Here is a 126045-nt window from a genome sequence, read left to right as displayed (position 1 = left end):
ATTGGATGAGCCAATTGAACTATTGGGGGTGGGAACGTTGCCATTACTTTGTATATGTGATTTACGCGCCCATTTTCTCAGATTTAGAATTCTTTTGTAGCTACCACTTGATTTCCAGTAAAAGATATATTTTCTCTGATTAAAGGAGTCTAAGTATTTCTTTCTTGGATTTTGAATGGAGCACCAGCTGACATTATTCTGAATCTCCACATTACCAGCTCACCCAGAGAATTAATACATTTTCTTCCGAGGGGGTCTGAACACAATGTCAAATCCAGCCAGTGACCAAGAAGACCTGGGAGCAACTGGAGGACAAGATTCTCTGCTGCTAGAGGAAGCGGGGGAGCCGACTTGTTAGCAGAACTAAATCTTGGGGAAAAACCAGCTGTAAAACCCAAATGGTCCCTGGGAGTCGGTTGGAAGGATCCTGAGGAAAAGCCTCCTCCAGGAGTGACCACTACCCGTCAGCGTGGAAGAGAGGAGCCATGGCAAGAGAAGGAAAGAATTTTTGTTTTACTAATTCAAGCCATGCATCTTCTAAATGAAGCTATCGGAGAACCTCAAACTGATCAAAGGTATGAGGGAGAGGAGGGGGAGGCAGCCCCAGCCAGAAGAATCACAGCAGCCACCCCCATAAATCAACCTGGGCTAGCACAACAGGCAGCAGCAGCCCAGGGCCCCCCAGCGGGAGGAGTAATTGCCAGAAGACGTAGAACTCCAAAGGTGCCCCCATTGAAAGTAAAATATGGGGGGGGATCCCAAGGAGTTAGGATTCTTCCTGGCACAAGTCTGGAGCCATATCTTTTCTATGATTAAAGGAGTCTTAAGTATTTCTTTCTTGGATTTTGAATGGAGCACCAGATGACACTCACAAGGCCTTCTCCAACCCCATGTTCCACTTCCTACTCCTTGGGGTCCCTCCCCCACTTAGCCACAAAAGGGAGTTAAAGCCAGGCAGCACATGCTACCAGACTGTATGAGGATATGAGAGCTTGTAGGCCGAGGCCTTCTTCACATCCCAGCCACCCAGGCACCTGTAGGATTCTACCTGCTCCTCAGTCAGCTCCAGGGCACAGCAGCACCCAACTGATCTGTGGTTGTTGTTGTTGTTTTTGCAGAGAGGTGCCAGCTGTTGTGATAAAATGTGGTGCAAGGCTCAGCTTTGCTACAGAGGCTGCCTCATGGCAAAGTTACGTTATTCTGCAAGAAAACACTATTATTGCAAACCTGTTGAGGGGTGGGTGCTCTTTTTTTAAGGAGGCTGGATGGGAAGACAATCTCAGATTACAAGGTATAACAGCTCCCCTTCCTATAAAATATACTGGCTTGTTTAGTAGATAACACCCTATTCGTTCCTTTAGGACACTTTTTGGAAAGAGTAGTAAGTTCTTGAAATGTAGACATATGATTGTGATCTAGCCTGCAACTCCTATATTTAGATTAATTAGATCATAACTACACATGTAAACCTTGGCCAAGAGACATAGAGGCTACTAACTGTGTTATAAAGCAGCCAAGTACTTTGGCAAACTGCTTTTATCTGCACTTCAGTAAGGTTTTTTTTTTCCTGTATTGCTTCTTCCTTGGGTTTTTTTTTCTTTATTAAACTATAGGCAGTTCTTCTGATTTTGGATTCCACTAGTATGAGGCTATCGTTTTCCAGATCACTCATGCCTGAGGATGACAATGACAAACATCCATGGTGGCAGAATGGCCACAGAGTTTACCTTCATTTCATGCTCACCATCTCTCCTTTTCTTTGGTTCATCTCAGGCAGGGTGTTTTCATTCCACCTGCAAAATTTCATCCTACCTTTTCATTAACCTCAATATGACTGTGGCAAAAATCCTGAACACTTTTTCCACATGGAATGTTTCCGACTAGTCATACTTGTGATAGCTTTCCTTTCCTTTTATCCTTGGTGTTTCTGTTGCAATTCCAAATAAGAATACGCTGCAGAGGAAGGTTTTTCTTCTTCTGTCAATTGTGTCCGAATCTCAGAGACTGTCTGGACAAGTCCCTATATTTTCCTTGGCAAGGTTTTTCTAAACTGGTTTGCCATTGCCTCCTTCCTAGAATTGAGAGGAAGTGACTGGCATAAGGTCACCCAGTTAGCTTTTTTGTCTACAGTAGGACTAGAATTCAAAATTGCTCAGCTTCTAGCCTGAAAACTTAACCATTAGAGTAAGCTGGTTCTCTTGCATGAAGATTAAGAAGTATAAAATCAGAGGCACAAAACTATTGGAACAGTTGTATAAAATACCTAGGCTGTATAGCAGAGTTCTAGTTTTACATTGTGTGCCCTGATTTACACATTTGACTGATCAATAATGCGGCTTACAGGTAGTCTTCAAGTTACAACCATAATGGAGTTGAGCCACCAAAAACTACGACAACCCTTAGGCAAGATTGCAGCTAAGGTAGATTGGTGTATAATGCATGTAATTGATTTTAATGTTATTTTTTTCATTATTTATGTGCAGGGATATCTTTCTGAATTTACTTTTTATTGTAAACTATAGTACTTTTTATTGTACATATAGACTACATATGTGTATATGTGGTCTATAAATACTTGTATTCATCTTCATGGCTGCTTCTATTTGGTCATTGGCATGCTCTTTATATAGGTGTTGGCTCTTTAAAATTCCTGGGCACTTTACAATTTTCCATGAGGACAAGGTAGTCTTATTAATCTGCCAGTAGTATCTGTCACCTGAGAAATCTCAAGGTACTATTTGCAGCAATAAACTCAACATACTCATGAATTGATCAATCACTTCCCCAATACGAGAAACAAAGTAAGATTAAACTGGCAGCGCCCCTTTCAAGAGAAAAGGGATTTTGACATTCCATTAAAAATCAACAGTTTAAAAAAGGTACATTGAGATTTTTAAACAGAGTCTGAATGGCCATCTGTCAGGGATGTGCTTAGCAGATTCTTGAACTGGACAGTGGGTTGGACTAGATCAGGGGTCTCCAACCTTGGCAACTTTAAACCTGGCGGACTTCAACTCCCAGAATTCTGGGAGTTGAAGTCCGCCAGGCTTAAAGTTGCCAAGGTTGGAGACCCCTGGACTAGATGATCTCCACAATCTGTTCCTCCCCTTGCATCCTAGTACTATAGTCCATCACCTGAACTATGCACTTTAGAAGCAGCAGGCAAAACAGTGCAACATAAATTATTCACACTTCTAAGTGGAACAGTATCACGTTCCTGTCCCTCTGTATCAGAAGCTTCAGTGTCTTGATTTCAGTTCCACAAATGTGAGTCAGCCACTTACATTACATACTCATAATCAGTTTCATAATCAGAGTGCAGTCTCAGAAAACAGAAGTCATACATGGATATTCTCTGGAAATACATATGGCAACAGCGGTCCCCAATTTTTCGGTCCCCAATTTTTCCAGGGGGGTGGGGTGAGAAGGGATGGTTGCGTGTGAGCAGCAACCATGCATGTGAGTGAGCGCAGCTTCATTTGCACATGCTGCTTGCACAAATGAAGCTTCGCATGCATTCTGAATAGGCCACGGCCTGGGGGATTAGGGACCGCTAATGTAAAGAGACTCTATCTCAAGGGTCTTCAAACTTGGCAAGATTAAGATTTGTGGACTTCAACTCCCAGAATTCCTGAATTAACTGCAGGAGGAATTCTGGGAGTTGAAGTCCACAAGTTTTAAAACTGTCAAGTTTGAAGATCCCTGCTCTATCTTCTTCAGCAGAGGCCCCAGGACTTCCAAATCCTCTCCCTATCCGGCTTCCCATAATTATTATTTATATCTGACAGTATAAAATGTAAGTGCTTGATGGCTTGTCTGCTAAAAGATAGCAAGGTTATGGCCTACACTTGAAAGAAAACCAGGAAGCCTGCAACTGCGAAGTCCATCAGGCAATAACAAAGAATGCTTATTCACAGGGAATAAGCACGTGTAAAGCTTGTAACAATTTGAGCGGGGTGGGGTTAGAAAGCTGATAAAAGTAACAAAGAGTTACTTGTATATCTTGCAAACCTCAGCTAGAAGTTAGGAATAGAGATGGCCTGGAGCAAAAATAATGTGTATAACTCCTGAAGCATTTCTTAGGAATAGGGACGCCTAGAGACCAATAGAATAATTGTTAAGAGCATTACTAAAACGTTTCTTAGATGATATTTCTTATATATTCCGCCTTCATGTATAAAGCTTTCTTAATTCCATTGTACAAGGCTCCTTGGCATTTTGGCCAGGGCCCCTTTTCTTGGAGCGCTTCAATAAAAGGAAACAAAACCTGCACTTCGTGTCTGGTGTTTTTCATCAGCCTCGGCACCAGGCTCAGGCCCAAATTGGGGACAACAGCTAGGCACTATAGGCACTGAAAAGTGAATAAAAAGGGTCGTTGGTCCTAACCTGATACGACCTTTCTCTTTGTGGGAGATAGCATTCAGGATTGGGTGATCAGTCTCTGCCTGTGATTGGACTGAGTCTGTCAAAACTTTGATGACATTACCTCTGCTGCTAGGGATCTCCCCAGAAATTGGCGAAGGAATAGTGACAGACTGAAGTGTTCTCCTATAAGTATAATACACACCATTACATTTGGAACGCACCATGAAAGGGTGGGACTGAATGCTATCTCTACACAAAGAGAAAGGTCGTATCAGGTTAGGACCAACGACCCTTCTCCACTGTGGTGGAGATAGCATTCAGGATTGGGACATACCAAAGCCGGCTGTCCTATGGGTGGGCCTAGTGCGGTCCGAGTCCCTTATACAGAATGGACCTTTTGCAGAATCCTCTGTCCAAAAGCTGCCTCAGCAGAAGCAAATGAGTCCAGCTTATAGTGTCCGATGAACAGAGAAGGAGAGGCCCAGGTAGCCGCCCTGCAAACCTCCTCCAGAGAGGCCTGGGTGGCCCACGCCGTCGATGTTGCCGCGCTTCTTGTTGAGTGCGCTGTTATCCTTGGAGGAACTGCAAGTCCCTGTGTTTGGTAGGCCTTGGATATGCAAAGTCTTATCCATCTCCCTACAGTCGCTGGAGTTACCTTGCAGCCCATGGTGGAAGGTTGAAAGGAAACAAAGAGGGATTCAGACCTCCTGAAGGACGATGTCCTCTTGATGTAAATCCTCAACGCCCTCCAAACGTCCAGAGTATGCCATCGTCTTTCTAACGTGTGCACAGGATGCGGACAAAAGTCCAATAAAATTAGTTCTTGGGATCTGTGGAACCACAAGTTCACCTTTGGCATGAACGGAGGGTCTAGTCTTAACACCACTCGATTAGTGTGAAACACACAAAGGTCTTTCCTGACAGACAAGGCTGCCAGGTCCGAAATCCTTCTGGCAGAGGTGATCGCTACCAGAAAGGCTACCTTACAAGACAAAAACTGCAAGGGAATTGACCTCAGTGATTCAAATGGGGCCTCAGTCAGCGACTGCAGTACTTTAGAGAGGTCCCATGTTGGATATCGATGAACCAGTGGAGGACTCAGGTTTGTAGCCCCCTTCAGAAACCTGCAGACCGTGGGGTGTCTAGACAAAGATTCCACTCCCCCCAAGGATAGAACAGAGGACAAGGCTGCAACATGCCACCGCAGAATATTAGGTGAAAGCCCCTTGTCCAGGCCCTCTTGGAGGAAGTCCAGCACTTGGGCAATCAAGGCCCCAGAAGGGACAATGTCATACAACACCATGTGCTGAAAGCTTTCCAGGTTGCATCATAGAGGCGGTTGGTGGAGGGTCTCCTGGAGGCCTGGATAGTTCTTATTACTCTGGAGGAATAATTGTCCCAGATCAGAGATCCCTGCTCAATCTCCAGACGGCCAAGTGAAGCCACTGGGGCTCTGGATGCAAGATTGGCCCCTGGCTGAGCGACACTCTGTCCTGCGGTTTCCTCCAAGGTCTGGAAATGGAAAGTCTGCAAACCATGGCCTCTTGGGCCGATAAGTGGCTACAAGGATAAGCTCTGCTCTTTCCACCAACAGTTTCTGGATGACCCTCAGGATCAGGGCAGAGGAGGAAAGGCATACAGGAGCTCCTGTGGCCAAGGGCTGCGTAAGGCATTTGTTCCCTCCGCCCCTGGAACTGCAAACCTAGAATAGAATCTCGGGAGTTGCGTGTTGTCCTGGGAAGTGAAGAGATCCACTGCTGGGCATCCAAAGCGCTCCAACAGCTCCTGAAACAAATCAGGATGCAAACGCCACTCTGCATGGTCAATGGTGGCTCTGCTAAGCCAGTTAGCCTCAACATTGGCCACGCCTGCAATGTGCTCAGCTCTGAGCGATACCTGGTGTCTCTCTGCCCATAAACAGAGCTGCTCTGCCTCCAGCATCAGAGGCCCTGAATGAGTCCCCCCTTGGTGGTTAATGTGTGCCTTGGTAGATACATTGTCAGTCAAGATTAGGATGTCCTTACCTGAGACCACGACCTCTAATTGTCTCAGGGCCAGATGGACTGCTCGAAGCTCTAACCAATTGATATTATGGTCCAAATCTGTCTGTGACCATTGTCCTTGAAGCACCCTGGATTGAATGTGGGCATCCCAGCCATGAAGACTGGCATCTGTGGTCAGCACTAACCTGTTCGGTTCCTTGAATAGAAGTCCCATGAAAAGCGCCTCAGATGACCACCATCTTAAAGATTTAAAGACCAACCGAGTTAATCTGACCTGTAAGAGGGAACAACTCCTACCTGTCTTCTGGTAAGGTAGAAGGAACCATTGGAGTGACCTGGCATACAGTCTAGCCCAGGGCACTATATTAATGCAGGATATCATTTTCCCCAGGAGCTTAGAAAGCGTAGCCAGGGATACTCTAGGTTTAGATTTCACTTGTCCAATTAACTCCCTGATACTCTCCTGACGTTCTTGGGATAAGGACACCTTGCAGGAATTAGTATCTATAACAGCTCCCAGATGGAGTAAGGTATTGGTGGGAGTGAACTGGCAGAGAAGCCATGCTCTTGGAGCAACTGAATGGTGATCTCTAAATCCTCTACAGCTCTAGATGGGGAAGATGACTGGACCAGTATGTCATCGAGATAACACTGGACCCTAACTGGTATAGCCCTAAGGTGGGCTGCCAGGGCTGCCAACAGATTAGTGAATGACCTGGGGGCTGAGAAAAGTCCAAAGGGCAAGGCCCTGTATTGGTAGTGCCTCCCATTGTAGCAGAACCTGAGGAATTGTCGATGAGCAGGGATAATAGGGACATGGAGATAGGCCTCCATTAAATCAATGGAGGTAAGGAAGTCCCCCTCCCTAATTCCCTTCAGGATGGACTGGAGTGAATGCATCTTGAACTGCCTGTATTTCACCCGGCGGTTAAGGCGCTTCAAATCCAGAATTGCCCTCCATCCCCACAAGGCTTTTGGGATTACAAACAATATGGAATAGAATCCCATGCCTTGTTGACCCTCAGGCACTGGCTGAATAGCCTGAATCTCCAGCAGGTGCTGAATAGCTGTTTTCATAAGGTTCCTTCTCTCTGCATTCCTAGAGATAGGACAATGAATGAAAAACCTCGGGGGCATAGAGAGGAATTATATAGATAGTTCGGAGAGGAATGTCTCCAGGACCCAGGTGTCAGTGGTTACTTCCTCCCAACACCTGGCAAACAAGGCCAGACATCCCCCAATGGGAGGGTTGGTCTCCATTTTATCTGGGGCATTGGAAGGGACGACCCTCAGCCCCTCGAAAGGGCCCCTTATTGTTAAAAGGACAATTTCTACCTGTCCTGTCCTGGCTTTGTTCCTGCCTGGGGGCGAAAGACCTCTGGGGTCTGGGCATCCCCCTCCTGTTTCGGGGGTCCTATAATAGGAGCGTCTGGCATAGGGAGTTGGTCTATAATCACTTTTTCTGGACTTGGATGGCAAAATCTTCCCTTTGTCCTTGGAGTCCACTAGGACCTTGTCCAGAGCCTCTCCAAACAATTTATCCCCTTTAAATGGGGCCGTGGCCAACCTCCTCTTGTGCCTCATATCAGCCTGCCATTGCTTTAGCCAAAGCAAGGGATGAGAGGTCACTGTTCCCCCTATTGCCCGGGACGCAAATCTGGCAGCACTCAGTGTGGCATCAGGTGAAAATTCTACTGCTGCCAATCGTTTGTTCACATGCAGGTGTGATCTGACATTGTCCAGTGGATTTCTCTCCTGTAGCTCCTGGAGCCAGATGAGAGAGGCCCTGTTGAAGAAAGAGGCGGCTGTGGAAGCCTTCACTGCCCATGCTGCTGACAGGTGTGTTCTTTGAAACGTTTGCTCAGCCTTCTTGTCCTCCGCCTTCAGTGAGTCCTCAGGCTCCCCAGGGATGTCTGTGTTGGCTTGCAGGGCCGCAACTGAGGGGTCAACATCGGGCACTTCCAGGGCCTTGGAAAGATCACCTCCTACATTAAACAATTTCTTGTCTAGGGAGGAAGGGCTTGGACCGGACCCGAGGGACGTTCACTGTCTTTGGATGAGTGTGGTGAACATCTTTGGCGCAGGGATGACATCTGCTGTGACTGTTTTCTCAGAAAACAATGGGTCATTGGGGTCTTCAGAGGGGTCTGCAGGCTCCTGCGGTTCAGGGACTAAGTCTCACCCTGTGGCCTTTTTGGTCTTAAAGAGGAGAGATCTAAAGATGGCAGGTTGGAACAAGCCAGGGATAGAGCCTTGGTCAGCCTAGTTGAGGCCCTCATCATTGGAATAGTTTCTGTCCATCAGCTGGCCACTGTCAGATGTGATGGAGTGGGAGCTTACAGCAGGAATATATGCACCTGATTCTGTATGCAGGGAAACATCATCATCATAATGAGACCTGTGTCTCCTCCTGCCTCTGGATGAGGAAACAGAAACCTCTGAGGGAGAACCTCTGGTCTGTCTCAAGACAGCTGACACTCATTGCCTCACTGCCTCATTTAACATAGCCTGCATATTAACCTGGAACTCAGGTTCCTGTGCCCTAACTCAGGGGTCCTCAACCACCAGGCCGCGGACCGGTACCGGGCCGTGGAGCACTCTCTACCGGGCCGCAAAGAATTTTTTTTAAAAAATGGCGTCTTTCTTCACCTTCGGTGAATGCTGCTGGGATCGGGGATCAAGGACACAAATGAAAGAAGGGGAGGGAGGAAGCAACCGAAGCCTGTCCTGCTCTCTGGGTCAGCTCTCTCAGTCGCTCTCGCTCCTCCACCAGCACAGGAAGAAACTGCTTCAAAGAAGCGAGGGGAGCTTTCTGTCGCCACAGCTTCCCCCGAAGCGCCCGTTTCTCCCCACCCGTCCGCCCGCCGCGCCGCGCGCGGGTTCAACCCAGTGCTCGTTCTGCCTGCCTGCCTGCCTTCGTTAATGGTTGAATCGAACAGCTTCGGCTGAGTAAAAGAGGCGAATAGTTATTATTCTCAGCCAAGCTGCTCCCAAACAACCAGAAACTAAGGCAGGCAGGCAGGCAGGCAGGCAGGCAGAACGGGACACTGTGGATTGAAGTGCGCGCGCGCGGGGTGGGAGTGGGGATGAAACGGGCGCTTCGGAATAGCTGCGGCGACAGGAAAAGCCCCCCCGCTTCTTTGAAGCAGTTTCTTCCTTGGATGGTGGAGCAGCGAGAGAGCGAAGCCTCTTCTCTTCTCCCCCGGTCCTTGCAAAATTTTCTGCTTGAAACCAGTCCCTGGTACAAAAAAGGTTGGGGACCACTGCCCTAACTGGTCTGATCCCAGCTGACATGGGAGTAAAGGTGGCTTCTGGAGCCATTCTGTGCCTCTGATCAGTAACTGTCAGTTGCTCTGTTGCTGGGCGGATAGAGAAAAAGTTTCTGATCTCAAAAGCCTCAATAGATTCCTGCTCTTCAGCTCCCCCTATGGCCACGTCTGCTACTGCAGTCCTGTCAGTTTGCAGTTGCTTCTCTCCTCTCAATAATGGCTGTTCCTCATTTGGGCGGGAAATTATGCAGGGTGCCATTTCCTCATCATTTTGCTCTTTCCCTCGAGCCCACACTTTATCCAGAGCCTTGTCCCTCTCTCCTGCCTTGGAGCCCTTTTGGGTTTCCTGAAGCCTTGTCCTTTGGCTTAGGGCTGTAAAATGAAGCCATCTGTTCTGGGGCTGCTGGGCTTAGAGAATGTAACGGCTGTCGAGCCGCCCCCTCCACTCTCCTGACATCACGGCTAGCCTTTTGTGATTCTGCCATCTCTGACTCCAACGATCTTACTCTGGAGTCACCCCGATCACGCTGCAGCCTTTCACTTTCCTAAACCTACTCTCACTACCTGTACTCTTTGCTGTAGGTCTTCTGCCCCTTTAAAGGCTACCACAGTTAATCTCAGTGTCTCCAACGGCCGAAACAGCTGGGAGCCTCCCAAGCCAAAGTGAGGTAAGGAGGTAAGGATGGTATTCAAACTCCTCCCGCAACCAGAACCTTAGTACCTTGTAGATCAGCCCTCAGCCGATCCGAAGTCCAACGACCGGGGCAGAGCCCCGGCCACGTTGCAGTTTGACAGCTATCAAAGTGGTAGACCGATTCCGGCTTGCAATAGAATTCAGGATTGGTGTTTTTATTCCTATTTTTCCAATCCATTTGAAAGGATTTGTTAAATTTGCTAGGAGAAGAAATTAACATGTAGTCCAACAAGCTGACAGTCATTTTCTGGGGAGGTTCCTTGCAGCAGAGGGAATGTCATCAAAGTTTTGACAGACTCAGTCCAATCACAGGCAGAGACTGATCACCCAATCCTGAATGCTATCTCCATCACAATGGAGAAAGGCTGTGGTCTCTGATGTATGAGAGGACATCTTTTTAATGTTTGCAAGTGTAGCGCCTGCGTGTAAATGAAGTACAAATGTCTGTTTCCTTTAGCAAAGGAAAAGCAACATATGTCAGGCATCAGTCTTTTCATTAGTGGAATGTAGGGCCTTCTATTTGCTTAGTTGAAAGAGATTTAAAGCATAGTAAAAAGTAAATATTTTTAATTCATGTTTTTATTTTTTGAAAAATTTGCCCAAGAATGCAAAATGTGAAGTTTCACTATATTAATTTGAGAGTTACACTGAAAATTAAAAATTACAATTATCAGCATTTTTTAAAAAATATACATCCTTCCAGAGAAGTGACAAGAATGGGACAATTCTTTTCAAACCATACTTAGTAAAGCACAATTTCAGCAGACTTTCCAGAAGAAATTTCAGAAGTGAGCCAACTCACATGGAGGGCTCTTTTAATTACTGCCAACTATAAAACCATTTGAGGTGGGTTTTTTTAAGTCAAAACTGGCTTGTGTACTTACTGGCTGTGTCTAGGACTAGAAAGCTTTGGTTGGCTAATTTTGATGATGCAATAAACTAAACATTCCAGTTGGTTTTGGAAGAAGACTGGACTATTTTTCTCTTCCTACCCACTCCCAAACTTATAGTACCATTTTCTAGAATATAATTGCAAAGGAGTTGGTTGGCCTGAACTTTTGTATTTCATAATGAAATTGAAAATGAAACGAACAGGAATCCTTGGTTTTTCCCTTTTATCTCTTAAGTACAATCTTACTAATCAAATATTGCAGGCAACTGCTCACATTTGCAAAGATCCACCACCTCAGCAGCATATCAACACAAAACACAAATAATGGTTCACACAGAAACTTCCAGATGAATTCCAAATGGTTCAATGAAGCCAGACAAGAGAAGTCTTTAAGGTTGTTTTTTTTTAAAAAAAAAAAAATCTGCATTTTGTGAAGTAGATCGTTGGTGCAGTCCTCACCCTGAATTTGGTAGGTTACTTGAAAAATGCATCCAGAAATATTAGTTCTCTCGTTTATCAGTCAGTACTTAACTTGCTTCATTTTCTCTACAGAATCAAGAATCTCTTCTTCATTAATACTGTGTTGCTCCCATTTCAGCACTGCATCAGGATACTACTGGTGTCATATCCCACAACTGTCCAAAAGGAGACAAAAGAATAAGGTTATTAAAATGATCCAGAATTACTGTAGATTCAGTTGGGGTAAGTTGTATTCTCACCTTCATAACTTTATCTGTTCCAGATGTCAGCAACCAACCCCGTGTTGTATCAAAGTGTACATGGACAACATTGTGTTTACTGTCATGGAAAGTGGCTGTAGGAGCACGTCTAAAGGAAGCACATAACAGGACAAAGTGAAAATATAGGAATTTGAAGATCACAATATCATATCTAGATGCAAAAAATAAGTAAATTAAATCTTAATTCAGACCCCGTGGCCTTCAGCAGTAGCTAAACTATGATTTCTCACAGTTCTAGCTACCATAACATCATGAATTATTTGGGGAACTATCATTCAGCAACATAAAAATTTCTCATCTCTGACTTAGATCTAGTAAAACTTTCAAAACTGACATTTCATTTATATCCAGAAACTGCTACGGTATAAATTGCCCCAGCAACTGGAAGGGGGTAAATTACTTACTCCTCATCTGTTATTGATTCATAACAAGTATCACAGATTCTCACTTCAAATTCAAATCCCATGAGAGGTATGGAAGAGCGCTTCGAACTGCATTTACCACACACTGCTTTTCCACACTTTCGGCAATGATGCTGAAATTTTAAAAGCATATAAGATTCACCATGAAAGAACTGAACTGAAAGAACTATCACATCAAAGCATATCAGGGTGGGTCTTATAAATTTCCCTCCCTGTCCCCAAAGCTCTGCTACATCACTTATAAAAAATTATAAACCATATTAGTAAATAACAATCATCATCATCATCATCATCACTAATGGGTTTCCCTGAAAAGTTGCTGTGAATCTTCAATAATTTTTTGCTGAGTCACACAAATTAATTTCCTTTGATGCCCATTAACTTTTGGAATGTTAGCAAATTATTCATACAAAAAGATATAAATGAGTTTCATAAGTGAGAATCAAGGTTAAGAAGGACCTGCAATAAAATATAGCATGGATTACTTGGGAAAAATTCATTTTATTTCCCCCCTATTCACTAAACATGTTGAACCAGTCAAGTTTCTCAGCGGTAGCCTCCAAATCCCATAAACTCTTCCATTTAACCACCAGCCCTATTTCCTGTTATTTTTTCCTCTTTAAAACACCCAATATCTTATGGTTATTAAAGCATAAAATATCTTTGAACATGTAATGGTATAAAATATTTTTGAACTATATTTCAGCAAGGTGAACCATCAGAATGCTTCCAATGAAATTTCAATACTTGAAACATGTCAACTTCAAACATTTTGTTGACTTCTAGAACACAGGGTTTTTTCAAATTGACAAGCTCCATCTTTTGCACCAGTAGTGTAGTTTTGGTTCCATAAACACCCACCTTCCTGAAATGTTTACTATTGTATCCAAGGGAACAGGGGACAATCTTCAATCATTTAAAAAGCAGCATGATACATACCTGTCTAAGGCCTATTTTTTTGCTATCCCACATCTGTTTGAAGTTCCAGAAGAACGGCTGGTCACATTTCTGACAAGAGTCACTATCCAACCATTCTGGTGTCTAAGAAAAGAAGAAGGAAGGAAGGAATCCTTAAACTCAATTGTGCACTGGCCATAAATAGACATCAAGTCTATACCCTTAAGGAAATATGCTGCTCTCTCTTCACTGGGACTGGCATAGTGAATTATTCTGAAATTCTACCTTATTGTAAATCAACAATTTCTGTATACATTTGCTTACATTGTGCACTTTAGATATACTATAAAGTTGATAGCCATGAGTTCCAAACAATGGATTCAATGTAATCTCTAAGGTTTCCCTTAAACTGTTCTCTGATATATATTTTGTTGGTCTTGTCTCTATATTTGTTTTCTGAGGTTTTAATATTAGAATCATAATGCCAGACACACTGGAGAATGGCCTACTATTTTCTCTTCAGGAAGTTGACTATAAAAATCTAAAATATCTTCCTTTGTTGCATATGAATATATGTCCCTTGAGCCAATTTTATTCCTCCCTAATAAAATCTTGAGTATAAATTGCAGCAATTTCCTCTGTAGGAATACGGCAAAATTTATATCATTTAGAAGAGGGGATATGTGCTACTCTTGAATATCTGTTAAAAATGCCATATATATAGGTCTAGGTGTGTTTGGGTCTTTTCCCATGTAAGATTAAGAGTATCTTGGCGATGTTTTGACGAGGTCTCACTCGAAACGTCGCCAAGGTACTCTTAATCTTACACGGGAAAAGACCCGAACACACCTAGACCTACATATATATACATACATACCTACATACATACATAATTTATGTCAATTTACAGCATTTATATTAGCATGTAATCATGAAAATATGCCTAACTTTGTAAACTGCATCATTTGTATACTTACAAATGTACGCAATTGAGATAAATAAATAAAAACAACAAATTAAGTGAATCATCCAGATGACTTTGAATACAGTGGAATGAGTATATCATTATTTTGAGGAGATACACAAACATGAATTTTGTCCATTGCATTTGAAGTTTGGTAAATGCTTGTTAAATTAAGGTTTTACTGTATGGATTTTCTCAAATACCAAACTAAAGAGCTGGCTGCCTGCATTAACAACTTTAGACCAGCTTCTAAGAGAAACAAATATGTCTATCCAGCACCATATTGAATTATATTCAATATATGTAGAGAGGTAGTTTCAATGATATGTGTATTTATGAGTGAGAGAGAAAGCACTGGATTTATATTACTCCTAACAGCAACGGTCCTACACAGCACCAAAGGCTGGGATGAGCAATTCATTCATTGGATAGCAATAGAATTTAGACTTTACAGCCCTATCTAAGTGGTTTACAGAGTCAGCATATTGCCCCCAACACTCTGGGTCCTCATTTTGCCCACCTCAGAAGGATGGAAGGCTGAATCAACCTTGAGCCGGTGAGATTTGAACTGCCAAATTGCAGTCAGCTGGCAGTCAGCAGAAGTAGCCCAATACGGAGATATTCTCCTTTCTCTCAAATTAAGAGTGGAAATCTTTTCTATTATTACCCTTAAACTCCCCAGGCTTGCAAAACAGTCCCAAAATTTTTGGTGCCATTTAATAAAGTTTTCCAAATAGGAATGGAAGCAGATGTCTTCCAGCAGCATTTTTAGTCTGACCTTCCAAATTAAGTCCCTGACCTAGTCCAAGGCATCTGAAGGGTACCAGGCTGAGGTGACAGTAGTGAAGCAGCCCCCAACAGGAAAACACAATGTTATTATATTGAGTTTTCAGGCAGTCACCTTTGGCTTAAATGGCTTTTTGATGCATCTTTTGAAGATTATGTAAGTGATAACTTCCCTGATCAGAGAAAGAGGAAGAACTGACTGGATACCTCTTGCCTCTCAACATCCATATTCCAGACAACGATTCTGCCATCTGCCCCACAAGAGATGAGTTGCCGAGTGTGATGGGAATAAGAGAGGGACTGAACTTTATCACTACAGACCAAACAGAGTAAAATAAAAACAATGTTAGGAATCATTTATGAATAGGATCAGTAACTGGAACATGCAAGTTTCCTCTATCTCTCTTGTCTGTCACACATACAAAATCTGAAATCTCTCTTCATGTCCTGCCTTTATGTACAGCAAAATTAGAATAGAATAGAATAACAGAGTTGGAAGGGACCTTGGAGGTCTTCTAGTCCAACCCCCTGCTTAGGCAGGAAACCCTACACCACTTCAGACAAATGATTATCCAACATCTTTTTAAAAACTTTTTCAGTGTTGGAGCATTCACAACTTCTGGAGGCAAGTTGTTCCACTGATTAATTGTCCACACTGTCAAGAAATTTCTCCTTAGTTCTAAGTTGCTTCTTTCCTTGATTAGTTTCCACCCACGGCTTCTTGTCCTGCCTTCAGGTGCTTTGGGGAATAGCTTGACTCCCTCTTCTTTGTGGCAGCCCCTGAGATATTGGAACACTGCTATCATTCTTCCCTAGTCCTTTTCATTGAGAGCCACAACATATGATATAAATGCCACAACATATGATATTGAGAGCAATATCATATGTTTTGGCATTTATTTGGGAGTGTTATAATTTCAGCATACTGCTCCACAACCTGACCATTTCTCTAACAAATAATGATATCTATCATTCTTTGAAACAGGAAAGACAGGATTTTTCTGTGATTTAATAGAACCCGGAGATTCACCAATTAGAACCAGATGCAAAGTCACCATTTGAGAAAGATCCCAATTGTGTAATTTAGACTTTAAAAACTAAACTGGTCAAACAATAAGGAACTTACTCCACTCCAGACATCTGTATGTAGATCCCGCTATATTTCAATTTATACTTTATTATTATTATTATTATTATTATTATTATTATTATTATTATTATTATTATTATTATTATTATTATTATTCTTTAATAATCTTATATAACTCAACTGTTATACATTCATTTTAAAAATTAGCCATAATCTGAAGCTAGTGTGACCTCAAGTGGTGTCTGCCTCTAAATTCTATTTCATTAATAAAAGATAATGGGATTTTTTCACGATCAATATCTTTTTTCAGGTAACAGGCCTTATTGAGAGACTTCATTTAGTGTTTTTGGATGTCAACAATAATTAAATGTCCATAATCTCATGAAATCTCTCATAGAAAGCTGATTCTTTGCAGCATCCCAGGCACTGTAGTGATTCAGAGTTTGAAAGAAGCCCAAGTGGCCTTCGGTTTATTTTGCCTGGTTTGTGTTAATGTGAAACAAGATTATTTCGTTTTCACTTGCTAGAAACCTATTGGGGCATGCTGTTTCATCTCATGCATTCTGAAAAATTTCCGTTTAAACGCAGTTCTGAATGAGATACTTCTTAGGTGTACACGACAAAAAGCACATTTTGGGACTGGGATAATAAGAGTAAGACTATAGAAAGAAGCACCTAGTGCTCATTTTGTACCTGTGTCCTTGGAGTTCGATGGCTGTTCCTTTTCTTCCTCCAATATCCCACATAATGATGGAATGATCAGAACTGCCTGAAAATAAGACACGCTGCACAGGGTCCCAACACAGGGCACTGATTCCACCTGATGAGGACGGGGTGGGGGTGGAGGAAGAAATGAAGCATGAAGATTTGTATTAGCCACATATAATTATTATTGAGTAATTAAAGATCTGTTATTTTCTATAAGGCATTAGAACCCAGGCAGACAATACAGACCACCTCACTAGTTGCACTAAGGCAGAAAAAAAATCCATGGAAGCTGACTCAGTGACTTGAGGTGGTTACTCCTCCTGGCTCAGCCTACTTCACAAAGTTGCTGTTGAGCATTACTCTCATTTAATTAATTTATCTGTGTATTGAATGTCAACAAATGGAGTGGGTTTCACTTTACCTTCTGGACAACTACTATTAGCATGAGGAAAAATATTCACAGCTCTGGATCCTGGATGTGGATATCTGCCATTCCCTAGCCTGCTAGGGCATACCTGAAGAGAAGCATGTTTTCTGTCAAACAGAATGGCCCAGCCACTGCTACACTCCAGTGCTTCTCCCTGAAATTTCAATCTCTTGTGAAGAAATTTCCCTCTGAGTAGCTACTGCCTTTGAGATCATGCACTCCAGGTAGCATCTGTTCACCTAATATGGGCTAGCAGAGAGGGGTGTGCTAGCTAGAATATCTCATTGGCCAGAAATGAGCCCTTTCTGTAATGGATCCTTCTGGGGTAGTAGCCAGGTGATGTTGTTCCCTGTCCTTTTTTTCCCTTTGATATTCTAATTTTGTGTCCCACAAAAAGAAGATGACTACTGGAAAGAAAGATAGCTTTTAGAAGTCTGGTTCAATCAATTCTAGAGATTGCTGGAAATTGGCTCTATGGCTACAGATTAAGCCCTTCTACATTAAGCCACTGCCTTTCCTAGCCTCTTCTCCTTTTCTCCCACAACTGATGCCTACAGGCACTCAACTTCCCCTAATCTTCCCAACCTTTGTTTCATATTGGAAATACCTGGTTGTGAGTCAAAGTCTGCAGAAAGCCCTTCAGCGGTATGAGAAAAACCATCTCAAGTAATGTCAGAAAAACACTCCTGGGGCTGAAAATAACAAGGTATTCTAAATAGCCACAACATGCAGACAAATTATATTGAAAAGATTTTTCATGGAACTTTGAACCTCAGGATTACATCCATCCTTCCATCTGTCTATTTCTAATTTAGGTACTGCTCGTCTTGCTCTCAGGGTGATTCTTTCTTGTAGTGTGTGTTTCACCTCCATTTATGCTGATCATAGAAAAGTCAGAGCGATTCAAGACCATACCTGTGTGTCCTCTGAAAGTTGTTATGAGGCTGCTATTTTCTTGTTCTAGTTTAAGGATGGTCACTTGCCCAGAATGATCACCAATGAAAACATTCCGGGTCTCCACATCAAATCTGGAAAAAGAGGAGTTCAGGAAACCGACAACACTACAAAAGTCTCTCCCCACTTTTCAGTGCTTGCACGGACTGAACCTTTTCCCCCCAACAGCCAACCCCAAAGAAGCCAACGTTTACTCTCAGGACTTCTAGCAAGAGGCAGCACCTCAACTGGAAAACACCTCATACTTCCCCTCTCAATATAGTAGAAAATAACAAAACAAAAATGTTGCTTTATCACTGAAACTGAATGTTTTGTCCTATATCTCTACCAGCCAAGAACTGCCTCCTGAAGGGGAGCAGCGAAGGTCTCAGCCCAGAGAAGGAAACCTATGCTCTGGATTTACATTTCTTCCGATATTAGGGTATTCATGTTCTGTGAAACAAACAAGTTTCTACTCGGACTATAATACAGGTAGTTCTCAACTTACAGCCATTCATTTAGTGACCGTTCAAGGCTAAAACGGAACTGAAAAAAATGACTTAAGTCCATTTTCCACATTTACAATTGTGCAGCATCACTATGGTCAAAAATTGGGACACTGGACAACTGGCTCATATTTATGACGGTCGCAGTGCCTCAGGGTCATGTGAACACCTTTTGCGATCTTCTCACAAACAAAATTCATGGGGGAGCCAGATTCACTTAACAACTGTGTTACTAACTTAACAGCTGCAATGATTCACTTAACAACTGCGACAAGAAAGGTTGTAAAATGAGGCAAAACTCACTTAACAACTGTCTTACTTAGCAATGGAAACTTTGGCCTTAGTTGTGAGATTGCGAGTTGAGGACTACCTGTACTTTCATTGCTGGCAAACCCAGGTTTTGTTAAGCAAATCAGATTCAAATCCATTTCCTTGTGAAATCCAATGATTCATCTTACTCTCCTCAGCAAACAGTTCTTTTTGACATGGGTGGAGCTCAGTGGTGGGATTCAATTTTTTTTTACTACCAGTTCTGTGAGCGTGGCTTGGGAGGGGCGTGGCAGGGGAAGGATACTGTAAAATCTCCAGTCAGAGGTGGGATTTGCCGGTTCTCCCAACTACTCAGAATTTCCACTCCTGGTTCTCCAGAACTGGTCAGAACCTGCTGAATACCAGCTCTGGTGGAGCTCTCTCTGCAGATGTCAGTTAGGTAGAACTCATCTGCTGTAGACATGAGAGTTATTCTCCCGCCGGTCTTACTTTTATCTCATTCCGGTTGAATGAGGGGGAAAGCCACCTTGATTTCATATGCACTGGTGTATAGATAAAATCCAACTACACCTTCCAAGGCATGACCCAAATATACTAGTACATCAAACTTGGAAATATATAGGAATCGTTAAACTTATTCAAACCCACCCGTACTTGTCCTGCAATCAGATGACACATTTCCAAGCAGCAACTGTTGCATTTCTAGTTCCTAAAATATTCAGTATTTCAAAATACTGCAGAGGAACCAATGCAAGATATTTATGGGCTGTTAAATCAGCATTAATAACTACAGTGTGCCAGAAAGATAAAATCAGTTTCTAATTTCAAGGCATAAATTTACACAGTCAGTGCTTATTTTCTTATGAAATGGCAGGTTGAAAAGGCCTTAAAATTGTATGTGCTGCTGCTATTCCTGGAAAGGATACTGTAACCCGCACGCGCCTGCACTAATCCGGTAACTGCCAAGCCGCTGGCCACTTTCAGAGCAATGCCAAGTAAAGTATTTATCCTGCCCAATGCTCAGGAGCCATTCCATTTCCAAAACGAAAAGGACCATCATCACTCTGCTCTGATGAGCTGGAAGAGGAAGAATAAGGTGGTTAATATCATACACGAGAGCATTTCCTATCCAAGAAATATATCACTTCCAAATGACATTTGTGTTAGTTAAAAGTTTATTGTGATCCTGAAGTAGCCTTCTTCCATTTCTGCTACTGTCGCGTATTCCTTCAAGTTGCCCAAATGACCTCAAAGGAATGCAAATATTATGGAGCTGCAGCATCGTGTTGTGTTATATGCCTAGAACGGCAGGAAAGAAGGGATGCGAATGAAGGAATGGCGTCGAAAAGCAACATGACGGGCTCTGAAAACCAGCCACCACTAAATGGAGCTGCTTTTACAAGAGGAAACTGAGATTTAATTTAAAATAGCACTGAGGGACAACAGGAGTTAATCTTGCTCTCGGATATTAACAGTGTAACCTTTGTGCCTAAGGTGGGACTAGAACTCACCCTCTCCCACTTTCTAGACTGATACCTTAATCCAGGGATGTCAAACTCACGTTGTCACGGCTTCATCACATGTCATATTGCGACTTTCTCCCCTTCGCTAAACCGGGTGTGGGCGTGGCCAGTGTGTGTGATGCATTCGGAATTTAATACTCCTGCCTTAATCACTACAACAAATTGGCTCACATGTCTTTAATAAAGAACTCTGAATTATATAAGTTTCTTGATGTAAGTGCTCAGTCGCCTGAACCGTGAGATGGGTGGTAAATAAATTTGATAGATCAGATAGACAGGTAGATAAAAATAAGTAACTTTCAATGTGGAAGTGTGTCATTTTATTCTAGCTCAATCACACGGAGGTAAATTTTCATTTACTCTTCCCAAACCAAGAAACAAATCTACAGTTTTCATTTAAAGTTATTTATTTATTTGTTTGCTTGCTTATAAAATGTATAGGCCACCTATCTTACCTCAAGGTAACTTGGGCAGTTTTCATTTTGTTAGCTGATTATTACAGTGGCATCGAATTAATGAATCCAAACAATGAAATACTCTTGTGTCTCATCCCTCCAGCATAACAAGAAAATGTTGAGTTTTATATGAATTGTTCCCTTAAAAATGCCATCTATTTGCATTTCCTAATCTCATGTCTAACTAAAGTGATATGAAATCATCACAGGATAAATACAATTTACAGACCAGACCAGAACCCAGCTTCAATCTTCCCAGCTAGATGCTTCCTATGTTTAGTCAGACTGAAGATTATGGGATATGTAATCCAACACAATAGAACAGCAGCACCAGACTGAAGAAAACTGTCCTATCAGAGATCCCAAGAAAAGCTATTTAAAAAAGGAAAAATTATCATCCTGTACAGGTAGGAATTTTTTGACAGAAAAAAATGACTTTCAGCAGGTTCTACTGTTATATAGTTTTACTGACAGCTCTTTAATCAGACTGCAGTATTCATGGTGACTGCAGTATTCACCAGAAGCAGATGTCTTCATGGTGAACTGCCTTTATTGAATCTGAGTAAACAAATCCTAATAAAAGGAAGTCCACAAACCATGCTGCCTAAGGAGTTGTAGTCCAAATATCTAGAGGGCTGCACAAAATCTCTTGTTTCCTTTTCATATGACATTTAAAATGAATGCTTTTGAAGGCCCAGACCTAAGGGAAGTATTCATTAAGAGAAAATCTGATCATTATTATATAATCACCACTTACAGATTTAGCAAACTAGTTTTCCAATTATTCACTCTTTGAATCCTTAAACCACAGATTTTCTTCGCATTGATAAACTTCTCAGAATATCTTTGCTCTCTTTGTTCCATTATTTCCAGACACAAAGACTTAAAGAACAGCTTTACACCAGGAAACATAGAAAGTGTTGTATTCTGGAATCAGTGTAAGTAACATAAATGACAACACTTGGAACCAAGCACGTACATTAAATTGATTTCTTCTAATAGCAATTTATTTATGTTATTGACTGAGACTAAATGTAAATGATTTTGAGATGTGAAAAAACACCCAATCATCCAAAAGTGTTGAGCTGCGAAGAAAAAAATGTAGACATCACCCCACTTCATTAGACTGAAAATTGTTTTAAAGTCATAAAGGGGTTTTGCTTGCTATTCCAGACAAATGCCTGAAGTTGAAGATCTGGTAGTGCTGTTATGAATTTAACATAGATTCTTGGAAAAAAATAATTTGGAAAGGTGATATTGTTTCAAACTTTTCTCCCAATAGTAGCAAAAGTATGCTATAATTCATAGCCTTGGAACTTAATAATGGAGATGAATGGAATGCAATTATGTTTGCAGGTAGCAACTTTAATTAAAAAGTTAAAAACCACCCTAAAATACACATTATGACGGAAAACAGCCAGAACTATTTAAAAAGCCAGTCTACAATATTGATTGCTTTTGTAGGCTGTGAAATAAGGACAAATAAATCTGCAGGGGATTTTTTTCCTCTTAAAATACCAACTGCATCTCTTACCCTGGTAACTTTTAACTGCTGTCATCTTGTTGTAATCTTCTGATAAAATAAATTCCTGGAAAATAACAGAGTAGCCACTTTAGAATATATTAAATATCTACTTTGCAATGTAACATTTCTTGTTAAAATCCAAGAATTTATCATTTTGTGCGCCAATCGTTTTGGATCTTATTCCTTTAGATTCTGGTGAAAAACACATGTTCTTCACTTCAGATTCATCGGCTTGTCTGAAGGCATCTCAGGTCAAAATGAGAGAAATATGACCCTTTCAACCATAACCTCCCCACCCCATAAAATCAGGTATCTGTGAAAAATGTAAACACAGCTTGGAAATCCTGGTTTTCCTGCATAACATCTACATAGCCAAGTTCTTCTTCTCAAAAAACAAACAAAAATCTAAAGATACTTTTAAGGTGTGTGTGGCAAACATAAGTTTTGGCCTAGGATTCTCCAAATGTGTTGGGACTACGATTCCCAAAATGCTGATAGCAAATGCTAGGATTTCTAATATGCCCAGAGAGCACCAGATTGGGGATAGTTGACTCATAGAGGAGCTTCACATTTATTTATTTATATCCCACCTTTATTGCTGAGCCCCAATTTTGGTGGGAGTAGAACTCACAGTCTCCTGGCGCCTAGCTTTAACCACTAGGTCAAACTGGCATTAAGGGGAAATGTGATTTGCTAGTTTTACCTTAGTATGTTATGGAAACCCACTCCCTTGTAATATATTTAATAAGCTATGATTAAAAGAAACTGAAGCTTGCTACAACTTCAAGGAAATGATGCAGCTCTTTCTGACTAGAATATGCTTACACAAGAGTACTGGCAGATGGTAGCGATCTCTTTATACCCAATTATCTCTACCAGTAGTGGATAATCAGCAGTTGCTAATCTAATATCTTATCCATTCAAACTGGAAAAGGTTTTCCTGTAACATACTGAGAGAAACATTTCATAGGCACAATTGATGATGATTCATTTATATCAGATTCTCTCTACAGTTATAGGACTTTTGCTAAAAAAGCAGATGAGAAGTTGAAACTAGTCAAGACAAGGCTTAGAGAAAATTAAAAAAAAAAGAGCTAATAGGCAATGACAGGATAGTGATTAAGCTGCTACCATTGCTAGAAATCATTCCTAACCTTTTAGAAGTACAATGGTACCTCAGTATTCGATTGCTTCAAAACTTGTCGAATTTGGTACTTGATGCATTTTGATGCGAAAATGTTGTCCTGTTAGTTGTATTTCTTTGGTCTTTGGTGGGTTTGGAAGAAGAGGGGGATGGCTGCAGAGGGCAGGCAGAAAGACAACCATGCTGGGAAGGTCACTGACATAGGAAAAAAGGCAGACAGAAAGCTTTTCCCAGCCAAAACAAAGGGTAATGTCCTTTGCTTGGCACTCATAGTTTTTAGTATCTATTGTGCCTCCCAGACCAATTAATGTCAAGTACTGAGGTACCACTATATACAGAGAAAGGAGTGATATTTACAGTTATGAGTAGTTTATTCATCATCACAGAGTGACAAGAAAGAAGACAAATGCAAAAGAAGATAGCATGCAGCAATGGAAGAAATTTAGCAACATTAAAAACCAGTGATTCTGACTTAAAATGATGTTAATGAGGCAATATGATGCCAAACTCAGATAGCAGCAAGGACCCCATAGTTCAATAAGTTACAAATATACTCTTCTATTAGGACGATTATTACTGCTGCATTTTGACTGTGCACACCAGCATCATCAAAACCGTGATACTGGAGTGGAGAAAAATGCAAGTCACATGCACAGATGGCCAATTTTGTTATTTGGATACTATTATTAGCTCGTGCGTTGCTTTTTATTGTATATATTCTTGGTGTATTTTAATTGCAAGAACTGTATATATGGATTGTACGTATTTTATTGTATGTATTTATTGTATGTATGCAGGTGTATTCCTGCCCCACCTAGCAGTTCAAAAGCATGCAAATGTGAGTAGATAAAATAGATACCAATTTAGTGGGAAGGTAACAGCATTCCGTGTGCCTTTGGCACTTTTTTCAGTGCCCTTGTAACTTTGAACAGCCATTAAATTAACTGTTATATGTCAAGGACTACCTGTATTTAATAAGAGTATTGTTTAAAAATGTTTACATGTGTGGTGCTTCTCTTTGAGGAAACTAAATACACAAATTGGGTAAGTCAATTCCTTCAAAGGACAGGGGAAGAGAAAAAGTGATCTGGATTTTGCAGAGTTCAAACCTTTACACAGAAATGCTTCTTACAAAGCAGCCAGATTGAACCTTAAGATGAGAAATTGATTTTATTATTTTAAGAAATGCTGGTACAAGCACCTGCTAAGACAAACTGACAAATGTGACACAGGAATCAATCCAGGGGTGGGATTCTACAGGTTCTCACCTATTCTCTAGAACCAGTTGTTAACTTTCTAAGCAGTTCAGAGAACCGGTTGTTGGAAGAAATCTCCTTTTGTTTTTTTCTACCCTTCTTACATTCTTGGCAGTATGCCAAGACTTACTGTCTCAGAAGGAGGTTTTTTTTTCCTTTGCTGGTACTTTCTTGAAGGGGAAGGGTTGTTTTAAGCTTTTTACATTGCTGTTGGGAGGAAATACTCCCGTTGGAGTTAGGACTTTGAAGAAATAATTGAATAATGAAGCAGAGCTGCCAGAAAGAAGCTTTTAATGACAAGGAACCAAGATGAGTGACATTCAACAAGGCTTCTTGGCTAGCTAGAAAGATTTGACATTCAAACATGAGTTTACATACCCTTTTTGAGTTTTGGTCTAAAACTGGTGCCCATTCAAAGTTACAATGGCATTGAAAAAAGTGACTTATGACCATTTTTCACACTTACGACCATTGCAGCACCCCCACTGTCATGAGAGGCCAGGTGAGGAGAAGCGCCCCTTGATGTGAGTGACGTTGAGTTGGCCACACCCACCCAGTCACATGACCAGCAAGCCACACCCACCAACTAAGCCACGCCCACAGAACAGGTTGTTAAAAAAATTGAATCCCACCCCTGAATCAATTGTTTAAAAAGTTCTGAGGATGCATAAAAGGTTTCCTGAAAAATAAGTTGGAGCAAGCTTAGGGAAGAGAAAAAAAGGACTCTGAAAATGTTCCTGTTGCTTCCCTCACTGCCAAACCTTTTAAAAATGTTAGCATATTTGAGTTGTTTCTCTTGAGGGAACAGGAAACAGAAAAGAAACTCTCACAGCACTTTTGCAAGTGGAGAGAAGGCAGCCTTCCACAGATTTGCTTAATAAAACGGGGAATAGGGAACAAAAAGAAAATTGCACAATGTTCCTGTCACAGAATTTAAGTTTACACAAGAGCCTGGGAAAAAAACAGCACACACATTAAACGAACTCAGCTGTTGCCTAAGGATCCAGTCAACATTCCTTCGTAGTCTTATGTGCTGCCATTTTTCCACATGTGAAAATAAACTACTAACATACTACCCATTTGATCTTCTTTCTGTTTTGGAGAAATTACTACATACATACATACATACATACATACATACATACATACATACATACATACATACATACTTACACACACATAAAATTTTCATTAAAACTTTGGTCATCAAAGCCTCCTTAAAAATAGAACTACCTCTTTTTCTCCTAGCATTTTTAACCTTTTACCATTATACTTTAAAAGGTAAATGGTTATTCTAGAATCATTTCTTCTAACTATTATTCAACTTTTTCTATTTTGAATTGTTGTATTGACATCCTGCAATATTGTTTTTAACCTTTTACCATTATACTTTAAAAGGTAAATGGTTATTCTAGAATCATTTCTTCTAACTATTATTCAACTTTTTCTATTTTGAATTGTTGTATTGACATCCTGCAATATTGTTTTTAACCTTTTACCATTATACTTTAAAAGGTAAATGGTTATTCTAGAATCATTTCTTCTAACTATTATTCAACTTTTTCTATTTTGAATTGTTGTATTGACATCCTGCAATATTGTTTTCCTCTGATTCAATCTGCTAATTACTTTATCCAAAATATTTGGTCATTGAAGCACGGTTTATAGGTAGTCCTCAACTTACAACCATTTGTTTAGCAACCGTTCTAACTTACAACAGCACTCAAAAAATGACTTTATTTACACTCACAACAGTCACGGCATCTTCAGGTCATGGGATCAAAATTCAGGCTCTTGGCAACCAGCATCCATTTACAATTGTTGCCGTGTCCTGAGGTCACGCGATCACCATTTGTGACTTTCTCAGGCAGTTTCTAACAAGCAAAGTCAATGGGGGAACCCAGATTTACTTCACAACTACATGATTCATTTAATGACTGCAGTGACTTGTTCAACAAACATGGCAAAAAAACCAAGGTTGTAAAATTGGGTGTAATTCATTTCCTTGCTTAGCAATGGAAATTCTGGTCCTAATTGTGGTCGCAAATTGAAGATTATCTATATACTCTTTATCAGGGGTGGGATTCAATTTTTTAACAACCGGTTCTGTGGGTGTGGCTAAGTTGGTGGGCGTGGCTTGGTGGTCATGGTATTGGCTGGGCGTGGCCAACTCAATAACACTCACATCGAGGCACACATCTCCTCGCCTGGCCTCTCGTGACTGTGGGGATGCTGCAATAGTCGTAAGTGTGAAAAATGGTCATGTCACTTTTTTTAGCACCATTGTAACTTTGAATGGTCACTTCACACAAGCAAAATACCAGCAAAGGAGGGGAAAAAACTCCAGAGAAGTTCCAGAGACAGGAAGTCTAGTCCTGCCAAGAATGTAACAAGGGTTAACGGAGAGGCAGTTTCCGTAAGCAACACCAGAATGTTTCCTTCCTGCCTTCCTTACAGGAATAGGCCAGTAATTTCTTCTAACAACTGGTTCTCCGAACTGCTTAGAATGTTAGCAACCGGTTCTAGCGAATAGGTGCAAACCTGTAGAATCCCACCCCTGCTCTTTATATGCCATTTTGTCAAAATCTAAGGAACTGGTCTGGACAAAATTCAGCAGCACTTTTTCATGTGGCTGTTGATAAAAATAGGATCGCCGACATGATCGCCAATGTCCAATGACGGATATGGCACAAAAAGAAGAAGAAGAAGAAGAATGCCATTTTGGCTATGGTGTTAATAACTTATAACTAACTTACAATTGTGCAACACCTGGTGATTCTAATTGCCCGGGTTTTTAGTCACTTTACTAAAACAAAAAGGTCCTCAGCCATTCTCCAGCTTTCTGGCACTTCCCCTGTTTTCTGTCCAAGTTGTAATTAAAGCCACAAAGCAGCTGACTCAATTGCAACTCCCAACAAGCATGGCCAAAGTGAGGGATCTGAGGAGTTATACTTGGGGTTTAATTTCCCCACCCTAATTCACCAGCCAACTATCCACTCTGAGAAAGGAAGAAATAACATGACGTGAGAACATGGACTCGTTCCAGCTCAGCTGAAGAACTAATTGGCTTTGAGACTTGCCTTTCTTTATACTATTTATACTGTAAGGAAAAAGCATAAGAATTTGTAACTTTGAGAAAAAAATAATCTGACAGTTGATTTTTTTCCGCTTGCCCTCAATCCTATGTTTTGTAACCTGATAAATTTTCTTTACAAAAACACACTTGCAACATAGCAATCAGTCTGAAATTCTTCAGATAATTGTGTTAAATCTAATTGGATGTAAAGAGGTTTACTTCTGACATACATAGTATTGCACCTTTAATACAATTTTACCACTAGTTTACCATTAGTTGGGGGAAAAATATTTCAGAAACATGAATTGAACGGATCAAGCATAGAGATATTCGGCTGCCAACCAAGTGTAATGTGTGAAAGTTAATCTTTGGTATTATTTTTAAACTGTTTTTACAGGATGCTGCTTTTACATTTTGCAGCAGTTTTGTTGCCTGTTTAATGGCCCTGTTAACAGCATTATTACCCATGCATTTTTAATTATGTGTGGTTCTGTCTGATTGCTCTAAAGTTTCTGTGTATGAAAAGGAGAAGCAGAAACACTATTAATAATTTATTAATAATGGGTGCATTCCTTTCACAATGACAGATATACCTCACCAAGACCTTCCATTCAAACCACCAATATAGCATTAAACACGTATGCAGTAATATTCCAGAGTTTGAGAACATGATCATAATTGCCAAAGATGCAGAATATACAGTAGGGTGAAATCCAAGCACCCTTGTTTATCCTCTCTCAGGATAAATGAACTCAGGTAATAATCTACATAGCAATCTATACAACATATGCCTGCCTCAGATCAATACTACATACATTTAAGAGATAGGAATCTGTGGCCTTCTTGATGCACTACAATTCCCAGTATCCCTTACCATTACCTGGCTAGGGCAGTTTGGAATTGAAATCCAGCCATTCTCAAAGTCTGAAGGCCTTTTACAAATTTATTTGTGTATTACAAAAGGGTAAAACAGAAACCTTTGCATGCAAGCCATGTGGTCTAGTGTGGGGCTATAATCCCTACCCAAAACCATATTTCAATTGAGTTTTGCAACTCTGAGAATTCTTAACCAGAAGTCTTAATTATATGTACTTACTGAAACTGTACCATTGTCAAGACCAACAGATAATCTTCTTGTTTCTGGGTTAACACACATGCAGGAACATGGAGCTGGAAAATAAAAGCGAAGTTGTGACACTGAACTCTCTTATTTCATTGCTTCTGAACAGATAAGGTTCCCTTTGCCCATTTTAGTCCGGTTCAAAATGGGTGGGAGGGAAGAAGCAGGGCAAGCGATCTAGTATGCACTAAATGTTGCTTTTCAGTAGATTAAAAACATTCACCAACAAAGATTTTATATGCAGGGTCTGTATTCCATTCCTGAGATCCATACCGAAAAACTAAACATCTGGCACAGGAATAAGCTTGTGTGAGATGAGCAATATTTGGGTTTTGTGGACTGGCTGAGAAAGAGGGCTTCGCTCATAAAATATGTTAATCTAGTTACTTGCCCATCATATGATTCCTGAAGGACTTGATAGGTGGATAAAAGTTAAAAAATCTGGCTGATGGTGTGAGCAACCATAATGATTTATTAAAGTTGTAAGCCACCGGACTCTCAAGAGATTCTAGGCAGCTCACAACAGTAAAAGAAAATGCAATGCAATAAATAAAAGATAAAATATAATGATGATTGGGTAGCCTTTTTAATGCTGTTGCTATGACAACTTTCCATGTAGTCCCCTGAAGTCAAGTTTGACTCACAGGAGACTTTTAAATGTTTTAAATTCTAATTAAATGTTGACATTTTGTCAGGCACAAAAAGGCCCTCAAGGGAGCAGGGTAATCAATGCTTTGCAGGATATGCTGAGCCCACCTCAAACATAGATACGCCAGGGAATATTTTGGGAGAGGGCTCAGAGCTTAAAAGGATGAAATGGATTTCATATGCTTAGGCTACTTGTTTTCTCCCCAAAAGGAAAAAAAAAAGTTTTCAAATCCCCCCCACCGTACTGATTTTGATTCTGAGATAGGGGTAGTCCTCACTTAGCAACCATAAATGGAGCGGTAACTCTGTTGCTAAGCAATGCAGTCATTAAGCAAAAAAATCACGTGACAGGGCCTGACTTCCACAACTCCCACTGTGGTCATTAAGGTCCCTTCCGCAATTTGCAATTTTACTGCCAGATTCTCCATTGACTGCTTGTTAGAAATGGGCAGTAAAGCACACAAATGGTAATTTTGTGACTGCAGGACATTTTCCCCGGTTCTAAATACCCTCCAATTGTGAACTACTTGAATTTCAATTACTTGATTACAAGTGCAACAACCGGATGATAAAGTTACTTTTCAGCACCATTGTAATTTCAGATGGTCATTAAACAGACAATCGTTAAGTAAGGACTACCTGAATTGGTAGGCTGCACTTTCCATACTAATGATTAGATATACTTCATGCCAGACAAACTCACTGGAAATCAGAAAATCTCCATTTCACATTTGTATTGTTATACCAGTAAAATAAACCCTATAATATCAACTACCTACCAGCTTACTTAGCAAGACCAGTACTGTAGTGTCAGAGGAGTTGTGTTCCATGGCAAACCTCATAAAAATAATCTGGTACAGAAAATGCCATATTATTCTTATTATTTCCTCCTAGGGGAGGTTTGTAAAATATAAGCCACCATATGAAAAATTAAGAATATCTAAGCAATGAGGAAAAAATACACAATTTTCTCCTCAAGATTCTTACAGAACTAAAACTCTTAATTCTTGAAAATAACTGAGCAATGCCAGTCCACGATCTCCAGATTTATCTTAATGCTCCTACACAATTTAATGACAAAAAATTGTTTAGAAATGGAAGACAGCTGGCCTATGTCAACATCCAAGAAAAAAAAACCGCCCACACATTGCATGACATGGCAGTTCACCCAGTGGTGGGATTCAGCCGGTTTGCACCGGTTCAGCAGAATGATACCTAATTTTTTGTTGAATTTGGCGAACCAGCTCCAAAATGGCCAGACTCCAATCCCTTGCTTGCTGCAATCTGGCTTTGCAGCAAGCAAGGGGGTTGAAGGCACATGAATGCATGCTAGTCTGGCTTCTCAAAAAAAAATGTTCCCCCTCCCCCGCTCCTGGATTTTCGCTGCCAGACTGTTTAATTTTCTTAAAATGGTCATTAGAGCAGAGAACCGGTTATTAACTTATTTGAATCTCACCACTGAGTTCATCACCTCTGGGGATGAATGCACAAAATCTACAGCAAGTTATATTACATTCAAGTTAATTTATCTTTATAGTGTATGTGTGCTGGAACTGATTTTTGTTGTTCTAGTTCAAGGTCCTTCAAACTTGGCAAGTTTAAGACTTGTGGACTTCAACTCCCAGAATTCCTCAGCTAACATGACTGGAAGAAGAATTCTGGGAGTTGAAGTCCACAAGTCTTAAACTTGCCAAGTTTGAAGACCCTAGTTAAATGAATCTGTTTCTTGAGAATCCATTTGCCCACATTACAGTGTATAATTATTATAAAATATGGTCAGGCATTATGCAAAGTATCAAGCTTGGGTAACGAGCCAGTAGGATAATTTATGTTGCAACTAATGGATTAACACTCCCAAAAAAGTGGACCCTGCACTTGTGGGAAACACTAGGAAGAAAACAAATGGCTTCAATAATGGTCACAGAAGGTGTATGGGAGTGGAGCACGGGTTGGGGAAAGGGTGCAAGGGTATTCAAGGGCCTAGCATGAATGCGGAAGAACTGAGGAAGGTGGGTAGGGAACACTTCCTCCAGCAACTTTCAAGCTTCCCTGCCAGCTTCCCCATTGACTTCCTGGGAAAACTGGCACAGGTTGCAAAAAGTGATCACATAATCATGGGGCACTGCAACTGGTTGTAAGTGTGAACCAGCTGCCAAGTGCCCAGATCTTGACTGTGTGGCTGCAGGGGTCCAGGATGGCCAGAATTCCAAGGACCAGTTGTAACCACCATTTGTTTAGTGCCATCATAACTTTGAACAGCTGATGAATGAATCATCATAGGTCAAACACTAATTGTTTCTATTATTTGCAGATGGAGTTGTTGACTATGCGAGTACTATACCTTCATTTCTGGCAGGAAAAGGATTATCTCCATATAAAACTGCAAAGCAGGATGGGATACCCACTACAAACAAACCAAGCCTGAACACGTGGGCTGAAAAAACTAACTTTGGGGCAGTCCAAGGAATGTTCCATTTTGAAGGATCATTATAACCCAATCAAACTCAATTACAGCTGCTGACTGGCAAATAAATATGCCTGGCTGTACACAAGCTTGATTAACCAGTCAGAATGTGCCAGTGGTGTCAGACATTTTGGAAAAGGCCTTCAAAAAGCTGAAAATCCTCGTTGCAAACGCCAGTGACGGTACAGCAGAAATCTCCTTCTTAACCACTGCTTATAATTAACAACACTACTAAGCTGTGCTGAGAAACAGAAGGCAGCTTGGTTTAAGTTCTAAAAGAAACATAATTTAGAAACAAAGGTTGCCTCAAAACTCAGCCCCACCCACAGGGGTGATGTAGCCCTCTGCACCTTGAAAAATGTTTAGTGGCCCTTAGCAGGGATGGGATTCTACCAGTTCACACCTATTCCTAGAACCGGTTGTTAACATTCTAAGCAGTGCAGAGAACCGGTTGTTAGAAGAAATTACTGGCCTAATCCTGTAAGGAAGGCAGGAAGGAAACATTCTGGTGTTGCTTACAGAAACTGCCTCTGTGTTAACCCTTATTACATTCTTGGCAGGACTAGACTTCCTGTCTCTGGAACTTCTCTGGAGTTTTTTCCCCCTCCTTTGCTGGTACTTTGCTTGTGTGGAGTGACCATTCAAAGTTACAATGGCACTGAAAAAAGTGACTTATGACCATTTTTCACACTTAACAACTGTTGCAGCATTTCCACAGTCATGAGAGGCCAGGCGAAGAGATGTGTGCCTTGATATTGAGTTGGCCACGCCCAGCCAATAACATGACCACCAAGCCACGTCCACCCGGTCACATGACCACCAAGCCACGCCCACCACCTAAGCCACGCCCGTGGAACCGGTTGTTTAAAAATTTGAATTCCACCCCTGGCCCTTAGTTACCAAACAGTTGTCCATCCTGGGCCTTGAGTAATAAAACCTTTCATTTATCAGGGCTGTCAAACTCCCAGCCCGCAGGCTGGATGTGTCACGCGCTGGTCATGCCCAAACCTGGTTTAGTGAAGAGGGGAAAAGTCCCAATACGACGGATAATGCCGCCATGACAACGTGAATTTGACACCCCTGGTCTAGATGAAAAGAGACAACAAAGCCGGTGTCATGTTTCTTAAAAGAGTTAGAAATTTCATATTGTCTAAACAGCACTTTTGACTAATTTATTGCCTTACTGCCAGCTTAGCATTCATGGAAATTGTTAACCCAATGTTAGCATAGCAACATCAAAATCTTTTATGCATCCTGAGTTGTCACAATAGCTGACAAGGATAAAAAAGCGGGCAATATTTTAGTTGATCAGACTTCATTTCTGTAATAATTTTTGGAGTCATAAAAAGTTGTAAATAAGTTACCACGAAGTACAGTATGAATACGTTATATGTTATATGTACGTAGACAAAATAAACAAATAGTGAAGTTAGTGGTAAACAAAGAAATGAAATTTGATCAGCAGTCTTTGCATTAGCAATGTTATGTGGAAAAGCGCAGTTTCATTTTTCCACACAAAACCAAATCTGTTTTCTCCCATAGGATGGCAATGTTTTTAATTAAAAAACTGGTATTATTATTTTTTTTTAAAGAGGGAATTCAGCTTTTTTTCCTTTGTTCATCCAAACAAGTACAGTTAGTCCTTCACTTACAACAATTCATTTAGTGCTATTTAGTGCAAAGTTATAATGGCATTGAAAAAAGTGACATGACAATTTTTCATACTTAAGACCACTGTAGCACCCCCCCCCCAAGGGTCACATGATCAAAATTTGGCTGCTTGCCAACTGATTCATATTTTATAACGGTTGCAGTGTCCTGGGGCCATGTGATCCCCTTTTGCGACCTTCTGACAAGCAAAATCAATGGGGAAGCCAGATTCACTTAATAACCATGTTCCTAACTTAACAACTGCCGCGATTCACTTAACAAATGTGGCAAGAAAGGTCGTAAAATGGGGCAAAACTCACGTAACAGCATTTATGATTGTATTTTCCCACCAGTGTCTCCCTTAGCAATGGAAATTTTGGGCTCAATTGCGATCGTAACCGGAGGACTACCTGCACTCAACGGGGAAAGAGCTAGTACAATCTAACCGTGCTTAGGTACTGTATATGAAGGGATCCTAAGTCTTCAAGCTCTCTGCTATCCTATGTAGCACTGCAATTTGGGACAGGCGGAGTTTGGAGATCAGCCACGTTTTTTATTTCTCTCTCCTTCCGTTTTATTCTTTCCAACATAAGGAAAGTTTGGAAAGAAATAACGTAAAATAGGCCAGGAATCTGACTGTCTGTGTGTCAGCAAAATAACTTTCCAGAAACCAAACAGCATGGGACCAAATTTGCTGTGGGAAGAGGAGCTGGCAAAAGAAAATAGAAGTTTGAAAATGGACCAGATCTGGTTGACAGCTGCAGAGAAAAATGTCCAGAAAATAATCCTCCCCATGCCTCAGTGTCCAAAAGGATGTTCCATGCTGTGCTCTCTTTCTAGTCACATGACCCAGAGCACAGGATATGCACCCTGCCCTATGCTTCCCAAGGCACATAAAAACAAACAATGCAACCTAAGAGGAGAGTTGAAGCCCACATCTGCAGAAGACAATTCCCATGCCTCCTTAAAGCTCCACCTGACGAAGACACTGGAAAGACGTCTGAATTTTTTACTTTTTTTTACCTTTTACTTTTGCCTGCATGATGATGTGTTCTTGAAACTCAAGGCCTTGCAATATTTTGGAAATTTGCCATTAATCTAATAAAGATTTTGCCTTTACGAATGTTGATTTTTTCCCCCTCAAGTTCAACATGCTTATTCTTTTTGTGACAGTGTTTCAAGAAAAACCCACATTTCAAACGTCAGCGACAATCGTTGGGTTATTAACCATCAAATATTTTGCTGGATAGGGCAGGTAGGTGGTTTAAATCAGAGGTGGTATTCAGCAGGTTCTGAACAGTTCTGGAGAACCAGTAGCGGAAATTTTGAGCAGGTTGGAGAACCGGCAAATACCGCCTCTGACTGGCCCTGCCCCCATCTATTCTCTGCCTCCCGAGTCCCAGTTGATCAGCTGGGTCTTCTTTGGTTGCCCTGCACAGGAGAATGGAGCTGGAAAGCAGGTTAGTGGGGGTGGGGAGGGAATGGGGATTTTGCAGTAACCTTCCCCTGCCGTGCCCACCAAGCCACAGCCACAGAACAGGTAGTAAAAAAATTTTGAATCCCACTACTGGTTTAAATGTTGAAGACATTTAATGGGCGGTTTCAGAAAATAAACACACAGAGTGAGGCCTGTAATGTCAGCTTCTCCAGAGGTTCCTAGCACAACAGAGTGAAAAAGTGAGAGATGCAGATATAGAGAACAGAGATTAGATTGTACAAGGACATGTGATATTGCCATGCTGTCAGCTTTTCAGGATTAAATCTGTAACTGTCCATCAGCTGTTATCCTGGGGAGAAACTATGCCTTCACGAAACAGACTTGAGAGTTATATATGTTTTATTATTGTTAATAGATTTAAAGAGAAACATACAGAGTTTAGGGCACCTTACAACTATATTTTTAGCTTTACGCAGGATGGTATTAACTTGACATTGTTACAAATCCTGTCAGATTTGTATTGGGATTACTCCTCCAGACTCCTCCCCTCCTTACCCAAAAGAGAATGTATATGCCAAGTAGTAACCTACAGTGAAACAGTTTGATGTAATGGTTAAAGCACTAAGCTAGAAACTGGAAGACTATGAGTTCTTAGGCACAAAGCCAGCTCAGTGAAATAGGGTGTTGGTACTTACCTGACACGCCTGTTCTCTTTGAGCTGTGAAGAGCATCCAGTAGGGGGAGGTGCTTCAGTCTATGCATGTCCAGGCTGGGCTTAATTTGTGGAACGCTGCTCCTCCTCCTCCACGGGACTCTTCCCCAGCATTCCCCAGTTTTGGCAAAGACGAGAGAAATAAACACCCTCGTCCTCAATGCCCTAACAAATTTGTTGGCCGAAACAGGACCCCACCAGACGGAAAAAGGGTGGGGCTGGATGCTCTTCACAGCTCAAAGAGAACGGGCGTGTCAGGTAAGTACCAACACCCTTTCTCTCATGAGTTGTTCAGAGCATCCAGTAGTGGGACATACCAAAGCTTGGCCTGTCCTACGGGAGGGACTCTGTCTGGCCTGGAACCCCTCCTGGTGGACCCGTTGCAGAACTCTTCTGCCAAAGGAGGTCTCAGCGGATGCAAACACATCTATTTTATAATGCCTAATGAATGGCGATGGAGAGGCCCAGGTTGCGGCTCGACAAATTTCAGTTATTGGTGCCAGTGTGGCTCACGCTGCCGATGTTGCGGCGCTCCTTGTTGAATGACCTGTTATGCCCCTGGGCACCTGCAGTGATTGAGTCTGACACGTTTTCGCTATCGCGGCCCGTAGCCAACAGCCTATTGTAGAAGATGAGACCTTGCATCCCTGAGTGTTGGGCTGAAATGACACAAATAAGGCTTCCGTTTTCTGAAAGTTGCTGTGTGGTTAATATATATTCGCAATGCTCGCCTCACATCAAGCCTATGCCATTATAGTTCCAACCCTTGGGATGGTCTGGGACAAAAATTAGGAAGTATCAGTTCTTGTGCCCTATGAAAAACCGAGTTAATTTTGGGAATAAACGTAGGATCAGGACGAAGGACCACCCGGTCAGAATGGAAAACACAAAGATCTTGTCTGATAGACAAAGCTGCAAGTTCCGAAATACGATGAGCAGAAGTGATCGCTACAAGGAAAACTACTTTATACGTCAGAAATTGTAGACTTAATGATTTCAAGGGTTCGAAAGGGCCCTTAGTGAGTGCGACGAGGACCTTGTTAAGGTCCCAGGTGGGATAACGGTGTACCGCTGGAGTGCGTAAATTTGTGGCTCCTTGAAGGAAACTCCGTATGCGTGGATGATGGGAAAGAGATAATAGACCTTCACAAGTAAGAACTGACACCAAGGCCGCCACCTGTCTTTTCAACGTATTAGGTGATAATCCCTTGTCAAGTCCCTCTTGCAAGAACTCTAGGATTTGAGCCACAGATGGAGAGATGGGATCAATTTGAGACTTGGTACACCATTTGCAGAAACTGGACCTTGTGGCATTGTAAATGTGAGTTGTTGAGGGGCGTCTGGCAGCTTGGATGGTGGTGATAACTCTGTTGGAAAACTTTTCGCTCTTCAGACAACTCCGCTCAACCTCCAGATGGTCAGGTGCAACCATTGAGGGTCCGGATGTTGAAGGGGTCCCTGGGTTAGCAAGACCCTGTCTGGCGGAATTCTCCATGGTGTTGATATGGATAGACTGTGGAGATCTGCAAACCACAGCCGTCTGGGCCAGTAAGGAGCTACTAGAAGCAGCTCCGCCCTCTTGTCTAGCAGTTTCTGGATGACCTTGGGAAGCAGTGGAAGTGGCGGGAATGCATACAGAAGTCCCAGGGGCCAATGACAGCAGAGCGAATTGAAGTTCTCCGCTTCTTGTGAGGGGTACCTGGAAAAAAATCTCGGGAGCTGAGCGTTGAGGGGGGAAGCGAACAGGTCCACCACCGGCTGTCCAAATGTCCTGACCGCCTCTTGAAACAGGGTCGGATGGAGGTGCCACTCCGATTGATCGATCGTAGCCCTTCTTAGCCAGTCTGCCTGTGTATTCGACAGGCCCAAAATGTGCTCTGCTCTGATGAAAAGTAGGTTGTTCTCCGCCCAACGACACAAGCGCTCCACTTTCTGCATGAGATGTTTCGACTGTGTGCCCCCCTGTTTGTTTATGTGAGCTTTGGCTGTTATGTTGTCGGTCAATATTAGTATGTGCTGGTTGTGTACCTGTGGAAGGAAGCTGCGGAGAGCCAGGTGTACTGCTCGAAGCTCTAGCCAGTTTATGCTGCACGACTGTTCTATGGAGGACCAGCAGCCTTGGGTTGTGAACAATTGAACGTGCGCTCCCCATCCAAACAGGCTGGCATTGGTGGTGATGGTAAGTGTGTGTGGCTCTTTGAAGAGGCAGCCTCTGTTGATGACTGGTCTGGTCCACCAGAGGAGAGATATGAGGACCTTTGATGGTACCTTGACATTGTATTTGGATTTGCTTCAGCCGGAGTGCTGGTACGGGAGCAGGAACCACTGGAGGGATCTAGTGTGGAGCCGGGCTCAAGGGATGATAGATATACATGAGATCATCTTGCCTAACAATTTTGATAGTTCCGCTAGGGACACCCTCTTAAGACCCCTGATCTCCTTAACTAATTGCTGAATGCTATTTAGTCTATCTGGTGACAGGTAAACTTTGCCTTCCACCGTATCTATGACTGCCCCCAGATGGGTTAACCGAGTCGATGGTGTTAAATGACTCTTTTTCCAATTTATTGAGAACCTGTGTTGTTGTAGGGATTGTAATGTGTTCTGAGTATCTCTGACTGCTTGATGATCGGAAGATGACAAAATCAAGATGTCATCAAGATAACACTGGAGTCGTATGGGGATATCACGGAGATGAGCAGCTAGCGCTGCAAGAACATTCGTGAAGGTCCTGGGGGCAGAAGCTAGTCCGAAAGGAAGGGCCACATATTCGAAATGGTGGTTATTTTAACAGAATCTCAGAAATTTATAGTGGGAAGGCCGAATAGCAATATGTAGGTACGCCTCCGTCAGATCTATGGACGTAAGGACGTCACCCTTTCTGATGCAAAGTAAGATAGATTGCAGGGTGTGCATTTTAAACTTGCGATATACTAAGAAACGGTTGAGACATATCAGATCCAATATTGCTCTCCACCCCCCGAACTTTTGGGAACAACAAAAAGATGTGAATAGAAACCTCGCCCTCGTTGATTGGTAGCTACTGCTTGGATGGCTCGTATGTCCAGTAGATCAGGGATCCCCAACCTTTTCGACGCCGCGGCCCGGTTCCGGCGTCAGCTGGCGCCGCGCCGGTTCCGGCGTCAGCTGGGCGCCGCCATCTTTTTGATGAAAAATCACTTCCGGTGACATCACGGAAGTGATTTTCGTCAAAAATGGCGGCGCAGCGCTTCTGGTGAGCTTTTTCGGGTAGAAATGGCTTTCTACCCGGAAAAGCTCACTGGCGCTGGCGCCGCCATCTTTTTGACGAAAAATTGCTTTTACAAAAAGATGGCGGCGCCAGCAACCAGCGGCCCGGTAAGGCTTGTTCCAGCGGCCCGGTACCGTCCGCAGACCGGCGGTTGGGGACCCCTGCAGTAGATGATGGATAGCTGTTTCCATAAGATTACGTTTAACTGGATCTCTGGAAACAGGGCATGACATAAAAAAGTCTGGGGGAGTAGATTGAAACTCCAGCGGAAGACCAAATCTGATCATGTCTCTGACCCAGGAATCAGACATTGAGGAGTCCCATTGGTCCGTGAATAATTTAAGGTGTCCGCCAATGGGAGCTGGGTCCGAGGAGTTATCTTGGATGCCAGAAAGACCTATTTCCTGCTCCTCGAAAGGATCTCTTGGATTGACCACCCCGTCTGCTCCTAACCCCGAAGTCGGACCTGTCTGGCTGCTGCCCTGGTCTGAATGATGGGGATCTCTGGTATCTGGGTGAAAAGGGTCCCTGGTAAAAGGGCCGAAAGGATCCCCTCCAAAAGGACTGAAGGTTTCTAGAATCTGACTTCCGAAAAAGGGAAGGAAGAATTTTCTTTTTGTTTCGGGTTTCAATTAGTAGTGGATCAAGGGAAGGGCCAAACAGTCTGTCTCCCACAATAGGAGATGAAGCCATCTTGCATTTGTGCTTAAAGTCGGCTTGCCAATGTTTTAACCATAGTAAGCGTCGCGCTGTGACATGTGAAGTAATGGCCCTGGATGAAAACTTGACTGCATGATAAGTTGCGTCAGCTGAGAATTCGGTGGCTGCTATAAGTTTAGCAATATCTTGGTGCGCTCTAAGGTTGGAATTAGGGACATGTTCCTGTAAGAGGCGGAGCCATCTGAGAGAAGAACGGGTGAAGAAGGAGGCAGCCGTGGCTGCTCTGATGGCCCACGCGTCAGACTGATGGGCTCTGCGTAGGGCTAGCTCGGCTCGTTTTTCCTCCAGAGCTTCACTGGGAATAATCCCACTATAGGTTCATCTACCTCGGGAGTATTCAACAATTTTGAGAAATCAGGGGCCAAATTGAAATATTTCCTGTCATATCCAGTGGGGGCTGGGTACACCGCTGCAGAGGCCCACTGTTTCTGGACCAGGTCCAAAAACATGGGAGGAACTGGGATCACCTCTGCCTCAACTACTGGTTGGTTGAAAATTAGATCTTCTGGTCCCTCTTCTGAAGGAGCTGGAGTGGTAGAAGGGGTCGACTTGTTTAGGCGTGCAATGTTTTTTGCCTTAAACAAGAGAGATCTGAAAAGTTGTGGGCGGAATAAGCCTGTAAAAACAGGTTGGTCAGGAACAAGGCCCTCATCCTCAGACATTCCCCTTTCTAAGGGGTCTGCTTCTGACAGGGGCTCACTGTCATTGATCCTGATTCAATCTCTTCCATTTGATCAATTTGATCCACTTCTTCCTCCTCCTCCTCCTCAGTCGGCCCTTGGAGGGGGACTTCCCCTTGTAAATGTACCTGGGTATAGTGTTGCTCCGACTTGGTCAACAACCTCAGTGATTGGAAATCATAATCAGCGATCACAGGATGTTCCCTGGTCAGAACTACATCTTGAAGGCCTGTTGCGATTCCCTGGCGGATTGCCAGCTCCATCCAGGCCTTCATCCTCTCTGGAACTTCCTCTGGAAGAATGTCATCCTGACGAAGACTGGCAGCCATCGGAGTGAATGTAGCTTCGGGAGCCCTTCGCGTGGGCGGTGTCCCAGGTACTTGGGCCTGTTGGCTTTGGGGAGCTAAGCTGCGCCTGGATGAGAGGGAGAGATCTAGGGGAGGAGGAGGGTGGGAAGAGGTAAACAGACCTGGACTGGAGGAGGGAAAGTCCTGTGAGACCTTATGCGCCTCCCGTGTGCACTTATCTATCTGTCTTTCTAAAGCTTTATGGCGCCTAATGGCATCCCTTTCTGAAGTTTTAGAATTCCCTTTAGCCTGCTTAGGTTTGTGCTGAGATGGGTGGAAGGCACTAAGCGTTTGAATCCTCCACCCCAAGTGGCGTTCAGAGGGGGAAGGAAAGCGATACAACTCCGTAGTGAGCAAAGAGCTCACGCCGCTGTTCGGGTAAAAGAAACTCTGCAGCTATCTGTCGGAATGGCAGGGGTAGAAAGAGCAGTTGTGGGGAGGGGGTGCGGAGCAGCGCCAAAGCCTCCCACCGCTTTGGGGCGCGAATTGGCACTTCCCTGTAATGCGAGTGATCTCCGACTGCCCGATAAGGAGCCAACGTCGAGAGATCGCAATGCGATTAGAAGGATAAAGGATTCTAAAGACAAGCTGATTAACTTTCAAACCTGCTAGCAAGGAAAGAATTTTTTCCTGTTTCGGCCAAGGAAGAATCACAAGCACTGCCTATCTCTCACGAGGCTGAGCCAAAACTGGGGAACGCTGGGGAGGAATCCCGTGGAGGAGCGTTCCACAAATTAAGCCCAGCCTAGACATGCAGAGACTGAAGCACCTCCCACTACTGGATGCTCTGAACAGCTCATGGGAGAATGGGCCAGTCACTTTTTCTCAGCCCTAGGAAGAAGGCAACTGAAAAACCTTGCCAAGAAAATTGCAGAGATGTGGAATGAAATACACACACTACCTTTAGCTGGACAAAAAGGATACTGGATAAAATTCAGATAGAGCTTCTATATCAGAGGTGTGAGTAAGAGGGAAGGAATGTGGTGGCTTCCAAGCACCACCTCTTTCATAACCACAAGAACAGGCAGGGACTGATTGTGAAGCTGGTGTACTTTAACTCTTAGGCCTGAAAGTTGTCAACCATAAGTGCAACAGAAAACAAACCTCTTCCGATTCTTCAATCCAAATCAAAACAGCCCAAGGAGAAAGAAAATAGACTTATCGTAAACCTCAAAGCATAACAGAGGAACAAGAGGCACAGAACAAGCCAGGAGAGGAAACACGGTTCCAGAAAACCAGACCACCAAACTCAGAGCTTGAAATGGTTCCTAGAGTTAGTTGTGATTACTGGGCTCTACGATAGGGTTGCCTGAAGGTAGCACAGTTATCATTTCATAATAAAAAAAAGATTAGGTCTGAGTCAAGCAAATGAATATGGTTCGTATCTGCCAACACGTGAATTGTAACGAAGTTTTCTATGGCCAGGAATTCTTACAATCTGTTCTAATGCTTTGCATCTTTTTCTTACAGCTGCCGAGATACAATACAAGCTCAGAAAGGAATATAGGCGAGACATAAATCCAACAAACACATAAAAACATGTATGGGTAATTTCTTAGATACAAGTCACAGCATGGATGTTTTAGATCATTTGGACTGATTTTTTTTTGTCACCAGAAATTAAAATTATCAAAGATATGAAGCAATACATACACTTTGACATACTGAATTTTTAGCTATGCACTGTTTGATTATTTCCATGTCAGATTAATTAAACCATCTCCAGATCAGAAATATTCCACACGTTATAACTTTTTCAATTTCTAATGTTTTCAAGGTATCAGATTCTATTTCGACTGTTCTTATTTCCAAATTTAAACAAGAAAAAGAATAGCAATAAATTTTTTTAGCTAAATCTAAATATACTCAGAGCTATTTATGCAACCTTTCCCACATGCTATATTCCTCATTTATGTAAATCAATATTGCCTATAAAGCCACATGATTGAATTTACAAACTCTTTTCATTCAGCTTCTTGGCTTCATGCATTATTTACCTATAAAGTCAACCATGCTCCTTTTCCAGAAAGCTCTAAGAAATGCTTCTTTTGTTACAGGTTTAAACTGGTTCCATCTTTTGCAGAAGCCTGTTAGCATCTGCACCATTATGTTTGAGAGAATACGTTTCACATGTTTGAGGTACAGTTAAGGCCAGCAAGCCTGCCGTACAATTTAGCAGAACCCACCACTTATTAATTTATTCTCCTATTAATATTTTCTTTTCAATGTTTTTAGAATATCAGAAAGGAACAAACTGAAAATCGGTGTTACTAAAAATCCAAATATTAAGCACTGTTTAACTGTAAATTCCTAACATTTAAGTGCAAAACAAGGCAGAGAGAAAAAAATGAAGGGGAAAATAATATATCACAAAATACTTACATGACATTGTATGATAGATGCTTGGCCAGTATTGACCATTATCTCTCTTCATCCAGACCCGAACCGATCTACAAAGGAAAAGGACATTTTCAGATATTTCCAGAGATGGTATTCAGCAGGTTCTGACCAGTTCTGGAGTGGAAATTTTGAGTAGGTCAGAAAACCGGCAAACACCACCTCTGACTGGCCCTGCCCCCATCTATTCTCCGCCTCCCGAGTCCCAGCTGATTGGCTGGGTCTTCTTTTGTTGCCCTGCACAGGAGAATGGAGCCGGAAAGCAGGTTAGTGGGGTGGGGGAGGGAATGGGATTTTGCAGTAACCTTCCCCCAGGAGTGGGGACCAAGCCACACCCACCAAGCCACGCCCACAGAACCAGTAATAAAAAATTTTGAATCCCACCACTGGATATTTCTCTATAATGGAAAGCATCTCAGAAAGAAAATGGAAAAGTTGTAACTATCAGAAGTTAATTATCAAAGCTTCTGAAGGAATGCAATGAGAATTGGTCCCCTCGTACCTTCTACAGTAGTCCTCGACTTATGACAACGGAGTCTAAAATTTCCGTTGCTAAGTGAAACATTTATTGAGTTTTGCCCCATTTTACGACTTTTCTTGCCGCATTTGTTAAGTGAATCCCTGCAGTTGTTAAATTAATAACATGGATGTTAAGTGAATCTGGTTTCCCCATTGACTTGGCTTGTCAGAAGGTTGTAAAAGGGGATCACGTGACCCCAGGGCACTGCAACCATCATAAATGTGAATCAGTTGTCAAGGATTCAAATATAAATCACACGACCATGGGGATGCTGCTACGATCATAAGTGTGAAAAACAATAAGTCAACTTTTTTCGACGGGGTTGTAATTTCGAACAGACACTAAGCTAACTGTTGTAAGTCAAGGACTACCTGTGCTAAAGCAGAAACTGCAGCCACGACTTAGACCTAGCACTCAGTTGAAATAGAGCATCATAGCGATCCTGTGTTTTTTTCCCCTCATTTTATTTTTTGAACGAATGACATTTTTCCAGAATATTCTTGTTATCATACATTGTTATTTTTAGTCAGCCAATAAAAACAAGCACACCCTAATTTTAATGTTGCATAAATATGGAAGGCCTTTATCCCTATGAACGATAAGAGTGGAAAGAAAATATTTTATTAGAATACAAAGAACAGAGGAAGCATTTAAAAAAATCACTTGGCAAACACAGGGAATACTTCTGCCCTTAATACTACTGATAGGCTGTTTGTGTCAATATTATGCCTGTTCAAAATGATGTGATATAACCTATTTTACAAAAGTTTCATTTGCCCACCACCCCACATATATATATATACAGACCTGACTCTTGCATGACAAAAACTCATAAACAATGTTTTGCAGATCCAAATGACTAGATTTTAAAAAGCAGACTTGGCTTTGAGTTGGTATACCTAATTGTATTATGATTGTAATGTAATTGTAATGTTCATCCCTGCAGCATTTATGATTATATTTTCCCACTAACGATTGCAGCATCTTTTAGGGCTGCGCAAAAGTAATTATGAGGAGAGGCTTTTCAGAGATGGTTGTATGGTGCAATGCATGGGTGGGATTCAAATTTCTTAACAATCGGTTCTGTGGGTGTGGCTTAGTTGGTGGACATGGCTTGGTGGTCATGTTATTGGCTGGATGTGGCCAACTCAATATCACTCACATCGAGGCACGCATCTCCTCACCTGGCCTCTCATGACTGTGGGGATGCTGCAACAGTCTTAAGTATGAAAAATGATCATAAGTCACTTTTTTCAGTGCCATTGTAACTTTGAATGGTCACTCCACACAAGCAAAGTACCAGCAAAGGAGGGAAAAAACCTCCAGAGACAGGAAGTCCAGTCCTGCCAAGAATGTAATAAGGGTTAATGGAGAGGCAGTTTCTGTAAGCAACACCAGAATGTGTCCTTCCTACCTTCCTTACAGGATTAGGCCAGTAATTTCTTCTAACAACCGGTTCTCCGAACAACCGGTTCTAGCAAATAGGTGCGAACTGGTAGAATCCCACCCCTGGTGCAATGAAGGCACAATAATCCACTACTAGTGAAATGGCCTAAACAAACCATTACAGGAAGAAGTGTTATTAAATTGGGGTCCTAGCAACCCACGGGCTAGTATGTGAATATTCACAATAGGCATAATTATTAAATCAACTTTCTTGACAAAAGGACAGAGGACAGATCTAATATTTCACTAAAATTTAGCAAACGCTAATAATAAAAAACAATACTGTGTAATAAAATTATTCCAAAGCCATTTGAAGGACGCTGGGCTACAAATATCAGGTCATCTCTAGAATAGTCAGCATTAGTAGCCAGAGAGTCGCTTCCAGTGACACGGGCCACCATATAAATTTGATAGATGGGGGGGAAGAGATGCAACATAAAAAGAAGAAAGAATGAATGATGATAAACTATTGTTTATCTACCACTTTCCAAGATCTTTCTTTGCAGGCCTTCTATTCTTATCTTCCTTTGTTTTCCTGCTCCTTTACCTTTTTGTCTTTTGCATTTATCTACCAACTGCAAGCCATTGGGGAAAGATATATCCTAAGAATTATATTTAGTGTTCAGTATTAGTTTCTTTGCCTACGGTTGAATAAAACAAGCAGTGACTGGCTTCAGGGGGAGAAAAACAAATCAGGGGACTACAAACCAGAAAAACCAGTTTGGGGAAAAACGCATATTATGCTCAGGGAGAAACGTTACTTAATGCTTGAGTACACACATCTCCAAAAATACATCCCTGTACAATTGTTCTGAAGAAACAAGCAAGAGCCAAAAAGACGATGTAGAAAGACAACAGCCTGTGCATATTTCTTATCTACAGACTGACTTTTGAATGTTAATCAGCAAATTTTGCAATAATTGCCATCTTTAATTTGTTGAAGTCAGGATTGACTCGTACTTTCACTCATATTCCACTTAGCTCCCAGCTTGACAAAGAAAAGGGAGGGGGATGGAATGGAATGAAAGGGGGGGTGGAATGGCATCCAAGCATCCTTGGTTCCCGTGAGACATTGCTCCCCCCTCAAGGACACCCTGAGCAGATGTCATAGCGTGGTCAGCTGGTTCCCATAACAAAATGAACAGAACAGATTGGTGGATGTAATGGACTGTGGGTGGCCCATGGGGTAAAGGGGAATGAATTATGTGTGCTTTTGCATGGGAAGCCCAGAGCTGCTTTCGCTTCTTCTGTGCCAGTGTGGTTTATTCAGTAAAGTTTTTATACTCTTGGAAAATAATGCACCAGGAGTTTCTTTTTTTTTTCTGGATTTGCTAACTGGAAAGTTGACATTTAGGTTTATTGCAGTTTTCTCCAAATTGATGCCCCTAGATGTGTGGGAAAGTAACTCTCAGGTTTCCAGCCTGCTGAAAGCAATAGGGTCAGCAGCCCCCAACCTTTGCGGCTTGGCGGGCCGGCGGGGGAACCAGGCCGCATGAGTGGCAGGCTAGTGCATGAGTTGTGTGCATAGCCCTATTCTAAATAGGCCATAGCCCGGCACTGGGCCATAGCCCAGGGGTTGGGGAACCCTGCAACAGGTTGTCTTTTGCATTATCACGATATGCCAGAGTCTGTTAATTTTACTTATGTACTTATTACAGTTATTTATATATTACTTTCAGGATTACATATCTTTTAAGCAATATCATCAATAATATTTCAATAAATAGTATTTTAAAAAACAAAACAACTTATAGAATCCTTCAGCCAGGAAAACCAGTAGCCATAAGGAACAAACGATGCTCTAAGACTGTAGATTATGTTAGCCTTATATACCCTTCAGATATTGTATATGTGGACCACAAAACCCAAAATTCTTAGCCAACTTCACTACGAATTCTAGGAACAAAACATAACAGAGAAGTCTGTTTGGAGAAGGCCTTATAATTCATATTAAGGAAAGAGTCAATTACTTATGGATTACACGATAACACTCCAGATGAAATTATAAACCAGAAATTTAATAATTTAAATTTAATAAATTTACAAACCTTTGTAGCACCATCCCTCAGATGTGAGTTAATTAAATGTAACTGAGTACAATACATATAGGAAATTTGATATTAGTTCTCTCCTTTTCAAGTTGGCACATCTTTTCCTTTCCACTCTCATGGCCCAGTTTTCCTATTTCAGTACATGCTACAACTTTTCACTATAAGATTAAGCCTTCACTTCAGGAAAACAGTAAATTTGTCTTCTGTCTGATCTTTTGGTCTCATGTTTGCGTTTCCTCTTGAAAATATCCTGTTGTTGCTTAGTTAATCAACTTGTCTGGTATGTCTTTTTAACCCCATGATGTTTGCATTCTTTCAAAAACTATGTTGAAAGCACTGTAATAAAATACAAAATTTAAAATCTGTAATTAGTACTTAATTTAAATTTAATTAACAGATTAACAATTCAATTTTGTTAAGTTTGTAGTTCACAATATAAGACATAGTGCAAATACCAAAAAATTGGAAAACTGGTCATTGCGAAACTATATCAACTCTTTCAAGCAACAATCTAAGTAAAGAAGGGTAGTGAAACAACTTTCTGGGGTTTTTCACCCAAAAAGAATGGCCAAAAGATTGTTAATAGATGAACTAACCAACAAGCTAATGTGGCATTTTTTTCTAGCAACAATTACTGGTCTACAAAATTATTTCTTAAATGTTTGATATTTTATTGCTCTGAATACTTAGTTATTTATTTGCCAAGGGCTATGTAGGTAGGCACATGCCCTCTTCTACAAGTAAACAATCTGCATCTCACTGCAATTGTGGGTGGGCCCCTTCCCTTTTCACATATTTGCTCATGTGTAGGATGGAAAGAGTACATGGATTCTGACAAGCTGGAAGAAACAGGAACTATTGCCTGACAGATGCCCCTTTTTTCAATGGAAAGATATTGTCACTGTCAGAAAAGGCTTTGGTTATTATTCTTTTATGCTTTGAAAAGACACAATGGCTTTTCTTTTGTACATTTGCTTCAACTAAAAGCACCTCAAGTGATAAAGACGAAGCAGTACAACGTTTTAAAGTCTAAGTTGGTAGGCACTAACACACTTCACACTCATTTCCCGAATGTTTCCAGATCTATATAATAACTATTCAGAGAAGCTAAGAAAGACAGAACACCAATTCCTTAATGAAGCAGCCACAATGAAGCTCACACAGGGCACAATACAACGTTCTTTCTCTGACACTCCCGTGGCCTGATTCCCAGAACTAGTAGACTGAAAAGGATGTGAAGATTGAAAGTAGATGGTAGTAATGTTCCATAGAGGTAGGTCTTTGGAATATTGCACTTTACATATTTCTCCAACAACTATATGATTGGCGATTTCTAGGGAGTCTGAAAGATGAATTTATAGATGAAAAAATTCTGACGTATTGACACTGCCCAAAATCAAGAGGGGACTATAAACACTTCAAAAGTCTAGCAAATCTGGAGATTAGAGAATCTGAGAGGAATTTCCTGGCCTTAGATTTCATAAGATGAAATCATTAGTAAATCCCAAGAAAAGAAGGGGAGATCTTAAGGAACAGCAAATTTTTTTTTTCTTTTTAATCCAGAACTTATACATTGATTGTTTTCTTAGATTTATATCCCATGGGTCTGTCAGGAGTTCAAGGTAAATTGCATAGTACTTCCTCCTTTTTTCATCACCCAGCAACACTGTGAAATAGGTTGGACTGAGAAAGTGGTTGATCCAGTAAGTTTCCATGAAGATGGACTATAATCTACTTCCCTTCTTTTTAAAAAAAACTTTTTAAGTAGACCTTTCATAGAATCATGAACCACTTAACCTCCCCTCTACCACAACCCACAAACTCCTCAATTAAAACTACTTCATATAACTTAGCAACAGAAGAAATCAAAGAGATCAATACAGTATATTATACTTTACTGCAGCCCAATCTAGAATAGCTGCAGAAGCAAATTATCTTCTGTAAGATCACTCCTAATGAATCCCTGAGAAACACAAATCAAGTGGCTTATTTTAACTTTATTTACAATCGGCAGCATTTCAACCATGCCATTTAGAACCTCCCATCATTGACTATTTTATAACGAGTATCCAAGCAGCAGTGAGACTTAGCAAGCCCAAACTTGCATAATTCCAGACAAGGAAAGAATGAACAATGAGAGATATAAACAAGGGACAGGTGATAGCATAGAAACGTAGCATTCAAATTTAGCAAGCTAAAAACAAGAAGAGGTGCCAATAAGCATGCAGACTGTGGGTTTATTTCCAAAGTTCCCTACAAAAATACATTTTCTTTTACCACAAAAGCTATCTGGCCCTTCCCTGCTAGTTGGCAGTCTGAGTGGGAAGCTGTGCAGAAGAGAGATGGAGGCCATTCCATCACCCTGTGGCCCTAAAAATCTATCCTGCTTACTTCATTTTTACCCATCAATATGTCTCCTATAGATTATGCCTGAAGAAATACAGCCCCCAAGAAAAGGAGGTGGCTCTTTTTATGGCTGAAAGCTACAAAGCCTGTATAGGCAGTCCTCACTCAATGACCCCAGCTAGGACCACAATTTCTGTCGCTAAGCGAAGCAGCTGTTTGGAAAAGCATCAAGCTTAGCAGCAGAGTTTTGGGATACCTGGTTGCGATTGTAAGTTGAAGACTGTGACTGGGTCCTCGTGTTTCTCCTGCTCTGTTCCTCTACCTTGGCTGGGCCCAGCAAGTTTCCTTCCGCAGTCCAGGCTGCCCTGCCGACTTGCCTTCACTTCAACCCACCCATTTCCCCACCATCTCTGTCCTCTTGGCCATCCTGCCCTTCGCCTCCAACATCTAGCCCTTGCTGCCCTCAATTGACCTTTGCCATTCTCTTCAACCGCTGCTGGTCAGGAATCCAGGCATGGGCAAGGGGGCAGCCCTGGGATATGCGAGGTGAGCATGGCAAGGAGGTTGTTGGGCCCAGCTGAGGAGAAGACAGCAGGATGGAGCGAGCATCATATAGCGTAAAGGAACCATGTGCTCCTTGCCTAATGACCACTTTGTTCAGGGATGGAAATTCATCCCAATTAGCATAATTAAGCACTGCTGGCCACCACTTTCATCCAAGGGAGATGCCACCTGCCCCACTACCCTGCCTCCAACATGGACTCCATCCCACTGCCTCCTCCCTGGTTGGGCTAAGCAAACTCCATTCGGCAGACAAGGCTACACTGCTCTGCTATGTGGGCTCTGCCCTCATCTGATCCTGGGCCAGCATCAGGGTGAAGGCCAGATAGGGATGGCGGGGGGGCTGAAGGAAGCAGTGGCAGAGTGCGAGGCAGCCAAAAAAGCAGAGATAGCAGTGGGAGGGGAGAGAGAGAGACAGATAGGTGGCAGGAATTGAAGCTCATACTGTGACTGTAAATATGGGCAGCTTGCGAAGCACCGAAATTTTGATCATGTGCCTGTGGGGACACTGCAGTAGTTATAACTTTGAGGACCCAGCATAACTACCATTTGTCCATTTGTCTGTCATACCTTCAGAGAAGCATTGCACAAATGATCCGCAAGGTACAGGTAAGGACTACCTACAAATATTATTGGATCTTTGTTTTGAGGCAAAACGTATTGCTACCTTCAATGAAGAAAGTAATCCTGTAGTGGTTAGAGCTAATCCATGCCAACTAATTTTCTTGATAATATTTTGCATCAGCAAAGTATCAGCTTTTGATTTAAGCTTCAGCTAATTAGCTTTAGGAATTACATTCCTTAAATTGTGGATTCCACAACAATATTTTGAAAATTCACACGACAGAGAATGCAGGTATGGATTTTCTCTTATTTATGGCCTTCTTCTCTCAATCAGATCAATAAAGAGGCTGTAAAAGCAGAAATAAGTCTCATGAACACAATTCTTTCCTGGGGAATAATAGACAACCTGGTTAGACAGACTGATTACAAAAAAGAAATGTAAGGTGCTTAATCGATTTTCACGGCTGCTCAATGCCACCTTCCAACAGAGTGCTGAACCTTTTGTCCATATCCAGAATTCAACACAAACCAAGTTACCTTAGCATTAAACTGGGCCGGTCTGTGAAAATGAACCTTCTTGATATAAAAAGAAACATATTTCATATTTCTGTTTGCTGATAATCCACACCGAGGGGAGAAAATGCTTTACACCACCTCTGAATACTTAAGGAAAATAACTGACATTCAGCAAACAAAGGAAATGTGGCCATCCATGACAGAAGCATTTCTCAAACTAATGCAGTGAACATTTGTACTTTTCTAATTTTACAATGCAGTTTTGTAAATAACGAAAACTGAACAAAAATAAAGCCCTTCTATTAGGAAAAAGGAAAGTTGGCAGAAAATGCAAATGTCAGAAGAAACACAAACACCAAACGTAGGCACCAACAGGCGCAACATTTCAGGAAGAGGAAGGAAGAAGTCAGTTAGGAGAAACAACAAACGGAGATATCAAATTTGACCAATTTGACCCTGCTAGATAACAACCTTTGTCTTTTTTTTTTACATTATCAGCAGATTCTGCAGCTTTACGCTTTATACATCGCTATCCAATATAGCCAGGTTTCAATCTTCAGAATGGAATTTGTAAGGTCAAAGAAGCAACATTAAATCCTGTAACTGTCATTTCTTTCTTGCTGCCCAGGATATAATAAAAACCTTTTCCCCTAACCCCTGGCCACTAATGAGGGAGATCTCCCTCTTACATTGAGTGAGAAAAATCAGCTTCACTTCATGTAGACAGTTGGAAGTAAAAAAAATAATTTGTACAATATGCTATTTCCAAACTTGGCAAAGAGACCAAACCTTCCCAAAGGCCAAGGTCAGTCATGAGCCTTTGTATGCTGCACCGGGAAAACAATGCTTCATACGGTCACAATGCCCTCATTCTAAGGAGGAGAAAATGGTTACAGCAACTTCATGCCTCTAACGGCTACAGGCATTATGCATGATTTAGAGCAGGGACGGCAAATCTCTGACATAAAGTATCAAAGGTGACACACCACAATGATTTAGGGGACACACTTGCACTCGCCAACATCCAACGCCAACTATTCTCGAAAGCATGACCTGTTCTCAACACAATTTGTGGAACGGCGAGAGGCAGTCTTTTTGAGGGGCAGCAGTAGTGCAAGGCCTAGGGCTTCATTTCAGGCCCAGCCTCAGTTCAGGATGGCCTAGATGTGGGGGGAGAGAAGAAATTCTTTCTCTTTTGTGTGTGTGTGTGTGTGTATGTGTATGTGTGTGAGATAGAGAGACAGAAACAGAGATACACACACAGAGAGAGACAAAGAAGCAGACCCAAAATTAGGCATTTTCTGAATATTTGACATGCTGAGCCCAAAGGGTTCACCATTCCTGATTTAGAGTCAAAAATCAGAGTATAGATGAAGGAACAGAATCTGCCAGTCATATATTGTTTTCTCATTGTCTTTTACACATGCTAATGTTTTCTTCTTTTCATTTATGTTGCTAAGGTCAGTGGATTCACAGTTGTACCACAACTAATAAACTACGTAACTAGACAGATGTTAGAACTATTTTAAAAACTACGTAAAAAAAACAGCAGCACCACTATTTCCAGTGGTGGGATTCAATTTTTTTTGACTACCGGTTCTGTGGGCATGGCTTGGTGGGCGTGGCAGGGGAAGGATACTGTAAAATCTCCAGTCAGAGGTGGGATTTGCCGCTTCTCCAAACTACTCAAAATTTCCACTACCTGTTCTCCAGAACTGGTCAGAACCTGCTGAATACCACCTTTGGCCATTTTCCGCAAATATTAGTTAATTGTTATTCAAGAAGTATCTTGAAGTTCTCTCTGCATATGAACATAAACAACCATAGGCCTCCAATATGATTTACAATGTATCTCATTATGCTAACTTCTTTCTTTTTTATATTATAGATTTCTGCGGACATCATTTTTTGCAACTAATTTACTTGATCAGATGGACCAACAAACCCTTCAAACTTTGCTGGTGCCATTAATCTTCTCATACAACATTTATTATTCTTTGCAATCCTAAGCATTCAGGAAACAAATGACATAATGTGGCAATCTTCCATGTGGCTCAGCTGCAAAAATTCAAAAGGAAGCAAATTATGGTTTCACTGCAGTTTTCTAATGAAGAGGAATGCTATATTGACAGATCAGAAGTGAGCAAACAGATCTTTGATCAGGAACAACTGGACATACATAAAACTCCTGGAGTTCAGTGCCTTTATCTCATCTTAGAATGCAGAATTTTCCTAGTAATCAAAGAATTAGCAAAGGCACCTTATTTATAGACCTTTCCATAGAAGGTGCAAAAATAAAGTGTGAGTAGTCAACAATTTTTTTTTCTGCATTAGAACAAAATGCCAAGTATCAAACAATCCAAATTACAACTCAAGCATGCTTTATACTTCAACATTAAACTTCTCTCTGAAATCCAAGCAACATAAACCAAGAGAAGGTTAAATCAACCAACGGTTTCCAAATGATTGAATATGAAAAAAACAGGGACTGAGTAGAATTTCGTAAAAGATTTTGAGGGCAAAAATAGCTTTTTCCATCAATAATATGCCCCAGTTTTTAAATCAAGCATCACACTTAACTCTTGTGAGAATGCCAGGCTCTTGATTTCAAAATAAGATAAAAATGTGAGAGCTATTTCAAGAATTAGATATAAATTAATTTAATTATTTCCCAGATTTAATGTAATACAATTGTTTCTCAAACAAGAAAACAGAATGGATAAGGTTGCCCCCCTTTTTTCTTATAAAATTGCAATTTGGTTTTCTGCAGGTACAGTCTTCTTCATCTGCCAATCACAATTGGAACTGGCAACTCCATCACTAAGCAGCATAGTCGTAAAATGAAAAGCCACCTTACCGCATCCGATTTACAGCCACTAATTCATGAGTTCTTTCTGCAGTCATTAAGTGAATCACCATGGATCATTAAGTGCCAGATCATGGGATTTGTGACTTCCTGTCAGTTTCCGCACTGACATTGCTCATCAAAGGTGATCATGTGACCATAGAAAGTTGTAACCATTGTAGGTGCAGATCCGTGGCCAAGTGTCTGAATTGCGAGCGCAGGACTGTGGGGATGCTGGAATGGGCACAACTTTGAGGACCACTCATAAATCTCATTATTCAGCACCATCATAACTTTGAACGGCACTGAATGATGGTCAAAAGTGTGGACTACCTATAGTGGCACTTTCTGCTTGGTGTTAAAGAAGCGTGAGAATTGCTGCGGTGCTCAGCTTTCTTCTGTGCAAACAATGTTACCCTAGGACCCTTCCCACAAGCCTCTGCAGTGCATCAAATATTCAACACGCAGCCCTCCCTCCCAAGAAATGGTTCAAGTAACACAAGCAAAACGTAGCACTTACGTTAGCCTTGAGAAAGCAGAAGGAGAATGCTAACTTGAACACTTATGTAACAGATACATTTGGACAAACTGAGGTACGGTATGTAATCTAGGGACATGGTGGCTCCGTGGCTAAGACGCTGAGCTTGTCGATCAGAAAGGTCAGCAGGTCAGTGGTTCGAACCCCTAGCGCCATGTGACAGAGTGAGCTCCCATTACTTGTCTCAGCTTCTGCCAACCTAGCTGTTCGAAAGCAGGTAAAAGTGCAAGTAGAAAAATAGGGACCACTTTGGTGGGAAGGTAACAGCGTTACGTGAGCCTTCGGTGTTTAGTCATGCAAGCCACATGACCACAGAGACGTCTTCAAGACAGCACTGGCTCTTCGGCTTTGTAACAGAGATGAGCACCCTAGAGCCAGAAAGGACTAAGCACGTATGTGCAAGGGGAACCTTTACATTTACATTTACGCAACCTATTTTGGCATTTTGAGATAACTCATTTGATGGCTGAATAGTTTGAGAGTGTTACCTTGCCAGCAGTTATTTACCTGATATATTATTATTATGTGAGACCAGTCAAATAAAATTATCACCAGCCTATCAGTAGATCAGGATAACTATCAAGAGTGACATGAGCAGGAAAAGAAAGTTTGACACAGATTAATTTAGTCACTTTGCATGACGCAAAGTGGGAACAGGTTTCACTAACTTTAAACATGACCAGGTCAAAAGGGACAAAAGAAAAACTTCATGTACAGTTCTAAGATTAATTTCCCTACAAATATACACACACATTGTGATTCTATGTGGCTCCTAAACAATGGTTCAGAATAGAATTCAAGCACTGTTCCAAGCAAAGATAACCATTTAGAAAAACAAGCAGCAATGGTCCTGGTCACTCCAGAAAATCCTGTGTAACCTGAAACAATTTTTTAAAAAATGGCGCCTAAATTCAGGAAGCGCACCAGAGCACTGAGGAGAGCGGTGGAGCCTAATCTTGTCCAGGGACAAGATTAACCAAAAAAAAAAAAAAAAGCATCCCAGAGCTGCAAAGAAGGAAAGAATTCGGAGCAGGAAGGAAAAAGTCTAGCTCAATTAAACTGATTTTATTTTAACCTTCTCAAAGAAGATGTTTTTTAGTTTTCTGCGCACTTAGTCCAATAAAGAGAGTTTTAGCAACTGAAGGAATGTTTTTTTACATCAGTTATTTTTAGTTCTGCGGTGTTTTTCAAAATAATGGTTCCTTCCCTAATCTATACAGGTAGTGCTCACCTTACAACAAGCAATTGCGGCTGGAATTTTTATTACTAAGTGATGCAATCACAAAGCACAACTGCAATGTTCAGTGATGGCAATCTGTGAAGTCTTGGTTGCTATTGTTAACTGAATCCCACAGTGGTTAGGTGAGACAACTTGTTGCCGACTTCCGACGACCAAAGTCAGAAAGTGGTAAGTCCCATGCCAAGCAGGCAGGTGAGTGGGAGAAGGGAGGAGCAAAAGAGGGTGAGTGAAGGCGTGAGGTAGGATTGGGGAGGATGGAAGGGATGGACCAAGAAGGGCTATGGAGGTTGGAGAGGTGCACAAAGGGCTGTGCAAAGAGTTGCACAAAAGGTGCCACAGAGGCTGGGGAAGGTGCATGAGGGCGGTTTGGGGAGAAGGTGGGAGTGCACAGGAGGAATGGTGAAGGTCAGGGAAGGTGTGTAAGAGTACAATGGGTTGTGTGACAGATACAATAGATACAAATAAAAAAAACAATAGATACAAACTCAAGGTTAATCACACCAAACTTGATTGCAGGAAATACGACTTCAGTAACAGAGTGGTCAATGTCTGGAATACTCTACCCGACTCTGTGGTTTCTTCCCCCAAACCCCAAAAACTTTAACCTTAGACTGTCTACTATTGACCTCACCCCTTTCCTAAGAGGTCTGTAGGGAGCGTGCATAAGCGCACCAATGTGCCTACCGTCCCTGTCCTGTTGTTTCTTTTTATTCTTCTTATATGTATCCATGTATTCATAACTATGTTTTTACTTATGCCTCTTATCTTGTAAGCAATTGACAAACCAAATAAAATATAAATAAATAAATAAATAAAAATACAATACTGAGTGGGCTAAGAAGGGTACCAAGGGGTGTGCGAGTGGCTAGTGAGAGCATAGAGGAGCTGGGCAAGAATGCACTGGTAGGCGAGACTAACCACAACGACTTGCAACCTTCCCTACCTGCTTCCCCATTGACTTTCTAATGAAGCTGCAGAGAAGGTTGCAAATGGTGACCATGTGATCTTATTCGAGTGCTTGGTAATTAGTCCTAAATGCAAATCGGTTACCGCATACCCAGATCATGATCATGTGGCTAAAGGAATCCTAAAATGGTTGGAACTCTGAGGACAGTTGTAAACACTATTTGTTCAGCAGCCTCATTCATAACTTCAAATGTTTCCTCAATGAATGGTCATCGGTCAAGGACTACTTGCAGTCTGGGGATGAGATAACCATAATCCAATATATATATATCTAGAAGGCTTGATTACTTGATTACTCGGGGTAGAAGTCCCTTTTTTTTCAACATAGCTATTCTGAATGACCCAAGACTTGTCCAAGGGAGAATAGTTGTCTGGGAGAAAAACTGTCATTTGCAGTAGCTCATTCATAGAAATGCACTCACGCACATTCACTGCAGCATCAAACTCCAGGCAACTGAGCATTCTTTTTAAATTCCAGCTCAGATTCATGCCTATACCTATTCATTTGTCACATGAAAGACACAATAAATGAGAGCCACAATGCAGCAAAGAAAAGGCATGCCATCTCATCCATCTGTACTCTGAATCCAGAGGGCAAGAAAAAAATCTTAACATAAGATGTTATATCTGGAGATTAAGCTCAAGGGAGAATTTAACTGCCTTTTTTCATTATTGAAAGAAATGAAGGTATTCAGCAACTATAAGCATGGATGACACCTGGTTCAATAAGCAATAAACATTATTTGTATTATAGTTCAAGGTAATTACTTGGGAAGTGCTGTAAATGGAATTAAATACATAACTAAATATTAATTGCACTCTGCTCTCAGTCACCAAAGCCTGCTCATACTCAATACCCTCCTGATGTTGTAGTTTTCTCTCCTAAAGACCCAAAACTCTTCCTGCATTGCCTGTACTTTTTAAAATTCTATTTTAGACTCAAAATTGACCTTTAGATGTCCACTAAGCACAAAAACACCAAGCATTGTATAATACGTAACGTTGGAGAAAACGTGAGAACAATCAACTCTGTTTTTGAAAATACCAAATATTTTATGCATTTGTTTTGACTCATAATAGCAATATTGTCAACACATGCACTCTCTGCTCAAAATATTTTCAGAATGGAACAAGCAGCTTTTAAGAATAGGTCCGATCTCTATTGTTCCAGGAAGTAGTAGGGAACATTAAGAAGCAGGTTTTGACTAAACAGGGGAAGAAAATTAACAACTGTAAGGGTAGTCAGAATATTCTATTGTCAAACTTGGTTTACAAGTGGCAACACCAATGAAATAAAAGAATTGGCAATGGGGAGGGAAGAGGGATCCCAGCAAATGTAAATTAGAATTCAGTCTAAGAAGGAATATATATATAAATTTGCTTGTTTACTTCCATAATGACTGTAAAATCCAAAATGTGGCATAGGAAAGATGATCATTCTGGAGAAGAATAGGATAGCCAGCAGACTGGTGCTTGCAGCAGAATAGGGAGATCCTTGATTCAATAAATTATGAGTACCGTCATTTCACTGCAATGACTGCTTTCTTTCTGTCAGGTTGATTTGGGACACACTTGCCCAACAACCCAGTCATGGGTCCATTTGACTAAACTATACCTAATATTTATTTATTTTTTAAAATTTAAATCTATGTAACATTTCTCAGTCAAAACGATAGGAGATCCTCTTTGCAAGGAAAGAAAATGCAAGTGATTCACACCAGGGCTCATCCTACATTATTAGCTTTCTATATTATTGATTTTATTAATAGTTCTAAAAAGAAGTTAAAACTAATACAGACTAAAGAAAGAAAAGAAAGGAAAAAAGAAGACAAAGAGACAAAAATGCAAAAAATATAAATAGCTTCTGATTTCCTTTGCAGCAAATGCAAATATGATTTTAAAAATTATATATAGTTACAAAAAAAACACTTTATTATCTAATGTTTTCTAATTATCAAAAACCCACATCAAAGCATTTTTGAGTTTGTGAGTTTGACACCCCTGCTCTAATCAAAGAAGTCAGTTTAGCCATCTCTGCAAGTTCCATCATCTTCACCAACCATTCTTCCATTGTGGGTAGTGCCAAACCCTTTCACTTTTAAACTTATAATAATCTTGCAGCAGTTGTCATGTATAAAAAAAAAACTAGACCCCATGACTTTTCTCCAACTGTCTACCCACTAATCACAAAAGGAAACATTTTAGTTTCAATTGTACATTGGTGTTTAAAATATTCTGAATAGTATACTTATGTGCATCCAAAAATTTCTGGCTTTGTTACGCATCCTCCAAACATGACAAAGTGTCCTTTTTTGTTCACATTTCCAGCATAAATTCATGAGTCCTTTTATACATTTTAGATCTCCATAATTATTTTCTTAATGGTTCAGAACATCAGGTCAAACAAGAAAACAAAATCCTCAGCTAAGAACAAGCAATGGGGTTAAAGCAACTTCTCGTTTACATCCTGCATACGTTTGACTTTCAAGCTCCAATTAGCTGAGCAAGAAATATTTTTCCAAGAAAGAGGCTTCAAAATCATGTGACTCTTACATGGCCAAGGCTCTTCATGTTTAATCCTTTGGTTATTAAACACACCCGGTGGCAAGCTCAGACTTGATTTTCAGAGGGTAGGAGGAGGAGACCTCAGGAATTGGCACCACATTGTTACTTAGCTAACCAAGAACAAAGCTTTGGATTAACTCAACAAACATTGTAGCAAAAGAAAGACAGGAGACAGCATATTCTCCATGATGGGATTTCCTGCATCCATAAAAATTCTGGCTAGAAAATGAAGCCAGTAGGGTCCTGAGCTTGGTTGTTTTCCTGCAGGCCTTTTCATTAGTGCACTGATGATGTTACCTAGTTTGGTAATGAAACATCTGCTAAAAAAATAAAATAAAACAACCACGCTCCAGGAGCACGAAGGACTCCACAGTTCAACCCTGAGCTACAAATTTTCTCTTCTAAAATGAATCCTGGAAACTATTGCAACAGTTGAACACATGAGGAAGATGGAGCTTCAGAAAAAAAAAGGTGGGGGGGGGGAGGAGACCACAGCTGGTTACACAAACAGAATTCGAAAACTATACTTTCAGGCCCTAGTAGTGATCAAGTATTGTGTAGCCCTGAATAATATAAGTTATCAGGGAAGTCACATTCTTGATTGTGGCTGTTGGCTTTTTTTAACTTAATTGAGTTGTTTTGTTTTTTTCCTTGGTTTTAATTCTTGTTCACCAAGACCTCTGAAAGAAGGATGGCCATAAAAATTGTTTAAATAAACAAGTCAACTCACCTACTACAAAGCCTGCATTGACTACAGGCACAACAGGAAAGAATATAGATTAGTCCTCGATTTACAACCATTCATCTAGTGACTATTTCAAGTTACAATGCTTTATGAAGTTACAATGAAAAGTGACTGATGGCCATTTTCACACTTAACGACCACTGTACCATCCCCATGGTCACATAATCAAAATCTGGATGCCTGGCAACTGGTTCAAATTTATGACAACTGCAGTGTCCCAAGGTCACGTGACTTTCATTTGAGACCTTCTTAGAAGCAAACTCAATAGGGAAGCCAGATTCACTTAAACAACTATGTTACTAACTTAACTATAATGATTCACTTAACTGTCTCTCTTAGCAACAGAAATTTTGGGCTAAATTGTGGTAGTAAGTCAAGCACTACCTATAGGTATATTTTTTTAAAAAAATAGAAAAATAGAATACTTTATTGGCCAAGTGTGATTAGACACACAAGGAATTTGTCTTGGTGTAAATACTTTCAGTATACATAAAAGAAAAGATAAAAGGAAACAGTCAATATAAATCGTAAGTATACAAGCGACAAAGTTACAGTCATACAGTCACCTCGTGAATATGAAATCCATAGTGAATTGCAGATAATAATAAGGAATAAAGAAACCATTAGAGAGCATTTCACTGAGGCAGCCATCATCGGCACCATCTTGGCAGCAGAGTAAAAATATATAAATACCAAACTAGAATTGATTGACTAATGGTCAATAAATGTAACCCTTGGTGTTTCATAATATCTGTATATCTGTATCTGCCATCATCAGGCTTTGCAGACGAACACTGTACAGTCTGACTCACTATACAAAGTCTGACTCACAGACGAACACAATACAGAAGCCTGATGATGGCAGATGAGATTCTGCCAAAACGTTGCTACAACTTTAAAAGCAGAACTATAATGACGTGGGAAAATACCCGAACAAAGCTGAATACTATATATATATATATATGTATGTATGTATGTATATGTATGTGTGTGTGTGTGTGTGTGTATATATATATATATATATATATATATATTTGTTTTCTTAAGTTTTCGGGTACTTACATGTATGGTGTTCGGCTTGGTTCGGTATTTTCCCACGTCATTGTAGTTGTTCTTTTAAAGTTGTAGCAACGTTTCAGCAGAATCTCATCTGCCATCATCAGGCTTCTGTATTGTGTCCGTCTGTGAGTCAGACTTTTACAGTAGTTTCAGATTTGAATTTGGGGCAGCCTATTGCTGTGCCAGAATGGTTTTTCTTCATCCTGATTGGTTGGGAGTCTTGGTCTGTGTTTATTGGTCTCGGAGTTTGCTGTGTTCTGCTTGATTGGTGTCTCTAATATCTTCTGTCTGTTTTTGGCTCTTTTTGTATCTTGATTGGCTGGCAGCATTGTGTTGCTTTAATGGAGGCCTTTAGTGCAGCTTGGCTTGGGTAAATGGACGGCTATCATTAGTTAGGAAGCTGGGTTTCATCTGGGTGCCTGGTTGGGATGTGTTTGAGCTGGAGGTATCAGGGGATCTGTTTGTGCCCAGGTGTTTGCCTGGCTTGTGGTGTGGAGATTTTTTTGTTTGTGAGTGCAGGCTTCCAAATGATTGACAGCCTGGTGGAATCATCTCTTCTATTCATGCTTTCTGGTCTTTTTCAATCTCTATGGCTTCTCTGATGATTCTGTGATTAGGGTTTTCTATAGTGGCCAGGGTTTTGGTGCCATTGAAGTTGATGCTATGACCTGTGGCTTCCATGTGTTGGACTAGTGAGGAAGTGTGTTCCAGCTTTTTTGACTGCATTTTTGTGTTCATCCAGGCGGGTGCTTATTCTTCTATTGGTCTGTCCAATGTATGTGGCCGGGCATGATGCACAGGGGACTTCGTATATGCCTTGGTTTTCCAGGTCAATTTTATCTTTGGGGTTGCTAAGGATGGCTGCTATTTTTCTGTCTGTTTTGAAGGCAGTCCTGATGTGATGTCTGTGTAGTACCTTACTAATTTTGTCTGTAGTACCTCTTATGTAGGGCAGGACAGCTGTTCCATAGGTCTGTTCATCTTCTGGGTCTCTATTATGTTTCAGTGTGTTTTTGTGGATCAAGCTGGTGATTTTGCTTTTGTGGAAGCCGTTGGCTGTCAGTACTTTAGTCAGGGTGCATAGTTCAGTCTTAATGTGTGTCTTGTCTGCCAGGCGTTTGGTTCTGGTAATTAGTGTTTTAGCCACGGAGTTTATCTGTGCTGGGTGGTGGTGGGATTGGGCGTTGAGGTAGCGGTTGGTGTGGGTTTTCTTCTGGTATATGGTGTGTCCTAGTGTGCCATCTGTTTTTTTGTAGATTAGTACATCTAGGAATGGTAGTTGTTTGTTTGTTTCTGTTTCCATGGTGAACTTGATTTTGGGGTGTGCGCTGTTTAGGTGTGTTAGGAAATTGTTTAGGTTTTCTTGTCCATGGGGCCAAATCACGAATGTGTCATCGATGTATCTTAACCATAGTTTGGGTTTGAGGATGGCATTGGCCAGGGCTCTGGATTCGAATTCTTCCATGAACAGGTTTGCAATGACAGGTGACAGTGGTGATCCCATGGGAGCTCCTTCTATTTGTTTGTATCTTTGTCCTTTGTATATGAAATATGTGTTGGTTAAGCAGTGTTCTGTTAGTTCCATGAGGTGTTTAGCTGGTTGGTATTTATTTTTGATGATTTCAAGGGTCTCTTTTATCGGGACTTGAGTGAATAGTGATACTAGTCCAACACATGGAAGCCACAGGTCATAGCATCAACTTCAATGGCACCAAAACCCTGGCCACTATAGAAAACCCTAATCACAGAATCATCAGAGAAGCCATAGAGATTGAAAAAAGACCAGAAAGCATGAATAGAAGAGATGATTCCACCAGGCTGTCAATCATTTGGAAGCCTGCACTCACAAACAAAAAAATCTCCACACCACAAGCCAGGCAAACACCTGGGCACAAACAGATCCCCCCTGATACCTCCAGCTCAAACACACCCCAACCAGGCACCCAGATGAAACCCAGCTTCCTAACTAATGATAGCCGTCCATTTACCCGAAGCCAAGCTGCACTAAAGGCCTCCATTAAAGCAACACAATGCTGCCAGCCAATCAAGATACAAAAAGAGCCAAAAACAGACAGAAGATATTAGAGACACCAATCAAGCAGAACACAGCAAACTCGAGACCAATAAACACAGACCAAGACTCCCAACCAATCAGGATGAAGAAAAACCATTCTGGCACAGCAATAGGCTGCCCCAAATTCAAATCTGAAACTACTGTAAAAGTCTGACTCACAGACGGACACAATACAGAAGCCTGATGATGGCAGATGAGATTCTGCTGAAACGTTGCTACAACTTTAAAAGAACAACTACAATGACGTGGGAAAATACCCGAACCAAGCCGAACATATATATATATATATATATATATATATATATATATATATATATATATATATATATATATATATATATATATATATATATATATATATATTTCCTAGATACTTCCAATTTTACGCGGAGAAAACCCGAATAACAAAAGATCCATATATATAATATAGTATGTATGTATGTATGTATGTATGTATGTATGTGTGTGTGTGTTTCAGCAGAATCTCATCTCTGTGTGTGTGTTTCAGCAGAATCTCATCTGCCATCATCAGGCTTCTGTATACAGAAGCCTGATGATGGCAGATGAGATTCTGCTGAAACGTTGCTACCACTTTAAAAGAACAACTACAATGATGTGGGAAAATACCCGAACAAAGCTGAATATCATACATACATACATACATACATACATACATACATACATACATACATGCATACCTAGAAAAAAAATGCAGAAGGTTGAGATAACAGTCAGCAGGCCCTTTATGGTAGATCCCCTCCAAATCTGGCATTCTACCTTCTCTGATGGGGCTGAGAAACCTGTGATCCTCCTGCTATGACATAATACAACCCCAAGATCCCTCATCTTTGGCTAAATGGACCAGAGCAGCCAAGAGTTTAATTCAGCAGCATCTGTAAACCCCTCCTTAATTTGCCCACATGCATTCTGACCTAACATGGGGAAAAAAGTGGGGTAAAACAATGACAAGCAAATTGTGCTGGTTCTCTCCCTTAAATCCCTCCTCCCCCCCCCCCCCAAAAAAAACCCTGCTTTTTCCTTTTTTCCAGTAGCAGCACCAAGCTTTCCTTACTGTTTTCTTCCACTGCTCTCTAAAAGAGTCGCATACTGTAGGAGAATCCTGCCAACTATGCACTGCAGCATTGCTAGCTGGCAATCCTAAAGAGGCAATGCAGGTGAAACCAAGAAAGCCTCAGAGCAATCATTGGCTGTAAAGTATACTAACTGGAGGCAACATTAGCCTCCAACAACTCTGTTAGAGGGATGAATACTTCAAAAATGTGATAGAAAGATAGATAGGTAGATAGACAGACTAGGTAGGTGGCAGTCAGATAAGGTAGACAGACAGGGAAATAGGTACTGGTAAACAGACAGATAGATGTAGGTAGGTGGCAAGTAATCCGACACACAGATTAGGTAGACAGACAGACAGACAAGGTAGACAGACAGATAAGGTAGATAGACAGGTAAGAGGGTCTGCTCTGTAGACAGACCGACAGATGTAGGTAGGTGGCAGGCAGGCTGACACACAGATTAGGTAGACAGACAGCCAGACAGCCAAGGTAAATCAGTGGTAGGCAGGCAGATAAGGTAGACAGACAGACAGACAGACAGACAGACAGACAAGGTAGATCAGTGGCAGGCAGGCAGATAAGGTAGACAGACAGACAGACAGACAGACAGACAGACAAGGTAGATCAGTGGCAGGCAGGCAGATAAGGTAGACAGACAGACAGACAGACAGCCAAGGTAGATCAGTGGCAGGCAGGCAGATAAGGTACAGGTAGATAGACAGACAGACAGACAGACAGCCAAGGTAGATCAGTGGCAGGCAGGCAAATAAGGTAGACAGGCAGACAGACAGACAGTCAAGGTAGATCAGTGGCAGGTAGACAGACAGAAAACGTCGGGAGGTGGCTGGCAGGCAGGTAGATTTCAGGTCTAGGAATGCTTGAGAAAACAAAATAGCCGCGAGGGTAGGACAACCGAGTCCCTTGGCTTCAAGTGACAGCCTAGTTCGTACTTCCAGCCCCCGAAAGCTTTGCTTTGGGATCAGAAGATCAAGGGAAGGGAGGGATCCGCTCCTTTGGGAATCTCCCCAGCCCTTTGACAACCGCCCTCTGCCGCCAAGGCAACCCACCCCTCCTTCCCAAGCTTCCTTTCAGAGCGGAGTCTTTCCCGGCTTCGCCTGCTCAGCGAGCCCCGGCGATGCCCCGGGCACAGGCTGCCTTGGGTCCCCCCTCCGATGAGAGCTCCGGAGCCCTCGCCCGCGCTGCCGGGATGCGGAGTTGTGGCTCGGGTCCCCTGCCCCGAGGCCGGCGCTCCAAGGCAGCCGCGGCGGACTCCCTTTTCTCCCGACGAAAGGCCAACCTTGCGGGCAGCAGCTGATCGAGCCGATCGGTCCCGGGGCAAGGGCGCGGCCAGAGCCTTCCCTTCCCTTGCTGGGACCATGCAAGGCGCCGCCGACGCCTCGTCCGCCCCCCGAGACCTTCCTCCTCCTCACCTGTCCTCCGAGACGCTGATGAGCCCCTCTTCCTTGGGCACGATGGCCGCCATGGTCACCGCGTCTTGCGAGCCCTCCGCTTGGCCGAGCAAGAGGGGCCGCCGAGTGAGCGGCACCGACGGCGAAGGCTGAGCAGCCATGAGGAGCGCGGCACCACAAGCTCCGCGCGCCCGGCCGCCAGCCCGCCCGCCCTACCCTTTCTGGCCGCGCTTGCGCACTCGGAGCAGAGTGGCAACCCTCCCCCCGCCCCCGCCCCAAAAGGCTACGGTCGCAACGGCTTTCCCAGGCGACTTCCGGATCTCCAAGGGAGCCTCTCTCCTTGCCCTCGTCTTGTGCGGCCGAACGGAAAGCGGGGCACGGAGGAGAAGGGATATAAGCGGGCGACGGTAAAAAGCCCGGCTTGGCTTCGCTACGAGCTGACTTTCATGGCGGGTATTAGGAATCGCCGCCGCCGCCGCCGCCCTTCCTTCCATCTCGAGGGCAAAGAATTTTCTCCTCGCAGGTTCGGCTCTCGACGGGCAGAAATGCGACAGGTAGAAGAAGAAGAAGAAGGATGAGAGAGAGAGGTTTCACCGAGATGATACAGAATAGACAACAGTAGGACCCATGGGCTGGAAGGGACCTTAGAGATCTTCTAGTCCAGCCCCCCCCCCCACAAGCTCAGGGGTGGGATTCAAATTTTTGAACAACCTGTTCTGTGGGCGTGGCTTAGGTGGTGGGCGTGGCTTGGTGGTCATGTGACTGGCTGGGCAGTGGCCAACTCAATGTCACTCACATCTAGACTAGCATCCCCTCGCCTGGCCTCTCATGACTGTGGGGATGCTGCAACAGTTCTTAAGTGTGAAAAAGGGTCATAAGTCACTTTTTTCAGTGCCATTGTAATTTTGAATGGTCACTCCACACAAACAAAGTACCAGCAAAGGAAGGAAAAAAACCTCCAGAGAAGTTTCTGAGACAGGAAAAGTCTAGTCCTGCCAAGAATGTAATAAGGGTTAACGGAGAGGCAGTTTCTGTAAGCAACACCAGAATGTTTCCTTCCTGCCTTCCTTACAGGATTAGGCCAGTAATTTCTTTTAACAACCGGTTCTCCAAACTGCTTAGCATGTTAACCGGTTCTAGCAAATAGGTACTAACTGGTAGAATCCCACCCCTGCCCCTGTTCAAGCAAGAGAGACCCTATACCATTTCAGACAAGTGACTGTCCAGTCTCTTCTTAAAAACCTCCAATGATGAAGCACCCAGAACTTTTGAAGGCAAAGCTGTTCCACTGGTTAATTGTCCTTTCTGTTAGCTAGTGTCTCCTCAACTCCAGGTTGCTTCTCCCCTTGATTAGTTTCCATCCATTGTTTCTTGTCCTGCCCTCAGGTGCTTTAGAGAATAATTTGACCCCCTCTTCTTTGTGGCAGCCCCTCAAGTACTAGAATATTCTTATCATGACATCCCTAATTCTTCTTTTCTTTAGACTAGCCAAACCCAAATGCTGCAGCCGTTCTTCATATGCTTTAGTCTCCAGGCCTTTGATCATCTTAGTTGCTCTTCTCTGAACTTTTTCCAAAGTCTCAACATCTATATAGCTAACCTGTTTTGTGAAGTTTAGAAAACTAAAGAATGACAACCTCTCTCTCTCTCTTTTTTTTTTTAGGCAGTGGCCTAAAAACATCATGCCCTCTCTTCCTCCTTTTCCCCAAAGCGAACATAACTCCAAAGACCATCTAGGGTGGCATTTATAATTAAGCCAAGCGGAAGCTTCTTATAAACAAAACGGTCGGGTTTCCAGGACTTCTGTATGAGGAGAGGGTTAAAAGAATCCAAAGATGGTTCTCCTGCTTCAGCAAGGGGCTGGACTAGAAGACCTCTAAGGCCCCTTCCAGCTCATTCTAATTCCTTGTGTAAAAGTCGGGAGGGGAAGGGGTGTACGTGTGCATGCGACATATAATGCTCACATTCCCAATTTGCTTCGGATTTGATAATAGATGCCACTCAAAGCTATCTTCCATTTCCCCCAATGGAAAGACAGCCAGATTGATATTCTGCTAGATGTAAAGGTTCTGAAAAGCCCGGGAAATTTTCTCCTCTGTCCGATTGACTTGCAAAGCTTGGAAGGGTGCGCTGAAGATAAGGCCCAATTCTAAGGCTTGGATAGAAATCCTTCTGAGATTGTTGGGCAGCTAACTGCCTTCCTTGGTGTTTTTGTTCTAACCCTTAAAGAGCTCTTTTTTTTCTAACTCCTTGACAAATCACATTAAAAAGGGTTTACTACTAGAGCACTCTGTTGAGGCAGCAAGCGGAGGAAACTGATTGTTCCAGTAAACATCATCGTCCTTTCTCAAAAAAAAATTGAACTCATTGCAGTGTATTTTTGGTTGACCCTGAAATGCCTGAGATAGCTTCTTTGTTAGGTCTTCTGGCATTAATGTTGTTCCCCCTAAGAGAAAGTACTTAACAATAGCTGGCAATCAGGCTTTTCCAATGGCACAAAAGTGAAGAATACATGAACCTATTAGCCTTATCTCTCTTAAATTAGGTCCTGGATTTATTCACCCCGGAAGTTTTACAGAGGGAGAGGGAGGGAGGAGAGGAGAGGGAGGGAGGAGAGGGAGAGAGAGAGAGAGAGAGAGAGAGAGAGAGAGAGAGAGAGAGAGAGAGAGAGAGAGAGATTGTGCTATTTAAATAAAGCTGAGATGCATTTATAAATGAATCTGGTCTGGTGAGTTGTATGTGCACATACCGTAGCTTACATATAAACTGGAGTAGGCCTTTATGCTTTTCACACAAGATTTTGTTAAAAAAGGAATCCAATTTAAAAGGAATCCAATTTAAAAGGAATCAGATTTAAAATCAACACATTCTCCATATAGACCCACGTGGGTTAAATGCAATTTTTTTCAGGCACACATTGTAAGCAGCACTCCTGAAGCTCTGAATAGGATCACTAGTTTTCCCTGGGGTTAAAACCACTGGTATACTACAGATCTCTTTCAGCTGCTATTCTACCCCCAGCTTGTCAGAGATTTAAAAAGACTGCCAGTGTTTGGATCAAGATTGTCACCAAACTGCTCTGAGTCCCAGACTGGTCAGTCAAATATGGTCAGGTACAGGTCATATTTCAGTTCAGATCATCCCACAAATAACAATTTATAATGTGTATAATTAGAGATCGAAACAGTATATAGAGATCGAACAGTATACTAGAGATCGAAACAGTATATTTGCACAATATGGGTTTCTTAAAATATTCTATATTCACTGTTCAGAGCAAGCAAACAAAACAAGATTATTTTACTGTGCCATGAACCAAAATTATGGTATATTTAAATGTTTAATATACAATATGCACTTTTAGGTCCATCTATAGGTGTCTGCCGCTCCCACTCATTGCTTTCTTTCTTTTGGTGGCGTTTCTCTGCAAAAGCTGACCAAGGCTAGATTATTCATGAATCCCCATTGTTGAGTCTTTTTATTTCAAGAAGTCAGACATCCCTGCTAATTTTGGCTGTAGACCAGGAGTGTCGTTCACCAGAAAAGCTCGACTTCACATACTGTCCAAAGATGGGGAATGAGTTTGAAAAAGAAACAAGAACTTTTTCATGGCAACACAAAGATTTACATCTTTCTCTTACAAGAGAAGACTGCGGAAGGGAAAAGGGGCAGGCATTACATTAGCTCAGGCACAATACAGCAACAAGAGGAAGTAGATAATGTAAACAAGCCCATGATTTTTAATAAGTATAGTTGGAAACAAAACAGACTAGGAAAATACAGAATATCAGACTTGGAAGTGGTCTTGGAGATCTAGTTCCACTGCTTGAGCAGAAGACCCTATACCATTATGGACAAATGGGTGTCCATCTCTTCTTAAAAACCTCCAGTGGTGGAGCACCCACAACTTCCAGAGACAAACCCAGGGGTGGGATTCAAATTTGTAACAACCGGTTCTGTGGGCGTGGCTTAGTTGGTGGGTGTGGTTTGGTCATGTTATTGGCTGGGCGTGGCCAACTCAACATCACTCACATCGAGGCACGCATCTCCTCGCCTGGCCTCTCATGACTGTGGGGATGCTGCAACAGTCGTAAGTGTGAAAAATGGCCATAAGTCACTTTTTTCAGTGCCATTGCAACTTTGAATGGTCACTCCACACAAGCAAAGTACCAGCAAAGGAGGAGGAAAAAAAACTCAAGAGAAGTTCCTGAGACAGGAAGTCTAGTCCTGCCAAGAATGTAATAAAGTTAACGGAGAGGCAGTTTCTGTAAGCAACACCAGAATGTTTCCTTCCTGCCTTCCTTACAGGATTAGGCCAGTAATTTCTTCTAACAACCGGTTCTCCGAACTGCTTAGAATGTTAACAACCGGTTCAAGCGAATAGGTGCCAACTGGTAGAAACCCACCCCTGGACAAACCTTTACAATTGTCAGGAAGATTCTCCATAATTCTAGGTTGGAGATATTCAAATGTGCATAGAAGATTTTATTTTATCCCACAATGGACTTTGCCCAGCTATCTCAAATCCCCTGGAGCACATGGAGTTGAAATTTATTTTGAACAAAGTAGTCTAAAAGATGACAAATTGTTACCTGTACCCCAAATGCTTCTTTCTGGCACGGTTACATACATGCATGATTATTATATGGAGTAAAAGGTGGCTATTTTGATAAGGGAGGGAGGGAGGCTACTGTTCTGTCAATGACAATGGTAAAGGCTTTAACTAATAGCTCGGATCAGTCTCCTTGAAATATCTCCATATTATCTCCACACAATTCAGTATTTGACTGGGAGCATCACAGACACTGATGTCTGGGAAAAGTTTTTTTTTAATCTGCTACATGAAATCTTTTGTCGGCAAGTATCATTACAATCTCAGGTATCATTGCAATATATAATACCAATTTATAACATTATGGTCCTAATACAATATCGCAATATTCCACACTGGACAGACATTTTATCGTATGAAGTAAATTGAGATACATCACGATCCTTGTTGTTAATATGAATCTATAATAGTTTGCAGGATTAATAATGTTAATTTTAATGATGTTCTTGTATTCTCCCCACCTTTCCATTCAGAACCGGAAGTAAGAACTTCTGGATAAGCTGCTAAAGATGCCACTTGTGAGGATATGCTTCTTCATTCAGTTGTTCAGTTGTGTTTTCCTGGTTCAAAGAAAGCCCTACTGGTGATACAAAAGGATTCCTGTATCTGGTGCCTGTACTTCAGTTCTTTCCCACTGTCACCGTTCTTTTTAATATGCTTGAATTAAAGTTGGTTGCATCACAGGTCATCATTTCGTGGTTACTGAAGCTACCCACCCCCTCCCCTCAAAAAAATTATTATAATTTATTGTTCTCATAATTTCCTCTGGATATTCCAAGATGAAATGTAAGCGATATATGGTGGCCTAGAGGTAGAGCTGCTGCCTCAAAATTAGGAGGCGGCGCTTTGCATCCTAGGTAGCGGTAGATATTTCTCTCTCTCTGCACAATCAGTAATTGTCTGCTGTGAACTCCGTGTAGGTGTCAGGAAGGGCATCCAGCCAGTAAACGCTTGAGCTCTGTTCAGTCACCCCTGACTCCACCCCAATGCAAGGGATTACAGGTTCATTAAAAGAAAAGAAAAATCCAAGATCAAACGTGCTACTTAGATATGTATAGTATTGCCTCAGTGGCTTTGGAAAAGTGGACAAGTAGATGGATTAATGTTCAGTTTACAGTGTAGGATTTGTAAGTCTTCCTATGAACAGAATTGAACCTGTAAAAAAGAAGAAGGTGTAGTTCAGCCTCAGTTTAGACATATTGCTTATAGCAGCAGTCCTCAACCTTCCTGGCTCTGGGGACTGGCAGCAATAGTGGAAGCAGGAGGGGAGAAGGGATGATTTTATGTACATGCGCGCCACTTGTGCAAGTGGAACTTGACCGCCTGTTCCCAATGGGCCGTGGACCACTACTGGGCTGTGGACTGGGGGTTGGGGACCCCTGGCTTATAGCAAAGCAAGAACTTCCGTGGATGTTTTTTTCTTTTCTTTTATAGTCTTTGCTAACTGGCTGACTTGGTTAGGTAATATAGCCCTAACATCTGTGGAAGGCAGCAAGTTGAGAAGGGCTTTCTGATTAAGCAATGATTTTTATGGAAGCAATTAGTGCAGTGTTTCTCAATCTTAGAAAAGGCCTGGAGAATTCCAGGAGTTGAAGTCCATGCATCTTCAAAGTTACCATTTGTTCTGGAGAATAAGATATAAAGCTTTGGATAATTGTGGCTAAAAGCAACGTTCTGAATGTGAACATTTTGTATGAGAAACTCAATATAACAGAAAGCAACATGTTGAGAAACAGCACATTACTCAGCCACATTCACTACAGTTGGAAGTTAGTAATATTGGAAGATGACAAATAAGATGTCTACAGCTTTTATAACAGAATGCTATTATTTTTTTATAACACGGCTAATAGAAAGGAACCACCAAGCCAGGGAAGGAAGGAAGGAAGGAAGGAAGGAAGGAAAGAAGAAAGAAAGAAAGGAAAGAAAGAAAGAAAGAAAGAAAGAAAGAAAGAAAGAAAGAAAGAAAGAAAGATAGATTAGAACAGGGCACTTCAAAAATGAAATGAAATTTAAAAATATCTCAGATTTGTTACCCCAAGCACTAAGATACTTTATCTGGCCTTGAATACGGTAACCATTTGTTCTGGAGCATAAGATATATAGCTTTGGATAATTGTGGCTAAAAGCAACGTTCTGAATGTGAACATTTTGTATGAGAAACTCAATATAATAGAAAGCAACCTGCAGATTCTATTTGTGGCATACCACTCTATTGATTTTAAAAGAGTCAATTTAACTTTCTGGAGATAAACATTAATGCTTAGCACTGTAATATCTTCTATATTTATAATACAATGTCACAGAGCAAAGCTGTGGGTTTTATCATGTGCATAGCACATGCAATTAGCTAACCATGCCAATTTCAACTGTGAAAGTAGAAAAAGATGATATGGCCATATGAAGTTACTTTTACTTGAGGGCTGTTTGGACTTTGTTTTTAAAACAGGGATGTAATTGCAAGGATCTAAATAATTTCTACAATCACCTTGCTGACCAGTGGTGGAATTCAAAATTGTTATACTACCGGTTCTGTGGGCATGGCAGGGGAAGGATACTGTAAAATCTCCCGTCAGAGATGGTATTTGCTAGTTCCCCAAACTACTCAGAATTTCCGCTACCGGTTCTCCAGAACTGGTCAGAACCTGCTGAATACCCACCTCTGTTGCTGACAATTAAAGTAGCTCAAAAAGCCAAGTGCTAGTGGGGAGGAGCGAGCGGCCTAGGTATCCTAGAGAGCAACCGCCACATCCCCTGCCTCCTGGTGCTACCTGAACCTTGCTGCGCCCTCTCTGCCCACCAGGTCCATGGGAAGGCAGAGGCCCACCACCTCGGCACATGAAGGCAGAGGCCCACGGCCAGGACGCGTGGCTAATTGTTCCACACGGCGAATCAGCCATGGCAATTTGTCTCATGTCGAATTGCCTGGGGTGAGGCGGTGCGGGAGGAACAGAGGGGGAGGAGTGACAAGGGAGGGATGCCCACGGTGGATTGGCTAGGATGGGTTAGGGCAGGGGTCTCCAACCTTGGCAACTTTAAGCCTGGAGGACTTCAACTCCCAGAATGCCCCAGCCAGCTTTGCTGGCTGGGGTATTCTGGGAGTTGAAGTCCTCCAGGCTTAAAGTTGCCAAGGTTGGAGACCCCTGGGTTAGGGCAATTGTCTCCCCCCCCACACACACCCCTGCTTAAACTTAAGTCTTAAGCTGTGCAGAGATGAACATTTTCACAACTGCACAGTTACAAAGAGCGGTAAAAATCAACAGTATATTGCCTTCTTGCAGATTGCCTCCCTCTGCTGGTAGTCAATAGGGAAAATGGCAGTCAATTTGCAAAGCGAGTTCTGATATTTTAAACACAAGTGTTAGAATGGAACAGTTGGGATTCACAATTACTAAAAGGAAAAGGGGGGTCATAAAAATACCCTGAGGAGAAAAAAAAATGCAACATAAAGGAAGAAATGTCAGAAAAATGTGTGGCGATTTAAATGAGCCAGATATCATAATAACAAAGACAAACTCTGATGTTGTTTGGCCTTTAGTCTTTGGTGTAGTGGTATTTTCAACACTTTGGTGTAGTGGTACTTTTTAAGACTGTTCCTTCTATTCATTCCTGAGTAGTAAAGCTTCACTGAGAAGACAATGACAGATACCTTTCTGACAGTATCAAAGAAATCTAATTAAGCACTTTGCTTAATTAGAAGGCAATGCAGGAGAGAGTATTGTAGCAGAAGGTGTAGACCTTGACATATGTTTTCTTTCATAACTGAATAGTTAGTGCTATTTTAAGAAAATAACCTATATGAATTCATTCTCAGCAAAATGAATGAGGCGAAAATGCTTGGATGCCCATAAATTAAATTAGAAAAATTGAATTCAGATAAGCATGCTAAAAAATATGAATGCCCACTAAATAAGCTGCAAAGAAAACACAAAACTATCATTGTCATTCCCTAGTGGTCATTTGGAGTTTTGCCACCCAGATTGATCAGCTTAATACATTAATCGCTTTGAAATTGTCTCAGTTTAAATCAGAGGTATCCAATAAAACCTGTGGACTTCAACACCCATGCTGGTGGGGAATTCTGGGAGTTGACGTCACAGGTCTTAAAGTTGCTAAGGTTGGATACGCCTGGTTTTAGACGTTACTTTTGTAAAGTTTTTGGGACACGTTAGATCCCCAGTGGGATCCAGGAAGAGAGACATTTCTCACGAACGTGAAACAGAGTTGTTTCTGTCATGGCGTGTGTTCTCAAGAAAATGATCTCTCTGCAGCTCAAACTCACTCTGACAACTGATAGCTTTTTGCAAAGCCTTCACCATTAAGCCTGGGGCAGATGAACCCATTTAATGGTTGTATTGACTGGAGGTCTTGGTGTTGATGCACAGCTGCTATTTTATTTATGACTAGCTCGATACCTGTGCTTCACTACGAAACTATGTGGTCGGGCTTAGTTTTTGGGGAGAAAAATAAGGGAAAAAATTCTGCCTCTGCCTACCAGCATCCATTGGTATTCATCTGGCTAGCGTCCTGTCAGTGTGTGAGAGAGTTGAGGAAACTAAAACAGTGTTTGCTATGTGAACAAGAAGGAGATAGCAAGGAGCCTGGGCGTAGCTTAGCTCAACTGTTCTGTACTAAAGCTGGTTGCTGCTGTAAAACTAAAACTGAAACTCCTCTCCTCTGCTTGAGTTTTGCATTTGGAACAGATTTCTTTTCAGAAGGGGAGGGGGAATAGAACTCCTTAGCATCAGAGCGTGTTAATAAAAATATACGAAACACTAATGCTCTGGTGGTCATTTTGAAAAATCCTTTCTTAGTGAGCACCTAGAAGCCAAGAGGAACATATGTGCCAAATTTCAAGTTTGTAGGCTTTACGGTTCTGGAGATTTTGTGATTATTTTTGTGAGTGGTATTTTGCTTTTATATATATATATAGATTTTGCTGACTGTTTTTATTTTGTTTTTAATTGAGCCAAATATTTAAGATGAGCCCATATAAATTTAACAAATACATTTAAAAAAATAGAGAACTTTGCTTTATGAAATGTCAAACTACTAACATATAAAAAAGCAATATTTTGCTATCATAAAACTGTTTTCTTATGGGTAAAATAATCCATGTTTACCTGTTCTGGCTTGCCTTAGAATGAAATTAAAAGGTCTGTCAGCTTTGAAGACAGGAGCTCTGGATCTTTTTAACAACACCATAGCTGTGATGTAAAACAATTGGTAAATATTGGGCTTTATTTACAGTTGTTCAATTTCAAACATCTCACAGAAAGTAAAACCAAATACAGGTAGTCCTCAACTTACGACCACAATTGAACCCAAAATTTATGTTGCTAAGTGAGACATTTGTTAAGTGAGTTTTGCCCCATTTTACAACTGTTCTTGCCGCAGTTGTTAAGTGAATCATTGCAATTTCAAGTTAGTAATACGGTTATTAAGTGAGTCTGGTTTACCCATTAACTTTGCTTCTCAGAAGGTCACAAAAGATGATCAAATGACCCTGAGGCACTGCAACCGTCATAAATATGAACCAGTTGCCAAGCATCAGAATTTTGATCACACGACCATGGGGATGCTGCAACCGTCATAAGTGTGAAAAACAGTCATAAGTCACTGTTTCCAGTGCCATTGTAAACAATGAACAATCACTAAATGAACTCTTGTAAGTCAAGGACTACCTGTACTAGAAAATTAAAATATCTAAGTCCTAATGACAGTAAGAACTTGGATCAGTAACAGAATTTTGCAATCCAAGATATTCTTATTTGTCTTTCCAGGCCAGCCCTACATCACCTTGTCTCTGATTCCATCCATCACTTCTTATAGCATATGCTAAATCATGGTTGGATTAATTTGCGGGATTCCTCACCACCACCAATCTTGTCTTATCTGGTCTTCCCCAAAACTCTGTTTTCCCAAACCCTTCTGATGGGGGTTGTGAAACTGTCATGTGCATGAATGGCCATATCCTCGCTATATATTATGAGGAATAAATGCTGAAACACAAACAGTGTTTAGACCTATAAGATACAATATAGCACTGTACTTCGTTAAGTCTGTCCATATCCATTTGTTAAATTAGATTTAATTTAAGTCTGTCCACATGCATTGTTCCTTTTCATAATCATGATACAAAGTCACACCAGTCAGTGTGAATTGTCCCCTCCGTAATCTTTAGAAGGTCATACTGTAGGAGGGAATAATAAGGGCTTGTACAATCTTCCTCCTCTTCCTGTACCCTTTCGACTTCCCTGCTTTTTGGGGGGCCCAGAGCATTGTAACAGTCCTACAAATTAAAGAGTTGAACTGGAACCAAGAGTAGATATTAGAAAAGTGCATTGCACAACTAGCCAAGAACTGTATTGCTAGAATTTAGATGACTCTGTTAGAGAGCCAATAAGTACTATTGCTGGTCCTTTTGGGTTCAAATGCCAATAGTGTATATAATGAGGCCAGAATAAGTGCCATCTGAAAACTCCTAATCTATTTGATTGGAATTTGCTGCAGACCATTTCTGAATGACTTGAAATTATTAGGTCCTTTTTTGGATGGAGCAAGATGAAGAAAACCTCCAGCATGGTTTTCCCCATCTTGCTTCCCTCCAGAGTACAACTTTCTGAAATCCGCAAGTTTGACCCTGGTGACCGGGAATTATTTTCTTGTTATTCTTGGAATTGTTATAATTATGTGTATATTGTTTCTCACTGTAGAAATTCTGAAGGGTACATCATAGCAATTATTCAAACAGCATGATAGAATTAAAGCAGATAAAACAAAAAAAAAATAATGCCTAGGGAAAGTCAATATGAAAAACATGTTTTTTAAAGAGACCCCAAACTTGTCAATGATAAAGCTTCATGTAAGCACAGAGAAATTTTATAGGCATGAAAGCTTGCTTCCTGTTTGCTACCAAGTAGCAAACTGCAAGCCATGATATGATATGGTTGATAATAACATTTGATGGGGCACCAGGTTGGGTTAAGCTCTTTTAAAATTTTCTGTGGGCAAATGGATTATAAAAGAATTATTTATGTTAGAAATGCTGTTTAATTAATAAGCCATTGTTTGTTTTTCAGACTCATGCATTAATTCTTTCTAGTTTACCTGTAACGCCTGAGGCTTTTGTACCATTTTCTGTCACTTCAATCTTTGCTTTGTGGACAACCTCCGAGATATAAAGACCTCCTTGTTCTAGCAAACAAAAGCAGTTATTATTTGCCAGCGCAAAGCCAAAACAACTTATTTAAAAAAGAAACTGCTCAAGAAAGATTTCTGTCACAGAGATACTAGAAGGCAACTATCAGAGTGCTCAGTCAAAATGTACAAAGACAGATCAGTATTACAATTTGACAAAATGAAATAAAGGCCTGTGGAAAAGAGAAAGTTTCTTCCAGAAATTATAAAGTGAATGCCATACATAAATTGAATTCGTATCCCCAGTGAAGTGGAGTCCATCCATTAATGAATACATGAATTGCAATTATAACTGAGTCAACATTTTCACCCCTAATTCTTCCAACATCAAATGACTGAAGAAGTCCTCCAGTACAAAACTATCCTTACTAAAAAGACCACCCTTACCCTTACCTTATCCTTACCAAAAATGATCCTTATCCAAAATAATTTAATCTATTTTACTTATTCTTTCTGCTTATACTAAAGGAAGGATTTTAGTTTTTACACCAATATTGTGGCTTTTGAATGAGCTGTGTGGTGGTCTAGAGTGAAGACACTTTCCTCACACTTGGGAGACTGAGGGTTTAATCCTAGGCAGTGACAGATGTTTCTCTATTATTAGGGTGCAAAGAGAACATCTCTGCTGTGAACTATGTGTAGACATCAGGAAGGTCATCCGGCCAGTAAATGCTCAGCTGCGTTCAGTCATCCCAACTCCACCCAGATGAAAAGGGATTAGAGGGTTGTAAAGACATACAAGTAGAGACACACAAAAAGGTAGCTTTGGAATGCACTTGTAGGATAAATTAACCATGATAAATGGCAAAATATTTTAGGTGACAGAGGCTCAAATTAAGCATTGTGAGAAATAGACAGAGTACAAGGTACCTTTTTGTTCCAGAAGTAATCCATGTTTTATAGATTCAGAACTCCCATTAGAATATTTTCTGTGATGAATTACTGCCACAGAGCAGAATCTATAATTTGAGTTTAACATAATGCATATAGCTCCTAAGAACTTCTAAAAGTTTCCAATGAATTGTAATTTTCAACATCACAGAAGAGGGAAAACTTTAAATATGTAAGATATTATCATATTATTTTATTTTTTAATTAAAGTTAGCTGCTTTTTTTCCTTTCTTTATTCTGATCCTGCCTATTTTTACACTGTGACTCCTAAGTCCTCAAAGTTGCATAGGGCATTTGACCTGAAAAAGTTGTATAGGCAGGCTTACCTGAAATGCCTTTAAAATTGGCTTCAGTTTGCTGAAACATATCTGTTATTCCTAATGCAGGTAAAATCATCTTTAAATCCAAGTGGTTTTGAATTTTGAACCTGGAAAGGTGAGAGATGAACACTATAAACATGCTATGTTGTTTTCAGTGCAATTCCTCTATGGGCGGGGTGACATATGGCCTCTCCAGGGCTTAGTGAATTTCACCTCCCAACAGCCTATTTAGCATGTCTAAGAATGAGATATGATGGGAATTGCAATGGAGCAACATTTCAAGAGCACATGGTCCATCCTGAACACTGCACATTTACAAGAATATGTTGTGTGTTCCTATTCTGTTTCTAGGGCTTAAAGCATGCCTTTGTTTTTGTAACCATTTCTGTATAGTTTTTCCAAGGTCTTATAGCTGGATTTCTACACTTCAGATTTTAGGCAGCACAGATTCAGATACTATGGCTGTGTTCTCTTCTCTTTCCAACCATATTTCATATCCATGGCCATGGCATTTTGTCTACAGTCATGTTTGTTGAAGCAATTGGATGTACATTGATTGTTTACCTAGGGAGAAAGATATCCATTGCTGTTTTTCTCAAGGTGCTGGACCACAGAGAGAAGGCTTGAGCCGAAAGGTAAGCCTCAATCCTGGCTAGAGAGGTTCTCCTGTTGGATGGAAGCACCACAAACATGCTAACCTTCTCCTCCAGGTAAGGTATTTCAACCACACTGATCTGATCCAAAGAGCCCACTAGGAATTCACCTGCAAGTCAACAAAACCAGTGGTATGCTATTAACAAACATACCAGGATTTTCAGTAATTTCAGAAAAACCTTCTAAGGGGTAATATTACAGCTGTAGAACACTATTCAATAACGGTTTATGTGTCAGCTTTGGAATCCTTATTCATCACTGCCACATAGCTTGAGAAAGTGGGAGGGGGATGATTTTTATTGAGTAGTTCTAAGTAGACAAAATAGAATTCTTTTGCTAGTTCAAGGTCATAGAGTGTGGCGCAGAAACAAAAAGGAACTTACTTTGGGATTGGTTCATGTAATGTGATGATGAGTGAAAAGGGGATGGTTTGTAGTTTGGGACATTGTGGGAAATCCAGGAAACTTTTAGTTTCGAAATTCCATAGTTGTGTCAGGTGCTATTCTAATAAAGGTACTTTTGAGATTATGCTTGTCTTGGAGTTACTGATTGGAACGGAGGTTCCACTGACATTATTTCAAAACTGTTTAGTTCTGAGCATTCTGAAAAGTCATTTTTAGTCAGATTTCTGATTAATAATTACACCAAAATAACTAAACAGACTGAAAGCCTCCCCCCATAATACTTCTTGTCACTGACCTTTATTTGCATATTTATTGGATTTTAAAATAATGCTTCATATGTTGGGAGTGTTCAGAAATAATCTGAAAAATTGTTTTCCATTTTGTATTTATGGACATATGCCAAACAGAAATGCACTGGGTGATGTTCTTAAAAATCATTAACTACATTTAATCAGATGGCACTTTTTACACTAGCAGTAAACTACTGCTGTATTGTAGCAGCAAAAATCCTCATTAGAGTCCTATATATTTAGTAGAAATATTTCCTCTATTGCAAATATGGAAACTGAATTGAAAGAGAGGGTTGCATATCAAAGGTGGCCAACCGAATCCACAGTAGAAATTACCGTAAGTGGAATCAAGAACTTTCTACTTTCTACCACAATTTCTTAGTCACTATATTATACACTAATTTAGGTTTAAGTAGTGCCAGTCATACATGCTGCATATATAGTATGAATGTATTAAGTAAGCAAATCAGGGGTAAGCAGGATTTTTGGATATGTTGCTACCACTACAGAAAGTTTAGGGTCAGGATGAAAATCAGAACACACATCAAACTTATAATTCCCACCATTAACTACCATTTGCTCTCCTGCATTGCTCTCCTGCAACACTGTGGAACATACTCTCTTGGAAACTATATTGGCTTCTCATTGTATCAGTATTTAGTTCAATTTTTTTTTCAAACTCAGAAGCTTTAAACTGTGTGGACTTCATCTTCCAGAGTTGCCCAGCCAACATGATGAAGCCCTCACATCTTATAGTTGTTGTAGTTGAGAAACATTGCTTTTTAGGTAATCTGTAAAAATTTAGTTGTTTCACCAAGGTTTTAATAGTTAGCTGGATTTATCATCTATTTAATATTTTGCATTGTGTTTTAAAATGTCATTAGCTATCCTGAGTGCCTGGATGAGCAGAATGTGGGAAGCAATTACCAGCTTTTAACTAAAAAGATGTTAAATGGCAACTGGCAAGAGAAAACTGGAATCGACACAAAAAGAGCTGACAAGAAGGCTGTATACTTCTCTGAAAAGGGAAAACGCTGTGCTACTCTCCACTTTTTCTTACATGACATTTTAACAGTTTAGGACTGTTTGACTAGCTGCATTTGACATGCAGTCGTTGCTCTGTGCGCTTGCCCAAGTGCAGAGAATTCAGACATCGGAGTCATTTCTGTCACTACTGCATATTCTCTGAGGTTCCTTGTTTACTTGTCTTTATGTGAGTTTGATTTATAACTTGCGTTCTTTCAGGAGTTTGAAGCAGTGAACACAATGCTCCCTCTCCCGTTATTCCATGCAACAACAGCTCCGTAAGGTTGGTAGGACAGACAGAGAGTGACTCAAAATCACCCAATGACCTTCTTTGGCTGTGGGTGGACTTGAACCTGATTCTTCCTGGTTTCTTAATACTATGCTGGTTCTCTAGTTTCTTTCTCTCTGTCATGATTGAAACTTGTCTGTATAGAAAAAGCCCCTTGTTGTTATCCTTACCGTAATTGACTTCCGCTCGAAGATACATGGTAGGCACTTTCAAGGTGTTGCCATCTGGAGTGGTAAAGGACAAAGCCTGAGTGTGTGTGAAAGTGAATTTCCTTTGCCACGTGCTCCTGAAGTTCATGGTGCTTACCAGGGCTAACTGATTAAGGGGAGACTCAGTCATGTCCAGGGAAAGGCAGCTTGCTTCTGTAATGTTAAAAAGGCAGAGAGAGAAAGAGTGAAATCTAGTAACAGAGATGAATATAACACATTTATTCTCTGTTTGAAATGTTAACTCAGAAACAGTAATAACTTTATGTGCTTTTAGGACAGGGGTGTCCAACCTTGGTAACGTTAAGCCTGGAGGACTTCAACTCCCAGAATTCCCCAGCCAGCTTTGCTGGCTGGGGTATTCTGGGAGTTGAAGTCCTCCAAGCTTAACGTTACCAAGGTTGGACACCCCTGTTTTAGGATTTAACAAAGAAGAATTTGATGGCAAATTAATGGCCTCTTAAATGTAACCTGGAAAAAAAAAACCTCTTACTATCCAGATGCACTAGACGGCTGGTACTGTAAGTGCAAACCGCCACTGGAAAATCTAGCAGAACCAAGCAAAGCCACAAACACGTCAGATAGCAGAAAAAGAATCTAATCTTTATCTTGATGTTTCTGGAGAGCTGTCAAACCCCTGATTCTTCCCTAATCAATTCTCCAAACAGAAGGTTAGGCAAACAATTAGGTTTATATACTATAGGATGCTCCATCTCCTAATTTTCTCCAGATGTTTTAGCTGAAAATAGCAAGGACTTAAACCTGGAGTACTCTATCACTGATTTAGTTTTTGGAAGCAGTCTCTGTCCTCAGATCCAGGACATAAGTGAAGAAATGTACAACAAATAAGGGACAATTTTTGTTGTTGTTCTTCAAACATAAACGAAGTACTCTACTGGAAATTAGGACTGATCAGTGTCATTTGTACTCCCAACAACTCTATGATAATCTGCCTTCTGTGCCATGTAGGCTGTACTGTTCTCATCAAAACCTTGTTTGACTTGGATGTCAAACATTGCCTTGCCTGTGAACGTCAGTTACCAGCAGAATTATATGAACACAGGCTGCGGAGAAGGTTACACCTTTGCTTGCAGGATTTATGGCTCTCAAATTTTGAGTTTCTTGGTTCAGCATGAGACAGCCAAGGCATAGCAATAAAATATTTCAATGCCTTTCTGTCCTAAGGTTCGTGCCAGTCTTTGTTAGTCTCAGCAGGTTGCAGGCCCAAAGAGGAAAGTTAGGGGGGAAAAGTTAGCGAGCAAATTCAAATGTTGTTTGCCTACACATTTGCTATGTTGTGCTTGAGTGTCTCAAAAAAGCTGGTGCAAAGTATGTGCATTGCAAAGGGACAAAAAAAAGAACAATGGGGTTACCAAATGCTTACCTCCTGTATTCTGGGTAATCCATTCCCTAATTTGTGCTTCGGTCCTGTTAGGATTACCAAAGTTTGTTGGCTGCACGGTGTTATTTCCCCACCATGCAGCCTGCTGAATGAATTGAGGTGAAAGCTGCACCCCAGTTTGAACAAAGAGGGTACATGCCAAGTGAACTATAGTACTTTGGTTGGAATTAATTCCTCCTTCGTAGGCTGTGTGCAAGAAGTTCTGGATGTTCTCATCTAAGAAGAAGAAATGTCCTGGTATTATGGTAGTCAAGGGGGAAGGAATCATAACAATACAAAGTCACACCGTTCAATGTGAATTGCCCCCTCCATGACCTTTGGAAGGTCATACTGTAGGAGGGGATAATAGTGGCTTATACAGTGTCCCTCTTCTCCCTGTAGCTTCTGATATCCCTGCTTTCCACCCCCACCCCCCAAAGCATTGTAGCAATCCTACCAATGAAGGAGTTGAACTAGAACCAAGAGTAGATGCTAGAAACATACACTGCACAACTAGCCAAGTTCTGTTTTGCTAGAATTTAGATAACTCTGTTAGAGAGCCAATAAATACAATTTCTGGTCTTGTCTCACATTGCCCCCAGTTCATACACAATGGCTACATTGGATATCTGCTTCTTCAACAATCTTCCTCTGGTTCTTCTCTCTAAAGTGTGCTCCCAAAATTTGCCCAGAACAAATGGGGAAGAGGTGGGAAGCATAAGTGGAGCTGAAGAAGAGAGGATTGAGTCTATCTCCCTAGCATTCTTCATCCCCTTTGCATTTAAACACACCTTGATCAATCAGTTGTCAACCGTTCCATCTCTGAATATTTGTCTCAAGTCTTTGAAGCTTCCACTTCAAGTCCACTAAGAAGTTGTAAAGAATGAGGAGATGCATATTTGCTTGTTATTTTCTACATTTGCTTTGAGGAGGAAATATTTCAGGGGGAAATGCTTGTATTTGCCATGGGAAAACTAGCATTTATTGTAAGTCACATTGAATTGACTTTGAAACCAAATTCATATCAGAAATCATGAGCTCACTGTCAAAGCTGCTAATTAACATCAATCTTATCATTGATTTCCTCCTAGTATCTTGCTACCTGAACAGTAGGCTGAGTCAAACCATTAGAACAACAGTGAAGAGTTCAGTGTTTTTGTGGATCAAAGCAAGCATTTGTGCTGTCTGCATTTCAAAAGGAGCTGTATCTTTAAAACTACCCTGACTTTCTGTTTATTTCCCTATACTCATTAGTTGTAAAGCAATTGCAATTAACGTTACGTTGATGCATATGCCAAATCTCTCTCTCTTTTTTTTTTTTTTGTGATCCTGTATAATAATTCTGTGTCCTCCTAGTTAGTGCTCTTGGCTCTTCTGGGTGTAAGAGTCCAATTGACTCTCTGCAATCTACTAGATTTAAACGATCCTCTCCAGTGGTTGGAAGTCCTTGGGTAAGTTTCCCATCAAAGCTTTAAATGGCACGTTTCTACAAGGAAAACTCTTTTTTCATGATTTAACGAAGAGTGGGGGGAAAATCTGTAGCACACCAAAGCAGAAGGTTTAAGAAGTAACCCTTTGTTACTAGCCAATTTTGAAAGGACAAGTTGTTGCAAAAAACAAAGTCATGAAAACCAACATGGGCATAGGTTCGAAGGGCATTCAGTTCTGCTTTATATGATTTTGGCAGTGGAGAAAAATGACAGATTTTATAATGACATGCAGTGTTCCTTAAATCCTAATGTCTCAGAAGATTCCTTACCGCGAAAGCTGTATCCCAAAGCATGTTCCAGTTGTCCAAAGGTTTTTCCACGAGCTCCAAATTGCAAAAGTCCCAAAGAAAAAGAAATGCTTGCTGGTGAGATGACAAGATTTGTTCTATTATTACGTTCTGCTAGCTTTTGGTAAAGAGTGAGGGCAAACTCTGTTTCCAGGTTTTTCAGATCATTATAGTTCTCACAGCTTCCAGTCTTCAGAACACAGAATAACAGAAGAAAGGAGGTGATGGAAAGGGACAGCATGAAGGCAGAAGACTGGGCTACCAAAGTAGCTTTTCCTGCAACAAGCAATAGGAATAGCCCATTTCAGAGATAATATTTAGAATAGTAAAATTCCTCCTGTCTCTGTTAGAGGAACTGCCTGTATGAGAGATGCGTTGCAGACCAGGTGGGCAATCTCACCATATACATTGGGAAGATAATAACTGTGGGTTTGGAGATTTGTGTCCAAATCTTGCATGGGCTGCATTTTTCCTTTTCCCTCCTCATCCCATCTTCCTTTATCATGTTTTTGCAAAACTTGCAAGCCTGAGATCAGGGACTGTTTCATTTATACTATTCTATAAATCTGTCTGAAAGACTTTCAGGTAAAAGTATTATAAACATATTTATTAATAATAACAATTTAGAAAATATATGAAAGGTGATATTTATGAGTAGTCCTTGGTAAACGTGATAAAATAGACTGCCCTCTACAATGTATCAAAATCTGTAGCAAAGGAAAACGCAAATTAAGATTTATTTTAGCTATGTTGCAATATGTATCTCAAATATTAATGTGTATTATTAAATACTTTAGGCCAAAAGCAAAGCATACTATCAAAATATAGTATCCAAAAATAATACATTTACATTTGTTTCAGCATCTTCCACTAATGCTTACCACTATCTGTGCCTTTTTCTCCAGAAAAGAATCACAGAATTGTGGAATTCTGTGATTTTAGGATACAAAACTCCTACGGTTTACTTACTGTCAGATAAAGTTGAGTGTATTGCTGGGTCCTTCTCTTGTGCTTAATTTTAGACCTATGTCCATTATAGGTGTAACCTCTTCTCCACACTATATAACCAGTTGGGGGTCTTAGTCATAAGACCCCTGCTGCAAAAGACGCCCAATGAGTGTGGACTCTGTTGGCGATGTCTGTACCACCCCAACCAAATTCCTGTAGGGAGCCAGGCAAAGAAGTACAGCAAATCCCAAGCAAGGTACTGAGGGAGCCAGCAAGCACCATTCAAGTCTCAGGAGGCGTGTGACCTGCCTCAGCTCAGAAAGGTATCACCTGCCAGCATCACTTCCATCCCTCCCCCAAATTTTACACATTCCACAGATTTGCTAATGGAAGCAGAAAAGGGTGGCAGATGTGTACCAGGCACAGTGTTGATCTTAACCCAGACAGTGTGAGGGATTTAAGGAGGAGAAGAAGAAGGCCTGACCATGCTGGGCAAAATTAATTCCACGAGTCCTTACTCCATCCAAACCTTTTGTCATACTAATTAAGGAATACTGAAAAGAGATCAATTTGATTGGATGATTCTCCTGCTGTTCTTTAATTATAACTCTCTTGAAGAAAGAAAGAAAGAAAGAAAGAAAGAAAGAAAGAAAGAAAGAAAGAAAGAAAGAAAGAAAGAAAGAAAGAAAGAAAGAAAGAATATGTATGAAATTGTAGCTGAGCTATATTTAAAAACATGAAGCAATTGTGGATAGCTGACATCAAGGTGTTCCAGTATACTGACAAATTTGGAGATTAACAGTATAGAGAAGAACTGGAAGAATGAAGAATTTAAGAAATGTCCCATGGCTTTGTCTGAAGTCAAATAATGTAATAATATTATTCTAACTACCCCATTTCAAAATTTGGTCACTTTTTGGCAAAAGAGCACTGTGGTAACATTCATATTCAGCAGAACATTTAGAAGAGAATACTATAAATAAATAAGTTACACTCAGAAGCTTGTTGTCTGATGCCTAGGACCTAGCATTTGTTTATGAGACCTGGCTTAAAACTGTGATATTAAGTTACTATAATGTACTACAGGATAAATTTGTAGAATGGCCTTAGACTTTTAAAAGTGGGAAGATGGATAATTAAAATTAGAAACACTACAGATAGCAGATAATAGCACAAAAATGCCATTGCTGTTCAGATGGAAATCAAATACCCAAATCTATGCATTAGCTATAAGGAGGGGGAGCAGGAAGATGTAGTTAGGATAATCCAATGAACTGGACCAGCTTCTCCCAACAAATGCCCAGTATTCTTGTGATTTTTAAATATAAGAATCACTAAATCAGCTCTTTGGTTTTCTTGGAGATCAGTGGCAAAGGAAACGAACACAAATTTGGAGCTGAAAAACTAAAAAAAACCAAAACCTAACCCACCTGTCTTCTTGTGAGTAAGGGATGATACATCACAGGCCTACTCTCTTTTCTCAGCATCATGTAATCTTATGAAAGTTTTGTTTTCATTGTTGTTAGTTGTTGGGGTTTCCTCCACACCACAACCCCCCCCCCATTTTTTGCAGTTTGGAAAAAAAAGTGCAAATGATACATAATCAAATAACTTTTAGAAAAAAAATCATAAAATAAAATCAACCAATCAATAAAATGTAGATGGTCAGGTTTTAGATTTCTGTCTGAAAAATACAGTATGTGTGTGTATTGCTGTAAATTAAAAGAGTGGAAAATGGTCAAATGTTGGTAAAGGAATATTTAACTAAATACTTTTTCAAGAACTTTTTCCTCTGATGCTATTCTCCACAATTTTATTTATTTATTTATTTATTTATTTGATTTGCCAATTGTTTACAAGATAATAAGTATAAATGTATACATAGTTGTGAATACATGAAATGGCTACATATAAGAAAAATAAAAGAATAGGAGAAACAATAGGACAGGGACGGTAGGCACGTTGGTGCGCTTATGCACGCCCCTACAGACCTCTTAGGAAAGGGGTGAGGTCAATAGTAGACAGTCTAAGGTTAAAGTTTTTGGGGTTTGGGGAAGAAACTACAGAGTCGGGTAGAGTATTCCAGACATTGACCACTCTATTGCTGAAGTCGTATTTCCTGCAATCAAGTTTGGTGCGGTTTACTTTGAGTTTGTATCTATTGTGTGCTCTTGTGTTGTTATGGTTGAAGCTGAAGTATTCATTGACAGGTAGGACATTGCAATGTATGATTTTGTATACCATGCTTAAGTCAGACCGAAGACGGCGTAATTCAAGGTTTTCTAGTTCTAGAATTTCAAGTCTGGTGGCATAAGGTATTCTACAGCGAGTAGAGGAGTGGAGAACTCTTCTTGTGAAATATTTCTGGACTTTCTCAATTGTGCTAATATCAGATACGTAGTGTGGATTCCAGACTGATGAACTGTATTCGAGTATTGGTCTAGCAAATGTTTTGTATGCTCTGGTTAGTAGTGTGATATTACCAGAGAAAAGCTACGTAGGATTAGGTTAACAACTCTTAATGCCTTTTTGGCTATGTAGTTGCAGTGTGCTCTAGCACTTAGATCATTAGAGGTGAGTATTCCAAGGTCCTTTACAGAGCTTGGGTCATCAACAAGATCTTGACTATTCAGCTTGTATTTTATTTTCTGATTTTTTTGCCAATATGTAAGACAGAGCATTTATTTGTTGAGATTTGAAGTTGCCATTTGTTTGACCATTCGGATACATAGTCAAGATCTTTTTGTAGGGTAGCAGTATTGTCTGTGGTATTGAACAGCTTTACATCATCAGCGAAGAGAACGCAATTGCTCTTAATATGATCACAGAGGTCGTTTATGTAGAGTATGAAGAGAGTTGGTCCTAGAACACTGCCTTGGGGAACACCACTATTGACAGGTACTGGATTTGATAGGACGCTCCGATTTTGACCATTTGTTGTCTGTTTGACAGGAATTTCCATTGACCAACAAGAAACATTTTTGTTCACTTCCAAAGAAGAAATTGTGAATTGAGGATAGCTTAGCTAAAGGGGGAGCTGATGAGTCCTGGGAACGAAGAGCCAACAAATTGTAATTCCTCTACAAACAAGGAAGGTTTAGTGACTTGATTTAAGGGGGCCTTGATATCAAGTAGTCCAGACAGTTGCTCTTGAATCCAATGGGTTTAGAGCTCTGGGAGACAAGGAAATGGCCATCCTGCTCAAACCTTGGTCACTGCCTTTAAGGACACTAGGTTCACACACTTCCTTTTTTAGTTACTTTTGGAAATTGCTTGTCAACTGCTTTTTTAGATATTAGAAGACTTTGAATCAACAAGACTGAAAACATTGGGGGAGTTTAGTTCAATTCTTAGCAAAAGTCTTAAATACACATTTTTAAAAAATAATAATAAACAGCAAAAGGGTAATTAGAATTTTGATTTTGGAAAGTTAAAAGTGAACTAAGGTTCCAGATGATTTAAAATAAGAGTTTGGAATTAATGGTAAGAATCTTTCCTATGGGAATAGTTTTGAACTGAAAAAAAATGTGATAGGATGAGACCTTGAAAATTGAGACTTTGACACTAAAGGGACCAGAAAAAAACCAAAAAGTATAAATAAAGCAGAACCTTTCAACCCTTACTAATATAGAATGAAGCAAAATATTTTAAAAATGGACATATTGAAGGATTTTTGAACTGTGGACTCAGAAGTTAAGAGTGTTTGCTTCTATAATTAGGCTGTGTTAAAAGATGTTATGGGAGAGGAACAAATTTTACCTGACAATCTTGAGACTGATCTGAAAGTGGATTTAAAAATGACAGGTTACAAGAATGATATCTAAAAAAAAGATGCTACCTGAACATACAAAAGAAACCAGCTGATGTTTTAACAATTAAAAATGATATAGAAATAACCCAAGAGAGTGACCTAGATAATTTTCCTATATTGGATTTCAAAAGAAGGTTCTTAAAACTTTGAAGAATTTTACTAGCTAAGACAAAGAAAAAAAATGAAAAGAAATAAAGTTCCAGGACATTATTTGAAGGGACTTAATGATCAAGATAGGTAAAAATAATAGTAAAAGTAATACATTTTGTTGCATTTTAAGAGAAGGGATAAATTACTAAAATTGTTTATACTTGTGATGAAGAGGGAAGTCATTTCCTTATACATTTCTTTTCTTTAGTATATATTTTCTTTTCTATTTTTTATTTGGTGCACCAATTTGTATTCCTTTTTATAGTTTTGTATTGGTTTGTATCTTTGCGCTTGTAATTTTCATATTTAAAAACTCTACAATTTCCTTTTTGGTTGTTGTAGCTCTTAATAATCTTATAGACGTGGTATAATCTTAAATTGTTACTCAACACTGGTCTCATCGCAAGCCTTCCAGAACAATAGAAATATAAGCTGGTCTGGACTACAGTAGTTGATAACAATATTAATAGACTCATTGATCTGAAAGGGATCATAGAAGTAATCTGCTCCAATCTTCTGCTCCTCAGGAGCCATAGAGCATTTCTGGCAGATGATCATCTAGCTTTTGTCTGAAGTACTTCAGTGAAGGAGAAATTGCCATGTCACATGGCAGCCTACACTACAGGTTGACAGTCAGGAAGTTACTTCTGTAATCTGTTTCTCTATAATCTGCTCTTCAAGTACTATGTAAAAACTAGGCTACAGGATGGATGTGACAGGTGACTCCAGATCAGAAAGTGGAAGTGACCAGTGGCAGACAACCAATGCATGCACTGAAGGTGAATGTTATGCCAGCACTTTTGGTGACACAGTCGCTTCCCATTTAAAATGCAAGCATTTTCCCCTCAAATGTGAGACCAATATTCTATTAAAAAGTTATGATTTTAATTTTGGTTTCACTTGAATGGAATGGAATGGAATGGAGCTTCTGTCCTAGCTCCTTCTTAATTTTTGGAGTATAGTTTCCATCAAATACTAGATGTTCCCTTTAATCCTTGAAAAGTTGCATATCCAAAGGAATCCATGCAACTGAGACTGTACATTTTACAACCGTCCTATAGTTTCTTAGATTTATATGCCATGTTCGTCCAGGAGCCTCAACTTTCTTGATAAATAGATTTGTCAGAAACATTATGATTCCATCTGAAGTCACCCATTGAGCATTAAGGACTGAATAAGCCTTGTATTAGGTTTTTTTTCCTAATCCCTTGTTAATACATTACACCCAGAGACTAGCCATCCTTCAGTTTAATTCTGAGCCCACCAAACAGAAAATTCTTCAGGAGCAGCCTGGCTCTGGGACAGCTATAGTACCAAGTTATAATTAGCAATGGTTGCTCTGCATAGCTAGAGAGATTAAGTTCAGTGGTACCAAATGACTTCACAATTGCCCCTTAATTCTTTTGCTTACACAAAGGTCATCCATTTTTTGGTAGCTTTTAACATTATGCAAGGAGACATTTAAAGTGCTTAGTACTTTCTGTCCCCTAGTGCCCTATTTACACACAGAGAGGCAGTCAGCTTGTATTAATCCTGTTCTAATTAAAGCACAGGCTTCTGGTGTCTGCTCACTGTAGCACAGAGAACCACCAAGTACACCCAGGTAAATTGAGCTGGATTAATTGTGGATGTGTGTGATTCCTGGAGAGAAGTCAGCTTTCATGAATTTCTGGGGCACTTGGTCCATCATGGACTTTGTATGCAACCATAGTCTTAGATAACTATGGAATGCCTGTCTACAGGCTCTTGTATGTGTGGCCTAAGCTTTGCGGTATCCACTTTTGGCAAGAAGAGAAAACTCAGAAGGAACGGAGAATACAATTCTATTGCTTTTCATCATGTCTGAGAAATTCCTATATCACTTAGGTGTCAAACTCAAGGCCCGTGGGTGAAGTGGGCCCATGGGGTGCTTAGATCTGGCCCTTGGGGTCGGTCGCCCTGGAAACAGCGGACTGGCCCGCGGTCCCTCTGCCAGAGAAAATGGAGCTCCGTTTTTGCTGGCAGGGTGCTCAGGCCACCACAGGCACCCCCGACATGAGTGACATTGAGCTGGCCATGCTCCCCCGCCCCCCCGATGTGGCCCTCAATGAAATCGAGTTCGACACTCCTGACTTAGACCAATAGGTGTATAGACACATGGGTTTTTTTCTTTTTTCAAACACATTGCCCATCTACTAATATGCAAGTATGCACTTACATTTGAGCTATCATTATCTGGGATTTATTTATACAAAGCAAAGAACGACAGTACTCGGAACCTATGAGTTGCTAATCTGATATCTTTACAATAAAACTGCAGTGTTGAAGCAATGTCAGTTCCTGAACTTCCAACATTCAAAGTGGAAAAAAGTAAAATTTCAAACTAATAATTTGGAATAAAAAAAAACTCAGTAAACCACACATCCAAGATCTTATATCTCTTTCTATGCATGTGTATTAATAATGGCTGTGTCATGTAAAACTACCGTTTGCTAAAACGTCTTTAAAACACCACAAGATGGCAGCAGCTGTGTTTTCAGAACAGTTAGAACTCGGAGCAAAGAGAATCAGAATTTCCCCAAATACAGTATGCACCCATTTTATTCTGGCTTTTGTATGGATGTCTCAAAAATCAAAGTGACACATGGAGATGGCAAGTTCAAATGATGTTGCTTTTGATCTTCCTGCAACAGTTTCAGCAGTAAAGCAGATTATGATACTGTATTGTAGTGATGGTGCTTTCTAAATAGATCAGTGTTTGTCAAACTTGATAACTTTAAGATATATGGATTTAGCACCTAAGATTTCCCAGGCAGTATGCTGTCTGGGGAATTCTGGGAGCCAAAGTCCGCACATCTTAAAACGGTGATGTTTGAGGAACAGTAGGACAGATTCTTGGTAAGCAATCCTGCAGGACATTACTTCTTTCCTACTGCTCTTCTCTTCTTTGCCCCCATCCTCTAGGCTGCAGTTCAGTTGGGTTTCAAAGGCAGAAGATTATGGAAGGATGAATACCACATTTTTCCAGGTTGGACATAAGAACTGTATCATTCAAGCACTCACTGGGGTATTTGCAGGTGGACCATAGTATAGACTGGGTGACAGGGAGATTGATAAGATAATGCAACCAACCCATGTGGTTTTGTGCGTTAGATTCAGAGGACAAGCATTGTAATTATATTTTCAGGGTGTTTTTTTTAATATTAAAAGAAGTTTTCTGAAAATTGAATCAGAATCCTAGGGCCTTCAGGTATATTCCCACATAGTTTTCTTGATAATTGAACCTAGTGGTTTGCTGCTGCCTTCCTCTGGGAGACATTTTATTATTCTGACTACCTAATCGATAGTGCTGTCCTGGTGGTCTCCCGTCCTTACCCATTTGCAATATTTTCTGACAGCTTCATCAGAAAGACAATGGGCAAACTGGCAGGCAAAACTGCAAGCTGCTGCTACTTGCCAAGAGGACTCTTTTGTCTGGGGGCTGGCTGAAAGAGGCGCCTACTGAGAGGAGCTGAACTCCATAGGTGGGGGTGGAGAAACAGAGCTCTCACCACAAGAATCCAAGCTCCATTCCTGCAGCATGCTGGAGCAGGTCCTTTCTGTGCACGGAGCTAAGCAGGCAGGTCTTTCCCTCTCTGCTTAGTGGCTTGGGAGATTGCTTCATGACCACAGCTGGGAGTGCCTGGATTGTAGCTGTTGAGCGAAGCAGTTACATGGGCGTCTTCACTCAATGACCAAGATTCTGGTGCCAGCTGTAGTCATAAGTTGAGGATTACCTGTCGAAGGGGAGAAAGACTATTTGATGTTTCATTAGCCCTCCCCAAACAATACAGCTCAATGTATGCTTAACCAAAGATCTCAGGGAACTCTCAGAAGCCAAAATAATAGAGAGTTCTTGGACTTTGGGTTTAGGATGGACATCTGAATATTCAGTCTCCCAATCAATATATATATATATATATATATATATATATATATATATATATATATATATATATATATATATATATATATATATATATTTGTTTTCTGAGGTTCTCGGGTTTGATGTGGATCTTTTATTTCCCGCGAAGATTCTCAGTGAGAGTCTCATTCACACTCAGCTTGCTTCTTCTGCACAGAGCCGAAGAAGCAAGCCTGAAGATGATGAATGAGACTCATCAACGTTCCTAGATACTGATCTTAGCCCCATAACAAAGATCCTATATATATATATATATATATATATATATATATATATATATATATATATATATATATATATATAATCTATCAAGTACACCACTAGATTAACTGTGCCTACAGTCATCTTACATTATTAGATATGTTTTATTTGAAGGCCAGTCTTCCATGCTCAGTGTAATGGATCTTAGCCTGCTTTATTCTCAACACTCATGCGTGGTATCAGATAGCGGTAACCATGCTTCGGTTGCCATAGCAGAGAAAACAAAATCCCTTCTAGCTGCCAACCTCTGCAGGATATTATCTAATATTGATTAGAAATGTACTGGATACTAGTGGGTTAGCGTCTTTTATGTAGCCTTCTGACATTACTCAGAATCGCTAAATGTTTTTCATTATAAATAATAGTCTATTTCAGCACCATGGTCAGCACAAAGAAGCAAATAAGAGCTACTGCAACCTTTAGGTGAACCGAAGTGCAGGTTTCATAAAGATAAGACTGATGACATTGCATTTCTTCATCTTTGACAAAGTTTGGAAAAGAAATGAAGAGATGGGCCAAAAGAAGTCTGAAACAGAAGAAAGGCTGATACCATTCATAATCAACACATGGAACCTTTTTCTGTATTGGCAAGAAATGTCCATTAGAAGACAAACTGGAGTGAGATTGAATGTTAGATGGAATAGTTGAAAAAAGGAACTACGCTATGTTCAGGAAAATACACTCCCTATTTCATCCCAACTCCAGCAGGAGTAGTTTATCTGATGGGATCCCAGCTTATGATGGCTCTGCGGTTCGTTTGATCCGTAGCACCTCTATGTATGCTCTCAGAGATGAGGATCATATATTCATTGAACCTCTGAAAAAAAGCAAAAGTACCACCAGCCTTAATTCAGTTGCCTGCCTTCAGCTGAAAGAAGAAAAGACATGGATGTACTCAAAGACACAAGACTGTTTGCAATATTTACAAGATTTGTTAGCTCTGAGGAAAAAATACCTTGAGGGTGTCAAGGATTTGAAAGCCTTGGGCAGAGTGCCTGGAATTTGCCCTTTGCCTGCAAAATCTTCAGCAACAACAAAAACCCAACCCCCTCCTCCTCCCAAATTGACTTCTAAGGTAGGATATGTTACTCCCACGTTTACATAGAATATGTTATAACCACTCTCTTTGGAGTATTGGAATAAGAATGAAATAAACTTGCATGGGAAGATGTGGGAGATGAACAACGAGTTTGGGAATGTGATGAGTTTATGTTTTGTAATCACCTTTAGTGTCACACTCCATTTTTGGCAGATATTCTGAAGAGTAGTTTTTTTTTCATTTCTTGTTTTGCTAAATGTGACTCATGGAGTAGAATTCCAAAATACCTGAAGGCCTACTTCAGTAAAAGGAAAGCCAAGATTCAACATTATTTTGATCAAATTTGGCTTCTTGGAAATTTGGCTTCCTGGAAAGCCAAATTTGGTTTCTTCTGAATATTTTTAGCTAACTGTTTTTTCTCATTTGCTTGCTTTTTTCCTGCTACAGTAGTTATAAGCTGAGATTGGCCTGGATCCAAAAGAATCATAAGGCCAATAATGATTGTATCAAGATTAGTTCAATATTATTATTTGGTATGCACACATACCTGGAATATGGTATATTTTTTGCATATCTGCCTATATATGCACATCTCAGAGACATACCACATTAAAAATAATCTACATATATTTCAAAAAACAGTATAATAGCTACTTTAAATGGAGCCTAAGATAAGTCAGGAAAAAAAATTCTTAGCAACTTATTTGTTAAGAGCGGTTTTCTGAAAGAGCTACATTTTGTATCCTTGAAAGTTGGAGGGAGGGTTGCAATTATTATGCTTGTTTGTTCTAATTAAACCATTGTCACACCATCCAGATCTCAGCAGACAGAAATGGCTCACAACTCAGTTCAGATGTGACTGAAGCAATCGCTTATTTTGACTCAATTATTGCAAAACTGGAGGCAGAAAGACAACACAAAGTTGTGAGGGATCATCCACATGTTGACATAGATTTTGATAGTAAGTCCATATGTGTCTCAATAGTATTAATAACATTTGAATAAACACAGAATAGCATCCATCCGTTTTGAATTTTCATAACGTTAAATGACCATCATAGCTCTAATCCACTGATACCTTGCCTGCTGAATTTTGTACTAGCAATAGTTTGGGAGTTGTCTTCAGGGGCAGCCTCATGTAAGTCTTATTACAGTAGCTTAAATCAGGAGTCCCCATCTGTGGGCCACAGCCCACTACTGGGCCATTGCCTGTTGGCTACTGGGTTGCATGACTGGCTGGCCACTACATGCACATGTATGCCCATGCATTCCCCCACTTGTGCCAGTGTCACCATGGGCAGTTACCATCACTGTGAGCGCTGGGCAGGAGCTACCATCGCCACCCTGTTTGCATCGCACACATGCATGCGCCCCTGTTTTAACATGCTTATATGCATGTAAAGGCCCCTGTCACTCACTCCCCATCCTGGGCCACCAACCCAGAAAGCTTGGGGAACTCTGGCTTAAATGCGTAGTGATGAGAATGCTTCCAGGGCTACTCAGCCCAGAAAAGGCCTCAACTGGTGCATCATCCTAGATTTATATAAAACACAACATATAGTTATGAGAGTAAATAATAGATACATCAAAGTTTTCCTCAAAAGTAGTATACTTACATTTCTGCTGGAAACTGGACAAAGTTCCATCTCTGTTCTTCCAAACAAAAACATTCAGGGATGGGTTTTCCATATTTTTGCTTAGAAGGTTGATGGATAATATACTGATTGACTTAATAAATAATTAGTATGACATGTCTATTACCTATTGATGTTGTAGTATTTGGTTAGATGTTTTTGGAATAGTGCATCTTTTCTTCTTCCTCTTCTCTCTAACCCTGTTCCAGATTCTTGGTTTTTGAATGCATAAGGAATTCTAGGACAACTTTCTGTATCCAGTTAGATGCACAGAGGAGAATAATTAAATGGGTGCTGTCCCATCCTAGCACTTTAATGCTGATAAAAGACAGACTATTCCAGTTGAAGTGACCCATAAAAAAGCTATAGTATGGTCTACCAAAGGTGTAGGCTTGCCAATGTATGGTCCTTTGTTTCTTTTAGTACACAGGATTTCAGATTTATTTATTTGTGGCTTCTATCATATCATCCCTGATAAATCCACTTTATGTGTTATTTATGTGGTATTTAGAATGCTATGGATTTGGGAGCTGCAAATGATTTAAAGTTGGAAATGAATATTTTTTTTTGCCTCAATGAGGATTGGCATACTCATTTTTATTCTTACTTTGACATCTTTACAAACAATCATTCAGTCCTGTTATTACTAAATTTAAGTTTGCCAATTCTGGATTTCTTTGGGGAACATAGAGCACACTGAGGGAGTTGGATTCTGTGAGCTAGTTAGCCTATCCCTAGTTCAGAAAAATGGAAAGCAGTTTTCTATTGACTCAGATCATTGATCCTTGTAGCCTTGTTTTATTAGCAGCAGGTTTTTTAAATCTCTTGCCAAGAAATACTGAACTTCTGTGTGCAGAACCTAAGTGGCACCTACATATTCTTGTACCGTCATCCTTGTTGTAAAGATCCATTTATACTAAGTTTGGTTCCATATTTCAGTTGTTTCTAGTTCAAGAGAACACAGCTTACATTCCAACTGGATCCTTCGTGACCCTCGGAGATATTCCCAAGATACCAGCCAAGTAGAAGGGATCACAGGCCAATCCAAAGGAAAAGGCCAAGGAAGAACATTCACCTCCAGAAAGAAACTGCAGAGATATCCAATGTATCTCCCTAAAGCTGTAGAGGGAGCATTTAATACAATGAAATTTAAACCCAAAACATGCCTCAAAGAACAGCACTGACCTGGAAATCCTTACTGTGCATACGCAGACTGAGAGTCCTTCTTCAGAAGCAGGTGGTTGGGATATTTTTATGCAATAAATTAGCAGTAGCAATTATTGGATGTATACAGCTGACAGGACTTGACTTTACATTCTGCCTACACTGGGGCCCCTTTGTAGTTGTGTGAACACAACACACTTAAGTAAAGGCCTTATAAATGTATTCAAACAAATTAGTAAACTTAACTAGATTAAACCTGATGGCATAGCGGGTTGTTCAACCTGATTAGTTTATAATTCAGTATATTGTGTGAATCCAGAAAATATGTTCATTTAGTAACTAGATAAGCTGCAACATTATGCACACTGAAAATTATCTTATTCAGTTCTTCTTCCCTCCCCATAGCATATCAAATGTTGCTTATCCGTACCATATAGAAAATGGTAGCATGAATGCCACGATCGCCAGGAGACATTTTGTGTTACTCTGTGACAGATTAGATTATAATACACCTCCATGTCATGCAACTTTGGTGAATATTGTTTCTACATTAATTTTTAAAATTGTTCTTTGTTTGCTATGCTGGACTCAGGTTAACACATAATCTAGGAATGTGCATCCAGAATTTATGTTTCTAATTTAAAAAGTGGCTCTTCTAAATAAAAAATAAAGCCTTTAAAATATTTTGATTTTAAACAATTGCCCTCATTTATTATCTGGATGCCATGCTCTATCTCTCAAGGAGAATACCTAAAAACCACAGCATTCATTATTTATACAGCACGTGGAAGGTAAGAAACAGAAACCAAAGAAGAACGTGATTCTTGTACTCAGTGTCCACATTTAAAGTACTTAGAGGCCAATTTTCATTTCCCTCAGAAGACAATATATAGAATGAAAAACATACAGTGAGCTGGGCTGTTGCCCAAACTGTTGAGGTTCTGGGGGGTCGGGGAGATTTCTAGCAGATTTCTAAAACTGCTCACCTACCAAATGGTTTTCTTAATTTACAGAGTAAAAAGCAATAAAAACACGTATTGCATTCAAAAGCTGACCAGGCTGAGAAGGAAAATCAGTCCTAAACACTACATGTACCCAACTTCTGTGTGCAGAACCTAAGTGGTACCTACATATTCTTGTACGCTCCTCCTTGTTGTAAAGATCCATTTATACTAAGTTTGGTTCCATATTTCAGTTGTTTCTAGTTCAAGAGAACACAGCTTACATTCGTGACCCTCGGAGATATTCCCATGATACCAGCCAAGTAGAAGGGATCACAGGCCAATCCAAAGGAAAAGGCCAAGGAAGAACATTCACCTCCAGAAAGAAACTGCAGAGATATCCAATGTATCTACCTAAAGCTGTAGAGGGAGCATTTAATACAATGAAATTTAAACCCAATGATTACTTGGTAATCCTATTCTAGTCCAGGGTCTGTGGGAAGAACCAGGTTTTGATCACGTTCCTAAAAACCCGCAGGATTGGTGCTGAAGGATATTGGGACACTTTTTCTACCTTTGTTCTCAATGCCTCCTGCCACTCTGAACCTTTAGTTCGCTACTCTTCTTTTGTATTCTTTCTCCCCTCCTATTATTAAAATGGCACCGGCACTTTATTGTAGCATTTTCTTTAACTATTAAAAGAGCTTAAATGTATTGCAGCCAAAAAACTTCCCACCAATATGCTGGATTTCGGAGGCCATATTCCTGTGTCCTATGGGAACTTCATTTGCTCCTGGGAATCCAGTCTTAATGTCCCCACTACATTAAGATATTAAAAAAAAACATTAAACAGGCCAGTATCCAATCAAAGAGCTCTACCATTTTTTTTCCTTGCCTACCTGCTGCTCTTTTTAAAATGGAAGTAGATTTAAAAACTAATTGATAATGTGAGTGCCCAGTAGTTAGAAGTTCCTAATCTAAGTAGATTATGGTTGTAGCCAAGTAGAATTGTAGTTGGTTTGTTAGTTTATTTTTTTATTTTGTAAAACTTGTACTAAGCTTAAATTTCGTGCTCTTACAAATGATCAGTTCAGGAAAACTGCAATTGCCGAATGATACAATCACTCACTCACTCACACCCACATACCCACCCACCCACCAGCAACACTATTAATATTAAGATCAGCATTGTTCCCTGGTGTTTTATAGAAGCTATACCCAGATGTCCCATTTGCTGTAGGAACAAAGCCGTATATAGATTTCCCAAAAGATAATTGATAATTTGATTTCAAGGAAAAAAATGACCCAAGAGAAATTTACAGTGCCATACTTTTCACCTTCTTGAAAGAAAACAAACTAGAAATAAACAATTAAGTATAGCATACAAAACAAAGGATGGACAAAGGATCTCCATTCATTATTTTCTCACCTTCAAATTCTGGATCCTGCAAATTAACACCCATGAGCCCCGCAATCATTTGTTTTGTGCCATCAAGTTCAAGATGCCAAGATGTTGAACAGTTTTGGAAATTTCCAAACCTATTGAGATTGTTCTTACAAAATGAGGATTTTTCATCCACATAATCTCTCCAAAGGCAGACAGAATCAGTATCGGCGTCAAGATAGCAAAATGCTCCCTATCACCTCTCTGACTTGCTCCCCATTCCTGCAAGATGTCCCCTGCTGCATCTCCTTAACTTTTTTCTTTCTCTAAACTGGTGGGTATCATTCTGAAACACCAGCCTGCAACCTATCCAGCTGATCTGTTCCATGTAGGGTCCAGATATAGGGTCAAGACTATCTATTGGAAATGATGATTACACTGGAGACTGATGTTTTGCTTTGCATAGCATACCAGCTTATTGTGGTGGGGGGTTGTTGTAGCTTGGCAGGTAGTAAAGGAGGACCATAACTTCAATTCTTTCACTTCTCTCAAAACCTAGGGCAGTGAATACCTGAAGAGATAGGAAATCTGATGGAAGCTATAAAGCTGCGCCCTAGAATTTGCTGAGATCTCTAGAATAGAATAGAGTCGGAAGGGAGCTTGGAGGTCTTCTAGTCCAGCCCTCTGTTCAACCAGGAGACCCTATATCCGTGATGGCGAACCTATGGCGCGTGTGCCAGAAGTGGCACGCAGAGCCATTTCGGGCCAGCATGTGAGCCATTGCCCTGAACAGATGCACTGTGCATGCGTGCGTGCCTCCCGCCAGCCAACTGATTGTTGGGTATCTGCCACACATGTCCGAGGGGTAGGGCATGCACGGGAGATGCACGTGGGGGTCTCACACGCACATGCACTGGGGGCGGGAGGTGTCGTGCATGCATTGCATTATGGGTGCAGACGCATGCACATTTGGCACGCAACGACAAATAGGTTTGGCATCACTGCCCTACACCATTTCAGACAAGTGGCTGTCCAAGTCTCTTCCAAATAATAATATAGAAAAATAAAGGTGAACCTATGGTATGCGTGCCACAAGTGGCACGCAGAGGCATTTGTGCTGGCACGTGAGCCGCAGGCAAACTTACCTCACTGCGCATGCCCATGCCTCACAGCTCATTTTTTTTCCAGTTGGTTTGAGGCCTTTTTCGGCCTTCCAGAGGCTTGGAAAAAGCCTCTGTAAGGCCTTTCAGGCCGAATTATAGGCCCGTTTCGTCACTTCCTGTAATACCGGAAGTGATGAAATGGGCCTATAATTTGGCCTGAAAGGCCCTGCAGAGGCTTTTTCCAAGCTTCTTGGAGGCCGAAAAAGGCCACAAACCAGCCAAAACATCAGCTGTGAGGTGCAGTGCAGGTAAGGGGATGGGGGGAGGGGAATTGCGCATGCATGCGCAGGGGGCGTGGGGGTGTGCATTGCATTCTGGGTGCTGGCACACAAGTGCGGGCGCACTGGCACGCTTACAATTTTTGGCACAAGAGCCCAAAAAGGTTAGCCACCACTGATATAGAACCTCCAGTGATAAAGCAGCCACAACTTCTGAAGGCAAGCTGTTCCACTATTCAGGCAATTGTTCTCACTGTTAGGAAGTTTCTCCTTAATTCCAGGTTGATTCACACTCCTTGATTAGTTTCCATCCATTGTTTCGATATGGAAAAAAGGCACTAAATAAAATTGTTCTTTCCGCTCGACATTTTCTGAAAGAGAACATGCAAGGAAAGGTAGGAAATGACAAAGGGAAAAGATTAACAGAGGGGAAAATTAGGGTTGGCAGATCATGATCCTCTGATCATGATCTACCCAGAGGTCAGAACTATGATTGTGCTGCGTCCCCAGATATGATGAAGAATGCCACACCACCAAAATACCAGTCCAGTTGGCTTCAGTGTGAAGAACTATGTTGCTCTCTGCTGCAGCAGACTCTCTGGGACTGAACTATAGGGAGCCCGAAAGGGAGACCGTGAGGGTGAATGAACAGAAAGGAAAGCTTAAGTTGACTCTGAAAAAGGTTAAAATGTGCATATTGATTTTACAAGAACAAACACAACCCTTTATCCATTAGCAGGTCTTGCACAATTCCACTCTGTTATTATGAAATGTTCGGTGATTTCTGTGCTGAATTATTGTGAATAAGAAGAGGAAAACTAAACAAGGTAAACATATTTTGATTTCAAAATATGCTTCAATACTCCAGGGAATTCAATTAGTTCAGTTTCCCCAACCATGGCCATTCAGAGTCTCTACTGAAATTTAACAGGTAGAAGTCAACACAGCCTTCCCTATGGGCCCTCCTTATCTACAGTCACCTGGTATTTAAACGCTGGGTCTCCAAGCTTTTAGAAAGAGAGTAAGTCACCTGCACCAAGAAAGAAGACCAGTCCTGCCTAGTGTGACATACTGTAAAGGTGCCATGGTAAGTCTTCTTTCCAAGTCTTATCTTTATGTAATGGCACATGGCTGCAAAGATAGCAAGATAATTTGTACAATTAAGCAATGGCAGGGGGAAGGGGCAGCTCTTTATCACATAATACTAATACTCAGCAAAGTTTACTGGAAAGTATGCATATGGAATGTTATATTTACACAGGACATTCACAAGAATTTCTCTTCCCTCCTTCTCTCTGTCTCTGTCTCTGTCTGTCTCTATCTCCCTCCCTCCTTCCCTCTCCCTCCCCCTCTGTTCTCCCCTCCCCCCCCAGTATGGATTTATCAACTCCTGCCTGAAGTCCCTCCTAGTAGAGAAATTTGGTGAAGAAACATGGGAAAAGCTCAGGTAAATATTTATACCTTCACAGCATTATCACTGATAAAGCAAGACCATGGAACCAAGGAGATATCTGTATTCCGGAGGATGGGTTGGGGGTATTCAGGCTATAAGAGTCTGTGCTTCAGGTTAAGAGCGGGGTATAAGCCATGTGTCAGCTAAGAAGATACTCCTTTGGTCTTTTTTAGCTGCCAGAAAAAGGGAGTGGGGGAAAACAAGGCATTCCTTAAATGCCTAGATAATCACCCCGACAGCCCAAAGTTGTCGGAGCGTAAGAAGGGTATTGGAGAGCATGATGGATGACTCTTGGAGATGGATGTGTCCCATTGGAGAAGTCACATCCAGGGGTGGGGGAAGACCAAGGTCAAGGGGAAATGTATGGTGTGATTTAGTGTTGGCTGCACCCAGCTAAATGCCAACATGGCCTTTCTAATAAATCAATTTTCTTTTCCCTGAGATGCAGCTAGAGACTTTTGATTTGAATGAGGGTGGATTTGTTGGAGCCCTGACAGCTAGCCCATACTAAATTACATCATACATTTCCCCCTTGACCCTGGTCTTCTCCCCACCCACTGGATGTGACTTCTCCAATGGGACACATCCATCTCCAAGAGTCATCCATCATGCTCTCCAATAACCTTCTTAACCTGACACGATGAACATTTCTGCCACAACCCATTTATTATTTATCGCTACAAGTTTCTTTGAATGTTTCAGCTGACTTTGTGATCCCCTCACTAGATTCCAAAAACCTAGCAGGGCATAGCAATGCTTTTGGACTTACAACCACAATTGAACCCAAAATGTTGGTTGTTAAGTGAGACATTGGCTAAATGAGTTTGCCCCATTTTATGACCTCTCTTGCCACAGTTGTTAAGTGAATCACTGCAGTTGTTAAGTTAGTAACATGGTTGTTAATTGAATCTGGCTTCCCCATTGACTTTGCTTGTCAGAAGGTTGCAAAAGCTGATCACATGACCCTGGGACACAGCAACAGTCATAAGGATGAACCAGTTGCCAAGCATCCAAATTCTGATCACATGACCAGGGTGATGCTGCAAAGGTTGTAAGTGTGAAAAATGGTCATAAGTCGCTTTTTTCAGCGCCGTTGTAAGGATCAATAAGTGAACCATTGTAAGTTGAAAACTATCTGTAAACTAGTTTGAGCCAGTTGAATCTTGCACTCTAAATGTGTGTAAAATGTGTTGCTTTACCCAAATATGGCAAACCAGGTGGCAAATTGTGTTCCGTATTTCATTTCCTATTAGAACTTTTCTTTGGTATTGTCACAGAACTCAGGTTGGAACTGAAGACACCTTTATGACATATACAGTGTATGATGATTCTCTGACTGTGAAGTTGCTCAAAGAAGCCTGCAACATGCTAAGTACTGAGATAATTACATGTTTTACTTTGCTGTTTGCCTAGAGGTAGTATTATTCCCACTTACGGATGTGATAGGAAGAATTCTCAAACTGTCATCTTTTTAAGGCTGTATAATGTTAAGCAATACTCTAGTCAGTCATCCTGAATAAATTTATACTTATCTACTCTTGCACATCTCCTTACAATTATCTCTTCAAAACTGTAATAATGATTGAAATAGAATTAAAGTATTTTAACCCTGCTTTATTTTCTACATTAGCACATTTGTAATCATTTGTCTAACAGCTCTAGCAACATAGCAAATTAGTTTTGTGTCTTTTAGATTTCACATAATGCCTTATTTTATTTCTACAGTTTAATTCATTTTGCTCTAATTGCCTTATATAATTGCATATTGTTCTGGTCATTGACCATAACAAAGATATTACTTCCTTTTTTTACAGATTTTAGTAATTATTTTCATTTTTTAAAATATCCTTTTTCAATCTGTATTGTAGCTACATTTTAAAATATTTTCTCTTCTGTTTCAGTTATTCATTTTGAATAACTTAATAAATTAATTGATTGAGTTCAATGCTGTTAAACAAATTCATTTAAGAAGCTTAGATTACAGTTTGTGCTGCTCTCATATCACACTAAACTGTAATGTGGTTCCTTCCTTTTCATATTAGTAACAAATGAGAAAAGGGCTAGTGGATAAATTATGATTTGTTTTCAAATACTATATTACAATTTGAAATTATGGGTAGTCCGTGGTTTACTGCTTGCAACATTTGTTTGTCATGTTGATTAACATATGATACGTTTCTGGATTATTCTTTTTGTTTTGTGCCCAACTGACAGGCTCAATTGTCTTAATAGAGGTGCCTGCTAGGCTATGTAAAGTTTCAATGCAACTATTAAATTCAAAGATGATATGATCAAACTGAATTTCAATTTGAAGTTCAAATTGTAAATGTAAACCATTTCTTAAGCTAGTCATGCACCTATGTTGCAGATAAATTTCATGGATGGAGAAACTGAATGAAGTCTTGCAATTGTGGCAGCATGAAGGAAGATATCATGGAAAGACAAGGCAAAGCATGTTCATGAGAAAAGGCACATACTTTCTGCTGTGCCCAGGTATATATGCCATTATTCCCAAATCAGCTTTTTTTTTCCATGCAGAAATGCCAGAGGAAGCAGTGTTGAAGCTTTTTGGGCAATACTTTTTTAATTTCTGCAAAACATCAGGATATGATAAAATGCTACGGACACTAGGAGGAAATTTGATGGAATTTATTGAGAATCTTGACTCCTTACATAGCTATCTTGCTTTGTCTTACCAGGTACATTTTCTTCTGGGGAGACACAACTGAAACAGCTTAATGTTTGTGTGTGTTTGTGTGTGTGTGAGAGAGAGAGAGACAGAGACACACACACAGAGAAAAACAGAGAGAGAAAAACAGAGAGAGAGAGAGAATATACATATTTTTGTATTTTGATATGACAATAGATTCATTTCAAACTGTTGCAGAACAAGTCGAGATAGACAGTTTTGTGATATCAAACAAGTGACTAGCATCTTCCCCATTAAACCAAAACTAGGTAGAAGCTCAAAGGTGATAGGTTGGTCCTGTTATAATAAACTCACTGATAAGATACACATTTCTGTTTTCCAAAATTTTGTAACCTGCCCTCTTTCTTATTGCAATAGACTTAGTGTGAATCTGTGAGAGCCTTGCTTTCTTAGAGTTACCTGTAGGAGGTGAAATGTAATAGATGACCAAAACACTTAGAATTCTTAGCAGGCAGGCATGTTTTCCAGGAATTTGGGGAGTTATAATCAGAAGAAGGCTGAGCTATTGCTTTTCATTATAATTATAATGTATGGAATTGTCTTGCGTTTATACTGAAATGATGCAATTGTTGCCAAGGGATAGAAAGTTCATTTACATGAAAAATGTTTTTTTCCTGCCTTTGAACTATTTTAAATTACCTTTCAATATATGCCATGGCCATTCTTGACTATGACAAATATGTTTTTACATCACTAATATGCTTTAGCAGTGGGTATGTTTAAGAAAAAGGATGAGAGAATGAACAGACGGAGAGAGTTCTTGCATACAACTCATTGTGAAAGGAAAATTGGAATAAAATTGCATATAACCTGAACAGGTTCAAGGTGTTATGAATCAAGAGTTTAATTCTGTTATTGAAACATGAGACCTTCTCCAATGTTTCCAATACTATGAACAAATCTCAGAATACAAATTGGCAAACTCTTATTAACCAACACAATAAGGAAGAAATGCAAATTCTTCCATTTGCATTCCTTACCTATTGCTCTAGGTTGGCTTTTTGATTGTATATTGAATGGAAGGCCAATTGTGCAACAAAGATAAAAAAAATTGCATTTATAATGCTGGTGGGTATTAGAATAGACTCTTGGCTGTTTTGTCCTGCCTAGGAAATGAATGCACCATCATTTCGAGTGGAAAGGAAAGATGAGAGAGTGCTCCTCCACTATTATTCAGACAGGAAAGGCTTGTGTCACATCGTTCCAGGTACGAGGTCACCCGTTTCACAATGGAATATATCTTATATAACACTCGAATTGAGTGGGAACTTTTCCGTAAGTATACCAAGCATTGGAATTGACTACTTGTGCCAGGGTGGGTGGGTTGAATGAGATTTCTTTGCTTACCTCAATGACCTCTGTGGCTTTGACATAACTGTTCCACCCCTCCCCTCTATTTCAAGTCTTGTATAAAAGGCCTCAATTTGTGCCATCGATTTTAAAAACATTTTAGAATATAATTTGGTGCAAATATTATCATTCATTCCAATCAATACTTTTTAAGATGCATCTGTTTGTCTTAGGGTATACAATTAAAATGAAGTAACAAAGGCAAAGTGTCTGCCCAATTGTTGCTTAGAACAGAGAAAGGAGCACTTTACAAAGCTCGAGGTGACCTTGACTTGCATAGAAGGAAGCTGCTGAGATAGTCAAAAAGGGGGAGGTCTTGAAATCTGTTGGACCACAAAGGCCATCATCAAAGATCAGAACAGATTGGGATGGAAGTTGTAATCTAACACATCTGGATGACACCAGATCGGAGAAAGAAAGATAATTATTAAACAATAGTCTGAGCCAGGAATCTAATTATTTATTTATTTGTTTGTTTGTTTATTTATTTGTCAAGCAATTATAAGATAACAGGTATAAGTATAAACATAATTATTAATACAGGAAATGGATACATATAAGAGAAATAAAAAGAAACAATAGGACAGGGACGGTAGGCACAATGGTGCGCTTATGCACGCCCCCTACAGACCTCTTGGGAAAGGAGTGAGGTCAATAGTAGACAGTCTAAGGTTAAAGTTTTTGGGGTTTGGGGAAGAAACCACAGAGTCAGGTAGAGTATTCCAGACATTGACCACTCTGTTGCTGAAGTCGTATTTCCTGCAATCAAGTTTGGTGCGGTTAACCTTGAGTTTGTATCTATTGTGTGCTCTTGTGTTGTTATGGTTGAAGCTGAAGTATTCATTGACAGGTAGGACATTGCAATGTATGATTTTATATACTATACTTAGATTGGACCGAAGGCAGAGTAGTTCTAGGTTTTCTAGGTCTAGAATTTCAAGTCTGGTGGCATAAAGTATTCTGCAATGAGTAGAGGAGTGGAGAACTCTCCTTATGAAATATCTCCAAACCTTTAGACCAATGAACACATATGGGAGAAGTAGCAAGAATTTCAGCCAGCTTCTACTTCATTTCTGTTTTCTTTATCCTTTCTTTTTATTAAACAGGAAGACATGCTTCCTAACAAAGCACTTGAGTCAAGTCATCTACTATTTTTTATTTTCCAATAAGGTCTTTCGATAAGGCTGAGGTCTCTATTATACTTTATAGTTTGTTAGCTTCTTATTTACAATTATTGAGAGGGGGGATCAAATGCAAGCACCAAAGAAAATGTTCAGATGCAGACTGGGATGTACAGATATTTACAGAGCAAAACTGAAATCAGATTAAGTCACATCTGCCAGTTATCTGATCAGCAACCTTGGTGCTGGGTCTAAGAAAAAAGCTCCAGGATGTTTAGTTAGTTAGTTAGTTTTTTAAAATATGTGTTATAATTAAAACTATTATTATAAGCTGGGTTTCCAGTTTAGTGGACTTCTATCTTACACAGCTAGAAATTCTTCCCATATCCCTAGAAAGATTAATATAAAGAAAATACGTTTCCCATTTCTTTCTTCTGTTTTGCACTTCACTGCAAAGTTTGTTAAGAGGTTTGAATAACTTTCCTGAGCAATGAAGAAGAGCTTTGGAAGAACAGTGATGGGGGAGAAAATCACTCTAAACTTGAAAAGTTTTTAAAAGCTATGTGTGGCTGTTATTGAAAGAAGGGGATAAGAAACTTGCTTTTCATTAAGTTCCTTAAGAGCTGAGCCACTTTGGAAGGGATCTACATATTGCCATATAATAGGTGGTTTCTTTTTTCTTACATAGGGATTATTGAAGCTGTAGCCAGAGATTTCTTTGACTGTGAAGTGTCCCTGGAAATCCTTGAACAAAATGTAGAAGAGGAGCGCACTGGGAAGAAGGAGCATGTGGTGTTTTTTATTTTACAGACAAATGAAATAGTGAAGAAGGAAGCAATTTCTACATGTGAAGATGGGTCTCAGGAGGGCAAAGAGGTATGTTCTATAGGCAGCACCTTTCCCCCAATAAGATTGGCAAAAATGAGTAAAAATGTGTCACCGCAATGCTGGAAATGTAACACAATGCTAGGGACATACTATCACATGTGGTGGTCATGTACAAAAGCACAAGAATTTTGGTGGCAGATAAAGGTATGGTTGGAAGAGATGCTTGGCCAAAAAATAAAGTTTAGACCAGAAGTGTTCCTATGGGGAATTGTAGAAGAAAAATATAGTAAAGCAATGATATATTTAATGATACATGTCATAACTACTGCAAGATTAGTTTATGCCCCAATTTGGAAGATTGGAAATATCCCCACCGAAAGTGAAATAAAAAAAAATATATCTGTGCAGAGATGGACAGACTAACATTAGAGATTAAAGATAAGGATGAGACAGAATACTATGAAGCCTGGAACAAAATGTACAAGTGGTTGGAATCGAGAAAAAGTGGTCAGAACAAAATGTCCGATACTATATAGGATTAAAGGTGGAAGACATTTAGATTAAATATAACAAAATATAGTGGATAAAATAGTTATAGAAAAAGAATGTGAAAGGAAATTATGCTGTAAGTATGAATATAAATGGAAATGAATATGTCAATATGTTAATAGCACCAACTTAACAGTATAAGATAAATAGGAGATCAACCGTTGTATGTTGTTTCATGTTGTAGTATGTATGGCAAAATAACTGCCAGAAAAGTAATACTGTGTTCAATGTTTTTAATGTTTATTCAATGAAATTTTGTAAACAAAAAAAAAAAAGGAGGGCAAAGAGGTGATGTTTCTGTAGAAAGAGCAGAGGAGTTGATACAGAGTGAAGGAAATAGGAGTATCAAGAGCTGTGGTGACGCAGTGATTAGAATGCGGTACTGCGGGCTACATCTGCTGACTGCCAGCTGACTGCAATTTGGCAGTTTGAATTCCACCAGGCTCAAGGTTGACTCAGCCTTCCATCCTTCTGAGGTTGGTAAAATGAGGACCCAGATTGTTGAGGGCAATAAGTTGACTTTGTAAACCTCTTAGCAAGGGCTGTAAAACACTCTGAAACAGTATATAAGTGCTAGTGCTATTGCTATTTTTAAATTATGAGTTGTGCTCACATGTCATACAAAGCCTCTTTTAGAGATGACTTAATGTACTGGTTTTTTTTTCAGGAACAAGATGCGGTTTTTCAAAAAGGAAGAGGAAAAACGGCTGAACAGGAAGTCTCTTGTGATGTTTTGAGACAGGCAGTCAATTCTAAGGCAGGTAAGTTAGTAAATAGGTGATGGATGATATCTGGATCTCAAGAATGCAAGCAAAAGTCCTTGAGCTTGTTGACTATATGGAGCGTTATAGAAAGAGACCAAATGAGATCATGTGGCTGATTAACAGGGCAAGAGCAGTAGGCATTCTTTTCTGTAGAACACATCCTCCGTTTTTATTGTACTGTACATAACTCCTTGATTTGCTCTATGTAACAGCAAATGTCTCCATAAAAATAGACGGTAGTAAAGGTTGAGTTTTTATGTCATACAAAGGACTACGCCCTGATCGTATGATTTTAGATATTTGGGAATCTGAATTCTCGAGAATAGCACTATTTAAAAAACAACATTGTTATCCTATTTCTGAAGATGTCCAAAGCCATACAGTGTATTTTTGTAGAAAACTCAGCTGTTTCAAGGTCTAGCTCCAGTTCATGTTTTCTTGCTTTTGTCTTCCTCCATTGAAACTAAAATAATAGTGATCCAAGTAAGGGGAGGTTAGGAACCATAGGAATTACTGATGCCAGTCTTCTTCTAGGGAAAATTATCAAATATGGAGTGATAATTAAGGAATTTCTGATTGAATGGTTGAGAAAAATACTAATTCAAAGAACTAACCTTCCACGCCAAAGGGAGCACCACTGGTGCTCCATTTTGTAAAATAGAGGTCTTGTACCACACCGATCTCACTGCAGTTCTTCGGCAAAATGATATTTCACTTGAATACCGAAGAGAAAGATAAGCGAGTGTAAAGTGGAAATTAATCCAGAAATTGTCCTCCAGACCTTCCCAAACTGATGTCTTCTGATAGTCATGCTGGCTGAGGGATCAGGTGGGAGAAGCCAGGAAAAAAAATCTGTTTCGTTTCTACAGGAAACCTTTTACGTACCTTTGAACCGTTGTTCCCTGAGAGGCTTTGGATGGATGAGAGAACCTTCTGCCATGCATTTCCTTTCCACCTCGTGTTCGATGAAACAGTAAGGAAACCTTGGGATGGATTCTTTGGACTTAACCATTTAGCTAGAGGTGGGGCTGTTGTGGGCATGCTGAATCATTTCTATTGGACAAACACTTTCTGCAACAGGAGTACATAAATAATTAAAATTAGTAAAAAAAATAAAAATAAAGCCAAGGCAGGGCAGTCGTGCAGGTGAGGATTAGATTTGGAAAAAAATACTATCATGGTCTGCAGGGTGAGACAGTGATATGGGGATGTTACTAGAGGCATTGTTTGGGAGCAAGTTTTCTTTTAAAATAGATAAGATATCGTAAGAGTCAAAGGCTTTATGTATCGCTTTATTTACCATTTCCTTTTATCAGAAAAGTGAGAACTCATATAGTTATTTTAAGTGGTATGCTAATCCAGCATTATAGAAGATGCCTACAACCATTAAAAAGGAGGCTGGAATTGTTAGTTAATGAGTGCTGTGTGGTTTCTGCCCCCCCCACCCTCCGGAGTCCAGTCTTAAACCCAGTTTTACTGTGATATGAAAAACATATTTCAGGTGGCTCCACTTTAATTTTGAAGTAATGTTTTGTTACCTGTTGTTTCTGAAGAGGGTTTAAAAGTCATTTTTAGTTATTGAAATTACCTTTCGGTTCTCTCCTCAGCTGAAAATCAAACAGGCTGGTGTAAACATTCAGAAATGTATACCTGGGTTGCAAATCAGTGGAACCAGATTAGATGAGTATTTTTCTATTATTCATCCACAAGTCATGTTCGCTATTTCCAGCATGAAAAAGTTTATCAACAGCCAGTTTGTTCTCAAGATAAGGAGAGAAATTATGCCCAATTCATTGAAGAAACGGCCTGCGCTGAAACTCAGAGGTACAAAGCTTCTGTGAATTTCTGAAATTTAAAAATATTAAACATTTAAGAACAATAGAAGGAGGAATAAAATTACCACAGTCCATTTTCTAATAGTCAGGTAGCACAGTAAAGGATTAATTTAATCTTTCAATGAAATAGCAAAGGCCTACCTACCTATTATGATATTTCCTTTTGGGACAAGCAATGTTATGCTGAATGCACAAAAGTAGTAAGAAATAATAGAGAAGTGAACGCCATTGGATTAGCAAAGAAAATCTATATTACTCACATTCATTGTAATCCTCATATCTCTCTCTGTTTACAAAGCAAGCTGGCTTCCACCACGTCCATACCCAACATAGTAGTCTTTTGTTCTTGAGACATCTCAATGTCATGACCTTTCTCAGATTTTCCTTTACTCTTGATCCATCCACCCTTCCCTAAATAAAATAATTTATTTTACAGTTTGATTCAATTATTTTATATGATAAAAAACCACCTTACTGTACTTAACAGAATAAACAGAGTTGGAAGGGACCTTGGAGGTCTTCTAGTCCAACCCCCACTCAGACAGGAAACCCTATACCATTTCTGACAAATCGTTGCCCAATCTCTTCTTAGAAACTTCCAGTGTTGGAGCATTCACAACATCTGAAGGGTACCAGGCTGAGGTGACAGTAGTGAAGCAGCCCCCAACAGGAAAACACAATGTTATTATATTGAGTTTTCAGGCAGTCACCTTTGGCTTAAATGGCTTTTTGATGCATCTTTTGAAGATTATGTAAGTGATAACTTCCCTGATCAGAGAAAGAGGAAGAACTGACTGGATACCTCTTGCCTCTCAACATCCATATTTATTTATTTTTATTTATTTATTTGATTTGCCAATTGTTTACAAGATAATAAGTATAAGTGTATACATAGTTGTGAATACATGAAATGGGTACATATAAGAAAAATAAAAGAAGAATAAGAGAAACAATAGGACAGGGACGGTAGGCACGTTGGTGCGCTATATGCCGCCCCCTACAGACCTCTTAGGAAAGGGGTGAGGTCAATAGTAGACAGTCTAAGGTTAAAGTTTTTGGGGTTTGGGAAGAAACTACAGAGTCGGGTAGAGTATTCCAGACATTGACCACTCTATTGCTGAAGTCGTATTTCCTGCAATCAAGTTTGGTGCGGTTAACTTTGAGTTTGTATCTATTGTGTGCTCTTGTGTTGTTATGGTTGAAGCTGAAGTATTCATTGACAGGTAGGACATTGCAATGTATGATTTTATATACCATGCTTAAATCAGACCGAAGACGGCGTAATTCAAGGTTTTCTAGTTTTAGAATTTCAAGTCTGGTGGCATAAGGTATTCTACAACGAGTAGAGGAGTGAAGAACTCTTCTTGTGAAATATTTCTGGACTTTCTCAATTGTGCTAATATCAGATACGTAATGTGGGTTCCAGACTGATGAACTGTATTGAGTATTGGTCTAGCAAATGTTTTGTATGCTCTGGTTAGTAGTGTGATATTACCAGAGAAAAAGCTACGTAGGATTAGGTTAACAACTCTTAATGCCTTTTTGGCTATGTAGTTGCAGTGGGCTCTAGCACTTAGATCATTAGAGGTGAGTATTCCAAGGTCCTTTACAGAGCTTGGGTCATCAACAAGATCTTGACTATTCAGCTTGTATTTTATTTTCTGATTTTTTTTGCCAATATGTAAGACAGAGCATTTATTTGTTGAGATTTGAAGTTGCCATTTGTTTGACCATTCTGATGCATAGTCAAGATCTTTTTGTAGGGTAGCAGTATTGTCTGTGGTATTGAACAGCTTTACATCATCAGCGAAAAGAACGCAATTGCTCTTAATATGATCACAAAGGTCATTTATGTAGAGTATGAAGAGAGTTGGTCCTAGAACACTGCCTTGGGGACACCACTATTGACAGGTACAGAATTTGATAGGATGCTCCCAATTTTGACCATTTGTTGTCTGTTTGCCAGGAATGCTTCTATCCAGTTATTCAGTTGTCCAGAGATACCATAGGATTTTATTTTTAGGAGTAGTTTGTCATGTACCACTGAATCAAAGGCTTTACAGAAGTCTATGTAGATTGCGTCTATTGCTTTGCCCTGGTCGAGTTGTGTCGTCCATATGTTTTTGCAGTGTAAGAGTTGCAGATTACAGGATAGTTTTTTCTGAAACCAAATTGTTTATTGGAGAGTAGGTTGTTTGTCTCTAAGTGGAGAATGATGGATTGGTTAATAATTGATTCCATGACTTTACAGGTGACGCAGCATAAGGAGATTGGTCTGTAATTTTCAACTAGGCTTGGGTCTCCTTTTTGAAGATGGGGATGACTGTGGCTTGTGACCATAGGTTAGGCAAGGAGCTGGTCCTGAAAGATTTTTCAAAGATTATGCTTAGAGGTTTGGCTATGGCAGTGGATAGCTTTTTTTAAGAAGTAGGCACATATTCCATCAGGTCCAATAGATAGAGATGGTTTTAGATTGCGTAGTGCTTTTTCAACATTGTCTTCTGTAAAATCGATATGTATTAGATCATTGTTGTTATCTGTTGTACGGCTAGGAAATACTGGGCATGATCCATTGCTGTTTACAAATACTGAGCTGAAGAATGTGTTAAAGATGTTGGCTTTAGTGGTGTCATCGTTGCAGTCTTTACCATCAGGTCCTATCAAGGGTGGGATAGACCTTGAGTCTTTTAGTTTGTTGTTTACAAAATTGTAAAAAGCACGGGTGGAATTGGTGCTTAGAAGGTTTTCCTCTTGTTTAATGTGATAATTGATGCATTCGGTCTTTATCTGGTGGCATAAATTTTTGTATCGGCTTTTGAAATTGGCAACGTGACCAGATTTGTTTTTCCGCCAGAGTGATCTCTTTTTGGATTGAAGTTTCCTTATTGTTATGGGTAATCTGCTTTTTGTTTTGTTTTGGGAGTTGTTGTTGGTACATATAGTTTGATGACTCTTTTGACTTCAAGTAAAAATATGTTGTAATGGTCTTCAACAGTATTGCATCCAGTGAATAGAGATTGCCAATCAAGGGATGAGAGATCGTTGTCTATAAGATCATAGTTGCCTTTTTGAAGTTACAATTGGGGATTACATCATTGTGGTGATTTTTGTGTGGGCGTATGTTGAGACAAAAGTCAATCATATTGTGGTCACTGCTGGAAAAGGGTTCTTTAGTTTGTATTCCGTAAATTAAATTCAAACTATTGCAGAAGATGAGATCGAGGCAGTTGTTTAGTCTAGTGTTGTTGGTTACTAGTTGTTCCAGTCCCAGATTTGTAATAGCATTGTAGAAGGTTGTGTGTATGATTTCAGTTGTACATTCATTTAGGGTCCAGTCAATATGAGGTAGATTGAAATCACCAAGAAAGATAAAAGGGTATGGGCAGGATGCAGCCCATGTTAGTAATGTATTTAGCTTGTTTACATGTTCGATGTCATAATCAGGTGCTCTGTAACATAGTAAGAATCGAATTGTGATATTTAAGGATAGTTCACAGATGATGGTCTCAGGAAGAGCAAGCTCCTGGGTAACTTGGATATTTTTTAGATGTAAGGACTTTTTATAGAAGATAGCAACACCACCTCCTCTCGAATTTCATGATCTGATCGGTAAACATGATAGTCCCTTACTGTGGTAATGGAGTCAGGGAGAGATGCATTGAGCCATGTTTCACAGACAAATATAATGTCGAATTTAGCCATATTTAGTAGGAGGAAAAATTCAGATATTTTATTCACGAGGCTTCTTGCATTGAGTAGTTTGCATTTAAGGCCAGTAGTAGTTGGAATTGAGGTAGTTAGGGGCGTGCATGCCTAGTCTTGGGTGATGGTGGATCGGTTGAGGTAGGGTTGTGGTTGAGGGTTAAAGCTGAGTTGCGGGTTGTGTGGCTTACTTTTGATACAGTCAGCATGGTAGTCAATGTACAGGTCCTTCTCTCCATTGTCTAGACGTTTTTGAGTTCAGTGCGGAGTACGGGAGCGGGCACGTTGCTGTATGGTTAGGTCAGGGCGACACGGAGGTTCTTATGGTTGGTGTTGGTTTTGGCGAGTGAATTTATAGTGTAAATGAATTTACGTTTGCTTGATTCATTTTTGCAAATGACCCTGCACAAGCGTGGGGCCACAGAGCCGTCTCTGTTTTTGAGCTCTCGGCCAATGCGGAAATGTCAAGTATTTCATCAGCGGAGATGGTTGATGCTTGATAATCACTGATGATGTTTCGGACAGTTGTGATGTCATCATTGTCATTGATGTCCTCTAGACCAAATAAGATGGCGTTTGGACGTTTCCGTTCACGCTCAACGGCTTCTCTGATGAGGATTGGGATATCAATATTTGTCTGGGTTGTGTTTATTTGTGGATTGGGTTTTGGATTGGGTTGTGGTTGTTGGGTAGAGATGTGGTTTGTAGCTATTGGATGTTCAGGTTTTTGCGTTGTGTCTTTTTTTTCAAGGTTGGATATTCTTTCTTTTACGGCGTCCAGGGATGCTACTATGGTGTTAAGGGATGTTTCAATGGTTTCAATGGTATCAACTCTTTTAGACAGATCCAGTTTGGGTCTGCATGATTTGCAGAGATATGGAAACTCATTGGATGATTCTAGGTATTGAATCATTTGCTCAGGTAATCCCAAGCAGTCATGATGAGCGTATTTTTACATAGAGAACATTTGATGGAGTTTTCATTATCCTTTAGATTTTTGTAGCATTTAAGGCATGTGCAGGAGTCTTGTGGTTCATTGGTGGGGATTATCTTCTCTTTAGGTTGTGGTTTGGCGTTGGATTTTCTTTTTGGCATGGTAGGTTTGTTAAGATAGTACGTTGATTGAATTAATTAAAGGAACAATTTTGGGTAATCTATATAGCCAATATCACATCAAACAATCAATTGCAGTAATCTCTCTAGTCAGATAATATTCCTGAGCAACAATCAGCCTAATCAATTAATTACTCTAATCACTAATCAATTAATTACACTAATCATTAATTACACTGTTCATTTAAATTCACTAAATCATTGATTTTACTATTCAATTAAATTACATGAATCTTGATCTTTTAAACTAGTCAGTAATCACACTATTTGCACTAAACACTCTAATCACACTAATCAATTAAAACAATAAATCAATTAAACCATTAATAAAATATTTTATAGAAATTCCAGACAACGATTCTGCCATCTGCCCCACAAGAGATGAGTTGCCGAGTGTGATGGGAATAAGAGAGGGACTGAACTTTATCACTACAGACCAAACAGAGTAAAATAAAAACAATGTTAGGAATCATTTATGAATAGGATCAGTAACTGGAACATGCAAGTTTCCTCCATCTCTCTTGTCTGTCACACATACAAAATCTGAAATCTCCCTCCATGTCCTGCCTTTATGCGCAGCAAAATTAGAATAGAATAGAATAACAGAGTTGGAAGGGACCTTGGAGGTCTTCTAGTCCAACCCGCTGCTTAGGCAGGAAACCCTACACCACTTCAGACAAATGGTTATCCAACATCTTTTTAAAAACTTCCAGTGTTGGAGCATTCGCAACTTTTGGAGGCAATTTGTTTCACTGATTAATTGTTCTAACTGTCAGGAAATTCCTCCTTAGTTCTAGGTTGCTTCTGCCCTTGATTAATTTACAACTGTTGCTTCTTATCCTGCCCTGAGGTGCTTTGAAGAATAGCTTGACTCCCTCTTCTTTGTGGCAGCCCCTGAGATATTGGAATGCTGCAATCCTGTCTCCCCAAGTCCTTCTTTTCATTAAAGTAAATTAATTCCTTCATGTTGATCATTCATTTCTGTATCCAATCCACATTCATTTAGCACCTTCTTATTCTTGATCTTGTCTCTACTTTTTCTTTTACATATAAAGTTCTTAACAATCCCTGTAATAGAACTTGCAAAAAAAGTCAGCCGAGTTCCTTTCATTTTTCTACCTAAATTGGGAGTGAATAATGCTATCCTAATTCAGATGTTTACCACTAAATTCTGATAGCACAATTGTAGGGCAATTTTGGAGATATCAAACAGGGAAAGACCTGAAAATTACAATAACTTGTAAGAAGCTGCCCATCTTTATGTTATTGTACTGAGTGATCTTGATCAATCTGTTGCCTTTAATTCTTTCAAAACCTTGCACAGGAATGAAAGATTCTAGATCCTAAATTCTAAACCCAAAATAAAAGAAGGTATTGAAGCATTTGCAAAACCTATGAAATTTAGACATTAGACCTGTGATGGTGAACCTATGGCACGCTTGCCGGAAGTGACAGGCAGAGCCATTACTGCCGGCACGCAAGCCTCGCCCAAAGCAGGTTTACTGCACATGCGTGCGCGCCGCGCACCCACCAGCTGATTGTTGGGTATCTGGCACACATGCACGGGAGGTGGGAGACACATGCATGCGCAGAGATGCGCAGCATGCATGGGGTTGCTTGCGCATGCACAGAGATATGTGTTGCATGTGGGGGGTCATGCATGCATGCGCAGGAGGGTGGGGGGACCTATGTACATTGCCTTCTGGGTGCACATTGCCTTCTGGGTGCGCGCGCAATTATCAGCACAGGAGCCCAAAAAGGTTAGCCACCATTGCATTAGACCCACAGAACAGTGGTGGGATTCAATTTTTTTTCTACCGGTTCTGTGGGCGTGGCTTGGTGGGCGTGGCTAGGAAAGGATACTGTAAAAATCTCCAGTCAGAGGTGGTATTTGCTGGTTCTCTGAACTACTCAACATTTCAGCTACCGGTTCTCCAGAACTGGTCAGAACCTGCTGAATACCACCTCTGCCACAGAATCTATAATCTTCACATTCAGTTTACTGACAGTTATCTAGATAATATTCAGCTAATTCATCAATTAAGCCTAATGGAAAGCATTGTATAATGTATTTATTGGAAAAAGGACAAATGATCTGGATGGATTGCAACCGTAGCATGATCTACTTGTGCTCACCAAAGCTCCGCAGTTTGGATGAGTTAAAAGAACAAGGGATGCACCTTTCTGACATCGCCCAACATGACCCAACAAGAGACCTCATTCTCTTCAACCAGCAGCGGCTGGCAGAGATAGAGCTATCAAACCAACTTGAGAGAAAAAAGGAAGAGCTCAGGATTCTCTCTAAGAACCTAGAGATAGAAAAGAAGAAATCAGAAACTTTACTCTATGCCATGTTACCAAAACACGTGGCTAATCTGCTGAAGGAAGGCGAAAAGGTTGATGCAGGTATGGCAATTTTATTATGTTTGATTATCAAATAGAAAATGGCATGTCGTAAAACAGGAAGGGGGAGGAATTCAATCGAATATTTGGAAACACTCCCTTCTAAGCTAAGATTCTGTGTGTATGGACTTGCTTTGCATAGAGGTCTGGTTTCCAGGGAACCAAAAGAAAGCAGGACATATACTGTATTTAGGACACAGATATTTTCCATAATGTTTACTTTTCAGGTAAGTACAAAACTCAACTATGTGCAGTCTCATAATTTTAGGAAACATGATAATTTGACATGCACCTTACTGCTTCAAAAGGGTGGACTTACTTTTTCAAAATAATTCTGTTGCCTAGGGATTTGCATACTATTACTTACATTTTTAGGCCAATTGTGAGCGTTTCTAAACTTCGTTGTAAACTAGATTTTAGAAGGTATAGTGGAAAGGCTTTCAGCCTCATGTGTGTTTTGAAATGACACAGGAATTTGTTTCTTTGTTCATCAATTTATTTCAATCAAGCCTAACATCTAATCCACTGGAGCCCATCCATCAATATACACACCTTATATATTAATCAAGTGAGAGGTCACATATGCTGCAATTTGTTTTCCAGCTTTTAGTAGGATTCAGACAAGTGGCAACAATAGTTAAAGGTCATTTTCCATTAAGCATTGTTGGACTTTTGGCTTGAGTATTTTATCCTTGCCATATTAAAAACCAAAAACAGAGAAACCATTGCTTCTGAAAACTGACTGTTCTATTTTTTTTTCCTTTTCATTTGTTCCCCAGGAGATTTTAGCTGCTGCACAATACTTTTTAGTGATGTAGTGACTTTCACAAACATCTGTTCTGTCTGTGAACCTATTCAGATTGTGAACATGCTTAATCTAATGTATTCCAAGTTTGATCGTCTGACTAACATCCACGGAGTTTATAAAGTAAGTATGGCTGACATTTATAGCATTTGCTGCTGTCTTTTGTAGCCCAAGGGCATATGATGAATGGATGGATAATTTTAGATTGGCAGCAAGAAGGGAGAATGAATCCTGAAAACCACGAGCTTCCTATACCAACTTCTAGACTAGATATTGCTTAGTATAATTTAGCAATTTTCTGGCTTGCAACCTTTCCCTCCCTTTTTCCCTTCCTGAAAAGAGATCAATCTGCTCTCACAGCCATCCCCACAGCCTGGTACCTCGCAAATACATTTGGACTGGAACTCCCAGAATTTCCAGCAATTGGCCATACCAACTGTTTAACGAGATTTTTTTTAGTTTGAATTGAACAAGTTGATTTTAACAAATGTTTGCAAGAGTTTTTAAATTGGCTATTAAAAGAGCCGTGGTGGCTCAGTGCAGTTAGAATGCAGAATAGCAGGCAAACTCTGCCCCACAGCCTGAAGCTTGATCCTGCCTGGCTCAAGCTTGACTCAGCCTTCCATCCTTCGGAGGTTGATAAAACGAGGACCCAGATTTTGGAGGGCAATATGCTGACACTGTAAACCGCTTAGAGAGGACTGTAAAACACTGAGAAGCGGTATATAAGTGCAATTGCTATTGCTATTAATGTTACTGCAATTGCATGTGTCTGGAGAGTAACAGATTGGGAAAGACATAGATAATGACAGTATATAATGTATTTTTATTAATTAGCCAGGGCAATCCAATGTCTTTACCACTGTTTGCTTAGCGGTAAATGAGATACACCTTTGTAGCTGCATTAGTCAGCATTTTGGCACTGGGTTCAGAAACTCAAATCCTTTGTCATATTTTAATGTACTTGAGCTTTTATAGTTAATTTCTCATCAACAATATATTGAGCACTAACTGTACAATCTAAGTAATCCGCTTACTGAATATTATATTTTTGCATCAATTTTCCCCATGTTTGCTTTTTTCACTTGTTCATTTGTCCTTTTTTTCATTAAAAATTATTAATAAATAAAAGATTTTTTTTTTAAAGAAAGCATTGTAGTAAGTGATTCCCCAAGAAAAATGAAAGAACTAGGAGTAAGGGGCCAAGATTAGTCCCACGGTGAGATAGACAGCAAATAAATTAAATAAATAAGGAGATATGCTTGTTATGTTCATTTACAGAATTTTTGGAAGTTTAGTTCCCCTTAACTCCAATTAGCAGTGGAATGTAAGAATTGCAGACCAAACATCTGGAGAGTACCAGCACGCAAGCCTAGACAAGTGGTTTCCATGCGTACATTACTATGCATCTTGCTTTACAGGTAGAAACCATTGGTGATGCCTACATGGTTGTAGGAGGAGTCCCAGTCCCAGTTGCCAATCATGGTGAAAGGGTGGCTAATTTTGCCCTTGGCATGAGAATTGCTGCAAGAGAAGTTATGAATCCTATTACCACTAGACCTATACAGGTAAGTCATAGTTTAAAGACTTAAACATAAGAAAGAGATCAAGCCATCTCACTTGTAGGAGAGAGAGAGAGAGAGAGAGAGAGAAGGAGGGAGGGAGGGAGGGAGGGAGGGAGAGAGGGAGGGAGAGAGAGAGAGAGAGAGAGAGAGAGAGAGAATATTAAAACAATATGATTAGCGGTGACCAATTGTTGTGTTCTTCCTTTCCCCAAATGGTCTCCCTTTACATGGCTATCTGCTAAATGTTGATGTATATCATATAAGGAATAAGTCTCTGGATTTTTTTTTTTATTCCTCAGTTCCCCTTCCCTCCTATAGATATTTTTTTAAAATTGGGATCCTGCTGAGTGAGGATTTTATTTTTATTTTTTCTAAATTTGAACAGAAACTACGCCCAATAAATAAATAAATAACTGCCAAGCCAATGTCTGTTACACCAACTGAAATCACTAAATATAAGCAAGTCAAGCTTTTCATTTCCTCAAAAATATTTAAAATATTTATTTGAAATGTTCCTGTGGTATTTTTAATGATAAACTCCTTCTAAGGTGGCTAAGATACATAAAAAAGGTAAGAAGATATTAATCAAGCCCCAAATTATAAACAATATATAACAAAACTTAAAACACAAAATCAATCCCAGCTCCAAATGAGGGCCCAGGTGGAACAATTACAAGGGAAAGATTATTTGTATAAATGGATCTCTGGAATGTTCCTCATGATAAATGATAAGAAACACCAAAAAAATTGTTAAAAGTATAATTTGGGTTTCTTCCAGAACCCACTAAGGGAATATATCTCTATAAGAACCTCTTCCACCTTGTGGTTTCCATATTGTGTTTCTCTCAACAGATTAGAATTGGGATACACACTGGACCAGTGCTAGCTGGTGTAGTTGGGGAGAAAATGCCCAGATACTGTTTATTTGGTGATACCGTCAATACAGCTTCCAGGATGGAAAGCCATGGATTGCCAGACAAAATCCATATCAGCTCCACAACATTCAAGTAAGTAAGGGCTTGCAATGAAATACCAAATCCATCAGACGGGATCTTGATTGTGCCGGAATTAAATCTCATAATCTGCTTTGCATATTGTGCTAAGCCAAAATATGGTTTATTCATGGATAACTTTGTGCGGTGCTAGCCAGGTATGGCCAATTAGCAATAAGTCATTAACTCTACATGTTGTTGTTTCTTGCACTGCACAGAGCACTTCCTCCTCAAGTGTTTGAGACAGTGGAAAGGGGAGCCATAGAGGTGAAAGGCAAAGGGAAAATGACAACCTATTTTCTGAAACAAAATCTCAGTGCTACTGAGGATGAAATAATGGGACGGGTTGAAGAGACTTTTAGGAATGTTTGTAGCAATGGTATGTAATATACTGTCTATATATATAATTGTGTATGAGTGTGGGTATGTATGTGTGGGTGGGTGGGTGTATGCATGGGTGTGTGGGTGTGAGTACAGGTAGTCCTCAACTTACAACAGTTCACTTAGTGACTGTTTGAAATGACAATGGCACTGAAAAAAGTGACTTATATGACCATTTTTCATACTTATGACTGTTGCAGCATCCCCGTGGTCATGTGATCTGCATTTGGATGCTTGCCAACTGACTCATATTTATGATGGTTGCCTTGTCCTGGAGTCATGTGATCACCTTTTGCGACCTTCTGACAAGCAAAGTCGATGAGGAAGGCAGATTCACTTAACAATGTAACAACTGCAAGTGATTCACTTAGCAAAGGTGGCAAAAAAAAAGGTCAGAAAATGGGACAAAATTCACTTAACAAATTTCTCACTTAGCAACATAAATTTTGGGCTGAACTGTGGTCGTAAGTTGAGGTCTACCTGCACACATACATCAGAGATGTCCTTATGATGAGTGTCTTCCTCAACCAGTTTTAATGGTATTTTAAATTTCGACTGTCAGACTTCTTAGCCAGTATGAGCAATAGGAATACTGCAGCAATAGTGCCAACATAGTTGGAGGATACCAATTTAGGAAAAGTAATGTATTTCACTGTAATCCCGAGACTCAGCTACCACTGATATTCTGAAAAGCCAGTCCTGTCTCATAACTCTACAATTTCATGTCAGAAAATTGGAGGGTCATTTACAGTACACTGACAGGACTGTATGTACTTCGAGAGGTTTCCACCTCAACCTTTAAGAAATTAAATCAAATATGATTACAGTTTTGAAGAAAATCTGTCAAGTCTCATTTCATCCTTTCTTTTATCTATCTTTACCTGTTCTGTTCCTGGCCCTGGTAGCCGTTCTGTTTGCTTCTGATGCCATCCAGTGTCATTACAAACATATAGCACAGAGATATGAACTAATCCGTGGTGGCCCAGTGGTTAGAATGCAATGTGGCAGGCTGACTCTGCCAACTGCCAGGAGTTTGATTCTGAATGGCTCAAGGTTGACTCAGCCTTCCATCCTTCCAAGGTCAGTAAAATGAGGAGCCAGATGATTGGGGGCAATAGGCTGACTCTGTAAACCCATTAGAAAGGGATATAAAACACTGTGAAGCGGCATACAAGTCTTAAATTCTATTGCTAATCCACATGGCAAACAATTTACTTAATAGTGAGAGAGGGATGAGATTGGCAAAAACTGACTTGTTGGAAGGCCTCCATTTATTATATATGTATATTATGTATAATTATTACACCTTTAAAAACTTTATTTCTGGGACAGAGGTGATATTAAGCAGGTTCTGACTAGTTCTGGAGAACCAGTAGCAGAAATTTTGAGTAGCTCGGAATACCACTTCTGACTGGCCCCACCCCATCTGTTCTCTGCCTCCCGAGTCCCAGCTGATAGGCTGGGTCTTCTTTTGTTGCCCTATACAGGAGAACGGAGCTGGAAAGCAGGTTAGTGGGGTGGGGAGGGAATGGGGATTTTTCAATAACCTTCCCCCTGTAGTGGGGTGGGAATGGAGATTTTACAGTATCCTTCCCCTGTCACGCCCACCAACCGGTAGTAAATTTTTTTGAATCCCACCACTGTTCTGGGACCAACTAGATAAAGTAATCCCTCAGATTTGATGACAGAATTCTCAGAATTCTTCACTGGTATCTCATGAAAACATGTATAGTAGGCTCAATATATGCAGATGGGAGGATTTAGGTATAGGTAATCTTTGTTGATGATATGGTGGTACCTTTTGATCAGATTCCCTATGATTTTTACATTGTGCATCTGTCTGCTTTAGTCATTTTAGGCCTGCTGCTGCTTATCGTAGTTCCATAGTTTGGAGAAGGAACCACAAAGAACATGCAGTGTTTTCCAGGGTTATATCTGTAGCAGCATTAATCTAGGAATGAGAACATTTAGAACCTGGAGGTTGACTGCACTTGAATGAACCTCCCCTCTCTCAATCTAACTCATCTCATTGGGAGACTGTCAAAATAATGGTGGGAAAGTAGAAACAAGCCGTCCAGCAACACTTAAATCATGGTTATCATAAGAAAATTATTTCTAAGAATTTCTAAGAGCCTATGAAAGTTACAAACCACTTCAATTTCAGGGGACTCCCTACTTCTTAAAATTCTATATTCTACAATTAATTATTAAGGAGAAGAAAGAACCATTCTTTTCTATTGGCATAAAGAATAACATGGACATAACTGTTGGGTTGTTTGCATATTTGAGTTTTGTAACTTGCTTTTTTCGCCTAGGTGCACACACCTGCAAGTTTAAGAAGAAAGATCTGAACTTGGTCAAGCAGTTACATGAACTTTACTACTATTGTTTATGAAAATAGCAATTCTCACCTATGAAAACTGACAAAGGATTAGCAGGGGTGATCCACAGAATGGCTCACAAACTGGTTCTGGCCATAGCTCAAACTTTAATGGGAATATTCCAAATTGTTTTTCTCACACCTTTGTTCTCCCTCTGCCCCCCAGATAACCTATTAGAAGCTGAAAGTTGTCATGGAGAACAATCGCAAGAGGAAAAAGAATCATTGCTTTCAAAACATCTTGGTGACAACCGCACACCTTCAGCATTTTGCATTCTCTTTTAGAAAAGTTCAGCCATCACACTGTGGGCTTTCAGTGAGTTTTTGTAATTTTCTCACCTTACTCAGAGTCAACAGTGGTTTATATAATTAGTATTTGATCCTAGGTGATTAGCAAAAATGTAATAAATCTTCTAATAAGTGCTGAAAATGTAGTCAAAATCCAGGTTAATTTTATCACATGTGTTGGTCTTGCAACTATGTGAAAACATACTGGATT

The 126045-nt window shown here is 40.4% G+C and overlaps 5 protein-coding genes across 6 annotated transcripts; 3 read left to right on the top strand and 2 right to left on the bottom strand.

The window, feature by feature from the left end:
- Positions 1-1643: 1643 nt before the first annotated feature.
- Positions 1644-1823, top strand: TMEM272 (transmembrane protein 272). The gene has a single exon (XM_026668418.2). It carries the CDS (start codon positions 1644-1646, stop codon positions 1821-1823), a length of 180 nt encoding a protein of 59 aa, XP_026524203.1.
- Positions 1824-10894: 9071 nt separating this feature from the next.
- On the bottom strand, positions 10895-66103 carry WDFY2 (WD repeat and FYVE domain containing 2). Of its 2 annotated transcripts, XM_026668614.2 has the most exons (12): positions 65911-66103; positions 43357-43424; positions 29042-29115; positions 22479-22533; positions 19893-20043; positions 18173-18285; positions 16816-16942; positions 15240-15345; positions 13325-13426; positions 12368-12498; positions 11943-12051; positions 10895-11858 (listed from the first exon to the last, which is right to left on the bottom strand). In XM_026668614.2, the coding sequence occupies exons 1-12, from the start codon at positions 66048-66050 to the stop codon at positions 11829-11831; spliced, it is 1206 nt and encodes a 401-aa protein (XP_026524399.1). In that variant the 5' UTR covers positions 66051-66103; the 3' UTR covers positions 10895-11828. The 2 variants fall into 2 exon arrangements, with proteins under 2 accessions (XP_026524399.1, XP_087803612.1); XM_087947486.1 differs by lacking the exon at positions 43357-43424.
- Positions 66104-69606: 3503 nt separating this feature from the next.
- SERPINE3 (serpin family E member 3) lies at positions 69607-86195 on the bottom strand. Its single transcript, XM_026668404.2, has 9 exons — positions 85909-86195; positions 84922-85215; positions 83166-83399; positions 81746-81937; positions 79477-79675; positions 78919-79019; positions 77612-77698; positions 75625-75708; positions 69607-71656 (listed from the first exon to the last, which is right to left on the bottom strand). The coding sequence occupies exons 2-9, from the start codon at positions 85178-85180 to the stop codon at positions 71613-71615; spliced, it is 1200 nt and encodes a 399-aa protein (XP_026524189.1). The 5' UTR covers positions 85181-85215; positions 85909-86195; the 3' UTR covers positions 69607-71612.
- An 8222-nt stretch (positions 86196-94417) lies between these two features.
- C1H13orf42 (chromosome 1 C13orf42 homolog) lies at positions 94418-98582 on the top strand. Its single transcript, XM_026691177.2, has 3 exons — positions 94418-95127; positions 95908-96052; positions 97665-98582. The coding sequence occupies exons 1-3, from the start codon at positions 94681-94683 to the stop codon at positions 97907-97909; spliced, it is 837 nt and encodes a 278-aa protein (XP_026546962.2). The 5' UTR covers positions 94418-94680; the 3' UTR covers positions 97910-98582.
- Positions 98583-102166: 3584 nt separating this feature from the next.
- On the top strand, positions 102167-125831 carry LOC113412657 (guanylate cyclase soluble subunit beta-2-like). Its single transcript, XM_087952303.1, has 15 exons — positions 102167-102235; positions 102969-103042; positions 104326-104420; positions 105587-105747; positions 106869-106965; positions 108918-109105; positions 110274-110367; positions 111192-111343; positions 111978-112194; positions 119106-119426; positions 120203-120351; positions 121650-121796; positions 122646-122800; positions 123004-123164; positions 125713-125831. The coding sequence occupies exons 1-15, from the start codon at positions 102167-102169 to the stop codon at positions 125829-125831; spliced, it is 2199 nt and encodes a 732-aa protein (XP_087808429.1).
- Positions 125832-126045: the final 214 nt, after the last annotated feature.

Source organism: Notechis scutatus, chromosome 1, assembly GCF_049901735.1.
Source record: "Notechis scutatus isolate UNSWTSFEM ecotype Mainland chromosome 1, rNotScu1.2, whole genome shotgun sequence".
Classification (NCBI taxonomy): domain Eukaryota; kingdom Metazoa; phylum Chordata; class Lepidosauria; order Squamata; family Elapidae; genus Notechis; species Notechis scutatus.
This window is presented reverse-complemented; position numbering and strand designations above follow the sequence as displayed.

Bases quoted from the DNA above. Each gene is read 5' to 3' on its own strand.
- TMEM272 (XM_026668418.2), top strand. From the start codon at position 1,644: ATGAGGCTATCGTTTTCCAGATCACTCATGCCTGAGGATGACAATGAC.
- SERPINE3 (XM_026668404.2), bottom strand. From the start codon at position 85,180: ATGCTGTCCCTTTCCATCACCTCCTTTCTTCTGTTATTCTGTGTTCTG. The intron at 81,938-83,165 runs GTAAGCATTTGG...TTAACATTACAG, and splicing joins GATTACCCAGAATACAGGAG to AAGCAAGCTGCCTTTCCCTG. The intron at 79,020-79,476 runs GTAAACAATCAA...TCACCTTTCCAG, and splicing joins ATGGATATCTTTCTCCCTAG to GTTCAAAATTCAAAACCACT.
- LOC113412657 (XM_087952303.1), top strand. From the start codon at position 102,167: ATGTTGCTCTCTGCTGCAGCAGACTCTCTGGGACTGAACTATAGGGAG. The intron at 104,421-105,586 runs GTACTGAGATAA...TTTTCCATGCAG, and splicing joins AGAAGCCTGCAACATGCTAA to AAATGCCAGAGGAAGCAGTG. The intron at 123,165-125,712 runs GTATGTAATATA...TCTGCCCCCCAG, and splicing joins TAGGAATGTTTGTAGCAATG to ATAACCTATTAGAAGCTGAA.
- WDFY2 (XM_026668614.2), bottom strand. From the start codon at position 66,050: ATGGCTGCTCAGCCTTCGCCGTCGGTGCCGCTCACTCGGCGGCCCCTC. The intron at 16,943-18,172 runs GTATGGTCTTGA...CGTCCTCATCAG, and splicing joins AACTTTCAGAGGACACACAG to GTGGAATCAGTGCCCTGTGT. The intron at 11,859-11,942 runs GTGAGAATACAA...CCTTTTGGACAG, and splicing joins GAACAGATAAAGTTATGAAG to TTGTGGGATATGACACCAGT.
- C1H13orf42 (XM_026691177.2), top strand. From the start codon at position 94,681: ATGTTAGATGGAATAGTTGAAAAAAGGAACTACGCTATGTTCAGGAAA. The intron at 95,128-95,907 runs GTAGGATATGTT...CACACCATCCAG, and splicing joins CTCCCAAATTGACTTCTAAG to ATCTCAGCAGACAGAAATGG. The intron at 96,053-97,664 runs GTAAGTCCATAT...TCCATATTTCAG, and splicing joins TGTTGACATAGATTTTGATA to TTGTTTCTAGTTCAAGAGAA.